Raw genomic sequence first — 144179 nt, 5'->3', positions numbered from 1 at the left:
AGCTGTGGCAGCACCACTCTAGCAGGCTGACTCAGAGGAAGAGAGTAGGAGCTTCCTGGGACCACCCTCCATGTTCTCCCACAGGCCCCGGCCCCCATCTGTCTGTGGCCCTGGTAGTGGTTCTCTGTCTATTCAAGAGGAATAAGAATTTCTGTCCAGCAACAGAACCGTTCAAGGTCTACTGACTATTTTCTGGAACTGGAAGCTTGCATTTTCATCTCTTAATGAGTCTGCAAGCTACATGGGCTCATCTGAGGTTGGCAGCAGAGGCGTACTGAAGAGAGAACAGTGGGTTGAAGCCCTGACTTGTCACTAACTGTGTGAGATTTGGCACGTTACACAATTTCTCTGAGTCTGTTTAACACGTGACTTTAAAAAATAGCCAGCATTTATCGGTTGCTTATAATGAGCCAGGCACTGCACTAAGTGCCTTTCATGAATCCATACTTAATTCTCTCAGCACTTTGTTAGATCCCTTTTCCTGATCAGTAGACAAAGATGTGGAGCTTAGAGAAATGGAATAGTTTGCACAAGGTGGTAAGGTCGTACAACTGGTGAATGGCCCAGATGGAGTTCAAACCCAGGTCTACTTGTCTCCAGAATCTGATTCTCCAGTGCTAGACAGTACTTCTCTACTACTCTAGGATGAGAATACTTAAGATTCTTGTAACAACCCAATGAAATAGTACAGTGTTGACAACTGGTTAATCCCTATGTAAATGTTATGTAAAGGTATCCCTGGGTGGTACAAACAGTTAACAAACTTGGCTGCTAGCCAAAAGATTGGCAGTTGGAATCCACCATGAGGTGCCTCAGAAGAAAGTCTTGATGATCTACTTCCGAAAAAAACAGTCATTGAAAACCCCGTGGAGTAGTAAGTAGCAGAGTAGTGTCCTTCTCTAATATGCATGAGGTTAACCATGAGTCTGAATTAACTCAATGGTCCCTCCCCCAAAAAAGGTAGTTAACATAATATGTAGCAGAAACAAATTGCCAGGTCCCTTAGCACATGACCATCTTGTACATATGGCCCCCAGACAGGAAGTGGCTCAGATGGCACTACCATACCTGCTAGTCTCCACAGAACTCAACCTCTCCTATGGCAGGTGTACGTGAAGAAGATGCAGGGATGTCAGCCCTCTCCCTGGGCTAAGGAGATGACCTAGGTGAGAGGCAAAGGGAGAATTCCTCTCCTCTCATGTGTTGAATACAAACTGGAGGCTTGGACCCTTATAGGATTACGGCTGCATCTGTTGTATATTTAAGCTATAGGAGAGGAACCAGCGTCAGCAATCACAAAGTGCTCAGGCCCCTTCAATCAACAATCTCAAAATGTTCCCTGTGTATCTTGTTCTAGGCACTTCCATCATCTCTGAAAGTGGCACAGAAGAGAAAAATTGTCCCCTTTTCGCACCTGGGGTAACAGATGTAGAAAGAGGTGAAACCATTTACCCAAGGTCACAGATTTCTTCATTGTTAAGAGCAAGGACCAGGAAGTTAAGCATTTCTCTACTCCAAATTCAGTTTTATCTAGTAGATGATTCTGCCTAAAAAGCTGGTGTTCTGATATTTTTATGCTAAGCTCTTTTTCAGCATTTCTTCTGATATATGGCCCAAATTCTGCTTCAGTGGGTCTTGCTCAAAGCTCATTTCTTTGGTGAACCATCCTCTAATCTCGTATGACCACAGGCTCTCTTTAGACCGAAGCTTCCAGACATGGTCTTTGAAAAATGACATCATAATCCTAAAAAGAAATGAAGGAAATTGAAACCAATCTTTGCGACATACTATTTTTATTTGGTTGCTTGTGCTATTTAGATGAAGAGGGGACTGGATAGGGACTATATCTTTTCCATGTTTTATACCATGCTTAATAAGTTCTCAGAATATAATAAATGCTTCATAGGCCAATGAAAAATTCCAAAGCACATAACCTACTGGAAAGGTTGTAAAATTATTCATGGCTGACACTGATGAGAGGACCACAGAGTTTTTACACTACAGGGAGAAGATAGTGTGACACCCAGAGAACCGGGAGTTATTTCCTGGGAAAATCAAATATATGGAGTATTTCAATATAACCTGTTTCCAGAATGAATATTAATAAGACATTTACAAATGTATACAACAATGTGCTAATTTTTGCCACTCTGGTAAAACTGAGAGTTGGCATTAGTTATTTATCATATGATGTACTAATTGTAATATGTATCTTAATAGAGTACCTTTCAAATGGTATATTGCTGATCAAATGGCATAATAAGTGTTCAGGAGAGCATATGTGTATTAAATGTTATATGTGCAATTTATTATTATTAATGATGAAGTCATATTAGGTATCTGAACAAGTGAATGTATTTTGTGGAATCCTTGGAAAATAATAGTGCAAAGATGTCGAGCAGAACACTTAATTGTGCTCATGAGGAACCTTTGCATAGACGAAGAGGCAGTTGTTCAGACAGAAGGGGATACTGATTGGTTTAAAGTCAGGAACGGTGTGCGTTAGGGTTGTATTCTTTCACCATACCTATTCAATCTATAGGCTGAGCAAATAATACAAGAAGCTGGACTATATGAAGAAGAGTGGGGCATCAGGATTGGAGGAAGACTCATTTACAACCTGTGTTATACAGATGGCACAGCCTTGCTTGCTGAAAGTGCAAAGGACTTGAAGCATTTATTAATGAAGATCAAAGACCACAGCCTTCAGTATGGATTGCACCTCAACATAAGGAGAACAAAAATCCTCACAACTGGATCAATGAGCAACATCATGATAAATGGAGAAAAGATTGAACTTGTCAAGGATTTCATTTTACTTGGATCCACAACCAACAGCCATGGAAGCAGCAGTCAAGAAATCAAAAGACGCATTGCACTGGGTAAATCTGCTGCAAAGGACCTCTTTAAAGTGTTGAAGAGCAAAGATGTCACCTTGAAGACTAAGGTGTGCCTGACCCAAGCCATGGCATTTTCAATCACATCACATGTATGTGAAAGCTAGACAATGAATAAGGAAGACCAAAGAAGAACTGATGCCTTTGAATTGTGGTGTTGGCAAAGAATATTGAATATACCATGGACTGCCAAAAGAATGAACAAATCTGTCTTGGAAGAAGTACAACCAGAATGCCCCTTAGAAGCAAGGATGGCGAGACTGCGTCTTACATACTTTGGCCATGTTGTCAGGAGGGATCAGTCCCTGGAGAAGGACATCATGCATGGCAGAGTACAGGGTCAGCAGAAAAGAGGAAGACCCTCAATGAGGTGGATTGACACAGTGGCTGCAACAGTGGTCTCAAGCATAACAACAATTGTAAGGATGGCACAGGACTGGGCAGTGTTTTGTTCTATTGTGCGTAGGGTCGCTATGAGTTGGAACTGGCTCAATGGCACCTAACAACATAATAACAACGTCCTGATATTGATTTTCATTTACTAATGTGTGTGTTTCTGAATGTCTTAGTACATATGTATACTGTAATCAGCCAAACACAACTATAGAAGAAGGTGAATAAAAAGGGATCATTGAGGAATGAGTACATGGAACCATGGGGGTCCAGAGGCTGTGGGGCGGCTCCAGTCCAGATCAGCAGTCAAGGCAAGTATGAGCTGGGTGGAAGCAGAGTAAGCTGGTGTAGGGTGTGACCTCAAGCCAGGACCAGGTGGCAGGGAAGGAAGAATGGTGGTTTACCTGAGATGGTTTACTCATGAAATGTCAGCTTCAAGATAGTCAGAAGGAACCTAGTTCATTATTTAAAAAGACTTGGAAAATGGAAGGATATTGTTATGGATTGAATTGTTTTGCCCCAAAATGTGTGTCAACTTGGCTAGACCGTGATTCCCAGTACTGTGTGATTCACCACCATTTTGTCATCTAACGTAATTTTCCTATGTGTTGTAAATCCTACCTCTATGATGTTAATGAGGCAAGATTAGAAGTAGTTGTGTTAATGAGGCAGGACTCAATCTACAAGATTAGGTTATGTTTTAAGTCAATCTCTTTTGAGATATAAAAGAGAGAAGGGAGCAGAGAGACATGGGGACCTCAGGTCACCAAGAAACAAGAACCAGGAGAATAGCACGTCTTTTGGACCCTGGGCCTCTGCACTGAGAAGCTTCTAGATCAGGGGAAGATTGATGACAAGGACCTTCCCCCAGAGCTGGCAGACTGAGAAAACATTCCCCTGGAGCTGGCACTGTGAATTCAGACTTCTAGCCTCCTAGACTGTGAGATAATACATTTCTCTTTGTTAAGGCTATCCACTTGTGGTATTTCTATTGTAGCAGCTCTAGATAACTAAGACAGATACTATGAATTATTCATTCATAATTCATTCTTTCATTCCATTCAAATACCTGCTCTATATTTATTATGTGGCAGCCTTTCTGCTAAACATTGACTATACAATGGCTAATCAGTCACAGTCTCTAAGGTCAAGGAACTTACAGTCCTTTAAGAGAGACTGTTATACTAATAGATGTAGAATGCTACGTGCTGTGATGACGATGACAATGATTTTTTTTAGCCTTTACTAGGTGTCAAGAATATATTTTACATGCATTCACAGGTATTAATGCATTTTATCTTCGTGCAGACACTCTAATAGATAGGAATAACTAGAGGATGCCATAGAATCAAGTAAGAGGGGCATCTAATCCAGCCTAGGCAGAATTATTTCAGGTTTCCAGAAGAAGGTGAATATCTTAAATGAAAGTGGAGGGGAGATGAAAATGTGGGAGCAGAATAGAGTGGACAGGGGAGAGTATTTTGGGTGGCACACCAGAATGGCAAAAAGACTGAACTGATTCGCTCTCCTCCACAATTTATTCCTAATCACAAGCGTTATGTATGAATGAAGTAATTCCTGGAAAGAGAATCATTCCATTTATAAATAGAAAAAATTGAGAGTCTCCCCCAGCCCCAATGTGCTTTTGTTATCTGTGGTAGATATTGCTCTTATTCACCAATATATCTGGTCCTCTCTCTAAAAAAAAAGGCACACAGAAATTTATACTTCCTTGATCACTATGATGGTTAGGATTGTGTGTCAACTTGGCTGGGTGGTGATTCTCAGTGGTTTGGCAGTCATATAATGTGATCACTTCCATGTTGAGATTTGATATAATGTGATCACCTCCATGATGGGGTCTGCCGGGGGTTGCCAATCAGTCCAAAGGGAGTTTCCTTGGGCATGTTGCCTGCATCAAATATAAGTGAACATTCTGGCAAGGCTTGGTGCTTTTGCTCACTCTGGATCCTGCAGCAGGCTCCTGTTCGTCTGACCTCTGTGTTTTGGAACTGAGCTAGCAGCTTCCTGTGGTCCTGTCTGCTGATGTTGGGATTTGTCAATCTTCAAAGCCTGCGAGGAAGAGCCCTGCTCTCTGACTTGCTGATCTTGAGTTTGCCAGCCTCTTCGACTACATGAATCAGGAGAATCCTCTATATTGACCCACAGACTTGGGACATTCCAGTCTCTATAACCATATGAGCCATTTTCTTGCTATAAATCTCTTTCTGTATGTCCTAGTCATCTAGTGCTGCTATAATGGAAATATCACAAGTAGATGGCCTTTAACTGAGAGAAATTTACTTCTTCACAGTAAAATGGCAAAAAGTCCAATTTCAAGGCATCAGCTCCAGGTTAACGCTTTCTCTCTCTGTCGGCCTTCTCATCAATCTTCCCCCAGACTAGTAGTATTTCTGTGCAGGGACCCCGGGTTGAAATGACATGCTTTGCTCCCGGCATTGCTTTCTTGTTGATATGAGGTCCCCTGTCTCTCTGCTCACTGCTGTCTTTTATATCTCAAGAGATTGCCTCAAGACACAATCCAATCTTGTAGATTGAGTCCTGCCTCACTAACAAAACTGCTGCCCATCCTTCCTAATTAACATCACAGAGGCAGGATTTATAATATATAGGAAAATCACACAATATCAGGAATCATGGGCCAGTCAAATTGATACACTATATATATATACACTTTACTGACTGCTTCTCTTGAGAACCCAGCCTAAGACAGGCAAACTGATGCCTTCATTGAATTAAGTGTACTCCACTCTTTCTTGCCTAGGCATCCTCATATAACCATGCCCCATTCTCAAGTGATGTAATTTTATCATGAATATAATTTTTTCTACCTTTATTTTAATTGAAAATGTTCTTATTTTTATATTTTCATCTTGCTTTTGTACTCTTCGACTCAATTTTACCATGAAGTATTGTCTGTTGGCTCTTAATGACATCTGCATACCTGATGGAATGAAGTGATTTGAAAATAACATACCACAATTTACAAATCTTGGTGTGAATTTTTGATGAGAACTTGAGTTAAAAATGTAGAAAATGATTCTGTTAAAATGCTATATGGTTAAGGTCTGGAAGACGAACTCAATATCACAGTTTTTCCTGAATGGTTTGACATTTGGTCATTTCTTTTTACTGGCATTGTACCCTACAGTTTTTCCATCATCACTGATTAAAGTGTCCTTAATTTTCAGTTAACATGACATTCCTATATTCATCAGGAATTAACTCTTAAAAATCATAATTGTGGCTGAGCTATATTTTTCTGGAACTATTTTTACTTTTAAAGAGAAATTGCCAGACCTCACGGTTTGCATTAATTAAAATGTGCATTAATACGCTTCACTGAAGCTGGAATTTCAATGTTAGATACTTTTGAATGCTGTGAGAAGGTTGGACCCAAACTTACAAATCTGGAACAGCTTGTTGCTTAGAATCCGTTGTCAGTTTAATTTCCAAAGTAATTCACAAGTAAGCTAAAAATAGATTAATATAAACTCAGATGAAAATATATCATCAAATACCTCATCAATCTTTGGATCCCTAAGTTGACAGACTGACATGAAACAAGAGCAAAATTTCAAATGAAAATCTGTTTATTATGGAATTTACAGAAAGTGAGGGGAACACAGTCTTTACTAGGATGTTTTTATTTGGAGACCTGGAGATCGAGGTGGGCGGTTATGAGATTTTTCTGTGCAACAGCCTCCCTCTCAGCACAGAAGAAGCTGGCCTTTCAAGTTTTTCTGAGCACCTGCCACACAATTAAGCCCTATGCTAAGCTTTTCAGGAAACCTGTGGAAGTAAATGCTGAGATTAACAAAAAGGCAAAGATTGGTTATATCTCATAGTCACAATGACTGAAAGAGTACTCTTTCTGCTCATCTCATTTCACGTTCTTCTTCCAGGTTTTGTGACTTTTCTACACTTAGTATTACTTCTTGTTTCTCTCCCGCCCCTTACCCTGTCTCTTCCTTTCCCCCTTATGTTTCCTCCAGATGCAGCTCTGCCTGACAGCCACTCTCATGCTTTTTCTACCTCTTAGGTTCCTGCAGGTTTAAACTTCCCTTGGCAGAAAGAAGCATGCTTCCTGATCATCCTTTCCCAAACCCTTTGAGCAGCTTGTCACCTGCTTATTTTAATCATTTCACAACCATTATCATGCAGGTTCCATTATTTCATTGCTTTACCAAGCAGCACTCTGAAAAAATTGATATGATAAGATGCACCTGGCAAAACAATTTAGCACTAGACTATTTTATGTAATGTATATCTTATATACAAATGCATATACGAAAGTCTAAATTATGTGGTAAGATAATTATAGATTAAAAATTGTTCCTCAGAGATAATACATGTAAAATAAAGTGGAGTAAGTAGTGATTCACTTGAGAGCAGAATTATGCCATTACCAGAAAAATTAAATTCTAAACCTTGAGATTTGAGTTTCCCTTGTGGGGTTCATCTTGAGTGCATTTGTTTCTCTTTCAGTCAGTTTCTCTTTTCTTTTCAGTCCTCTGAGAAATCAGTGTCTTCAGAAAGTTTACTAGCAGAGGCATCGGTGCTCTAAGCAAGAAGACAAAGCCAAGTGTAGATACTGGATTGTCAAAGGTAGAGCTTATGGGTGGTTTCTCAAATTCTTATCCAGTATTCTTTCCCGTACATCATGTTGCCTACAATGTCTACTTGGCCTTGCACGCACGCACGCACAGACAGCAGTTTTTATACATAAATGTGCATATTTCATTCCTTCAGGGGTGTACATATGCTCACTTTTCGGACATCCATTATCTGTCTACCTATCTACCTACCTACCTATCAATCATAGTGTGTGTATACGCATGCACACACACACACACACACACACACAATTCTCTGTTACCAGACCTTTCTGTACAGGAGCATGATTGAATTAGGCAGGGCAGGGCAGAAGGTCCCAGGTGATCACGAACATTACTTTCAAAACATGGGCAACTCACTTACTGTTAAACGGGGGTTGATGGTGATTACACAACTATTGGGTTAACTCCCCTAACAAGAATACCTTCTATGTTTTTATTTTATTTTAATCTTTGCATATCGTTGTTTCATTATTGAACTCTCTCTTAATATGCATCGTAACAATAGAGGCAAGAATTCTCTCCAACAAGCAGTGGGATACAGACCCCAAATTCTCATAAAAAGACCAGATTAATGGTCTGATTGAGACTAGAAGGACCCCGGTGGTCATGGCCCCCAGACCTTCTGTTGGCCCAGGCAGGAACCATTCCCAAAGCCAACTCTTCAGACATGGATTGGAGTGGACAATGGGTTGGAGAGGGATGCTGGTAAGGATTGAGCTTCTTGGATCAGGTGGACACTTGAGACTATGTTGGCATCTCCTGTCTGGAGGGGAGATGAGAGGGTAAAAGGGGTTAGAAGCTGGTGGAATGGACACAAAAAAGAGAGATTGGAGAGAGGAGCAGACTGTCTCATTAGGGGGAGAGCAATTGGGAATATGTGGCAAGATGTAGATAAGTTTTTGTGTGAGAGGCTGACTTGATTTGCAAGCTTTCACTTAAAGCACAATAAAAATTTTAAAAAATTAAAAAAATAATTCTCTTCAACAACTTATATGTGGGTTTGGAATGTTTTCATAGAGATGTAATTATTTTTTAAAACCTATAGAGTGTATTTCCCATTCTAGTTGTAGTTTATTTTAGTTAATGGTGAGAATTAGTTTATATTTCTTGAGCACAGGTGCTACCTGAAGTTGGAGGAAGGTGGCTGAGGATTGAATTGGGACCAAGGGGAAAAGGAGGTGGATAAAATATCTGCCACTGCTGGTGGGAACGTAAAGTGGTACAACCACTTTGGAAATCAATTTGGCATTTCCCTAAAAAGCTAGAAATAGAACTACCGTATGATCCAACAATCCCACTCCTTGGAATATATCCTAGAGATATAAGAGCCTTTACATGAACAGATATATGCACACCCATGTTTATTGCAGCACTGTTTACAATAGCAAAAAGATGGAAGCAACCAAGGTGCCCATCAACGAATGAATGAATAAATAAATTGTGGTATATTCACACAGTGGAATACTACGCATCGATAAAGAACAGTGAGGAATCTGTGAAACATTTCATAACATGGAGGAACCTGGAAGGCATTATGCTGAGTGAAATTACTCAGTTGCAAAGGGACAAATATTGTATAAGACCAGAGAAATAGTTTAAACTGAGAAGAAAACATTCTTTTGTGGTTATGAGATGGGGGAGGGAGGAAGGGTGGGAGAGGGGTACTCACTAATTAGATAGTAGATAAGAACTACTTTAGGTGAAGGAAAAGACAGCACACATTACAGGGGAGGTCAGCACAATTGGACTAAACCAAAAGCAAACAATTTCCTGAATAAACTGAATGATTCGAAGGCCAGCTTAGCAGGGGCAGGGGTCTGGGGACCATGGTTTCAGGGGACATCTAAGTCAATTGGCATAATAAAATCTATTAAGAAAACATTCTGCATCCCACTTTGAAGAGTGGCATCTGGGGTCTTAAACGCCAGCAAGCAGCCATCTAAGATGCATCAATTGGTTTCAACCCACCTGGAGCAAAGGAGAATGAAGAACACCAAAGACACAAGGTAATTATGAGCCCAAGAGACAGAAAGGGCCACATAAGCCTGAGACCGGAAGAACTGGAGGGTACCCAGCTACAACCGATGACTGCCCTGACAGGGAACACAACAGAGAACCCCTGAGGGAGCAGGAGAGCAGTGGGATGCAGACCCCAAATTCTCATAAGACCAGGCTTAATGGTCTGACTGAGACTAGAGGGACTCCGGTGGTCATGGCCCCCAGACCTTCTGTTGGCCCAGCACAGGAACCATTCCTGAAGCCAACTCTTCAGACCTGGATTGGAGTGGACAATGGGTTGGAGAGGGGTGCTGGTGAGGAGTGAGCTTCTTGGATCAGGTGGACACTTGAGACTATGTTGGCATCTCCTCCCTGGAGGGGAGATGAAAGGGCAGAGGGGGTTAGAAGCTGGCGAAACGGACACAATAAGAGAGAGTGGAGGGAGAGAGCGGGCTGTCTCATTAGGGAGAGAGTATTTGGGAGTGTGTAGCAAGGTGCCCTATAGGGTCGCTATGAGTCGGAATCGACCTGACGGCACTGGGATGGCACTGGGTAGCAAGGTGTATATAAGTTTTTGTGTGAGAGACTGACTTGATTTGTAAACTTTCACTTAAAGCACAATAAAAATTAAAAAAAAAAAAATCTGGCTTGGACAGAAATTTCCCTCTTTTTGAGGTGGTAGAAAGGGGACCAAGGAGGACCATGGCATGTTGATAGTTTATTTATTACAAAAGCATGAATATATTTTACTGATTTTAATTACAAAACCATATACAACTTATCTTTTAACAGCTTACTTTTTATAATAAATGCAACACAATTTGTGAGAAAAAATATAAAAATTCACATATGAAAATTAGCCTCAGTTTAAAAATACACTGGAATTAGATCTTCACTAGAGGATCTGCACCAAATACTGAGTAGTTTTCCTTGGGGAGAGATTACTAGAAATTTCAGTTTTATGGTTCCTTTGGAGAGAATTACAGAGTTGCTTAAAAAAAAAATGCTGTTGAATTAGATCTGTGTGAAAGATAACTGTAAATTACTTGAAAAACAAGGGGAAAAAAAAAACTATGAAAATCTAGAAATGAAACACTGTGATAATTTCCCATGAGTGGGAGCTGACTCTATGACAACTAGGTTTATAGTTCATAGTAGATACATGAGATGGGCCATCACATTCAGTAAATACTAAACATATTTTAATTTAATAACACACAGTCATGTCACTTATATCTTGATTATCATCGTCTCTCAAATAAATTATTAGAGCCATGCAATAGGGTAAAGAATTGAAATCATAATTCATGCATGTCACATAAAGTTGACAAGCGTTTCTCAACTTGGAGCCAGAAAATTCTTTGTTGTGAGGGACTGTCTTATACATTGTAGACTGTTTAGCAGCATCCTTGGATACCCACTAGATGCCGGTAGCAACTCCCAAGTGTGACAACCAAAAATGTCTCCATATATTGTCAAATGTCCTTAGAAGGGCAAATCGCCACTACATGAGAACTACTGAGCTAGATCTAAGTGTGTATATATTTATAATATATAATTTATAGTGTATAATTGTATATATTTATTATATATTATTTAAGAATAATAGAAATTGTTTTATTATTGCAAAACATTTCTCTGTCACCAAGAGAATCATGAATTGAAACAGGAAGAGAAGTTAAAAAAAAAAAGGCCACTTTGCAAGAGCAGAAAATGAAACTTTGTTCTGAAAAAAAAAAATCTATAGACAAGGTAATTCTTTTTTTTCTAAGTGCTTCCCTGCTCAAAGCCTTCTAACAGAAGATTCAAAGCTACCTTTCTGTTTGTTTTTTTCTTACAGATCTATTCAGGAAACCCTGGTGGCATGGCTGCAAACCGAAAGGTTGGCAGTTTGAATCCACCAGGGGCTCTTTGGAAACTCTATGGGGCAGTTCTACTCTGTCCTGTAGGGTTGCTATGAGTCAGAATTCACTCGACGCAACAGGTTTTTGTGTATTCAATACTTTTTTTTTTTCTTTTCTGATCTCAATTTAGCAATCAGGTAAATTGAAGATTTTATGGCTATCAAAGATAACAACTGCCACAACAACTACAAAAAATTGCTTCTTATTTAAATATGGTACTCAATTGATTTTCTGTGGGTCAGATATCCTCAATAGTAAAAGGATTCTGTAATTCTAGTTTTTAGATGGTTTTTTTATGACATGCCACAACCACAAGTGAGCAATGAAGATAGGTTAGTCCTTAGTGTTATTTTTTATTTTATCTTACCACGGAGTAAGAGAGACTTTAGTCTAGATATGTGTTCTGCCACTTTTCTGCTGTGCGATCTTGGGCAATTTACTTGATCTCTCTGAACTTCAATTTCTTCCTCTGTAGAATGTCAATAATAATATTCAACTCTTAAAGTTGTTGTGGAGAATCGAATACGATAAGGCATGTAAAGTACCCCATTGCCCTGTCCGGCTCTGGGCTAAATTTTTTGGTAATACTAGCCCCCTTTCCCTTTCCTGAATGCTTCCTGGCCTCCTGGCATCAATGTGTGCAGGGATCTTTCGTCCTCTTGCTGTGGTATCCAGTACATAAAAGGGGCATTTTGTGTGGTTTATCAGTAGTTCCTACACAAGCAAATTCTCTAAGGACACCAGAGTACCATTCCCTTACGCTCAGAAAGAATCTATTATCTGTAAAGACCAACTAGTCATTTTCTTCTAGCTCCCATTATTTCTAAAGTCTACCCTTGGGTCCTAATCTGATTTATTCACTGTGACTTGAAATACACTTTGTCCTCCTTTTTATCTCATAATATTGTCTTTTGTTTTATAATAATGTCTTTCCTCTCTAAAGATGATTATTCTGTGTTAACTGTTTTTTGAGTTCAAAGCTGGCCCCAATTCTGACTTTTTTGATATGAGTAAATAGACAAAGTCTAATTTCTAAGCCCAGGGAAATTTGCACGGTGTACTTTCGTGTTTAATTTCTGTCACTGGACCTGGCACGTGCTAAGTAGGCAGTACGAACTGCTTTTTTGAAAGGTATGGATGTGTAGAGCTGGGTTTCAGTGCTCCTTCTTCTTGGCCATACCTAAACTGGTCAGATAAAACATTACAGATCTTGACAGAGATTTTCTTTACAAATGCGTAGTATATAGTTTTAGATTTTATTGTGCTTTAGCTGAAAGTTTACAGGACAAATTAGTTTCTTATACAAAAATTTATGCATACGTTGTTTTGTGACATTGGTTGCAATCCCTGCAATGTGGCAGCACTCTCCCCCTTACTACCCCAGGTTCTATGTGTCTATTCATCCAGTTTTCGTGTCCCTTCCTGCCTTCTCGTTTTTCGCTTTTGGGCAGGTGTTGCCCATTTGGTCTTACATGCTTGATCGATCGAACTAAGAAGCACATTCCTCACATGTGTTATTGTTTGTTTTATAGGCCTGTCTAATCTTTGGCTGAAAGGTGGACTTCGGAAGTGGCTTCAGTTCTGACTTAGCAGAGTGTCTGGAACCAGGGTCTCCAGGGTTCCTCCAGTCTTTGACAGACCAGTAAATATGGTCTTTTTTTGTGAATTTAAATTTTGTTCTACATTTTTCTCCCACTTTGTCCAGACCCTCTGTCGTGACCCCTGTCAGAGCAGTCAGTGGTGACAGTGGGGCACCATCTAGTTCTTCTGGGCCCAGGCTGGTGGAAGCCGTGGTTCATGTGATCCAGTAGTCTTTTGGACTAATATTTTCCTTGTGTCTTTTGTTTTCTTCACTCTCTGGACATCATGGGACCAACTGATATACCTTAGATGGCAAGCTTTTAAGACCCCAGATGTTACTCACCAAAGTGGGATATAGAACATTTTCTCTATGAACTATGTTATGCCAATTGACCTAGATGTCGCCCGAGACCTTGATCCCCAGCCCTCAGTCCTGGTAATTCGATCCCTCGAGGTGTTTGGATGTGTCTATGAAGCTTCTATGGCTTTGCCTTGGTCCAGTTGTGCTGACTTCTCCTATATTGTGTGCTGTCTTTCCCTTCACCAAAGTTAACACTTGTCCACTATCTAGTTAGTGATTTTCTCTCCCCTCTACTCCTCCCTCATGACCATCAAAGGTTGTTTTTTTCTTTCTGTGTGTAAATCTTTTCTTGAGTTTTTATAATTATGGTCTCATACAGTATTCATCCTTTTGTGACTGAGTTGTTTCACTCAGCATAATGCCCTCCAGATTTATCCATGTTGTGAGGTGTTTCGTGGATTCATCATTGTTCTTTATTATTGCATAGTATTCCATTGTGTGTATGTACCATAATTTGTTTATCCATTCATCTGTTGTTGCGCACTTAGGTTGTTCTATCTGTGTTATTGTGAATAATGCTGCAATGAACATGGGTGTGCATCTTTACAAATATTGCAGAAGGTTTGCCATTGGTTTCAATTCAACAAATTCATTGAACTTATAAAGTTCAATGAAAATGCACTGAAGAGAAACTCTTTGATAGGTTAATTAGATATGCTCCCAGTTTGTAGGAAGCTAAAGAAATTCTAAAAATTTATCTAAAGCTATTTCAAGATCATTTTTCAGCAAGGAAACGGCTTAACAATTTTGGACAGTAGTTTTGTCTTTGTTTTTATTGGTTTTCATTCCATCCTTTGTACTTCTTAGCAAATGTATAAAAAATATATATATATATTTTATATTTATTCTGTAAGAGTAAACCCTCGTGGCATAGTGGTTAAGTGCTACGGCTGCTAACCAAAAGGTCAGCATTCAAATCCACCAGGCCATCCTTGGAAACTCTATGGGGCAGCTCTACTCTGTCCTATAGGGTCGCTATGAGTCAGAATTGACTTGACAGCAACGGGTTTTTTTTTGTTTGTTTGTTTTGTAAGAGTTCTAGAGAGATGAAGAGGCTGCATTGCAGAAAAAACAAAACAAAACAAAAAACCAAAAAACTTCGGAAGTAGATTCCATTAGCATTAGTTTTCTATTTCCTCAGCTGTTCTCTGAGATCCACAAAGGCAGACCCTGGACCTTATTCATCACTGTTTTCTGAAGTCTTGTTGATAGAGGAGGGATTCAAATTTTCATAAGTGAAAATAATAATCACAATAGTAGCTAACATTTATCGAATGCCTCAAATATACTAGGCAATATTCTTAGAGCTTCGCATGTAGGGTGGCCCAGTGTTCTGGATTGCCTGAGACTGAATGGTTCCCTGGGATGCAGGTCTTCCACTGGTAAACTTGAAAGGTGCTAGGCAAACTGGGATTGTTGTTCACTGTCTTAGGCTGGGTTCTCTAGAGAAGCAAAACCAGTAAAGTGTATAAAAGTATATATAGATATTTATATCAAGGAAATGGCTCATGTGGTTGTAGAGGCTGAAACGTCCCAAACTCGTAGATCATGCTGGAGTCCTCCTGATTCACGTAACCACGGGCTGGTGAACTCAAGATCAGAAGATCAGACAACAGGGCTCTTGCTTGCAGGCTGTGAAGACCAATGAATTCCAAGATCAGCAGGCAAGGCGGCAGGTAAGTGCTAGCTCAAGCCTCAAGAACTGAAGGTCAGGCGAACAGGAGCCAGCTGCAGGATCCAGAGCCAGCAAAAGCCTGCCAGCCTTGCCAGAAAGTCTACCTATATTGAATGTGCGCCACACCCCAAGGAAACTCCGTTTCAGTTGATTGACTGCTCACAGCAGATCCCATCATGGAGGTGATCGCATTGTATCAAATCTCATCATGGAATGGATCATATCATTATATGACTGCCCAACTACATTGTAACTGCCAAACCACTGAGAATCATGGCCCGGCCAAGTTGTCACACAACCTTAATGATCACAGTCACTATGTCACACCTATTAACTTCAAGCAATTTGTATAGTAATTTACAGACACTAAATCGTCCTACAGATAATAACAGTGTTGAAAATGTTCATTGTACTGCAGTGTTCCCAGCTTTTCAATAAACTTCTTACAGGCAGCAAATTCCTTAAAAGTGATGTCGTAGTAAGAAAATCTGTGTTCCCTTAAAAAGTACAATAGGTTAGGATGACACAGCACCAAATTTACTTCTTTACTTGAGAATAGAGTTACTACTTGTTGACCCTGAGGCTGTTACATACATTATCTCATTTAATTTTGGCAACACTTTTTTGGGGGATAGAAATTACTATTTTTATTTATAGATGAAGGAAGTAAGGCACAGAGAAGTAAAATAACCTACTTTAAGTCACAAATAAATGGCAAGGGAATGAACCGTGTGATCGCACCATGTTTACCCCTTCTGAGACAGTACAAAGCTTCTTCCCAAATAATGGATATGGTGCAATGGATCTCTTTTATATGGCCATTCTAACCATGGTCTTGTGACTCTTACTAAATGATTGTCTGGGATTGGTCGGTTTTTATGCAAATAGTTGTTTGAAAATCCAACTAATAGGGTTGAGGCCCTTGTGGTCAGTTAGGGAATTGGTTGGTTTTGCCATCTTGCAGGGCTTATAAAAGGCCAATTCCACTATCATCAAGAAGTGTTTGCAGTGGAGTGCAGCTGAGAACCTCCTAGACCCAGAAGAGGGAGTTATAACACTGAAGACATCGTGAGATGGTGAGAAACGTTGATAAGCACAGTGTCAGAGAAATGGCAGCAGCAGTATGAGTGGTGGAAACCATGGGTGGGCTTGCTAGCCCACAGAGAGAGTGCTGAACACCTTTGGGCTGGAGGCTTGCTGGCAGAGCTAAGGGAGTTGTAACACTTGCAGTGCAAGCTTGGGTATCATGGCAGGCCTGGGTGGCATTTCAGGAGTCAGCAGCAGAGGCCTAGTAGGGCCCAGCCACAGAGGCTTGAGGAATCCTGTGTAGGGGCTTCCCATCTTTGAGGCAAGACCCAGCTAGGTCCAGCAGCAGAGAAGAAGCCTTGGGATCCATGCACGGGCCCCCCCTCCCCGCAGCATATCAGGATTCCCAGGCAGGTGGTACTACCCAGTGACAGCAGTGACATGAAGACAGCATCTAACCTGAACCACAGTGTGCCTGCCCAGTGACATAGAAAGGACGTGGGTGATTTGGGAAAGTGTAAGCATTTCTCCTTTGAGAATCTGTTATTGTTTACTGTCTGCTCTTTATAAATAATAATAATGGTTTTCACTTTACCAAACACTGTAATTGTCTCATGTGTCTGGCTCAATCACAGATGAATGTAGCACCCATGTAATGGTTGATGCCAGTGGATGTACGTGCCTCATTGCTAGCAGCCTTATGGCTGCCTAAAAGTTTGAGGCACAGCCTGCCTGCATGTGCAATGCCGATAGACAGGGCATACAGTAGAGATATCTGATGAGATAAATGTGTCTAACATGAATATGCCAGTGGGTCTAAAGCTAGAATTCTACCTTCAGGCTTCTCCAGGTTAAGGGAAGGCGCTGCTTTCTGTGGTCCCCAACTCAATAGAAACACATATTAGGCTTTCCCAGTGATGTTCTTACTTTCTTCTTTGGAAATAGAACTGGATGTATTTAACGTTCTGTGGCTTAGAAGCCATGTAGCTTGGAGTAGGAGGTAGAGATGTCAGCTTCTACTCCATCAAATAGCTCCAATTTCTGTTGAGTTTGAGTGTTCGGGGGGAGATGAAATGCTGCAGCACTCTCTACACCTACAAACTCTCTTTGAAAGATCTTTAATTAATTTACAGTCTTTGCTTTCAGAAGCTATTGAAGGTTATACTCAGTATCTGTTTGCCTACTTCTTGGTGAGTTCTCTGGGTATATGGCTCTCATAGAAAATGTATTATGGCAGCCATGAAAGTTCATGGCTCAGATCTGTTGTGGGAAGCATGTTTGATGGACATCCCCAGCTGCTGTGCTCTGGATACACCACTGTGTTGACACTGAAGTCCACTTCGCATGAGCAGTGCCCAGCCAATGACTGAGTATGTTAGGGACACTAAGACAGGCCTGTTCCTATCAGATATAGAACTTTTCTGAAGGGCAATTTCGGCTCAAGAAATTCCCCTTGGTTTTCCCCAAACCTTAGACTTCTGCTGTTGACTGAGAACATTCCTACCCAACCCTCCTTTCTTCCCTCTCTTCTTCACAGAGGTCAAACCTGCAGTACATTCTCAAGGTTCCTCTGCCTCCTCTCTTCCCTAATCTCTGGCATTTCTACTCCCATCATGGTATTCTAAAAGGACCTAGACTAACACATATTGATACCAAGTATCCATTGCCTTCAGTTTTGAGGTGCCAAAATTCTCATTTGAGGCAATAGAAAAAATCCTATTTGCCATCCTTTACACATGCCTTGCTTCAAACTTTAGGATATTTGATTCAGTCCCAGATATCTGAAAAAAAATTTTTTTTGGTGGGGGGCGGGGAGTATACTTGAATCAACAACATTTGAAGAAAAGTCATTGTAGTACAGATTCTTGGGGTAATTCCCCAGGTTTCTAGCTCCATTTACTTGTATAAATGGAAACCCAGTCATAAAAGAAACAGCACAGTAATAGAAGACTGGAACTGGAAGTCCAGCTCTGTGGCTCCTGAATTCATTCCTCTCCCTGATAGTATTAGTTTCCTAAGGGTGCTATAACAAATTAGCACAAACTGAGTAGCTTAAAACAGCAGAAATTTATCTCTCACAGTTCTGTAGGCTAGAAGTCTGAAATCAAGGTGTTGCTCGGGCCATCCTCCCTCTGAAGTCCCTAGGAGAAGATCCTTCCTTGTCTTTCCCAGCTTCTGGTAGCTCCAGGTGTTCCTTGGCTTGTGGCAGAGTTACTCCAATCTCTGCCTCTGTCTTCATGTGGCTGCCTTCCCTCTTTGCTTGCCTGTGTTTCTTCTCACTTTTTAAGGACACTAGTCATAATTGAGGAAACTCTGGTGGCGTAGTGGTTAAGTGCTATGGCTGCTAACCAAGAGTCCTGCAGTTCAGATCCACCAGATGCTCCTTGGAAACTCTATGGGGCAGTTCTACCCTGTCCTACAGGGTTGCTATGAGTCGGAATTGACTTGATGGCAATGGTTAGTTTAATGGTTAGTCATAATTGAATTAGAACCCATCCTACTCCAGTATGACTTCATGTTAACTACTAATTACATATTCCAAGACACTATTTCCAAATAAGATCACATTCATAGGTAACGGAGGTTGGGACTTGAACATATCTATTTGGGGGACACAATTCAACTCATAGCTCTTGACTAACAATGGCCTTGGATACATCCCTTCATCTCTGTCTTCCACATTCTTCATCTGAGAAATATAAAGTTCCTTCATTATGCCCAAGAGAAAAGTATTATTAATCCCATTGTTCAGATGAGGAAACTAAGGTTGCCAGAGAAGAATTTAACTTGCCCAGGTTAACCCTCCTAGAAAGCAGTAGAGCTAAGATGTGAAGAGAAGCATCAATGGCTAAAAAGTCTTCGTTTTTTCTTCTATTAAAATTACCTCAAGGAATCTTTAAGGTGTTTTCAGCTCTTAATTTTATCATTTTATACACTTGGAATTAAAATGACACTTTGTCTAAACCCATATTTTAACTGTGCATGGATTTGTTGTTAGTGAAGGGAATCATCTTATTGGACAATTTCAGTTTATTTTTCATTGGCTGCTTTACTGAGCCTCATCAAATGTATTTGCTGTAGAGCTGCAGTGGATTAATCCTGAATAAGTAATTTGGAAATGTTTTTATTCATTTCTATGGAAACCATCTATTTGGATTTTCATATATCAAGATCATAGAGATTTGTCCCAGTCCAATTGCACTCTTAGTCACAGCACTGTCGGCTTACATATTAAGGGTATAGTTTTGCTCTGATGGTCCTTCAGAAATCTGTAATTGGTGTGGAACACTGACTCTAACAGAATGTGTTTTATGAGGTCCTGTGAGTTAGGCTTCTGCAGATTAGTGAAATATTTCCTGATGGAACAAGCTCTTTGGAGTTTATTAACCCTGCCTCTTCCATTAACTACTTATTTCTCACGCAATCCACTTGATCTGCCTTTGCTGGCATTTTGAAGAGTCAAACCTGAATCTGAGAGTCTAATTGATATCTGAGGTAATATACACCAGATATATTCTTTGACTTTTAACCTCACAACAAGGGCTGTTTTTTGTTTTGGAATGAACACATACTTCCTTTTTATGTTTTCTTCATACAGAAAGGAAACGCTGGTGGTGTAGTGGTTAAGAGTTTGGCTGCTAACCAAAAGGTCAGCTGTTCAAATCCACCAGGCGCTCCTTGGAAACCTTATGGAGCAGTTCTGCTCTGTCCTGTAGAGTTGCTATGAGTTGGAATTGACTTGATGGCAATGGGTTTGGTTTGGTTTGGGTTTTAATACAGAAAAAGCCTTTGTCCTTTTATTTTCAGAATATATCATACTGTCGCCAACATTACTTTATATGTTCCCCTCCCAAGTTTTAGGGCTCTTTGGTCTATGGTGTCACTTTTCCTCTAAAAATTGCTGAGAGGGTCGCATGTTTGTTTGGGGGTATATATAGGAGTGCATGGACCAGTCCTGAAGAACATGAGCCTTGTTAAGGAAACAATACTATAGGGAATGGCCTAGAGCTCAAAGGATCATATTAGAAATTTAAGTCACTTATTTAAATCCTGGGAGAGTTTATAAATATCTAAAATCATCTAACTATGTATCTATCATCTATGTCAAATAAGTTTTGTAAAATTTATTTCTTAAACATTGATTAGATATAGTTAACTCACAGTACGTAAAACAGTATTTAATATGTCAAAAATTACGTTTCCAAAGAGTAATAGCATACTCCTATTAGATCCCTAAGGAGCCCTGATGGCACAATGGTAAGTGCTTGGCTGCTATCCGAAAGATCAGCAGTTGGGACCCACCACCTGCTCCATAGGAGAAAAGACCTGGTGATTTGCTCCCATAAAGACTACAGCTTAGGAAATCCTATGGGACAGTTCTATCCTGTCCTTTAGGGTTGTTATGAGTTGGAATCAACTCGACAGCACACAACAACATATGTCCCTATATATTCAGTGTCATGAGGTAGTTAAAAAAGTCAAACCAGAGATACTAAGTCCTCAATGTAAAAAGAAGTCATGCCCATTTTGATCGACTTTCTTTGCTGTGACTTCATACTATGTCTAATGGTATTATAGCTATACCAGCTGTCTTTCGGTGTATCCTTATGTTTAAATTATGAGTCCTGTAAGTATCATGAGTTTTTTTTTTTTTTTTTTAACAGGTCTGACAATCCTAGTCTTTTACCTGGAGTGTTTAATCCATTTATTTTTAATGAAATTACTGATACATTTTATTTCACATCTGTCATCATACTATTTGCTTTCTATTTGGTCTGTTTTATATTTTCTTTTCTCTCATTTCTTACTTTGGCTTAGTCAAGTATTTTTGTTATCTCATTTTCCTCCTTATTAATCTTACATTTAAAAAAATTATTATTTTGGTGGTTAACCTAGAAACCACTTGACTTATTACAAATCGTTACTTTTAACTCATTCCCAAATTATGGTAGAAAACTAGAACCTTTTAACTACATTTACCCTCTACTGCCCTTTGAATTATTGTTATATGTTTTAGTTGTCTATATAATTTAAATTCCACAGAAGTTTATCATTATTTTTTGTAGGGTAAAAATTCATTTATAGGTACCCACGTATTTATCCTTTCCTGTGTTCTGCTTCCTCCTGTTCCCCCCCTCCCCCCGTTTCCATCTGTGGTAAATTTCCTTTTGCCTGAGAATCTCCCCCTGGTATTTTCCTTAGTACAGACCTACTGTTAATGGAGTCCCTCCATTTTCGTTTGACTGAAATTGCTTTTTGTTTATTTTCAGTTATGAAAAAGATATTTTCGCTGGATGTGGAATTCTGGGTTGGCTTTTATTTTCTTTTAGCACTTTAAAAATGTCATTCTATTGTTCTCTGGCTTTCATAATTCCTACTGAGAACTAAACTGAAAGGCTCATCATTGCTCCTTTAAAGGTAATATGACTTTTTTCTCTAGCTATTTTAAGTTTCTTTGTCTTTATTGTTTAGCAGTTTTACTATAATATACTTAGGTGTGGTTTTCTTTGTCTTTATTCTGTTTGGGATTTGTTGAGTTTCTTGAATCTGTATGGAATTCCTCTGGAATTCTAATGAAACATATGTTAGACATTTTGAGCATGTCCCAGAAGCCTCTTTAACTTTAATATTTTGTTCTATGTTTATCTCTCGTTGCTTCATTTTGGGTATTTTTCTACTAATCTGTCTTCCAGCGTACCAATCCTGTGTTTTTCTATATGTAGTATGCTGCTAAGTCCATCCATTGAGTTTTTAGTTTAAGATATTATATTTTTTATTTCTAGAATAACCATTTGATTCTTTAAAAAAAAAAAAAGATTTTATTTCTTTGGTGAAATTCCCCCATCCTTTTGTTTATTTTTCCCACTTTTCCTATATTTTATTTAACATTATTGATCATATTTATTTGTTTGCTAACTCAAAAATTTGGGTCATTACTGGGTCTATTTTTATTCTGTGTTTTATTCTGTTGATTATAAACCATAGTCTTGAATTTTTCTCATATTGACTGAATGCAATTCTTTTGGTATAAAAGAACTGTGCTGGTTCCATATAATTTTATCTTCCACCAGAGAGTTTCTCCTTTATATTGTTACCCAGAGAGAATGAGCAGCTGATCATCTCAATTCAATCAGAGATTGAGTTTGGTTGATGCTCGTTTCAGTAAGACTCAGTCTACCTTTGGTTTGCCTCTATTCCTAGGGCAAGCCCTTCCAGACTTTTGGCACAGAGTCTGTCCTTTGTCTCCTGAGCCCTGAAGACTGTAGGAAATTCAATTCTTCTCTACAGAGGATTTCAGCTTAACCCTTTATATTCCTAACTTATGCAACTTCAAAATTTGCAGGTGTCTTGAGGAGATGACCAGTAGTCATACATTTGAGGCAGTTTCCTTCACTCGGCAAGTCTTTATTTCCTAAGCGTTGCAAGATCATGGGAACTTTTCCCCTATTTTTTGGAAGTTTTTACCTAGCTTCCTATATTCCTGTGTAATAACAGAACTCTAAAACTGTTCCTCTGGGTAAGACTCGTTGCTTGTTTAGGGTTCTTTAGGGTTTCATTTTGTCACACTATTTCTGTGTGACAACTAAAACCTGTGATGGTTTCTCTTTCCCACCACATAGGATCTCTGCGTGGGTGAACCTTGATCATCAACTCATGCCCCAAACTGGAAAATGCCCCCAGGAAAAAAAAAAACTGGCCATAATCAAATCACCTGAGAACACTTTTCTCCTCTTTGAATTAGTTCATCTAGTCCTAATTGCTTTCATAGTTCTTGAATCATAGTTCTCGAATGCCTTTAAAAACATTTAGAAAATTATTATTTTTTTTAGTTGTAAGGGTGAAAGTCTTGGCCTGCTGTGGTCTACTACACTCCATCTGGAGATGAAAGTCCTTGTTCTCACACTTTTTTCATCACTTATACCACAATTTGATAATCTGGAGATGATTATAATAATATCTCCTATCTAGCACAATTCCACATGAAACTGGTTGTCATTACCAAACCAAAAACCAAACCTATTGCCATCGAGTCAATTCCGACTCATAGCGACCCTATAGGACAGAGTAGAACTGTCCCATAGAGCTTCCAAGGAGCGCCTGGTGGATTCGAACTGCCGACCTTTTGGTTAACAGCTGTAGCACTTAGCTACTACACCACCAGGGTTTCCTAAAATTAACCACTATCCATTAATTGAGCACCAATATAATGAAGGCATTGTGGGGAAACAGCATTTTCAGGCACTGGCCATTCTATACCAGCAGACTTAGTTGAATCAAAGCATAAACATATTAGAAAATACGTTGTAGATGCTATATGAACAGTACAGGTAATTAATATTCTAGAAATTTAGAGGAGATAATGACCACTCCCAGATATGTAGCCTCAAGAGACTTGGACTTTAATGATCCTTCTTTCCTCCCTTCCTTTCTGCCTTCCTTTCTTCCTTCTTTCTCTTCTCTTTCTGTCTTGCAAATTGCATTAACATGGCCAATCATGCTAGAAGAAAAATAAATAAATTTAATATGCCATCCCATCTCAGCTGGTTTTAATTGTCTGAATTCCTTTTAGGAAAAACTTGTAAGGCAAATAAAGAACTTCCTGCCACACTCTATGAATGCCATCTGGCTTGAAGTGGAATCTTGGTGGTCCAACTCCATTTACAAGGAAAGTACAGTTTACCACAACTATCCTGGAAGAGTCTGGGGGTGGAGGGTGTTGCAACATTTCTCATCAGAAATGTCAAATGTGGAAAAGGATTAAAGATGAACTGAATAAGCAGTATCTCTGGAGAGCCAGAGCTTTTATGCATTTCTAAGTATTCTGGTAAAACAATATTACTAGTTAGGCAGAACCTGAGCTGTGGAATAAAACTGATGGGAGGGAATCAGAAAGAACATATAAGAATTCTGTCTGAGGGCTGTCTCTGACACCAGTATATAAATCAAAATTTGCCAATGTTTGCTCAGTATACTATGCAATTATTAAAAACTAGAAGGGGATTTAGTAACATGGAAACATGCTTGTGAAATACTAGACATTTAAAATATCAAGATGTAAATTTAATTGTACACATGGAAAAAGTGCAAATGACAAAGACCAGGAAGAGTTCAGACTACCAAAAGACAAAAGTTGTGTTGCATGGTGGACTAAAGACTATTTTCTTTTTCTAGTTTTCACAACTATTACATTAAGTTAATAATTTTTTTTAAAACAGTACCTTTATTCAACAAATATTTCATGGTTTCCTAATGAGACTTTACGGTGGATTCAGAGACATGTTACATATTATTTCTACCCTCAAGGAATCCTGAATCTATAAGAATGTAAGACATATGAAATTTTACAAATAGTATTGAATAGGTAAAGTCAGAGAGAGCCACAGGGATTCAGATGAAAAACATTCACACAAGACTGTTGAAGGCTTAGTGGTGGAGAAGGTGGAGTTTGAACTGAACCTGGAAGGACAGGATTTTAATAGACTGTGTTGAGCATAAAAAGGCATTCTTTATGCATAAGCAAAAAAGAAAAGATGGAAGTGCATAGGCTATGTTTGTGAAACAGCAAGGTTCACTTTGTAAAGGAAAATATGAAGGAAAGTGTAAAGGAAAATGCGTCTTGAAAGTGAGGTTGAGGCCATATTTTAAGGTCTTCTGTAGCTAGGCCTAAAGTTGGACTTGGTTCTTCAGCCATTGCATCTTAGTAGCTAATATGTGTATTTTACTTCAGCATTTAAAAGGTGCAACACGTTTTCATATCCTTTACATCTGATCCTCACAATAATGTTTTAAAGAAGAGACTGCAGTTTGGTCCAGCCCAATTGTCGTTGAGTTGATTCCAACTCATGGTGACCTCGTGTGTCAGAGTAGAACTGTGTATAGGATTTTCCATGGCTGTGATCTTTTGGAAATGAATCTCTAGGGCTTTCTTCCAAGGTGCCTCTGGGTGGATTTGAACCACTAAACTTTTCATTAGTAGCTGAGTGCTTCATTGTTTGTGCCACCCAGGGACTCCTGAACTCTGTCAGCTTGGTAAGTGCCAGGATAACAGAGCAAGAATTCTCTCAAACAACTTATATTTGGGTTTGGTGCAGTTATTTTAAAAAACCGATATAGCGATATTTCCTACTTCAGTCATAGTTATTTTTAGCTGATGGTGAAAACTATATTTCCATGATACTTACAATGTTGATAATGAGGCCAATTTGTTAAATGGTGTAAGTAACAAATAGCTGGAAAATAAGTTTGGAAGAATTTATGGAGAAGAAGATGCATGTATTAAATTGAAGTTTATGCTTCCTCTCCCTGGTATCAGCCAGCTTTAAGGCATATTTTCAGAAAAATATCTTTTATTGCCATCTTAAATTCCTTCAAGTATTAACCAACTAAATACAAGACATGAAATATACAGTTTAGCCATAGCTTAAAGTAGATGCTTCCTTGGGATTCGGAAAAGATGAGCATATTTCTTTAAGCACTCGTGATATCTGGTCAGCACTAGAATTTTGGGAATTCAGGGTAGTTGGAAGAAGCTCTGCAGCAACGAGAGTTTGACTCAGGAGAAGGTGCTAATTGGAGGTTACCTCAAGAGGGCTTTTCCTGGTGTGCAGCCTTAGCCTGGAGAGGTGAAGGTCCAGTGGAGGAAGAAAGCAATCCTGTCGCTCTTGCTTTCATGGACTGCTGAAACCAAAAAACCAAACTCCTTGCCGTCGAGTCAATTCCGACTCATAGCGACCCTATGGATCCTATAAGACGGAGTAGAACTGTTCCATAGGGCTTCCAAGGGTTTGAACTGCTGACCCTTTGGTTAGCAGCCTGAGCTCTTAACCACTGTACTACCAGGGCCCCACTTCATGGATTCCCAGGGAGGATAAAAAAATCATTAAATTGTGAGTATAACCATCAATAATGATAGATTTGGCCAGGAAGCATTAAATTCTCCCTAGCTTGCAAGCTTCAGGAATTAGCTCCTGACTTTGCCTGGGGGCTGCCCACCTACTACCTCAGCTACATGCCTCAATTTCTCTTATTATCTCCCATAGCTTCTCTCCTTGCTGTTGCTGTTGTTAGGTGCCATTGAGTCGATTTCGGCTCACAGTGAACCCATGCAACAGAGTGGAACTGCCGCGTAGGGTTTTCTAGGCTGTAATCTTTATGGGAGCACGTTGCCGAGTCCTTCTTCTGCGGAGCCACTGGGTGCGTTTGCAGCACCAGCCTTTCAGTTAGCAGCCAAGTGCTTCATGGTTGTGCCGCCAGGGCTCCTTCCTCTCTCCTTGTCCTGCACAAATTTTCTGAGATTTTTTAAAAAAGAGAATAAAATTAAATAGTATGTGTTTAGATAATTGATTTAATTCACATATTCTTTGGAGAGTATGCAAGTATTATTTAGTACATATAGTGCTGATATAGTGCTGATAGTAATTTCTATAAGTATCTTGCTATTAGAGCCTGGATGAATTCCTCCTTATTGTAACAAATCAGATTCAATTCATTTGACTTTTCACTCACAACATTTTTCCACAAGTATTCCATAAATTTTAGCATTGGCCATACTATATACATTTACCTATTGCTAGGAAGCAAAATAAACTTGCGAAGCATATCTGAAGAATACAAATATTTAGGGATTTACATATTACAACCCTTCAAAAGAATTTAACTTTGAGATTTATACATATGCTTTATAAGCAGGAATAAGAGAGACAGCTGAATTAGTACATAAAGTTTTTATTTAAAGTTTTCCCCTTCCAAGCTTCATTTACACATTCTAATACTGTACAAAATTTGCATTCTCTGTGACTTATTTACTCACTTTTCGCTTTCTAATAGGTTGTGTCTTTCTGAAAAACTATAAGCTTTACTTATAGTTCTCATAAATGATTTTTTTTTTTTTTGGCTAAAAATAAAAAATAAAATGAAGAACCAGTATAAGGAAAGCAAATATTCTCATATAAACTGTGACTTTCAGAAGAAATGGTGACAGTTGACGATAAAATGTTCTAATCAGACCTTGTTCTCTTTATGATATCAGCTGGGGTTTTTCCACAGAGTACTGTAATGTTTTTTCTATATATTTCATATGGTTTCAAGGAAAAAGAAATGAAAGTTGATTGCACCGCATATATATATTTATACATATATATCTTACAATGGATCCTTTGGATCTGAACATACAAATAAATACAAAAACAATGAAGATTGCACTTTACTGTAGAAACGGCATTGGATTCCAGTATACCCACTTCATCTTGACGTGCTCCACAATGAAAGCTTATCCTCAAGGCATTTTAATCTGTGGCTTTCCCGTATTGTTGTTTTGAATGGCACATTTGTTGAGGGATTCAGCAATATCTCTGAGTATTAAAAAAAAGTATTTTATGCTTTTCTTTACTCCTAACTGTCGTTGTTTATATCTTAGCCAAAAAACAAAACAAAACTCGTTGCCACAGAGTTGATTTCGACTCATAGTGACCCTGTAGGACAGAGTAGAACTGCCCCATAGGGTTTCCAAGGAGCGCCTGGTGGATTTGAACTACCGACCTTTTGGTTAGCAGCCATAGTTCCTAGCCACTACACCACTAGGGTTTAATCTCTTGAGTTTGAAAATCAAATTCATGTTCCTGCCAGTTTTGCCCATTTGATTTGCCTAATGGAGACTATCTCACAGTCTTGGATCCTTCTGCTCCTAAAATCCTTGTAGTCCTAATGACAATATAGCAATTGCTTACTTAACTGGGTTCAGGCATCGCTGGTGGTAGTAAAGAAAATATGATGAATTGGAGGAATATTGACGGTAAGTCATGTGCTTTTCCTGAGCATTCTTTTAAGTAACGTTGTGTTGTGTTTTTTAGGGACAGACAGCCAACTTGGGTTGTACATAAAAAGTTATTCGTTCTTTTTGTTGCTAAATTTCTTAAAGGAATTTTCCAGTTTTTTAATGGTTAGTTAAGTTTGGGTCAGATGTGTTAACCAACAGAACCTCGTCAAAATTGTGTGACTAAATTTGTCAGGCAAATAACCAATATGTTCACTACTTAGGTACTTCAGAAAACCAGAAAGCACAAGCCTCCATGAACTGAAGAGTGATATAGTGTATTTTGTTTTAATCTTTTGGATAAGATTGAGGACAAAACAATTATGGCTCTGGCTAACCTAGAACCCACAGGGCAGAAAGCAGTTGCTACAGTAGACGATATCTTTTCTTCTCTGGTCCCATGAGGTGCTGTAAGGGCAGAAGGTATGTAAAAATGAAGCTGTATAGAAACGAAAATGCCCCTCTTTAATCTTACACTGTTTTCTAGAACTGTGTTGCTTACGGAGTCTGTGAAGTAGCCAAAGGTTAGGAATACAGAATCAAGTGACAATTTCTGTAATGCTGCGTATGTCTTTAGGTGGGTCAAATTTTGGATCATTCATGAGCACAATATCCCCAAAACTTCAACATAGGTCACATGCAGGAGGACTACAATGCACAATACTGATCTCAGGTTTCTCTGGGGGAAGTCTTCAGTATTTTATCTTTCTCCTCTTGAAAGTTAAAATCCACATGAGAAGTTTTTGCAAAGCTGGGACAAGTTAAAACCAGTCTGAAATGGAAGAGTTTGTCACCACGGGAAGTTCGGTGTGATCTGAGTTACGGACTCCGTATCTGCTCAAGAACAGGTCACTTTCGTTTGTGATTACTTGTAAATCGTTCATCAGAAACCAAGGGTGGGTTTCGGCATTTGGATCATTAGAATGCATTGTTCCAATTATAATGGTGATGTCACTTGTCATTGCTTCCCAGAATGTGATACTGTTCATTCCAGGGCTTCCTGGTGTTATTTGTTGTACGGTACACAGGCAGGCAGGATGACTGTGGCACAGGCAGGGCCTGCGAGTGGTTCTGCTACATCACCTTCGAGTTCTGTCCAGGTTCCTTTCTCTGGACAATAGCATATTGTAGATGACTTGTAGGCCCCCTGTAATGGTAGAGCACGGAGCACATAGAGAAGGATGTTCAGAGAAGTACAGTGGCAGCGTTATTTATCACATTTACCCTGGAATGAAGATACCTTCCCTGCTCTTGCTAAAAAATTTAAATGAAAGCCATGAACTTTGGTTGTTTTACTCTAAGGAACAATTTGAAACAAGATTTCCAAAATCTTTTTTGTGCGTTTGTGTAACTAATAGCAAAAGTCAAGTATCTAGAACATTCTAGATGGTCAACAAATTCTTTGAAATAATTGATCAAAAACTGAAATTATCTACCTGGTTTAAGTTAAAGAAAAAAGCCAAATTCACCTTCAAGATTCAAATAATTGAAGCAAACTGGATTGATTGTGGCTTCACTTCATTTTATTTTGTTACTGTAGAGAATCAGAGCTGGGATTCAAAACCAGTTTTAAGTAAACTGGATATGAAGGGTTGCCTACTGATCACACATTGATTCACTTATTTTTAAGAGGCCACACAAGAAACAGAGACTGTTTTTAATCTTCTTTGTCAGCCTCAGGGGCTAGTACTTGTATAACATGTCCCTCTCCCAAACCAAAGACTTTGTTTGCATTGCAGGCAACAAACAACCAACCTAATAATCATTTTCTGAAAGCATGTTTCTGATGTCTGGCTCCTAAACATATATACCTTTCTGCAGCTAGCAATTTACACCAATAAATAAGCACACATATGGCTATCTGGTTATGTGTCAATACATATTTTCTTCCATATAACTAATAACTTTTTAAAACTCCTCCCAAACTTTTTATCACCGCCTTGTTTGATGCAAAAGAAATAAAAATAATTGATATTAGAACCCTAAATTAACCTTATAAAACTAACACGTATAAATAGGAAAATATAAAGACAGCCATCATTTTAAAAGTTCATAGCTAGACAATTAGACGCCATGTGCCTCCTGATGCGATGTGGTTTGAATTGCACGTTCACCTCCTCAGGTATTCTTGCCAACAAAGGAAAAAAAAATGACAAAAGAAATAAAAAAGAAAAAGAGAAAAAAGCTGAACCATAAGACCTGAGCTCTAATTCCAGTCTATCAGAAATATGCAGACAGTTTTATTTTAAATGACACTACAGAGAAGCCATTAGGCCATTCCAGAATGTGGGATATTCCGTATGACAACGAACCCTGTTTTTCAGCAAGACAGTGGAATGGAAAAAAAAAAAAAAGTGGGGCAGGGGTACTGTTTTCACTAGACATAATAACTTATGACTTTAAGTTACTTTACTTAAAGAGACATAATAACCAAAATGAGTGGAACTTGCTGGAGTCTGATCTGAACATACCAACTTGAAAAGTACATTTTTTTCCCAAGTCAATAGGAAAAATGTGAATATGCACTGGAAGTAACGGAATTATTGTTCATTTCGTTAGGGGTGATATTGATAGTGTGCTTATGTAAGAGACTGATTCTTTTTTTTTTTTTAAGATGCATACTAAGCATTAAAGGTGAAATAATATGTCTAGGATTTGCTTCAAGCTGTTTTAGTAAAACATTTTAAAAGGAGGGATAGATGAAGTAAGTATGGCAAACTGTTGATGGATGTTAAAGATGGATGTGGGGTTAAAGAAGCACTCTTGCAGTCTCAATTTTGTCTATGTTTGAAAATTTTCATGATAAAAAGAAAAAAAAAGGAAAAAAACGATGGCAAATTACACATCCTAAACAGGATTCATAGACACTGACTAATTAATTTCCATTTCTCATCCCATACTGTTAAGAAACGGTTCAGATTCTCCTATTCAAACAAATGCAACAGAATGCTTATAGAATCACTTCAGTTTGACCTCCACTAGGAAAGCCAGAATAAAAAAAGCGTGAGGGTAGGCACGGGCCAGAGACCTATCCTGTCCTGTGTTACAGTTGAACAGGCAGTAAGTTAGCTCCGGGGCAAACTAACTGACTCCATTTTACTACTTCAAGTAACTTACCGCTTGCCCAGGAGCACAATACTCTTAAAAGATAAATATGTGAGCAGTGACACATTTGGAGGGAGACAAGCAGAAAAAGTAAGCACAAACACAAGTAGGTCAGTGAGGTCAATGCAGGCACCCACCATACTCCAGCTGTAGCCCCCGACAAGGTAAATGCTGTCATCAAGCACTGCACAGCCAGGACCACTTCGGCCCTCTAAAATGGGGGTCTGGAGAATGTTCCACTGGTCACCTTTTGGGTCATAGCATTCCACAAGCATGACATCAAGGTGGGAGAAACCTGAGTGACACAAGCAAAATGCAACCTCATGAGAATAAATTTTCTGGGTCCCGATTCAAGGCTAGGGCTTCTTAAAAAAAAAAAAAAAAAAAAAGTTTAGAGCCAGCAAGCATATCATTGTGTATTTGAGGACTCATAATTGTATAAATTAAAAAATGCTGTGCATTAAATAAGCTTTCTTTAAAAAAACCAAATAGAAGGAATTTGAGAATCATAGATGGTTTGATATTTGAGTCTTAAAAGAAAGAATTCTAAATTTAGATAAAGTTCTACTCAATGTTTTCTTTAAGAAAAATCCCAAAGTAGCTTCCTTGTGCAGCTATGATTAAAGTTCTTTATGATTACTCCTAAAAAACATTTTTCTGAGAAGAAATCCATTACCACCACTTTGGTGATAAGGGATAATTTATTTCACTGAATTCATTGTTACGACAAATTGTGCTTTTCAGTTATTAATGCTTCTGTTTTTTCTTTTCTGTAGACTTCATTATTCATTTCTTTAATGCATGTGGAAACTTAAGAATAATCTTATCTGCAGGAAAGCCAAAATAAATGCTTGCCCAAGAGTACTGCTAATTTACACAGAGTAGATTTTATTTAGTCAACACGTTTTTTACTTGGTTAACTATGATGATCTAACGAGAAACCCCCTTAGCAAGAGACATGAGATGCAAATGTTATTGTGATTAGAAAGAAAGGAAAAAGAAAAAAAAGACCTTTCAAATGATTTCCTCCGATTGCATACAAGCGATCATTCATTACAGCCAGAGTGTGGATTGCACGTTTTGTGTTCATATCTTGTTTTCGAGCCCAGACATCCATTACAGGGTCGTAACAGTATAGCCATGGGACATATTCCCCATTGTGAACACCCCCTGCGAATTAAACATATACATACAAGTCAAAAAAGTGCCTTGGAACTGAACTTTGAAACAGAAAGTGGAGAAATGACTTGCCTGAAATGTATATTTTCCCATTGTGCACTGCTCCTGCATGAGCTGCCAGGGGCTGTGGCAATGAGGACACATAACGCCATTCGTTTGTTTCTAGGTTATAGCACTCCACGCTGGACAAGTAGCCGGTTTCATTCCTTCCACCAATCACGTATAAGTGTTTGTCCAACCGACATGCATAGAAACTGGCTCTTCTACAATGAAACAACAATGCTCAGTGAATCACACACACACAAAAAGAAAGAAAAATGCTCAGTAAATCACACACACACACACAAAGAAACAATGCTCAGTAAATCACACACACACACAAACAAAAACAAAAAAACAACAAAACGAAACCTGTTGCGGTTGTCACTCACAGCAACCCTATGGGAACCCTGGTGGTGTAGTGGTTAAGTGCTATGGCTGCTAAACAAAAGGTCAGCAGTTCAAATCCACCGGGTGCTCCTTGGAACTTCTATGGGGCAGTTCTACTCTGTCCTGTAAGGTCACTGTGAGTAAATCACAAAAGGAACTATGAAATAGGATAAAGGCCACTCAGTTAATCAGGGAAAGGAGGTATATTGTGCTTTAGAAAGGGTTGCAAACATTTAGAATCTATACACATAGCTGCCAGGAAAATCTGAGACCATACACAGTAATCTTATGTATTGCCCATTATGGCTAACAATTTTGGTATTAAAGCAATAGTAAAGAAGAAATTCACCAACTCTTTGTTTCAGCTCTTTTTATCTTGCCTTTTATACACTGTTAAAATGTTCATTAATGTTTGGGATGTTTGGTACCTTGTAAGGATAGCACAGCTCAGTAAGACAAAGTGAAAAATGAGGTAGATAATGTAACAATAATAATAAATTATCTTGACATTCACTTTCTTTATGGTCCTTCAAGGGTCATTGTTCCCAATTTATAAGAGAACTACATAATCAAAAATTTTCTTCAATTATAATTTTTTTCTTTTTTTCCCCCCCAGTACTACTGCAAATAGAACAACTTTTGTGAATTGTATATAAGGTTCAAATTTTGCTCTTATATAACCAATTATGGAAACCCTGGTGGCATAGTGGTTAAGTGCTATGGCTGCTAACCAAAAGATCGGCAGTTCAAATCTCCAGGCGCTCTTTGGAAACTCTATGGGACAGTTCTACTCTGTCCTATGGGGTCGCTATGAGTCAGAATCGACTAGATGGCCGTGTTTTTTTTTAAATAACCAATTATAGGAATTTCATTTAAGCAGCTTTTGGTGCTGATTCTTCAAGGCTATAGGATACTTTTTGAGTCCATTTTCATGACAGGCTCTGGACTTGAATAGTATGCCTTCAAAGGCAAAAAATGTAAGCTGTGTGAAAGGCTTGGGGAGAGGGAGACCAATTCTGAACTAGACCAAAAATCTAGGTGTGAGATATTGAGGACCTGAATTAGGGTGTCAGTAGAAGAAATGGAAAGGAGAGGTGCCAAAGTTATTTTTCAAGGAACACGTACAACTTGGTAACTAATAAGATACGGGAGCTGAGGGAGAATAAAAGTTCAAAGAGCACTCAATAATTTGGAGGTAGGATGATTTGTAACTTTAAGCATGTCCTTGATCCTTTGCACTGTTTTCTCATTGTTACCACTGGAATAATATACTTCACAAGGTTAACATGTGGCCCCATACTGAAAAAGTATAATATAATTAAGCAGCAAGCCCCTCAGAGAACATAATTTATGTTTGCTGAGTTAATGGTTTCCAAAATGTTGACACCAAGACTCTTATGTAATGTCAATAGCAAGAAGAGGAGTGCTGGAAGTTTTTTACCACGTAAACCTATGTATATAGCATCTCGATTAACATTTTAGTCTCTAGAGTCCAATTGCCTGGCTATACCATTTAGTAGGTGTGTAGCCTTTAACACGTTCCTTAACCCCTCTTGGCCTGAGGTTGCTCATCTGTAACATGGGGATAATAAAGGCACCTTCCTCACAGAGTTATTTGTGAATCAGTGTGTAAAGTGTTTGTCCTACTATCCAGCATTTTGTGAACGCTCAAGAAGAACAAGAAATATTGAAAAAAATCAGGCATAAAGACATTTGCATGTAAACTTTTCCTAATAACATTTGAATGACTAAATTCTTTTGTGTTTGTTTAGATGATTTATTATCTTAGAGATATAGTATCTATTATAGATGGTGAGCCATTCTTTTTTTTGTAGCCCAGGAATTGTTAGCCATTATTGATATTTTTAAAATAATATATCAGCTATGTTTACTTTTTCTAGATTTCCTTGATGCCTTTGAAAGAAATGTGTGCTGTGAAAGATCCGGAAGGATGAAGAATAACAAGTATAATGGAAAAGGGGATGGAAGGAAAACAAAGAGAAGGCGAGTCAGATTCATAAAGTAGTAGTTGTTAACCTGGGTCTATGGCTTCTGAAGGGTCCATGAAGCTCTGAAATTATAATAAAATGTATTTTTTTTTTTTTTTTAGAAAACTAAGTTCTAGATTATAAATATCATATGCTTATGCATATATACATGGGGGGCATCATGGTTTTTAATCTAATAGTCAAAGGGATCTATGACATAAAAAATTTGGGGATTCTTGGCATACAGGACTAAAAAAAGGAACTAATTTAAATAATAATATTCGGTTTAAAACTAGCTGCAAAATTAAGTGAATATGAATAGACTACTGGTTCTTTGCATTTCTCTAACCAGATTCCATTTGCTCTCTCACTGAATATGGTAGGTCAAAGTTATTTTTACCAGTGTTTTGATCTTCTTGAGATAAAATGTTTCATTGAAAAGGCTGACAAGTGTCTAAAAAAGTCCGTCTTAAAGTAACACGGATATTTCTTTACACTGTTGACACAAGGGTAGGGCAGTCTCCCTCTCTTATATGATTCTATGACAGGTCTTGGAGCTTCCAGAATAACTAATTTCCTTATTTCACCAATGAGCGCTCTTTAAATAACTTGGACTCTGTGGGCAGGAAGGTGCTAATGGAGAGTTCTATGCAGTACTAGTCTAGGAGAGAAAATGGCTGTTAGTCATGCCAAGTATGAAAGGCCTCTACTTAATTAAGTTTAGACTCTGAAGAATAAGAGAGTGATCTCCCTTGGATAGTGTGGATGGCTTTTATCTTGTCCGAATTTCAATTTTCTCACTTTTCCTATCTGGCTCCATCCCCACTGTGACACTGAGTCAGCCTGTCAGAGCTTGCTCTGTGTAGCCAAGGCCTTCTTAATTTGATGCTCTGTGTGTACTCCTAGCTTTATCCACACAGTGTCACTGTTAGGATCTAAATGAAAAAAAAAAAAAAAAAAAAATCAGTAGGTTTCCCTTTCTGACTAAAAGTGCTTTTTATGTGGAAATTCCAGTAGCGAAGATTTCAAGGCTCTGACTTACTCCCTTGTGTTCCCCAAGTGAGAATTCATGAAATGCATTATGGAAACACTGGATAGTTAATGGTTTGTCAGCAGCTGTGACCACTTGCCTGAGGCTACAGTTTTACTAGACAGTGGTCCCTGGCCCTCCCCACCCCCACCTCGTAAAGAGCTCACCTCATTTAGGCTGTTTTAAGTTGGGAAAAGTTCAAGATTATTAAAGATACTAATGGCATTATGCTATTTATATTTGAAATTGTTCATCTTCCCTTGCTCCACCCCCAGCCAGGGGCAATATTCAACGCTTCTGAGGTAAATTTAAAAACCACTAACAATTATTCCTACAAACGTACTTTGAACCCTGCCTAGCGTACAAATCTTCCTGACCTTTAGGGTGGTAGGTTTATGCCCTGAAGCATGAGACTGAGTTACTATCACTTTATCTCAGCTTGCATTTTTAACTTTCATCATTTAATTAACAACAATACCACCACCAGCACTAACCACAGCAACTGATTTTTCAGACAGAATATTGTCTTCCATTGTTTCTCATAAGATTGCTAGAGACAAAAAATATTTAAATTTGGAAACATTTGAAAATGTATTTTCTTCTAGTCTTCCACTTTGTGAAGAGGAAAGAGGCTTTCTTGTTCTTACTGTCCAAAACTGCTTCCCCTCACCCTTTTTTTTTTTTTTTTAATTAGCTACGGTAAGATCTACATAGGAATAAAGCCTAAAATGCCTTTAAAAAAAAATTTATTGTGCTTTAAGTGAAAGTTTACAAATCAAGTCAGTCTCTCATACAAAAACTTATATACACCTTGCTTGTTTTATTTTTAGTTGCTCTCCCTCTAATGAGACAGCACACTCCTTCCTTCTACTTTCTATTTTCGTTGTCCGTTTGGCCAGCTTCTGACCCCCTCTGCCCTCTCTTCTCCCCTCCAGACAGGAGCTGCCCACATAGTCTCATGTGTCTACTTGATTCAAGAAGCTCACTCTTCACCAGTATCATAAAATGCCTGTTTTTATTGAGGAAAAATTTAAAGTCACCAAAACATTTCTATTGATCCGAGTTTTCATTTTTATCCTCTCCCTTGTAATGAAAAATCAAATCCTAAACCTGGGACCAAAACAATTCACTACCATTACATTTAAATTTGTTTAATCACTTGTTAGTAAAATTCATAGTAAGCAAGCATGCCATTCATGAACTGACTCCATGGTTTGGTAACTGTAGAGGCCATTTGCACATTCCCTGCTGAAATGGGCGGTGGTGGTGGGGGGGTGTCTTTTATTATGTACTTTTATTATGTCCCCTTGGAAACTTAAACTTGTTTGTTATTTTATATCGATTTGGTGACTTCTCAGCATAATTGTAACTTAGCATTTTGGTGTCTGCAAAATGGAAGGGAGTTGGTGGGGAGTTTGTAGTGAGTTTGATTAGTGAATTACACAATGCAAAATTAGCTCAAATAAATGTTTCGAGAAACTTTTCAGATCTAAAGAATGTCTCCTATATTTTAGGGCTTTTTTTTTTAACCACCAATTAGTCCACACTCATAACCGATGTAACTTGCTGTTTTGAATGGAAGCATTGCAATGACAGAAAAATTTCATTTCATGTTATGGATTGCTGCCTGGGTCAACCAACCCATAGGAGATCCGAGCTAGAAGATTGACTGGGCATTTGTGAGATCTGCTTTTTCCCACTCAGCTCTGTAAGGAGCTCTTTATTTGGTCTATCGAGTTGATTGTTCTAAATCTAAAAAAAACCTTCTTTTACTAGGGACCTGACATGATATACCATAATGACTTAGAAAGAAACGTTAAACAGTCCATCCTGTCAACGGTGGCTGCCGGGCGCCGACAGACCATGGCAGGTCTTTTTATCAGGTCAATGAGCTGCTAAAAATTGTCTAAGTAGGACCCTGCCATGATAGGCCATAGTGCCTCAGAGGAAGTCATTACAGACTATCAAGTAAACAATACACATTTAAAAAAAAATTACTAATTAGGTTTTGCAGCAATACTTCCCATCCTTAGGGGCTCTACAGTGAGATAATTGACCGCGACGTGAGTTATGCCTCCCAAGCTGAAGGCGTGAAGGTTAATTATCATGGTGTACAGCCCCCAGCAAAGGGGACCATTGTGATGAGATGCTGACATTTCAAACATATTATTGATACTTATTTTCTTTAAAAATTTTTTTAAATAAAACTTTCTTTGAGTGGTTTTAATTAAAGGGCAAAGTGATGCAGCTGCAAAAACAGCAACCAGGAAATAACCCCAAAAAGACAGACAGAGGGTACAATGGAAGAAGACATCAGGAGGCTTCTGGTTCACTGAAGCTGGTCAGAATATTAATTGATTTAGAATTATTTTGGGGGGTATGTTTGCACTACCCAGATATTCCTAAAAGTGTCTGTGGTCTTTACATCTCATATTGCACCTTCCTCATTTTCAGGGTATAGCTTTTAGTCTCCTAAAAGGAAATTTATATATATATGGAGTAAAATGTTAAGCATTGAGTTTCTTTATGGCATAAATTCACACTGTCATGCTGTAGTATATTTTGTACAAAAACGTACATTTTTGAATGAATAGTATCATCTGAAAATTTTCTTTTAACTTGCAATTATGATTAAGGATCTAATTTGATCTTCATGTAATCTACTTGAAGTTAAAATGGATATGTTAAGGTGGGGAGTCGTAAAGGAGCTAGGAAAGAAGATGAATGCTGTGGATTCTTTACATGACTCAGTTGGGGAGAGGAAGTAGGTTGTAGCTTATTGTCACTATCATATTGGAGAATTTGTTCAAGAGGATATTCATATCCCGACATTATTTGAAAAGGACCAAGGGTTCAAATTTTGGCATGTGAATTTGCACGTGCATATTAAGACATTGGCTGATACCTAGGTTAACAGCCAGGAAAGACAAAATGTGTATAATACACAGAGTAGCCATCTTGTCCTTTTGTAGCTAGGAAACTTAGGTGACATTAACACTGTGCGTAAAAGAGATGACATGTTCAAAAGTATTGAAAACAAAGCAAAACCAAACCAAAAACAAATGACCAGTTGTTAAATATCTGCTGGAAAGACATTTGGGGAGGCAAATGTAAACAATTTGAGTCAGTGAGACTTGAAATATTTGATATTGAAATTTCTGCATTTAAATGCATATCCTTGTGAGACTGTGTCCTATATTTCAACTCTAGGATTTAAATATATCATCACCGAGAATAGTAGGGTAGCCAGTGATATTTTCGTTCTGCTTACAAAATACCGATGCAATGTAGTAAAAGAAGACAAGTCATCCCTTCTTCCAATATGAGGACAAAAAATGGAGTTATTTGACTAGTTTTCGCCATTGAGTTAACAAGGCAGTTAATCTAAATTGGCTAGGCCAAGCTTCCTGTTCTGCCTCATATGTCTTTCGTTGACTCTGTCTAGCATCCCTTATCATGGAAAACCACTCAGCCTCGTGCTTCCTGTATGTAAAGCAGCCACAAACGTTTCAAGCACAAGAATCAAACACTTACCTTTCTTGCATGGGCGGAAGTTGAATCCAGCTATTAAATCGGGGATCATATCGACTGACAAAATTTGTACTGTGTTTTCCTGGAAAAATACATTTGACACACTTAAAACTTGGCTATCTTTATTGTTTTGCACATTTAATAGCATTTTATAAGACATCTCTGTTCTTGGGGTTAACAGACAAATTAAACAGAGGGAATACCTCCATAAATCAAAAGAAAAATAAATGTGTTAACTCAAATGTTTATCCTTTTCTTCCCTCCCCCACCTTGTTTGCTTTTAAATAAGTTGAGATAAAAAGAAATCAACCATAGTAATACAAGCAAGCATATTTACCAAACTGGTTTTTATCACAGTGGTAGGGTAAAAATTTCTGGGTTTTGAGGTTTTTATGTTTTAAAAACATGAAGTTATCGTCTATAAATTATCAGTTCCAGGGACAGTCTTGTGTCGTTTTTCTGGATAGAGCCTCTTATTAATGATCCGAGAACTCTAGCAGCAGTAAAGTCTGTTCTCTCCCCATGGAAATGACAGCAGTCACTACAATAAGACTCTGAGGTAGGAAATGAGTTTTGTTTTATGCATGTCACTTAAGCACTGGGCGTGTATTTGGGGAAGCACAGTTGCTGTGACGTATCGCAAGCTCATTTGCTGAAATGGGAAACATGAGTCCTTGGAGCTGGGTAACCACCTTATCCTCTCTGAGCCTAAGAAGCACAATAATGCCTCCAAGGTATTAGAAAGAATCTTATTTTACATACAGATTGACATCAAAGCGAGAAATGGAAGCAAAAGAGTGTATTACATTTTTGCTTGTAGCACCTGAGATGACAATCATCCAAAGCACCTGAGGCCTCAGCTCTAAAAATCTGCTTTTGTTCATATACATGTAATTAAACATTGAAATACAGGCACCAAACTTTACCACAGGGGTAAACCCATATGGTTGTGTCTATGCATGCTCACACAGGCATGTATACATAAGTATATATTGAGCACCAACTATATGTTTGATGTCTTCTAGGCTCTGGGAATGTATTGGTAAACAAGAAAGACAAAGCCCCTGTCTCTGTAAATGCATAAACAAACATGTAATATTAGGTAGAGATAAATGTTTAAAGAAAAATAAAGTAGGGATGGACAGAGGGACAGAGGGTAGGCCAGTTTAAATAGGATGGTCACCTTCTCAATGATGTCGACTGCAAGTCATGCAAATACCTGAGAATGAACCTCTCAGGCAGTAGAACAGGCACGTATAAAGTCCCTGGGTTGGTGATGAATTTGGCATATTCAAGAATTGCAAGAGTGCTGGGGTGACCAGGACAGAGGTGAGAGAGGTTTCAAAGTCAGAATACAGGGTGCCTTGTAGGCCGATGTAGAGTTTTGCATTTGTTATAAAAGCAACAGGAAGCCATTGGAGGGTTTTGAGCGAGTGAGGGAAAAGGTCTAATTTATCTCTTAAAATGATCACTCTGGCTGATGTGTGAAAAATAGACTATAGAGGGGCCACTGTGGAAGCAGGAGAACTGTCAGGAAGCTACTGCAACTGTTAAGGCAAGAGATGACGGTGGCTTGAACGAAGAAGGTAAAGATGGTGAGATACAGTCAGGTTTGGGATCTAGTGTACAGGCACAGACAATAAAATTTTCTGATGGATTGAGTATTGGTATGAGAAAAAGAGAGTAATTAAGGATGGCTGCCAGTATTTTAGACTAAGTAACTGAATTGAAGGTCATGCAGTCTTCTGAGGTGGGGAAGACCAGGGAGGCGTATGTTGGAGGTTGGAAGAGAAATCATGAGCTCTGTTTTGGACTTCACCTTGAGAGGCCTGTAGGATCTCAAAGTGGAAGTGCCTGGTAGGCAGTAGGCTAAATGAGCCTGAAGCTGGAAATTCGGGAGTCATTATCTCAGAGATATTGTTTAAAACCATAGGACTGATGAAACAATCTGGGAAGAGGGTATGGAAATGGAATATCATGGATCCTGGGAACGAGCCCTGGGGAAGAAGAGGAAAAAACATTAATGAAAAGGAACAGTTAAAGAGGAAAACTAGAAAAGTGTGGTATCCTAAAAGCCAAGTCAGAAAGTGTTTCAAAAAGTAGGGAGTGAGCAACTGAGATTTGATCGTAGAATTTAGCAACATCAATGTTGTTTGTGGCCTGCACAAGTGTTTCTTCAGTTGACTGGTAGGGATGAAAGCCTGAGAGGAGACTGACTATTCAGGAGAGACTAAGATGTAAGAGCGGAGGTGAGAGGATAGGCAATGCTATGTGGGAATTTTGCTATAAAAAGAAGCAGATTATAGTTGGAAGATGCAGCATCAAGGGAAGATTTTGTTTGCTTGTTTGTTTTTTTAAGTTGGGAAATACTGCAAAGTCCTTAAATAGGCAAGAGGGAAATGAGGAATAGGCCTTATGTTAGAGTAGAAACAGCAATAAGAGGGAAGATAGAATATACAGGTAGTGACGGAGGTAAGTGAATAGATTTGGTAGTAACCAGATGAAGACTTTACCTTCTGGTTACTTCTGTTCTTATTGGACTGAGAGAAGCAAGGCCATCAGTTGAAATTAAGGATGGTAGTTTTGGAGAAGGAAGCACTTGAGGAGACGGAGAGTGTGAAATAGGAAAGTGTGAAATAGCTATCCCCAAGGTGGGAGAGGGCATTGACTAGGGGAATTTAACAGGGTTGATGTGTGGTCTTACACATCTACATTTAGTTGCTCAAGGGCAAGGAAGAGGTGAAAGAGAGTTGGATCTATCTAGGACAGGGCTTTGCTAAGCAAGTACAGTGTGAGGAGGGGCAGGCTCGGCAGGTGTGTGCACTAGAGTGACTGTTGGCATGGGCCATAGAATCTAAACACAGTAAGGAGATGCAAGGATACAGGGAGAGATGGAAGTGAAAATATGCTAGGGTCCATGAACTGGGGATTCAGGTAAGGTAGAAAATTTGTTGGAGAGGGACTACAGGAAAAGGGTTAGAAATATTGGAGGTGTTGGTCAGTACAAATGATCAAATTTGAGATTTGGCAGGTGGTTCAATAATTGGGAATGACAACACTTCAGGTATGACTGGGAATGGGGGCTGAAGTGAAGTGGAAGAATGGAGAGTTTAGTGTGTTGGATGACTTGTGTGATCAGCAAGACGACAGGTATTATAGTAGAGAGAACGGCCATGATCAGGTGCTCAAACCTCAGTGAAGGAGGTGGTATTATCAGGAAAACAGTGGACACCTCCATATAAAGGGGCAGCTGGTGGTGGAATCCAAAGATGTCCTTTAAAGTGACTTGGGATTTAAGTGTTTGGAAGCAGCAATGAAGAAGAAGGAGAAAGGCCACCTGCTTCCGATGCTGTGGTATGTAAAGTGTGGGAAGGGAAAAAATAGCTCCCCCTAGGAAGGGTGCTGGGGAAGCAGTCCTCTCAGAGGATAACCAGGTTCCAATTAGAAAAGAAGCTGAAGGGACAACTCAGAGGAGAATTTAAAGATTTTAGGGATTTTGTTGATGTGAGATCATGAGTTCCAGGGATCATATTGGAGGGCTAGAGTTGGATGATAAATTAAGTCTTATTTGGGGATGTACAGAAAGGATAATAGTGCCAGTGATGGGGATGACCCAGTGAGCAGGATCCAACTAAAGGAAGGATTTATGTCTGGTATGGGTTTATAAGTGAGTTTTTGTAAAATCTGTAATCATTTACCCATAGAAACAATATTATTCTTGATAGTCAGGCTCCAAGGTTAATTCTCAAATACATCTGAAGATCAGTGTTCTTAATAGGAGAATATAACCTACCCACCATGTTTAAGAATATTTCTCTATGAAATTTGATTTAGAATTTCCATTTGGAAGAAGACGTCTGTCTCTTCTTGGCAGTCGGGCAGTAAGTGCCTTCACATGCTGAGCAGTGGTGGCAGAAGCTAGCAATGTTAATTTCTGGTCATAATGGGAATGGACTTGGCTCAGAGAAAAGGCTAAGCAGGGACTGCGGCGAGATGGGTATGAGGAAAAGGTTTGGAGAAACAGGGTCAATGGTGTGAAATAGGGGTAATGACTAAGAACTGGGGGGATAAAAAGAAGGAAGGAGTTCTGGAGGTGGTGAAGGAAGTGCAGAAGGGATAATGAACCTCAGAAGGAGTGAGTATGGTGAAGTCAGGAAGGTGAGATAAAATGAGAGTTATTCTTTCCTTCCTTGTAGCTTCTATTGAGACTGTTCCAGGAGCTTGAGCACGAAGGTCATTGGCAATGGAGTTTTATATTACTCTCCACTCCAGTTTCTTCTTGCCCTTTTCATTTTCTTTCAGACTCTCCCCCCACTTCTTCGCTTTTCTTGTGATGCTGTGACAGCAGACACCTTTGTTGACTAGCACTTGGGTGATGTGAGAAATGGGGCTAGGGGTGGCAATTTCCAGCCATTAGTAGAGGGGAAGAAAGTGAGAAGGAAAGGAAATCCCTCATGGGCAGTTGTTTTGAGTTCAGTTGTCAATAAGTGACAAATGTTAATTGGGTCTCTTAAGTAGGAGCACTAACAGAGCATATATGCATATACCTTAAAATACTATAATGCATTCCTATTATGAATGACATGAAGGGAGTTTATAGCTGAGAAGAAAAACTGATATAGGGATTCTGCTTATATTCCCAGTAACTAATGTGTTTTCTGATTTCAACTTTTAGTCTTGTAAATAAGATCATTAATAAATAAGATTGTGTTTTAAAAATATGTATATTAATATGTATTGAAATTTACAACTTTGTATTTCATTTAAGGAAGTTCATCTCAGACACCATTTTCATAAGAACTACAGTTTAACTTAAGATTTCGTATTTGGAAAGGATACATAACAGTAGAACCCTTAGATTTTTAATTTTTCTCCTTGCCAGCAATGAAGTTAAAGCAAGTTATATACTATTATAGGATTGTTATTCTTTATAAATTTTGGTACTGAGATGAGTGAGTACCTTCACTGTTTTCTAAATGGGAAATGAAGAGTTCTTTGTGAGTGGGAGCCACTTTCCCTTGTGATGCAATACTGATTTAATTTCACAAGCTAAAGGGCAAAATGTGATTTTTGATACATAACTATCCAAATACATACATTTATGTGAATGGTGCTATAGTTTAGAGTGGTTAAAGACTAAGGCTCTGGAATTGGACAGACCTGCAATGGAAGCAGCTCAGCTTCTTGCAATCTGTGTGTCCTGGCAGATAATTTAACCTCTATAGGCTCAGTCTCCTTATAGTAAAACCAAAGCCGTGACAGAACATGCCTCACAGGGTGGTTGTGAGGATGAAGTGAAATGGTGCAGGTCAGTGCTTAGCAAAGTTCCTGGAAAATAGTGATTATGCAATAAATATTATTACTAATACTAAGAAAAAGCCAATTATGGTTACTTAGATGGATGGAAATATGAAGCCGCAAGGAAAACATTTAAGGAATTATGGTGGATGCTCTTGGTATCCGGCTCAGGTTCCATTTGCCAGACTGGTGGCCATCGCCTCTCCCCAGTGTTGCTTGCTCATGGTCATAGCTGCCCTGTCTCTGGAGAATCTCCCTCAGCTGAACAGGCTGCCTTGCTGCCCACTCACCCCACTCCTACCTGGCGAAAGACCTCAGCCAAGGACTGGCTGATTGACATGGGGTCAAAAGGCTGGCCTGCTTGCCTCAAAATGTAACCAGTTCTCCTTCGTTTTGGAGAGCCATGCCAATCATTCACCAGTAATTACCTAGATCTATTCTAAATGACTTCACAGGGGCAGAATGATTCAGCCTTCCACATGGCAGGAATCTACAGGGCACCATTAGCTGCCAGGCCTATATGGACACTAAAAGGAATGTTAAAATACAGTAAAGTTTCAGTGAAATTCAATTCTGAGCTTCCTGGTGGCCAAAGCAAAGAGAAGAGACATAGCAGGTCACATGGTTAGTGTTGGTAATAATTTTAGAAAGCACACAATGCTTTATGACTTTGGTCTGACAAGAATCTGTCATGTGGGTCTTCATACGAAGTATATTGAGTGGTAATAGTGACATAGTGAGAGGTGTCCTCAGTGACATCTGACAGGAAGTGCAATACTGTGTTTTATACAGTCTTCTCAGAGCATATTTGCTGAGGGCTTTATATTAAATTGCTGCTCCTCCCAGGGAAGGGGGAAGGCAAATCAGTATGGTTCAAATGCACAGCTTTATGGGGGTCTGAATTAATTCAAAGCTAAAATCTAGACTAAAGAAATGAAAACACAGACAATTTTATTTATTGATAATCTTGATCACAAGACCAAAAGTTGACATTAGAAATTTCCTTTACATTCTCCTCTACCCTCCTCCCCACACAATTCTCTCACTGTATTTTTTGATATATAACAACAACAACAACATACAGGCAGTCCCTGGCTTATGAAGAGATCTGTCCCTGGGTTATGAAGAGATCTGTCCCTGAGTCTGCTTTTAGGTTAAATTTGTAGGTAAGTCGGAACAGGCGCACGTGGCTCTCATTTAGCCTTACTTTGGTGCAAGAAAAAGCTCTAAGCCTTTTCCATTATTCAGAAGCTGCAGGGGCAGCAAGTAAAGGTGATTGTGATGAAGAATTTGTTGTGAGAAGGGATTGGTTCAATCGTTCCAAAGTGAGGGCAGGTTTACATAACATTAAAGGGCAAGGTGAAGTTGTCCTAAGTCTGACATTCGTTTTTCATAACCCAGGGATTTACTGTATGGGCACAAGCCTAACGGGCAGGTTTTCTGGACTGCTGATGACAATCTAACTCACAGGAATGGGAGGTTCATAGTGTTTTGTGAACATTGAGTTGTCAACCAAGACAGGTAGTCCAACAGAGACCTACTCCACACTGCAGCAGAGGTGGGCTGAGGGAGCACTGTCATCAGAGCCAGGACTTTCTAATTTATTTTGGTCATGCTGTATTTGTAATCTGGCCTTCAAAAAGAATGTTCTGCAGATTTTTTGTTTAGATTTACACGATAGCTTCCCGTCGTGTCTTTACTTACATGTGCTCTATTCAGTTCAAATCACTTCTGAGGAAGGATAAGTTAAACAGTAAATGGAGAGTTTACAGTGGATTGTACATATGTCAGGGTTTTCCGGCAACACATCACACCCATCGTTGCAAAGATAAGTTCAAGGAGCGATATTAAATATCACTCTTGGCCCGTTCCAAATCTGTTTCTCAGGAAGCGCAAGAACCATCTCCTTGCCTACACTGAAAGATAGGGAACAACAAAGCTGCAGGTCCCCCTCTCTTAAAAGAAATGTTCTTAGAGGGTGGCCTGGGTTGTTTTCCTTTAAGATTTTCCAGAATGAACAGATGTAACAATTTTCTATAATTTGCCTTGGTGCAGATGCTGAAAGAGAACATTGACCATAAAATATATGCAGTATATGTAATTTCAGCTGGATGTTCTGGGGTTTTAAAGTAAAAATGTGTACCTGCAAGCTGTTTTATGGTTTCTCAATCATAATTATCTCTGTTACACAGAAGGCTACAACCGCAACTCCTCCTTCCTGTGCAAGCTTTCCAAAAATATCTTGATAATTTTACGTATTTTGCAAGGCCCAGTTTTCTCCTTGTGTTTGGCTTGGGAAGTGTGTTAAAATTTCTCTTTGTGAGAAATTTATGAAGTGATCCCATCAATGGGGCCAGTAATGGATAATCTGCAGAAGAAGCGTTTGCAAAGGATACAGCAAATAGAATGGGTCTCAAGTAATAAATGCTGCAAAATAGCTTCAGCTAAAACCATGTGCAGCCCGACTGGAGACAATGCTTATTTATTGCAATCACATTATTATATTGATAAAATGGGAGAAAAGTGGAGAGAGTGGTTAGAATTCTTAATGGCAGCAGCTTGATACCTTCCTCTAGGGAGCTCGTGCTTATGTGTGTGGCATTTCTCAGGGGATGGATAAGGAGAGGGGCTGGGGCGTCATTGCCAAGCCAAATCCCCAGACAGTCAATAAGCGAATGCTCTGCTGCATATGTCCTCTGCTAGCTCAATGATTGACCCTCCCTCCAATTGTCAGCCCAATTCACTGTCATTGTATCATGTGTCCCAGCTTCACAGGCATGTATTTCCCAGAGTAACTACAAAATGGCCTGCTACTAGGGACTTCTGTTACAGACTTACTGGTTGAGCACCTAGAATGCAGTCATTCAATAGTTACCATTGGGGTTCCACTGGTCCTCTCCACCCAACACGAACAAGAAGTTTTCTACCTCCACAACACAGTGGTGGGCACTGTTGTATGGCATAACTGGAAAAAGAAGAAGAAAAAAAAAAGATACATGAAATTTTCTACCTTAGAGCATGATATGTTGGCTCGCTAGTTAACTGCTTTCAGCGAAGTGTCTAAAACGTGATACAAAGTCAGGAGGAAGAAGGGAGCCTAGGCAGTCGAGCAGGGCGCCCACCAATCCAGAAAGCCCTACACCGTGGCTCAGTGGTGTGTTCACAGCAGCTTCAAACCCAACCCCTTTTGATTAATTTTACATAATGTTATTCCACAAACTAGTCAAGAACAACCTGTCATGCTGCTTTCGGTTCTTCTGTTCTCCTCACCTGCCTGATGATATAGACGGCATTCTGAAACAATGACTGACACTCCCATATGGTCAGGGCTGGGGTTACTTCTTGGAAGAAGTTACCTTGAATACACTCTGAGCCATTAAGATGCTCTGCCCCAACTTGTTTGGCTGGCAATCTTTCCAGAAACGGAGAGCTTGAGCGCTTTCTATTCCACAGCCATGAGCAAGCTGAATTTCCATACAGTTTTAAGTTTTTAAATTAAGGTCCTGCTGATTTAATGCCTTCTCCAAATGTATACGCTTAATTTCCTGTACAATGTCATTAGCAGCACAATCGCACATTTTCTATCTATCCGCTTAGGAGCTCTTCTGTAGCAAAGATAAAAACTGCCAGGCACATCACAAATTTCCATTCTCCTGGCCTTTCCCTTCTCCCTGCCCAAGTGTGGTGGCTGTGAGGTGGGGGCTTTATTCAGAAAACCACTAAAGCCAGAGTTCTTCATATTTCTTCCCATTGCTGTTTCCTTTTGGGAGACACACAGCCCCAGAGTAGGCTTCCCCTGTCACCCTGTGTGCTGTGCTGTGTTAGCCTCTGCTATTACAATGTCATATGGTAAATGTAAACTTACACAGCATTAGTTATCATATCACATGCAGTGGTTTGAGCCTAGTGACACCACTAGGAAAAATGATGTCCTTGTTCAGCTCATCATATGGGCACCTTAAATCTAGGTGAGGACAAATGGGGAGGTGATGTGCATGTTCAGGCAGGGAACTTATTGCTTGACACGGATCAACAGAGCACTTAAGAAACCAGTGCAGTGGGAAATCAATATGAGTCAGGGCCAGCTCTTACTTTGTGCTCTTTTGCCAGTGCCGAGAGAGAAAGAAGAGGGTGGAGAGAGAGAGCCTATCTCCATAATTCTGGGTGATATATATTTCTTTTAATTTTGTTTTTATTCTCTTTTATTTTTTTCAGAATGCACTTAGGCAGGCTATGATATGTAAATAAAAATATTAAGAAACACGCATAGTGTTGAAACCTAGGCCTGCTTCTGACAGAGCAAATCAGATCACTTAAGCTTCTTACTAAAGGGTTTTAGGAGTTTTATTGTAGTTATTTATTTTGACTGGGAATGCTCCTTGTTTTTGAACTTATAACCGCAAGGGAAAAGGCACTGGTATGCAAACTCTGGATTTTGGGGGATTATGTAGAAATTGGGTGCAGGGTGGATTTGTGCCCTCATCAGTTAGGTCAGCTGACTTAGAAAGTCATCGCTGGACTATCCTTTACATTCCTCAACTCTGAGTTTTTTGCTTTGGAGAATCCTTTTAACCTATCGGTCCTGCAGGCTTGGCTACTCAGAATCCATTGGGGGAGAGTATATGTTAGGTTCATTGAACACCTAAGGTTGAACATGCTTTAAACATCTTTTTTTCCAGCGGAACATTCTGAAGCAACCCCTTTGGTTCTGTCTCCTGCACCTTGGTCTCCCTTGTTGCTGTTAGTTGCCTCCAAGTCGATATCGACTCATGGCGACCCCGTGTGTGTAGAGTAGAACTACTCCATAGTGTTTTCAGGAAACCCTGGTGGTATAGTGGTTAAGTGCTATGGCTGCTAACCAAAAGGTCGGCAGTTCAAATCCTCCAGGTGCTCCTTGGAAACTCTATGTGGCAGTTCTACTCTGTCCTATAGGTTCGCTATGAGTTGAAATTGACTTGATGGCATCGGGTTTCGGGTTATTGGGTTTTCAAGGCTGTGACCTCTTGGAAGCAGATGGTCAGGCCTACCTTCCAAGGTGCCTTTGGGTGGGTTCAAACTGCCAACTTTTGGCTAGTAGTTGAATGCTTAACTGTTTACACCATCAGGGGCTCTGGAGGATATTAAAAAAAAAAATTAGCTCACCATTGTTTAGATTATGATGCTAGTCCCAAAATACCAAAACTCAAATTAGGCTGCCCATGTTATATTGTGAACAGCCTGGTGCTATTCTAGTTCATTGTAATGGCATATGGCCCATGTAAGGTTATTCAGCATCAGTTTTTACCCCAAATCTGTCTATTCACCATGAGACATCATGAGTGTAGGGACAGATACCATCAACTATAACTAACTTACTCTTTGAATATTTATTTTAAACTTTTGGTCAGTTCAAAGCCTAAATCTTACAAATCCGTATTGTATTTCCTACTTTTAACCACAGTCTTCTAAAAATATAACAACACTTGTATTTTGTTCTTAACTATTCATTTGCTCCCGTTCAGGCAAGCAGAAATTAAGTGAAGGAAATAATATGTGATTTTTAAGCCTCTTTCTCATTTGATTACCCCTATTGTTATGCTTAATGCAAATGAAACCATGGCACATAAGCTAACTATTGAACCCTTCCAAATAAGAGAAAAGGAGGTGTTTTAAAGCCCTAAAATAAAGACTACCTAAAAATATTCTCATTTATCTGTACATTTTTTACTTTTGTTTCAAAACCTTGCATGCTATATTTCTTGGCAATTTCAGTATTCTCATTTCTGAATTATTACTGTAATTGAGAGGCTATGAACATACACAAATAACTCAGAAATTATTCTGAATGTAGAATGCTCTCAAATTTATTAGGAAAAAAACTGTAGTAAATCAATGTCTGAATTTTACAGAAGACCTCATTTCTTTGACTTCTGATAAAATCTGAAGGGAAGTCAAATAAATAGGGCCGTGAACAGAAGTAACCAACTTGTTTAAAATGGCACTGGGAATTGTGCTTATTGATGGTCTTTTAAATAACAACGAACACATGCCTGGTCCTTTCCAGATTTCTCCAGAGGTGAACAAACAATTGCCTCGCCCTCTCAAGAAGGTATTTGAGGAGAAGTTTGTACTCTATGTTCATATACAGCCCAGTGTGAGTTTTTAGCGTGTCAGTCAGTGAGTTAGAGGGAAAGGGTAAAGAGAAGCTAATCAGGATGAAATGAGATTAAAGGCTGTCTAATTTTACAGCAACTGTGATCCATCAGCCACTGTGAAAGTGACAGTGGAAATGAATGATGGAGACAGACAGGTGGGGCTGTACATTTCACTGATTTATCCTCAAATGCACTGGGCCTTATTTTATTGAGTGAACATGACCGCATTTATCATGACTGTCATCTAAACCCACTTCCCTCCATTTAAAAAGGTCACTTTACTCAGAGGAAGTAGGAGAGAGGCACTTTCAAATCAGATTTAAAACCCAATAACACGTGTTTTTTATAAGGCCCTTTGCAAGAATTCTCAACTTTATTAAACAAACTGACAGTGCTAGAAAATGGAAAAAAAAAAAAAAGAAAAAAGCCAGAAAAGTAGAAAAAGAAGAAACCTTTGGTCATCCAAGTAAACACATTTCATTCAGTCTCTAAATTTGAAGCAATTTGTGCTGATTTGGGCCTTTCCCACTCTCATTGCCCCCCAAATTCTATTCTAGTCAGGGAAATCAGATGAACATTTACACTTAATATTTTTAATTAAGAAAGTAGGCAGTGGGCAATACTGTAAAACAAACTGGGAGAGGATATTAAGTCACAGTATTTCCTCTGCAGAACGGAATTCATCATCACACACTAAAGAGCCATCAGTATTGTAAGCTGAGTCACTGCCACAGTGAACTTCAAAAAACATGCCTGTTAATTGTTTCCCCATAATTTGAAGACCATCAAAATCTCAGTTACACAAAATCTTATACCCTTCCCTGTAGCAGTGCAATAAATGCCATGGAATGTTATGCACAAAATTTGTCTTTGTGGATAGGAAAACGGAGAGTCACACCCTCAGAGTATTTCGAGTTACTTTTCACAATAATAACCGCCATTTACCAAACACTGAGTGTGTTACAGATACTTTGTAAGGGCTCTACCTCTATATTTCATTAATATCATAACTAACTACAAGTGAGGCGTTTACTCATCCATTTTATTTCTATAACAAACACTGAGGCCTGGAGAGGCTAACGAACTTGTTGAAGGTCATATTCAGCTGGTAAATGGCAGAGATAGACTCCAAACACGGGGATATCTGGATCCCAAACCACGCTCTTATCCATTTCACTCTACTGATTTTCAATAGGTATGTTCATCCAACCAGCAAGTAATTACTGAGTACCTGTGTGTTCAATGATGGTGTTCTTGAAAATTGTGTATAATTTTTATATTGAATCATATTTTAAAGGTGTTTATTAGTTTGATATTTAAAGGAATTCTTAAATAAAGCAAGTAGACCCTCCTTTAAATATTTTTTCTATAAACCTGGAAATTCAGATGTTTTCTTAAAGCAAAGTACATTTGCTTGTTGAAGCCAGACAAACACTGAGAAAATCAGCCAGTTAAGGATGGGTAGTCTATTAATATACATATATATATATGTAGTTTTTAAGGACTTATTTCAACCTTTCAGGCAAATTCAAAATATCTTGGGCACAGAGGCCCTTTTCTTGGCATATAAAAACTTCCAGTGAGAATGTATTTATGAAGGCTTTATTCTGCTACAGATTCATGTTACTCTTATTCTCCCCCATATTTTATATCTAAGGAATGTATACCTCTTCCCCACCACCCATCTTTTGATTTGTTGTACTGTGGTGGTTTGCATGTTGCTGGAAGCTATGCCACTGGTATTTCAAATACCAGCAGGATCACCCATAAGGGAAGGTATCAGTGGTGCTTCCAGACTAAGACAGACTAGGAAGAAACGCCTGGTGATCTACTTCTAAAAAGTAGCCAACGAAAATCTTATGGATCTCAGCAAAACACTGTCCAACTTGCTTGTTTGGGACCTGTCATCAGGAGGGATCAATCACTGTGCAGTAGAGGGCCAGCGAGGGTATGGGAGATCCTCAGTTGAGATGGACTGGCACAACAGCTGCAATGATGGACTTGAACATGCTGGCGATTGTGAGGATGTTGTGGGACTGGGCAGCATTTTTTTCTACTGTATAAAATTTCCATGAGTTGGAGTGGATTCGATGGCAGCTAACAACGCTACCTCTTCCAGCAGAAAAATGTAGGCATTCTTTGCAACCCACAAATTTTCATGAACATCTAGGAAGAGATTGCATGGGGCTGTGCCAAGAATACAGGATTGCTAAATAAATGGTTATTTATCATTTAATTAGCACATTTATGAGGACCCTGATTTCCTTTCAGCCTCAAATACATAAATTCGGAAAACTCTCAAATATGACATACCCCTTATTCTTTTGAAAAGGTAATTGACGCCTACAGTAAAAGTATAACTTAAAAAAAAGAAAAGATAAACAGAACCAGTAAGTTTCTCTTCCATCCCTGACCCCTAGCCTTTCCATTCCCTACCATGGAGGCTACCACTGTTACCATGCTCTTGTATTTCCCTTCCAGAGAGACTTTGTATGTATATGAATTCTTTTCTTTAACGCAAATGGCAGCAGCACACTATAGACACACTGTGTTGTACATTGCTTTTTCCTGCTTAATACTACATTCATTCCTTCATTCCACATTGACCGAATATTTGTTGAGCTGCTACTCTTTGCCAGGCAATGTTCTACTTGTGGGGGAGGTCATGGTGAACAGCATCAAGGAATGTTCTAGTCAGGGGAAGCACACAGTCAACATGTACACAAATAAATACACACTTTTCATTTTGAACGGCAAGTAAAATTAAGAAAAGTGAAGCAGCGTCGGGGAGAGGGAGTGACAAGGATGGGGAGTGCTGGTGGTGGCCAGGGAAGGCTTTTCTGCCTAGATAACTTGGGAGAAGAGAAATGAGTGCAGAGTGTAGGTGCAAAGGCACTGAGGCACAAGCTTGAAATGTGTTAAGAACAGCGAGAAGCCCTGGAATAGAGGGATCTGGGATGAGGCTTAAGATGGAGGCAGAGGGTAGACTGGGTGCAATGTTGCGAGTGTGGTCAGAAGATAGCACTTGGATTGTCTTCCTCTGTGCTCTTTTTAACAACTGTATGGTGTTTCACTTAATGGATGTCCTTTATTTTATTTCATTCCCTTCTGATGGCCATTTATTAATTTATTCAATAAGCATTTATCGAGCCCTCATTATGTGCCAGCTTTCTGGGTGCTGATAATATGGCAGTGAACTCATCAGACAAGGTCCCTGCTCTCAGAGAGCTTACATTATAGGGAGTAAAAAGAACACAAAGAAATAAATAATGAATAGGAATAGTACCATTTGATGATCCCCCCCCCCCCCCCCAGTGCCGTTGAGTCGATTCGGACTCATAGCGACCCTATAGGTAGATGATATAAAAATAAATAAAATAGGATCACGTACTTTAGTCTAAGTGCCTGGTTAATATTGTAGATAGGGTAGTCTGGTAAGGCCTCTCTGTAGTGTGACATTTAAGGTAGGATTTGAAGGACCAGAAGGAGCCAGCTGTTAGAAAAGTGCCTGAGAATCAGAGAGATGGCCTCTGGGTCTGGAGCAAGGAGAGTAAGGGCCAAATCGGATGAGGTCAGGAGGCAGGCAGAAGCTGAGTCATACGAGTCTTTCCAAACTAGTATGAGTGGTGTGGATTTTATTCTAAGGATGATGGAAAGGCATTGCAAAGGTTTTAAGCAACAGAATGATATAATCTGATTTATGGTTTAGAAAGGTCACTCTGGCTACTATTGATGTTGTAGGAGTACAGAAGAAAAGCTGGGTGATCAGGTAGGTGGCTCCTTCCTTGATCTAGATGTGAAGTGATGGAATCCTAACCAAAAGGGTGGCACTAGGGAACTGGTTTTTTTTTTTTTTTTGTAGGGATGGAGAGAAGGGGATGGGACTCAGATATGTGTTAAAGGTTGCTGCTATTACAAACAGTGCTGTGTTATGCTTTCTTCTGTGCACACAACACTTACACAGGAGCTTATCTGTAGGATTAATTCCTCCAAGTGAAATCTCTGGGCCAAAGAATAGCTTCCCTTTACATTTTGATGGATATTGACAAGTTGTACCCCTTTTTACATTTGTATCTTTGCCAGTGTGTTATATGAAAATTTATCTATTTAAAATTTAAACCTGCATTTATTTAATTCTGATAGAGGTTGGGCGTCTTTTCATATGCTTAGAATCCATTTGTACTTTACACATTTTTTCAGCTGAGTTTTGATTTCTTGATATCATAATTTATGTTACATATTTTTTTTTATATATATATATTTTTTATGTGATTTCTGTTTATATTCTTTGGAGCTTTCTAAACTGGATAAATAAATGCTGCTGTTTTGGAAACATGATATTGCTAGACTATATATTCGTGAAATATTTACTCATTGAAGCGAATTTGAATAGTAATTACTGCTGTTGAAAACAAATATAACCTGAAAAAAAAAGGTTTACTTTAATAGTATCGAATGAGTATTCCTTGCTATGGAATCATAGAGGGTTTTTACAATTTCTTGTTTTACAGTAGTGCAATTGAGAAACATAAATGTTTTAAAATGCACTAGTTCGTTTAATCCTATCATCCAGTCTTTCTGCAAAGATGTAGCAACTTGGCCATTGCGTCTTTGGAGATGGAGCAGATATGTAGTAAAATGCCTTACCCACAGTAGGTGCTTAATGGACATTTATTGAATAAATAACCCAAGTGTTACGGATTGAACTGTGTCCTTCAAAAAGATATGTTGAAGTCCTAACCCCTGGTTCCTGTGAACAATGACCTTGTTTTGAAATAGAACCTTTGAAGATGTTATCAGTTAACATGAGGTCATATCAGAGTAGGGTGGGTTCTAGCTCATCTGAGTGATATTTTGTAAAAGAGGACAACAGACACAGAGGCTTATACAGAAGGACAACCATGTGACTATAGTGACAGATGAAAGCCAAGGCATGTCAAGGATTGCTGGTATCCACTAGAAGCTAGGAGAGAGGCGTGGAACAATTTTTCTGTCACAGTTTTCAGAAGCAATCAACATGGCCCATACCTTGATTTGGACTTCTAGCCTTTATAACTGTAAGATAGTAAGTTTCTGTTCTTTAAAGCCACCCACTTTGTGGTATTTTGTTACAGCAGCCCTGGGAACCTAAAAACAGACTAAACCAAACCTGTTGTTGTAAAGTCGACATGAAAAAGACTCTTACTTATTTTCTGTTATATTTGAAATGTATTATACCTGCAAAGGAGCCCTGGTAGCGTAGTGGTTAAGAGCTCAGCTCCTAACCCAAAGGTTGGCAATTCAAATCCACCAGCTGCTCCTTGAGAACATGATGGGGCAGTTCTACTCTGTCCTGTAGGGTTGCTATGAGTTGGAATTAACTCGATGGCAAAGAGTTTTTTTTTTTTTTTTTTCTTTAAATACGTGCAAATGGAGTGCTGGTAGTGCAGTGGTTAAAAGCTATGGTTGCTAACCAAAAGGTTGGCAGTTCAAATCCACCAGCTGCTCCTTGGAAACCTTATGAGGCAGTTCTACTCTGTCCTATAGGGTTGCTATGTGATGGAATCGACTCGATGGCAATGGGGTTTTTTTTTTTTTTTTTTTTGGTGTACCTGCAAATTGCAAACAAATGCAAACATTTTACAGATTTGGGGATACTTTGATTACTATAGAAACCCTCGTGGCATAGCAGTTAAGTGCTGCAGCTGCTAACCAAAAGGTCAGCACTTCAAATCTACCAGGTGCTCTTTGGAAACTCTATGGGGCAGTTCTACTCTGTCCTATAGGGTCACTATGAGTTGGAATCGATTCAACAGCAACAGATTTGGTTTGGTTTTTTGGCTTTGATCACTATAGACAGTCTGGAAAATTAAGCCCCCTAAGAAATATGTATGGCCTGAATCTATCGATGAGTCGGTCGAGGTCCTGAATTAATCCAAAGGTTGTCAAAACTTTCTCACACTTGACTTGTTCTACTCACACTCAGCCAAATTTCCATAGTCATTGGGGAGGAAGTTATTTAAGTGCATTCAAGATGTATGCATCTTAAAAAAATAAAGCACATATGTCAGGTTTTGGAGGCTGTGAAAGACCCAGGAGAGCTTGTTTCTCTTTCATAGTTCAAAACTGTAAGTAATGGAGAGTTTTCCTGACCATGAGGATTGCTTTATCATTCCCTCCTCTGTACAACTATTGCACTAAGTACATGCCTTTACCCTTTTACCACCCTTGCCAAGTGATACCGTGTATTAAAATTGCCTTTTTTGTTTGTTTGTCACCCCCCAAAGGACCTATGAGTTCCTTGAGGGCAGACTATGTCATGTCTATAGCATTATGCCTACCCTGGTGCCCAGCACATAGTTGTGGGTCAGACTGTGTCATTACTATAATTTTATACCTAGCACATTGTGCCCAGTACACAATAGTGAGCTATACTTTGTCATTTCTATAGCTTTATGGCTAGCACAGTGCATAAAACATAGTAATGGGTCTCAGACTGTGCCATCATTATAGCTTTTATGCCTAATATAGTAATTAGCAAAAATTAATGAAGCAATAAGTGTCAGTAGCAAGACTTAGTGAATACTTGCTAAGAAAGGCTGTGGATTTTACTTCTTCGGAAGGTGTAAAAAATACAATAGGTATAAGAAAATATGAGGAGGAAGGCAGTGAAAGAAGAAGGAGGCAGAAAGAAAGAAAAAATGCATCCTCAATTATGATTCTGTGGTGCCCAGGACAGATGCTGCTCTATGTGCAACACATATAGGAAGGAGGTTTGTAAGCTTTTCAAGAACTGAGACATTTCTTCAGGAACTATCACAACACTTAATGGTTTTCAACATATCCTTGTTGATTTACAGCTTAAGCTCTGAACACTTAACTTCGGGGAAAGTGCTAATAATCAGCAAGACTAAAGTGACCTAAAATAGGGCATCTATTAGTTATTTGGAAACCCTGGTGGCATGGTGGTTAAGAGCTACGGCTGCTAACCAAAAAGGTCGCAAATTCAGATCCACCACATGGTCCTTGGAAATGCTATGCAGCAGTTCGACTCTGTCCTTTAGGGTTGCTGTGTGTCGTAGTCGACTCAGTGGCAATGGGTTTGGTTTTTGGTTTTATTAGTTATTTAAGCAAAACTAATGTTCAAAGTCCTGTTTTAACTTTAATTAGAGTATTTTCACTAAAATGTTACCTTATTATAATTGTGTTATTACAATATCAACTAGTTTGTTATGTTGTTTTCTCCCTAGCTTGTTGGTCAGAATATAAATGTAGTTTTGTTTTCATTTTTGTAAAGTAAAAATCTTTGGGAATGAAAACAGAAATGCCTTTCAAAGACTAATCCTTTCCTGTTTCATAAAATGTTGTGTATTTCTTACAGCTGCTTTCAGAGACAAATTGATGAAACATGTTAGTGCTTTGATGTTTGCCCTTTCACAAGTGAGACACAATGTCTTCTCATCATATTCTTCTGGAGGAGTGAGGCATAGCACTTTTCATTGTTCCACACCTACCATTTGAATGCAAGTTACTAATAATAGGGGAAACTGAGTGTTGGGTACATTGGAATCTCTGTAATATCTTCAGAATTTTTATGTAAATCAAAAATTTCTAAAAAATAAAGTTTAGTAAAATAAATAAATTAATTAAATTAAACACATACTATTTTAAATTTTTGAAAATAAGATCCTTGAAGAAAAGTCAAGCGAACCAGGACTATTTATACTGTGGATGATATGGCAGCTGGATAATAAAATTGATCACTAAAGAGTTTAAATTCTCTTAACCCCCCCCAAAAATTCTCTTAGTGGCCCCATAATTGTCACCCCTTTTTTGGGGGGGAAGAGAAGAAATAAGTGTGATATAAATCTTTATAATGAGGTATAAATATGTAATGTGTATAAATACGTAATGTGATATAATTCCTTATAATGAGAATTATAAGTTTTTTTTAAATTTTGCTTTAGATGAAGGTTTACAGAGCAAAGCAGTTTCTCATTAAACAATTAATACACATACTGTTTTGTAACATTGTTTGCCAGTCCTACAACATGTCAACACTCTCCCTTTCTCGACCTTGGGTTCCCAGTTATCAGTTTTCCTGTCCCCTCCTGACTTCTTGTCCTTGCCCCTGGGCTGGTGTGCCCGTTTAGTTTCGTTTTGTTTTATGGACCTGTCCAATCTTTGGATGAAGGATGAACCTCAAGGAGTGACTTTTTTAGTGAGCTGAAAGAGTGTTCAGGGGTCATACTCTCGGAGCTTCTCCAGTCTCTGTCAGGCCAGTAAGTCTGGCCTTTTTTTGTGACCTAGAATTTTGTTCTACATTTTTTTCCACCTCTGTCCAGGACCCTCTATTGTGATCCCTATCAGAGTGGTTGGTGGTGGTAGCCGGATACCATCTGGTTGTGTTGGACTCAGTCTGGTGGAGGCTGTGGTAGTCGTGGTCCATAAGTCCTCTGGACTAATTTTTCCCTTGTGTTTTTGATTTTCTTCATTCTCCCTTACTCCAGACAAGGTGGGACCAGTGGAATATCTTAGATGGCCACTCACAAACTTTTAAGAGTAAGAAAGTGCTTTCTAATGAGGATCACATATATAGGCAGTCCCCTGGGTAACAAATGTCCGATTTTCCAATTTACAGACAACTTGTACTTGCCCTTTAACATTATGTAAATTTGCCCCCACTTTGAAACTACTGAACCAACCCCCACTCCCAACAAACTCTTCATCACAACCACCTTCACTTGCTGTACGTACAGCTTTAAAATCACTGAAAAGTTTCCAAGCCTCCTCTTGCACTAAAGAGCCATATGCACCTTTTTGGACTTACCTGAAATCTGTCTTAAAGACACAATTAGGGAGGGATCTTGTTCGTAACCCCTGAGGACTGCCTGTACTAAATATTAGGAAGGGTTATCTCTGGAGGTAATTTAAAATTCTAGTGGTTTACTTTAAAATCTATGAGGTATAAAAAAGTCCTGTTAAGAATCATTTTCTTTAACATACTTTTTAAAAAATTGTAGTTTAGATGAAGGTTTACAGAACAAGCTAGATTCTCATTTAACAGTTAGTACACATATTGTGTTATGACATTGGTTAACAACCCCACGACATGTCAACACTCTTCCTTCTTGACCTTGGGTTTCCTATTACCAGCTTTCCTGTCCCCTCCTGCCTTCTAGTACTTGCCTCTTGGCTGGTGTGGCCCTTTAGTCTTGTTTTGTTTTATGGGCCTGTCTAATCTTTGGCTGAAGGGTGACGCTCAGGAGTGACTTCATTACTGGGCTATAAGGGTGTCCGGGGGCCATATTCTCAGGGTCTCTCCAGTCTCTGTCAGGTCAGTAATTCTGGTCTTTTTTTGTGAGTTAGAATTTTGTTTTACATTTTTCTCCAGCTCTGTCCAGGACCCTCTATTGTGATCCCTGTCAGAGCAGTCATTGGTGGTAGCTGGGCACCATCTAGTTGTACTGGACTCAGTCTGGTGGAGGCTATGTTATCTGTGGTCCATAAGTCCTTTGGACTAATGTTTTCTTTGTATCTTTAGTTTTCTTCATTATTCCTTGCTCCCAAAGGGGTGAGACCAGTGGAGTATCCTAGATGGCCGCTCCCAGGCTTTTAAGACCCCAGATACTACTCACCAAAGTAGAATGTAGAACATTTTCTTTATAAACTGTGTTATGCCAATTGAGCTAGATGTTCCCTGAGACATGGTCCTCACAGCCCTCAGCCCAGTAATTTGGTCCCTCAGGGAGTTTGGATTCGTCAATGGAGCTTCCGTGACCTTGCCTTGTACAAGTTGTGCTGGCTTCCCCAGTATTGTGTACTGTCTTACCCTTCACCAAAGTTATCACTTATCTGTTGTCTATTTAATGTTTTTCCATCCCCATCCCTCCCCTCTGTCATAACCATCAAAGATTGTTTCTTTTTCATGTGTAAAGCTTTTCATGGGTTTTCATAGTAGTGCCAGTTAAGAATCATTTTTTTTTATCAGCTCAATCATTCATTTCACTCAAAAATATGCATTGAATAACTATTAGTTATTGTGCTAAACTCTCAGCATATAAAGATTAACTGGACACCATTCCTGTATTCCAGCATTCACAGGGAGAGAGAGAACATGTAGACAGATAAATAGGATACCGAGAACTCCTAGAGAAGAGCAATAGAAACACCAGGGAGGAAATGACTAAAACTGCAGTGAGAAAGTGAGGCTTAAGCTAAATCATAAGGATGAAAAGGGATTTTCCAGTCAGTCCAGCAGCAAAAATCACTATTGGTAAAAGAAACATTCATTCAGCAAATGTTTACTGAGCCCCTATTATGTGAAATACATAGGCCTTGGACTAAATCCTGGAGATATAATTTTTATTTTAATTACATTATTTTCTAAAAATGTATAAAATTAGTTTCTAAAATGTCCTCATACTATTGATGGTATTATTACAATATCAACTGTTTTATTGAAGCATGGAGGCCATAAAGAATGAGTTTGGTGAATGTGGGTACAAATAAAAGTGATGGACTCTTATCTACACTGTCCTTTTAGGCAACTATCCCAGTCAAATTCCCTCTTGACCATCTTCTCCTTGGACAATACAGCGGTAGTGACCTCTGCTCTAATTAAATCTCTCCTGACATTGGGTACTGGGTTTGGGTAGTCCTGGAGGGAGTTGGTGGCATCATTAGAACTGTGAGCAATACTTGGTCCTTTTCTATCACCCCCTCACTCCATTTGCTCTTGATGCTTCAGTCTGTTAGTGGAACCATTGCTCTTCTTGAACTTAAAGGATATTTCACTGCAAGGATTCAGAAGGATTTGTTCTACATTCCTCCCATGGCCATTTCATGATGTGTGCATGCTCACACAAATGCTTGTGTGTGTGTGTGTGTGTGTGTGTGTGTGTGTTATATCCAGTAGGAACTAGACAGTTAGGCCAGGCAATCAAGATTATACCGAGTCAGCAGCTTATAGCACACAATGAGAATTCACGTGCGGTCCATGATCATAGGAGATGAGTCCAAGGTAGGTGGTCAGGACCATAAAGAGGTGCTTATCACTGCCTTTCAAGAAAGTTCTGAAATTTATATTGCTGGGAGAAATTGAAGAACTGGAGCTGAGCAGGTCACTAGAGGCAAATATGTAGGGCTATAAGATGAATACTGAAGATCCCTTTTCTCCTTTTTGGTGTAATTTTTTTTTTAACTGGAAAAACTAGACATTTATTAAATGTTAAAGAATATTTACTTATGAATGTATTTTTGAATGTGTGTGAATATTTGGCACTTTTCCTGTCTTGAGGTTTAGGCTGAGGTTCTAATGCTGAAGCTAATCTAAAGACATATGCCAGGCCATTTTTGCAGGACTTGCAAAGTGGCCCCCAAACTGGTTCTGGTTTTGACTGGTTCACACACACCCACATGCATACACATACACACTTATACATACATTCAGCCTATAGAGTGATGAGGAACACAATTAGTGAGCAGGATTTTTTTTTTTAAGAGAGTGGCTGTAGGCGTTTGTGGGAATACTATGCATTTTCCATCCACTGGAAGAGAAAAGAATGCTCCCTTCCCCCCGCCCCCCTACAAGGCAAATGATGTCATCTCCAGGGACCCAAAGTAAAGAGCAGTGGAAGAATTCTTGGGTTAGCTCTTCCTGTGCCTCCTGGGATTTGGTAGGCACAAGGAGAAGTCCCAGGGCAAGAATTTGATGGGAGCTGTCTCTGACTGGAGTTTCAGGGAGAGAGCTGGTGGGGAGTGTTCTGCATTTCTGGATTTGGTGGGGCCCAAGGTAGCCAGTGCCTCCCTGAGGTCTAAGCTGATACTGTGGAAGCTTGCTTGGTTGGAGATGTCCTGAAAGGAACCTCCCCTCCTCCACACACACAAGAGGATTAATTGGTAGGTCAAAGTGACCCTAATAGGAGGTATGTGGTGATAGCCCATGATAAATGAGACATCTTCAGAGAGAGGCTCATCACAGAACCCATAAAAGCAGCTCATCAGAAAACAAAGTCAGCTTGACAGCATTTGCCTACTGAAGAACAGAAACACCAGGTTGTAAAAACACCGGGCAGTTAAGGGCTTTTCTCCCTTTATCCCCATTCTACCCCAACCCTGTTCCTGGTAGACTATACAGGGCGGGTCAGCCTTGCACACCCTCATGTCAACACAGGTGTGGATAAAAAAGTTAAAATATCAGGCCTGAGGCCTTGGATTCTGGGAGGGTTCCCACCATTGCCAGACTGATAAGAGTGACTCACTGTGCCTGTTGTTGTGGTTAGGTGCCGTCGAGTTGGTTCCGACTCATAGCGATCCTATGCACAACAGAAGGAAACACTGCCCGGTCCTGCACCATCTTAACAATCGTTATGCTTGAGCTCATTGTTGCAGCCACTGTGTCAATCGACCTCATTGAGGGTCTTCCTCTTTTCTGCAGACCCTGTACTCTGCCAAGCATGATGTCCTTCTCCGCGGACTGATCCCTCCTGACAACATGTCCAAAGTATGTAAGACGCAGTCTCGCCAACCTTGCTTCTAAGGAGCATTCTGGTTTTACTTCTTCTAAGACAGATGTGTTCGTTCTCTTGGCAGTCCATGGTATATTCAATATTCTTCGCCAACACCACAATTCAAAGGCGTCAACTCTTCTTCTGTTTTCCTTATTCATTGTCCAGCTTTCACACGCATATGACGCGGTTGAAAATACCATGGCTTGGGTCAGGCGCGCCTTGGGTCACTGTGCCTAAACTGTACCAATAATCTGTCTTATGCTAAATAATTGCTTTCTGTCTGGGTATTGGGAATTTTGGTATGTGTAAGGCAGAGGGAGCCTAAGTGACCAGCCCCAGTAAAAACCCTGGGCACTGATCTGTACTGAGCTGCCCCAGACAACATTTTACACGTGTTGTCACAACTCATTGTTGAGGAAATAAGTGCATCCTGTGTGACTCCACTGGGAGGACACTCTTGGAAGCTTGCGCCTGGTCTTCTCCAGACTTAGCCCCATGCTCCTTTTCCCTTTGCTGGTTTGCTATCTATCATTTTGCTGTAATAAATCATAGCTGTGAGTACAACTGTTTGCTGAGTGCTGAGTCCTATGAATCCTCCTAACGAGTCATCGGGGGCCTTGGAGACCCCTGACACAATAGGACACAGAGAAACAACAAATATATTTAAAGAATAACGTTTTGATTTAATATCCAAAAATGTCTGGGGCAGCTGTGAGAAACTCCTGAGGTATAGCCCAGAGAGATATCCAACAGAGAGGGTTTGAAAAGTCAGTGGTTGGAAAAAGATCAAGTTGTTTTCAGTTGGCCCCATATATGAAGCTTGTTCAATAAACTGAGTATGGATGTATGTCTTTATGAGAGGACTAATACGTCTCAATCTGTAAGGGTTGTTTAAACTCCTGAGACTTCCTTACATTTTAGCCGATGAAGACTGGCCGCCAGATTTCCTCTGGCTGGAATCAATGTGCACATTTTTCCCGAGAATTCACTAATACCCAACATTGTCCAATCAGAGGTGCTAGAGGGTTTACCAGAGAAATTGATGCTATGACCCCTTTTTATTTCCTCAGGAAATTTGCAATCTAGTTAAGACATTGATGCAAATATCTGAGACCATTTGGAAGAAATAATACCGTGGTGTGGGAGTTTCATGTCAATGAAATCTAAATAAGGACAAAGTCACTGGGGCTTGGCCTAGTCAGGCACTGATGTGCCATCTTCAATCTTTCCCTTGCCATTATGTCCCTCTGCTCTCGTCACAGGGTGCTTTGCCTTAGCTTTAAAATACAAAAGAAAATGATCCTTTTTTGATCCTGCTGTCTTTTCTAGCTACCATTGGAGCATCCCAATATCTGGCCCTCAAAGCTGGGTCCACAGTCACAGCACTGGGCACAATGAGTGATTGGTCTAATGGTCATATAACCCCAACTATGCCCTTCAAAGGGGCTTTTCCTACAAAGCTGATGGGAAGAACCCTTTCTTTTCTGACCACAGATCCTGGAGCTGCCTGTATCCCAAAACAAGCAGGTCGGAGCAAAGAAGCTCATGTAGTAAGGTGACATGACACCTACAGAGAATATCCTGACAGGGTCTTCAAATTTTGTTTCTTTGTTGTTAGCTGCTGTTGAGTTGGCCTCTGATTCATGGTGACTCCATGTACAACAGGATTAGACTGTTATGATCTAAAGGTTTCCATTGGCTGGTTTTTCAGAAGTGGATCACCAGGCCTTTCTTCCTAGTCCAGCTTAGTCTGGAAGTTCCACTGAGATCTGTTCAGCATCATAGCAACAGACAAGCATCCAGTGACAGAAGGGTGGTGACTGCATGTGAGGTGCACTGGCTAGGAATCAAACCCCGGTCTCCCACATGGAAGGGAGGACTTCATCCCTAAAGTCAGCCTACACTCCTGGTTATGTGTCTCCATAAATCCCCTTTGCAATAGCCTCCTAATAGGTCTTTCTGCTTCCATTCTTGCTCCCTTTGGCTTGTTTTTCACAAGCAGTCAGAATGAGCTTTCTAAAGCAAAGTCAGATCATGGCATTCACTCCCATTTGGTCCTTCCCTCACTCATCGTTATCCTTAGAATTAATTTCACAATAGCTTACAAGGACCATACTTTTTTTTTTTTTTATGACTACCTTTCCAACTACTCTTCCCCTTACTAATGGTGCTTCAGCCATACTGGCTTCCTTGCCATTTCTCCAGCACCCCAAACATGTTCCTGTTTCAAGGACTTTGCACTTGCTATTCTCTCAGACCCATGCATTCTTTTTTTTTTCTTAAATTTTATTGTAGCACGTGTATATAGATAGCAAAAAATTGTGCCATTTCAACCTTTTTTACATGTACAATCCAGTGACATTAATTATTTTTTGTGTGTCATGCAACCAACACCACTATCTGTTTCCAAATTTTTCCATCACCCTTAAGAGAAGCTGAGTGCCCCAGAAGAAATGAGTTCCTCTTTCTTCCTTCCTTTCACTCCAGGTAACCACTAATATACTTTGGTCTCTATACATATTTTGGGGGGCCTCTATACAAAATATCTATAGATATTTTATATAAATGGGATCATATAATATTTGGCCTTTTATGACTGACTTAGTTCACTCAACATAATGTTTTCAAGGTTCATCCATGTCGTAGCATGTATCAGGACTTCATTTCTCCTTATGGCTAAGTAATATTCTATTGTATGTATATACCACATTTTGTTTATCCATTCACCTGCTGATGGTAATTGAAGTCTTCACCTTCTGGCTATTGTGAAGAGTGCTGCAATGAACACTAGTGTACAGATACCTGTTTGTGTTCCTGCTTTCATGTATTCTCATGGCTTGCTCATCACTTCATTCAAGTGTCTGCTGGAGAGGCCTTCCCTGGCAATCCCATGTATAAAGACCTTTCCTGTCACTGCACTCTTGTGCCTGGCTATTAGTCTTCTTAGTAGTACTTGAAAATGCCTAACATTATATAGTGTTTGTTTATTTATTTATAGTCTATTTCTGTACTACAATATTAGGAGGTCTGAGTGGTGCAAACGATTAAGCACTCGACTACTAGACAAACGATTGGCAAATGGAACCCACCCAGAAGCACCTCTGAAGACAGGCCTGGCAATCTGCCTCTGAAAGGTAACAGCCTTGAAAACCCTGTGGAGCGATTTTACTCTGCACGCATGGGGTCGCCATGACTTGGAATTGACTTGACAGCAACTAACAACAACAACTAGAATATTAACTGCATAGGGAAGACAAGGACTGTTGACCACCACTGACTGTCTAGAAAAATGGCTTGCTTGTAGTAGGTGCCCAATAAATGTTTGGTAAATTAATGACAAAGTAATTAATTTATATTGAATTGAATTTGTCTTACTTGCAACCAAAGCATCCTATACTTCTACATTTCAAATAGAGAAAGTAAAACAGCGTAGTTAAGGTGGAATAGTAACTTAATAAGCATGTAGCTTTAGCTACTTGGTTCAATATTGAAGGTTTATGTACAATTTGCCTTTTAAAATGGGAGACAGTGTAGTATCACACAGATCTGGGTTTGATATCACTTAACTGTGTGAGTTTAGGAGTTCTGATTTTCTTCATCAGGAAAATGTGGGTTATAATGTCTACCTTACAGGGCTATTGTGAGAATTCAATTAAACTGGATAATTTATGTAAAGAACCAAAACCATTATAGACAAACTATAAAAGTTAATTCCTTTATTGTTCCCTTTCCCTAATTCCTCCACCAAATATTCTTATATCGTTTAACTTTGCAAAAGACAAAACGTTTCCAAACAAGAATGTTCCTTTACTTGTTGTTGTTGTTGTTAGGTGCCATCCAGTTGGTTTTGACACAGTGACCCTAACAGAACAAAACACTGCCCCGTCCTGCGCCTTCCTCACAATCATTGCTATGTTTGAGCCCCTTGTTGCAACTGTATCAATCCATCTCATTGAGGGTCTTCCTCCTTTTCACTGACCCTCTACTTTACCTCTGTGTCCTTCTCCCGAACTCATCACTCCTGATAACACTTCTAAGTGCGTGAGACGAAGTCTTGCCATCCTGGCTTCTAAGGAACAACCTGGCTGTACTTCCGAGACAGATTTGTGCATTCTTCTGGCAGTCCATGGTATAGTCAATATTCTTTGGCAACACCATAATTCAAAGGCATCAATTCTTCTTCGGTCTTCTTATTTGTTGTTCACTTGTAACATTAACTTATTAATAAAAGCATGAAATTGTTAAAACATAGATTTAATGTAGAACTGAATCATCATATAGTGTCGACTTTTTTGGGGCAGATGATCACATCTGAATATGAGAATAGGATGAAGTGACACAGGTCCCCAAGTTTTCAAGAGTCAGATGGTGATGTTTAAATGGCTTGAACACACTTTCTGACAACTCTTGTTGCATGAGAAGGCTAAGAGATTTCATTTAATTATAATTAACATATATCAGACAGCAGCTATGTACTGTGTTTGAAATAAAAAGGGAATACAAGCATAGTCTCTGACTACTAAGAGGAAAAATTTACATGCACATATAAATTTAACACAGGTTGTATTTAGTAATATGATAGAGGTCCAAGATACAGAGAAAGCTAAGGCAAGAGAAGAGTAATTTTATTTTTTTGCTGATCTTGGAAAATGGTAGCTACAGGTACATCTGCATTGGACCCTTGCAGGAAGGATGGGGAATGGACAGATGGAGAGGGGCTCTGGGAATTCCAGGCAATGCCATCTGTGTGCACAAAGGTGTGGTGGCTGGGTACCTGTCAGGCAGCTAAGTGGGACTGGAGTGTAAAGTGAGTTTTGAGGAGCAATAGGATGTAAAGTTGGAAAGTAGGGAGAGATAAGGCCATGGAGACACCAGAATACCAAAACATCTACTATTCTCAATAGAAGGGCCTTGAAGGGTTTACGGTGGGGAGTAAAGCTTGAACAGCGTGAACCATAAGTAGGTCGTGTCCTTAGATTTTGCTAATGTTCTTTCATCACCTGAGTATGCTTCTGCTAAAATACAAAAAACTCCACCATTTTAAAGTGCAGAAACTCAATGAAAGAGAGAAAGTTTTATAGGGGAAAAAAGAGAGAGAGAGAAGAGTATAAAAATCTTCAAGCGTTGACCAGAAAAAGCAAAACAAAGCCACGTGGAAAGGCTAAGAGGCAAGGAAGATGGGACAGTAGGACCCCAGATTGAAAAAAAAAAAAATACCCCATAAACTAAAACATAACAATGGTACATGTAATTTCTGGGGAAACAAAACACATGGAAGTAAATCTTCACTTAACAAAGGAGAAGAAGAAAGAGAGTAATCCTAATAAATAGGAAAATGTTACTATTGTAATCAGTGAACCATGTGGCACAATGGTTAAGCTCTCAGCTGCTAACCCAAAAGTTGGCGGTTCAAACCTGCCAGTTGATTTATGGGAGAAAGATCTGGAGGTCTTCTTCTGTAAAGATTAAAAATTACAGCCTAGAAAATCCTATGGGACAGTTCTACTCTGTCACATTAGGTCGTTATGAGTCAAAAATTGACTCAAAGGCACCTATGAACAACAATTATTGTAATCAAGACAGCCATTCAAATAAGACTGCTCCACCTGGACTCTCCTTCCCTTCCCATTGATAAAATGGGGTAACATTGCCTCTACCGCACAGAATGATGGTACCTCTATGCATTGCCACCCAACAACGTTTAATCACAATTTAGCTCTTGCTCTTCAATAAACTAGCCAATGAACTGTCCTCCCTTAGGAAAAGGATCTGAGCATCGAAGGCTAATATGAAGGCCTATAATCTGCTAAGCCTGCCTACACTTCACTTCACTGTCCGTCATACTCTTCCTGTCCTTTCTTCTCTCCTGCCTCAGACTGGAGTCCATAGCTTATCTCTGTAATCATTTCCTGGCATACATGCTCAATTGTCTTTCCCCTTTCTCCACTCCTCATGCTTGCCTAGCAAAACCAAATCTTGCTTATCTCCAGCTCCTTCCCATTTCCATGCCAGCACCCACATACCTGAATGTGTCTGGAGAGATCCATACCACTATGTAAATGGACCTCATTTTTTAATTTCATGCTGTCTTTGCCTCAAATTCCTACTACGTTTTTCTAGACCATTACTATCCCATTCTCCTATATCAAGGATCAACAAACTATGGCTCATGGACCAGATCTTGCCCGTTGTGTGTTTTTGTAAATAAAATTTTACTGTAACATAGCCACATCCATCTGTTTATAGTCTATGGCTACTTTGGGGCTACAATGGTAGGCTTGAGTAGTTGTGACAGAGATCTAATGGCCTGCAAATTCTAAATATTTGCTATATTGCTGTTTGCAGAAAAAGTTGGCTGACTCTTGTCTTAAGTGACTATTTCACATCTTGTTCTCTGTCCTCAACTCTCTAACAGCTATTCTCTGGTTTACTTTTAGCTGATGACTTTGTTTTCTATTTCTTTAAGAAAATAGAAAAAATTAGAAAAGAACTCCCATAATCTTCCAGCATTATAGTTACCAAATTATCTGCACCGGTATACGTAGACTCTCTGCCTTTCCTTTTGTTATTATGGACGGACCATTCATACTTATTTCTAAAATCAAACCTCCATTTGTGTACTAGGTCCCATTCCCTCTCAACTACTCAAGGATGTTTTTTCCAACAATTTGGTCATCATTAATTGTTCCTTCTTTATCAGGTCTTTTCTATCAGCAGAAAAACATGCTGTTATATTGCCCACCTTTAGAAAAAAAAAACCTTTTTTGAACCAGTATCCTACTCTTACCTCTTCTATTTCTTTTTCCCTTTCCATCGCTAATTCTCGAAAGAGTTGTCTTTATTCAAAGTTTCCAAGCTTTCTCCTCCCATTTCTACTTACACCTTTTCCAAATTAAATTTTAGCTTCATCATTCCACTGAAATAGCTGCTGTTAAATTAACCTCTGTGTTGCCGAATCCAATGTCACTTCTTAGAGCTCACCCTGTGTGATCTATCTGCAGCATTTGACATAACAGATCACTCTGCGTCAAACACAGTCTTCTGAGACAGCATTCTCTCTGGGATTCTCCTTCTACCTGATTGGTTGTTCCCTGGTTCAGATTCCTTTGCTGGTTGCTACCTCCTCAATCTGTAAACTTTACATGCTCCAGGGCTTGTCCTTTTAAATCTTTCCTCACCTTTTTCCACGCCCACTACCTTGGGGATCTTCTCAAGTCACACATCCTTAGAAGCATTGATACCACTCCACTTGGGTATTAAATTAAGCTTCCCAACTCGGCATGCTCCTAAACAGACCCCAGGCTTTCCACTCCAGACACGCTCCTTGCCACTTGAGTCAGTGCTAACACTACTCTTAGTTGTTCAGGCCAAAAACCTTGGACTCATCTTTGACTCTTCTCTTTCTCTTATATTCTGATTGGTAAAAAACCATATTCATTACTCTTGGGATAAAATATATTCTTTGAGATTTTTTCTCTGCATACTTGCAAGCACATAAAAATGAATTACAATACATATTCTTTTTTTAATCTGCTCTTTTCACCAGTAAGTATATGGTAAACGATTTTCATTTTGATAAATTTAGATCTGCATTAGCAATTTTTAATAGCAGTATGCTATTTTTTGGTATGGATAAACTCAAATTTATTCAACAATCCCTAATTGCCAAACACTTAAGCTTAATTCCAATTTATTGTTATTATAAACAACACTGAAATGAGTAACTTTTATCTCGAACATGTGAATGATTATTTCTTCAGAACAAATTCCCAGAGGCGAGACTGCTGAAATCAGGACCATTTAATTTTTCTTTAATCTATATTTTACCTAGCTTACATATAATTTATAAATAAATACATTTTTCCAGGCTTCCAGATGAGAGTGATATACTAATATTTATTGATGAAAATGCATAACAGAAATTACTGATAGGTTAGTAATGTTGTTTTACTGCTTACATTTGAATTGCAGTGGGGAATCCAGTGTATGTAGAAGACATTATGTATTTGATTTACAGACAATGTGCCTTGTGACTGTGGATTCGAGGACCTCTGTATTAGCTACATGGTTCTCCAGAAATTCACAGACTGGCAACCATGGCTTTGGTTGATGATGATTTAAAGAAGCAATTCACTTAGCATATGATCACAAATGGAACCTATTTCCTTTTTTACCCAAGTTACTCACTTCATGATATAACAAAGTGTTACAGTAGTAATATTAATTCTGGTACTAAACAAGCAAGTAAAAACTTCTCATTAAAGCAGAGTAATTATAGATACACAGCCAGAATAAAGTGGGATTTTAACTGTGGGCTATTTAAATTAACTTCCTAGATTGAACCCTTTTGTGCTGTGAGGGTTTCCCTCTGGAATTCATGACAACCACTTCAGCATTCCTCAGGCACTTAGAGAAATGCTGAAGGAAGAACTATGGGTATTAATTGCTATGGCTGCAGACACCCATTGCTGCATCCTGTTCAAACTCGCCTCTCTTCAGCTGCTGCAATTCTCAACTGAGCCACTAGATGGTGTACAGTGTTCTTTGCTTCCCCCCCCAGAAAAATCATCAAGAACTCAGACGTGGGGGCTCCAGGGCTAACAAACAGGGAGGAAAACTACAACAGTTATATAAATATTAAGGGTATCTCTCTGAAACCTTGATTTTCATTTTTTTATGGAGATTGATCTGAGTAGAATAATATCAATATTATTTTCTTTATTTCACTCTTTCGAAGTAATTTAAACATTTGAGCTGGACAAACATCTCTGATTCTCTAGCTATTCATAGCAACCTACTTTTGAACTTCATACTTCAATCCTGGAGCCAATATAAGATGGCTTATTTGCTCCTTTAAACAAATACTTAGCCAGGATATTCTATACTAACATTGTTTAAGATAGATATTTTAAATAGGCCAGATTTCCCAGTATCTCGAAGAACCTGCAGGTCAATCTTGTGGTGTTTATGTGGCAGAGATGTAACAAACTAGAATTCACTGCTGCCTTTCAATCTATAAGCAACTTTGATTATGCATCAACATGAACTTGAACTTGCATTTCTATTTCTGATGTATACACGATTGAGAAAACGGTATTTTTGTTTGTTTCACTTTTTAGGGACTAATGCCATGCAAGAGTCAAGCATCGTTAAATTTTTTTTTTTTTTTTAATGATAAATTGCTTTAAATTCAGAAGCAAATATATTAGGGAAGAAGTTGAAGGAAAAGAAAGAAGTCCTCTACTTTAAAATGCTCTTTGAGATTTTTACAAACACAGAGGCGTTTAACTATGGATGATCTTTTTTTTTTTTTTTTTTCATTAAGCAGCTTCAGCGTATCTTCTACTCTTTCTTGTCATCTTAACCTAGATCCTTTGTGAATTTCAGCTGCTCATCCCACGCTGGAAACCCTGGTGGCGTAGTGGTTCAGTGCTACGGCTGCTAACCAAGAGGTTGGCAGTTCGAATCTGCCAGGCGCTCCTTGGAAACTGTACGGGGCAGTTCTACACTGTCCTACAGGGTTGCTATGAGTCGGAATCCACTCCACGGCAGTGGGTTTCGTCCCAAGGAGCAGTTAACATTCTGAATCCTTAATAGTCAAAGATGACTGTAGCAATTCAGTGTGATCATCCTTTGTTGTTGTTGTTGTCAGGTGCTGTCGAGTCGGTTCCAACTCATAGCGACCCTATGCACAACAGAACAAAACACCGCCCGGTCCTGTGCCATCCTTACAATCGTTGTTATGCTTGAGCGCATTGTTACAGCCACTGTGTCAATCCACCTCTTTGAGGGTCTGCCTCTTTTCTGCAGACCCTGTACTTTACCGAGCATGACGTCCTTCTCCAGAGACTGATCCCTCCTGACAACATGTCCAAAGTGTGTAAGACGCAGTCTCGCCATTCTTGCTTCTAAAGGGCATTCTGGTTGTACTTCTTCAAAGACAGGTTTGTTTCTTCTTCTGGCAGTCCATGGTATATTCAATATTCTTCCTTTGTGGAGAAATAGTATTCAAACCAATCAGGGCCTCTGAGCTGACTGCTGCTCAAAGTCCATTTCCGTTACGGAATGAGATGAAATAATGTCTATAGGTGGATCTTCAATTGGAAAATCTAAAAAGTCAGTGAATTTACTAAACGGCGATAATGGTGCTTCTGAAAACAGACACTAATTTTATGTTCACACTCTCCGAATTACGTTCACCTGACATTTAAAAGTAATTTTAAGGGAATTTTTTTTTTATTAACTGAGAAACAAGATTTCCTGGGCTATAATGATAAATTATGACTATATTTTAGAAATATAGTGAACTCATGATTATTCAATGACCAATGGTCTGCTTTGTATATTATTCTAGTATTATTATTTCTTCTTTTACCTCCTTTCAGCCTGTCCTTTGGTTATTTAATTCTTCGGAGAGTGGGCAAAGCCTAAGGAGAGTGGTAAAATGCAAGTAAATTATGTATCACCTCTGAAAAACTGACTATTTTTGTAGTGAGAAATGGGACGAGGAGTTAAAATTATTATAAATTGTGAGACTTTTAGATTTTAAAGATTAATTTTGCCCCTTTGCTTCATATAGTTGATAATTAGAAATTGACTTTTTCACATTATTTTTGTACCTAGGTTATATTTAAAAATTTTTTTTCAAATACAACTTTTGTAGACATAAACTTTTTCCATTAGGACCCCTAAAAGTTTAGGTTCGATTTCTCATTATTTACACGTTCTTATCCGTTCTGTTATCCTCATCTGCTGGTCTAAGCTGGGCCTATAAAGCAAGGTCAACTCTGATAGAAATTGAAACGTCCTCTCTCTCCAAAACTGGAGTCCCTTGGTGGTACAAATGGTTAAGCATTTGATTACTAAGAGAAACGTTGGTGATTTGAACCCACCCAGAGACACCTTGGAAGAAAGGCCTGGAGATCTGCTTCAAAAGATCACAGCTTTGAAAACCCTATGGAGTACAGTTCTACTCTGTGACACAAGTGATTGCCATGAGTTGAAATCAACTAGATGACAGCTGGTTATTTTTGTTGTTGTTGTTTGTTTGTTTTGTTTTGTTTTCCCAATGATGGGTAAGGTGTTGGATCAATAGGTCCAAAACCTCTCATGCAGTATGATTGGGTATATGGGCCACAGTAAATAAAATGGATAGACCAAATATTTTGGTTCTATTTAGCCCGCTTTTAGTACATGAAAAAGTGTTATCATTCCCCGTCATTGTTGTAGTGTGGGTAGTCTTAAAAATTTTTTTTTTTTTTTTTTTTTAAGGAAGGAGTAATTTGGTATACTGTTCGATAATGGATTTAAGTAAATAAATTGAATCTGAAAGAAAGCATGTAGAAGTGAGAAGGACAAAGGGAAAAAATTACTCATGGGTTGCCTGAAATTTAGGCTATATCATTCATGTTACCTCATGGCTGCTAGATGTTGAATTAGTCTATGATCCAGACAAAACGGAAAAAAACAAAGGGCTACTGCAAGATTCCAGCTGCTTTTTCTTTATCTACCCCTGAAACATTGATATTCATTTCTCATTCATTTATTCAGCAAATATTTATTCAACCCTACTCTATTTAAACCCTTACCCCATTGCCACTGAGTCTATTCTGACTTATAGCGACCCTATAGGACAGAGTAAAGCTGCCACATAGAATTTCCAAGGAGTGCCTGGTGGATTTGAACTGCCAACCTTTCGGTTAGAAGTTGTACCTCTTAACCACTACACGACAAGGGTTTCCAACTTTATATAAGGAACTGGAAATACATAATAGTGTTTTCCCACTGTTGTGTCATCTCTTCTACTTCGGAAGTTTCAATGATGCTATTTGCTTATATGCTGGCTTGGAAACCTGTATTTCTACCCTTATCTCTCCTGTTATCTATACAAATATTGTCCATTCCTTTTTGGGTAGCTTCACTTGGCTATCACTCATTTTTTCTTTCCTTCTTTTCTTCACTGGTTGATTTACCAGATATTTATTAACATTTGCTATGTGCCAGGCACAAGGCTGGATGCAGTGGAAACCTCAACTTAACATGTTCAAGACTAAACTCATTACAGCCTCTTCTACACTTTCATCTTGGATTGCTCTTTTGATTAAAGGCATTGACTCAATTTGGTCAAACAAGCCAGGCTCTCTCTTACCCACTATTGCCCAGCAGTTACCAAGTGATGTTTAACTTTATGAAAATGAGTTATAAATTTACCATCCTTTCATCATCTTCATAGCCATTGCTGTAAATCAGGCCTCATTATCTCCTGCCTGGGTTACACAATAAATGTTTACCCTGCCTCCAATCCCTTCTTTGCCAATTCACCCTAAATTAGCTTTTAAAACACAGACTTAATTATGTTATTTCCCTTCTCAAAGTTTTCCGTTTACTCCGTACTGACTATAGAATAAAATCCAAATGGTTTTCATAGGACCCTTTACTCCTAGTTGCAACTCACCTTTCTGCAGTTCCCTACTCTCTGCAATTCCCTACATTTAAAACACAACGCCACACTCGGCTTCGTTCAGTTGTTTTTTTTCTCTGTCTAGGGTAATAAGAACTCACCGCATTTGTGTGTCACTTTCCGGTTTACAAGGGACTTTCCCATGCACTTTCTGTGAGGTAAGCAGGGATCATTTCCCCCAATTTAAAGCTGAGAGAACCAAGGCTCTGAACATATAAGTGATTTACCGAGGGCCTTAGGGTTTGCAAGAAAGCCCAGACACTAAACCTCGGTGGGCACTAGCACCAAAACCAGATTAGAGTAAGGTGCAGCATCTTAATGGATAAAATGAACTTGAAATATAGGTTTACATCAATATTCACCGTCATACATTTTATCTAAGGCCTCCTTTTTACACAGAAAGTTAATTTTTAAATCTCATGTATCTTTGGACTTACAACACTGTTCGGTTGTTGTAACTATCCCATGTACAACAGAAGGAAACACTGCCCAGTCCTGCGCCATGCTCACAATCATTGCTATGTTGAGCCCATTGTTGAACTAACACTATAACACTAATCTGAGTTTAAAAAAAAAAATGTAATATATTGTAGTCATTATGATAAGCTCTACCCTCTTTATAACCTTGTATATCTCTAGAGTGATAGAAATGTATTTATAATATGGTCACAGCCTAGCTTTCATGAACATTTTGTAAAAATAATACCTGCTAGTTTCATCAAGGTTTACAATATACTGGACTATAATTTGATGGAAGCACAGCACTTCAGCAGATTTTTAGCTAGTGCCTGTTTTGTGCAACTATGGTGGGCACTTACTAAATAATCTGTAGGAAAAAATACACTGTAAAAGTTTACACACAGTTTTTGAACTTGAACTATAAATAAGATACGTCTGTATCTCAAAAGGTGGCCCTAGGTGGTGCAAATGGTTAACGTACTCAGCTGCTAACCTAAAGGCTGGAGGTTCCAATCCACCTAGAGGTGCCTGGAAAGAAAGGCCTGGTGATCTACTTCTGGAAAATCAGTCACTGAAAACCCTGTGTAGCACAGTTCTACTGACACACGTGGCGTTGCCATGAGTCAGAGCTGACTCGGTGCCAACTGATTTTCATAAGCCCACTAGTCAAAGATCAGGATGGACTTAGGAATAAATATCTTTTTCATTATGAACAAGTATTTTTTATTCTATTGGTATTTATTCCCTATTTATTTCTGACCTATTTTTTTTTAACAGCTTTATTAAGATATAATCCATATAAGCTACAATTCACCCATCTACACTATTATTTGTTATTTCCTTCTGTCTACTGATTTGGGTTTACCAACTAAGTATTTTGGAGCATCATTATAATAATAAACCAAAAACCCAAACCCACTGCCGTCGAGTTGATTCCGACTTATAGCAACCCTATAGGACAGAGTAGAACTGCCCCATAGAGTTTCCAAGGAGCGCCTGGAGGACTCGAACTGCCGACCCTTTGGTTAGCAGCGGTAGCACTTAACCACTATGCCACCGGGGTTTCCCACTATAACAATATATATATATAATAGCGTGTATATATATGTTATATGTATACACACACACTACGTAACAAACAATTTGATGTAACGCTCATCCAAATTTCTCCCTCTATAAATAGAATGGTAAGGTCAGCTGACTTTGGTGTCTGTCTGTTTACGGACTGCCAGAACTGCTAAGGCTGTTGTTGTTTAGGCACTGCTCATCCATTTCTCCAATAATTTTTACATGTACTCGACACAGTGGCTATAAGGGGAAATAAGGTACAGCATTCTTGCTTTCAGTTTAGAAAGCCAGATGTATAAACAAAACACAAAGCAATACATTTTCTAGGGCAGAGTATTATGACAACACAGAGGAGGTGGCAATAGTTTGTTAGAGGTGGATTGGGAGTTTCTTTTGTACTTGGCGGGAAGGACGCTCATCACCAGGTGTGTGTAACAGTATGTGTTCCCTTGGCACCTTTTGCATACTTTCATCATTGTCTATCTCCTTACATAGAATTGATTGATTTGTTTCCTGTAAAAAATTATGGCGATCTTAATAATATGGACCTTGTCTCATATACATACCAAATTCCTAGCACAAAGTTTGCAATAGAGCAAGTGTTGCAAGATGGTGTGGGGAACTTAGCAGAGTGGAAGAACATTCCATGCCAAGGACGAGGCATGAGTAATGACCGAGGTGTCAGTAGAACTGCATTTGGGGGATCTGCCTGTAGTTTGGAAAAGCTGGAGGAAAAGGTGTGGAATGGGAGAAGCAGCATAAAGTGAATCTGTAAAGGTGGCCTTTAGATGCCATGCTAAGAAGTTGGATTTCATCTTGTGGGCTCTAGGGATTTACTGAAAGATTTTATGCTAGGGACCAACAATTGGAATCGTCTATGAGACAATTTTCTGTGAAGAAATGGATTAAAATAGATACAGAAGATGACAGTGACACTGCTTGGTGTGGGGATTGGAGGGCTTGGGGGACAAGGAGAGGTTAGGGATGACACTTAAATTTTCAGGTTAAGCAGTTGGGAGATGAGGATGTCACTTACTGAAATAGAGAAAAACGAAGACAGAATGGGTCTGAAGGCAAGAGAAAACTCAGATAGGCAGGTTATCAACTGTTATGGATGTCATGGCACATGGAGAATGTTCAAGATGAAAAGAGGGTTTAGGATGACATTTTGCCAAACACAGTACTTATAAATTGTAACTAGAAAAACAGGCATCAAGGGAGGCATCTGAGAAGGTACATTTCTTGCAAAGCTGCATTTTTGAAGAAAGAAGATGACTTAACCAGATAGATACAGCTTTCATTCAGATGGAGGATATGCTAGAGTCCTAGAAGTACAAAATGGATTCTTTCTAGACCAGAAATCATTGCTAAATAAAATACTCTGTGTTCTTTATGATATCAGCACCAGTCCCACCATGCTTCCCCAGGTATAGTAATAATGGTCATTACTCTTTCTCAATTTCTTCTCCTTCTCTTTCCCTGGAAGGACATGTATTTTTAAGGTCATCTTCTTCACATAGGTTTTATCAAATGGATATGTAGGAGAATGGTGAGATAGTTAAGTGGCGAGATGGAAAGTACAGTTGTAGGACAAAGTGTGTTCTCTATCTATAAAGAAGGCTTTTTACTCCAAAGAGGGCCAGGAATGTGCTAGTGCTCTCAGGTTGTCAATTTTTGAGCCACTGTAACAACTAGGAAACCCTGGTGGTGTAGTGGTTAAGTGCTACGGCTGCTAACCAAAGGGTCAGCAGTTCGAATCTGCCAGGCGCTCCTTGGAAACTCTGTGGGGCAGTTCTACTGTGTCCTTTAGGGTCGCTATGAGTTGGAATTGACTCGATGGTACTGGGTTTGGTTTTGGTTTATAACAAGTAGGGAGCCCTACTTATTAAGAACTTGGCTGCTAACCAAAAGGTCAGCAGTTTGAAGGCACGAGTCGCTTCTTGGAAACCCTATGGGGCAGCTCTACTCTATCCTACAGGGTTGCTAGGAGTTGGAGTCAACTTGAGGGCAACAGGTATGACAACTAGATCCTCAATTCGGGTACAACAAAGTGGTAAAATCCACATTTGCAATCCTGCTGAGAGGAAACATGGGCATTTGTTAGTAGTCTCCCAAGGAATATGCACTTTGTACAGAGAGGGTGAGGTGGGTGCACCAGATTTTGCGCAGTTGATGTCTTGCACCACACACTGTGCGGAGGTAAGAGGCAATAGTTAAAGCTCCTCCTACTGTGAGCCATTTTATTAAAATTAATAATACTCATTAAAAATGATTCATTATTGACATCTACACTCACTAAGCATTTGTTCAGGTTTAATTCATATGGAATTTACATTTATATCTGTTTTCCGTTCACACGAGGGAAGCGTCCTCTCCCCCAACCTGAACACATTCTTTTGAAATGGCTAATTAGTCAAACTCTCCTTTTGAACAAGGCTTGCCTTCCTCAGTAACCATGTAGTGAAAAATGTCACAACATTGGCTTCTTCAGTGTAAACGAGTTTGCAGCAGCCCTTGCCTACAGTCTCTGTCTTCCGTTCATAAGCACAGGTGGACCCACTTGCCTCATTTACCGTCTAAATGCACAAATACCCATCTGACCTTAAAAACAGGAAATGGAACTGTCTCATCAAACCCTCCAAAGGGTTTTCCTTTTGCATTTAGTGACAACAAGGAGGTCCTACCTCACACCTACGCCATCCCTCAGACACAGTGCCTTTTCTTTATCAGCCTTAAGTCCAACTTGATAGCAACAACAAAAAGAGAAACTTAACCAAAAAGAACCTGGGAAAGTGGAGAGGAGCAATCCACTGAGCAGAGCTCTGCTCTGCAAATAAAGAACCCCAGAGCCCAACAGCGATCTTCACTGCTGAAAACACAGTGTGGTCTCAGCTCTCACCACAAACGCCACTTGAGCCAAACCACTGATTGCACTTTATAACCATTAATGTGTGCAATACACAATTCTGTACCATGGAAAATGTCTCTTGCTGGCAAAGAAAATCATGGGGAAGAAGAAAAGTAATCCATCTTTCAAAAGTCAAACAAAACATTCCTGGTCATTCTTACTGTGGGGGATGGGTCTAGGATTATACTGGTTACCCCTCCCTTGGTAGGCGGCTTTAGGCAGCAGTATCATGTCACTCCCCCCTTGCTAACTGCCCCCATCCCAATTTTTTTACTTGGTATCCAACAAACAAAACTCTGCCTCGAGTTGATTCAGACTCATAGTGACCCTATAGGGCAGAGTAGAACTCCCCCATAAGGTTTCCAAAGAGCAGCTGGTGGATTCGAACTGCCAACCTTTTGGTTAGCAGCCTAGCTCTTAACCACGGCCCAGTATTGGGCCAGCTGAACCCCAAAAGAAATATAAAGCAGGTAAGGTTTTAAGGGGCTTGGGTAAGCTAAAGTAGCTATTACAGGTCCAAAGGACTGAAAATGTATCCGCATCTCAATATTTTCACTTTAGTCTCTTATAAAGGACAACATTTAAGGGTAGTGAATCAAGGGTCCCGGGCATCTTCCAGTTTTTCTTCCAGTCCCACTCCCCACCCTGATGACCCTGCCCTGTTCTTCCTGGGCTGATGGTACTGACCACATCCAGGGGCTGGTGCTTGCCTCTGGTTTCTGGATGGATTTAGCTTCAGGAGATTGACGGGAGAGAAGAAGGGAGATCAAGGGCTTTTTCTCCCTGGATTCCTTCTTCTGGGTGAGTGTGAGATGTCTTTCTTGTTTGAGTGGTCGTATTAGTCCCTCTCAACATCACTGTCTCTGTCTTCAGTTCTTGTAACTTCTCTCCCCACCCCTCCCCCCCACCCCTTTCAGGCCTAGGGGTGGTAGCAGAGGCCCAGTGTTACAGTTATTTGCACCTGGGTGGGGGAGGCTATACTACTCTCCTTGAGGTCTTCCTAACCTCTTGCACACATCTCTCTAAATAGCTCCCTTATTATTAAACAGTGTCATCTGTTTCCTGTTGTAGCCCTGATTTATACACCAAATATGCCTCAACTTTAATATGGCATTGTATGAGTTCTCACCTCTGCCTTATTTGCAAACAAAGAGTTTATTACTTTCTACTCAAAAGTGGCTAGAGTAAACGAAAACCTGCTGATGTATAAATACTGTGCTAAATAATCCAACTGGGGGAAAAAAAATACCATGTTAGAAAGAGATCAAGCGATGTCAGTTACAGGTCAAAGAACTCCTAAAAAGGTTTCATAGAACATGGTTTAATAGAAAGAACAGTGAACTAAATTAGGTCAGAAGCCAAGGGTTTGAGTCACAAATTCATTAAATATTTGGTGACCTTGACAAGTCACTTAAGCGCTCTGAACTTCAGTTTTCTCATATGTCAGACAGTGATAATAATGCCTGACCTGTTTATCTCAGAGTTATTATGGAGGATTTAGTGAATGGTAGACTTGAAAGTGCTTTAAACTATGGGGACTACATAAATATAGAATTATATTATCATTAAAATGGAGATAATATTACTGAGAGGATAAAATTTATCTGATAAACAAACATGTAGAACTCTTTTATCCTACAGTGCTCTCAATATATGTCCACCTTTATTCTGGAAATCATAGAGACAAGATAAAAGCAAAGTAGACTCTGAAGGCAGCTGCCTGGGTTAATAATCTGGTTCCACCATGAATTGGGTTGAACACATTTCCTGACCTTTTGTTTTCTTCATCAGTAAAAATGGGGAGAGTAATGGTATTGACCTCACGTTGTCACTTTGAGTATTTGTTTTTATTTCTTGTGCTTTAAGTGAAACTTTACAAACCAAGTCAGTCTCTCATACAAAAACTTATACACACCTTGCTATGGAACCCTAGCTGCTCTCCCCCTAGTTGTGACAGCACACTCCTCCTCTCTACCCTGTTGCTGGGGGCAGTGGGTGCAGAGGGGCCGCCCTTGCAGATGCTGGGAGCCAGGCTGCAAGGGCGGCCCCTCTGCACCCACTGCCCCCAGCACCCTGTATTCTCTGTGTCCATTCAACCAGCTTCTGTCCCCCTCTGCCTTCTCATCTCACCTCCAGACAGGAGCTGCCCGCAGAGTCTCACGTGTCTACTTGAGCCAAGAAGCTCACTCCTCATCAGCATTATTTTCTGTCTTATAGTCCAGTCCAATCCCTATCTGAAGACTTGGCTTCAGGAATGGTTCCAGTCCTTGGGCTAACAAAGGGTCCAGGGGCCATGACCTCTGAGGTCCCTCCAGTCTCAGTCAGACCATTACGTCTGATCTTTTTATAAGAATTTGAGGTCTGCATCCCACTGTTCTTCTGCTCTATCAGGGATTCTCTGTTGTGTTCCCTGTCGTGGTAGTCATCGGTGGTAGCCGGGCACCATATAGTTCTTCTGGTCTTGGGCTGATGTAGTCTTTTGTTTATGTGGCCCTTTCTGTCTCTTGGGCTCATATTTGTGACTCTGAGCATTTAATGACTATTCCATGTAACGTACGGATACAATGTCTTGCACAAAGAAGTTCTTGATCTATGCTAGCCTCCTCAAGCCATATGAGGTGGAGAGAGAGCATCTCAGTGGAAACAATGTCATGAAGTGGCTAAGCATCCAACATTTTGAGTAAAAAAACCTCATACCTTGGAATATTAATTTATACATTTACTAACTATGTAAGTTTGGACAAATTAACTTTTCTAACCTCAGTTTTTTCATCTTCATCAAGGTAGTAACAACTGCCTTAAAATGGGATGTTCTGAGCACAATATAAGATGTTTGGAAGGTATTTAACACAAGACTGGGCATATAATAAGTGCTCAATTAAAATATTCATTATCATTTTGGTGTTGCTAAAACCAAAGCTCCCCTTCCTCGTCTTTGCACCCCTTACTTCTTTTGTATGTGGAACCCTCAAAGAGTCTTAGTTTACATAAAAGATATTTGTAGGTTCAAAGACAGAACTAAGATATGCAGAAAAATCTAAGTACATACATTTAAAATCTTGACAGATCTTTGAAAAAGGCTGATGCTGTCTCAGCACAACCAGTATATACCCTATTGGAGCACCCCATGTCAATGTTTGGCTACTTTGGGTATTTGCCTAGGGCCCTGGAAAACTGTGAGAGTGGATCCCCTTATTCAATAATTACCCACTGTCTGTGGAGTATGTCCCGTGAGCTAGGCAGGGGAGTTAAGTTAGTCAAACAGGTAGACATACTATCGGCCCTCATGTTGCTGACAGAAAAAAAAATGCTTTCTTTATATTCAGAACCATGTTTGCCTCTGAAGTTAAAGATAAAGTTCACAAATATTCCCTGAGAGTTGGCATAGCTGTGACTTAGGGAGTGATCTCCAGAGAAAGACTACTTGAGTTTGAATATTGGCTTGGCTACTTCCTTGTGGCATTGGACAAGTTATTTAACCTTTTTATGCCTTTATTTCTTCCTCTGTTAAATGGGAGTAATAATAGAACCTGCTTTATAGGGTAACTGTGAGGAGTAAATGAATTAATACATGTAAAAGGCTCAGTCTAATAAATGTTAGACATTATTATTACCTTGATAACTATTTATCATCTTTAAACATTGCTTCACTACCAAGTGGTGGGATTTGTGAGTAAAATAGGTATGCCCTTAGATTACACTCTCAGAGTTGGCAAACGACAGCCCACAAGTCAAATTTGGCCCTTGTCAATTTTTATAAGTAAAGCTTTATTGGAACATAGCCATGCTTTTTTTTTTTTACACATTGTCTATCACTGCTTTCGTGTTACATCGGCAGTGTTGAACATTTATGGCAGAGACCTTATGGCCTGCAAAGCGAAAAATATTTACAGCCTGGCCCTTTACAAAGTTTGCTAGCCCCTGGATTAGATGACTACTACTAACATATTTTTCTCAAATAGTTGGCCTAGAATTATTTATTCTAGGAAATATGTTTATATGCATGCATTTGCATTCTGTCAAGTGCTATATTATGCACTGCAAACAAATAAAACTAAGAAGACCTGAGATGGCACTGCTGTGTGCTCTCTCTGCCCCCATCAGTTCTGCTTAAGGAAGCAACGTGCCTGAATATGATGCTACAGCCTACTTCCAGCAGAATAAATGTCCTGGTATTTTCTAGTAGTGCTGATGGATTTGCACTCTTGCATCCTCTCTTTCAATGGATCTGTGTTATCAACAGTCACATACGCTTATTAAGGAGCTAGTTGGGGTGCAGCCCGTGGCTTGGAAAAATAATTTCCCTCTTTATGAAGCCAGCTGAGCTGTAAAGGGACTTGAACCCTCATCCTCGGCTTTAATTTTACTTAGACCATGATAGAATCGGGCATCGGTGATCGTATTTGTAAGCAACTACCATTCATTTGCTAAAAGGAACAAAAGGTGCTTCTTAAAAAGATATTTTCTTTTTCTTTTTTTAAGCAGGATATGGGAAAGTTAAAATTTTTCCAAAGGTCAAGAAAGGTTATTCAGCCCATCGAAGGTGCTTGGTAGTGCCACAGCTTCTGGTTTAATATTGTACCCATGTTTACTCAAGCTTTTCAGTTCAGGACTGAAACCAGCTGGAAAAAGACATGGAAGATGAAAGCTTGATGCTGAGATTAGCAACTGAAATGGACATTAATGATACATATAAGTTATGAGAACCATCGCTGATTGTGGTCTAAATTAGATCTGGAAACATATTTGTGACAAACACAATATAGAATATCAAACCGATGCAAATTTAATGATAAAATGGCAAGAAAATAACCATTACACTTCACCTTAATTCATCAGCACATCTGTCTTTTGATCATCAGTCAGGTGGGGAAAATGACTTAGGTTTTTGACAAGAATAAAGACAAAAAAGGATGCTTTATTACTTTTTAAGAAATGAAAGCTGCAAAGTGGAAGAAATGATTGAATCCCAGGAAATGTTTATGCACACCCAAGAGCAGCTACTGATATTTGGTAAAGTTAATGATTACGGCAATGAAGAACTTCAAACAAATTTATGAATGAACAGGAAACAAAGGTCCAAGATTTACCAATATACCACAGACTGTACAAGAAGAGCCAGGCAATCTTTTCCTCTGCAGAAAATCGTATCTTGGCACACAGACCTTACAATTAGGATTTTTGTGAGTGAGGAGGTACCCACAGAAACCAGTGGTGGGAGTTGTGAAGATCACCTTGTTCTAAAATAATTTTCACCTAAAAAGAATCTATTGCCGTATTCTTTCTTCAACCTTCAATTAATAACAAAGGGAATAGTGGAAAGGTTTAACAAATGAACCTGCATGTTTAAGCTACTGATATATTCTATCCGTGCAAAGAATATTTAGGTTTATTCTAAGCAAAATGCTGGAAGAGCCTCTCTAGTCCTGCTTTGCCTTTAACTCTTCTAGCAACATGCACTCTATTAGAACTATAGTAGTGGGGAACAGATAGAAGGGAAGCTCTGGAGCCTTATTTGGGTAGACATTTTTGCTCTGTCATTTACCATCTGTGTGACCTTGAACAAATTACTTAATGTCTCTGTGCCTCCATTTCCTCATCTGAAAGAGAAATAATAATGGTGCCTATTATCATAGAGAAGCCCTGGTGGCTTAGTGGTTAAGCATTCGACTGCTAGCCAAAAGGTCGGCAGTTCAAATCCACCAGCTGCTCTGTGCTTCATGGGAGAAAGATGTTACAGTCTGCTTCTGGAAGGATTACAGTCTTGGACACTCTATGGGGCAGTTTACTCTGCCCTACAGGGTCTCTATGAGTCAGAACTGACGTGACAAGGATGGGTTTGGGGTTTTTTTTTTTAGGATTACCATAGAGTGTGGTGAGAATTACATGCATATACAATGCAAGCGAAGCTCCTAGAATGGGTGCATAACACACAGCAAAGTGTCTAGTAACTGCCTGCTTATATTCTTTCCTTACATATATCATTTGCTAGGTAACAGAGATGAAAGAGTGGGGGTTTGTACTGGGGGAGTCCTTAGGTGATATAAATGGTTAATGTGCATGGCTGATAAAAGATTGGAAGTTTGAGTCCACCCAAAGGCTCCTTGGAAGAAAGGCCTGGCTATCTACTTCCAAAAAATCTGCCATTGAAAACCCTATGGAGCATAGTTCTACTCTAACACACATGTGTCGCCATGAGTCAGAGTTGCCTTAAGGGCAGCTGGTACTGGTACTTGTGGGAGGACAAAATGAGAAGCCTAGAGGTGAAATCCCTGACCTATAATAGGACACACATATGGCTCCTTAGGTGTTCTTTGAGTTATATTATGGAAGTCACCTTTTTTTTCCCCTTGCCTGCAGGAGAACAGGTTTGGCCCAGCAGGGTAGGGATGGCAGACACCACTCCTGTGTACCTGCACACATCACGTAGCTTCCTGGTCTCTAGAACTGTGCTGTCAGACTCACCACAGGATCTTATTTAAATTTAAATTCCTTCAAATTAAATAAGACTAGAAATTCAGCGGTATCAGCCACATTTGACGTGCTCAATAGCCACCTGCGGCGAGTGGCTACCATACTGGACAACACAGATACAGAACATTTTCATCATCCTGGAAAGCTCTACTAGACAGTGCTCGTCTAGAAGACATTTTTATTGTAGTAGGATTTATTTAGGAGGCAAGCAAAGCAAGCAGACAGGCTTTGCAGAAAAAAGGAAGGATCGTACTCTTGTAATATGGATAAGCAACACCAGAATCTGTTAAGGACAAAAGGAAAAGTGAATATTATGGCCTCTGATACTTCTGCAGCTGCTCATACGGCGTCTCTCACTTGTTGAATGGCCTATTGTTCTCCTTTAAGTCATCTACACCACTGCTTTTCTGTAATTTGGACAAGGGATCTTGTATTAATTCTTTAAGACTGAAAATTAGTGCAGCCGAAACCTAGCTAATCTTTAACACCAGGCATCCCCATGGAAAAGTCTAGCCTGCTTTACTTTGGTCTGGCTGAGATATACCTTGTAGAGAATTGGTTAATATTTGGGTCCCTTAACACTGTGAAGGAGGTAAAAGCTGCAAAGCAACGAAGGAGATCAAAAAATCTGTGAGCTACGATCTCCCTCCTCCCTCTTCACATCTAATCATACAGATGAATAAATTGCTATAAAAATACCAAAAATAAAACTAAAAACAATGACTGAATCATTTTTTTAAAAAATCTCATGTACTCTGTGTTCAGGTAGCAAGAAATTTAATTCCAGTCGGACCAGTCTCCTGTGATTTTTTTTTTTCCTTTTCATCGAAGATATTTTTAATGCTCAGAGGCATTATAATGGAAAAGCATGTATTTTTGCCTGGTTTATACCCATCATCCTTACCATTACAATAAGACAAAAGCATTAAAGTAAAATTAATCATGTCAAGAGATTTTAGCAAAAACAAGTGAGACCATGCATAAAGCATCGCTTTGTCTAGTGTGAAGTCACGCTCTGATTAAAAACATATAATGAAAGTGAAAGTGATACATCATTGCCTTAGCAGTAGGGTTTTCTGAAAGTGCTTTGTAGGTCTCAACATAAAAATGTGGAAAGATTTTGGTCTTTGAAACTCACAATGATTATTGTTCTAGCTAAATAACTGGAATTCAATTTTAATCTCTAATAAAAAAATTAATTAAGACTTCATGATTGTCATGGATTGAATTGTGTCCCCCCAAAATATGTGTAGACTTGGTTAGGCCATGAATCCCAGTATTCTGTGGTTGTCCTCCATTTTGTGATTGCAATTTTACGTTAAAGAGGATTAGGGTGGGATTGTAACACTCTTACTAAGGTCACATCCCTGATTCGATGTAAAGGGAGTTTTCCCTGGGGTGTGACCTGCACCACCATTTATCTTACAAGAAATGAAAGGAAAGGGAAATGAGCAGAAATGAGGGGAACCTCATAACACTAAGAAAGAGGCACCAGGAGTAGAGCTCATCCTTTGGACCTGGGGTTCCTGCATGGAGAAGCTCCTAGTCCAGGGGAACATCAATGAGAAGGACCTTCCTCCAAGGCTGACAGAGACAGAAGGCCTTCCCCTGGAGTTAAGTCCCTGAATTTGGACTTCTAGCCTACTAGACTGTGAGAAAATAAATTTCCCTTTGTTAAAGCCATTCACCTGTGGTATGTCTGTTATAGCAGCACTAGATGACTAAGACAACGGCCAAACAAGGCAGGTCAGTAGGATTACAATCAGATACACTGTAAGGAGCAGTAGTTTGTCCTGACATCCCAGACACACAGATAGGAAAGTGTCTGCTCAGCATTCCCCTTAGACTAAACCATCTTTAATGCTAAATATGGCTTGGTTCTCCAGTATCTGCTATGAAGCACAACTATTTGTGTCATCAATAGCACTTAATGAAAATAAAGATGTGGCTGTAGAGTGATCATTCCCCAATAACGGAGTCATTTTGTGTATGATACACAAAACCAAAATTCCTGATTGGATGGATATTCATGAAATATAGGTTTAGTTCCTGACTCCATCATAGAGTCACCACGTGGATCTGAAAAGAAAAAGTTTACTTGTTCAGAATTTGCCTTAATTACTCCTTTATTTTTACAGAGACATTTGCATGTAATAGTCATTCATCTCAATTATCCTTTAATTTTTACAGTTGTAGTTTCAAAAGTCATTTCAATTTTTTTTTTAAATGTGGTATCTCTAAATGAAAAAAATCATTTTGTTCTATGGGGTTATGTTTATTTATATAATATACACCCACATACATAATTGCATAACTATATTATATAGAGATTACATATATTTGTATAACTATATTGTATAGATGTTACATATAACAGTAGAAGCAATGAAAATAATATAAACTCAGACACTATTGGGGGTGTTAACATTTGAAAAATTCCACCACAAATGCATTATAACATTTGGAATACATTTTTAAACTTTTTCCTTTAACAAGTTGTTGTCGTTGCTAGGTGCCATTGAGTTGATTTCAACTCATAGTCACCCCATGTGACAGAGTAGAACAGCCCTGTAGGGTTTTCTAGGCCGTAACCTGTATGGGAACAGATCACCAGGTCTTTCTCCCATGAAGCCACTGGGTGGGTTTGAACTGACAACCTTGGGTTTAGCAGTTGAGTACTTAACCATTGTGCCACCGGGCTCATTTCCTTTAATATAGAGGTGTCTAATCTGGGAATGAATATCAGTCCTCATAATAGCCCCACCGATGCAGGATGTGATAGAAAGATGCATATAGTCTCTGTTCTGTTAATACATATTTCTCAGAAGAGGAGTCATCATATTTTGCATACGACAAGAACAGTGAAATATTTGTTGAACATAGAGGTATACTATCGTAATCATTAGGCTATCATTTGATTATCCTCCTTTTAAGACTTTGGGAAGATTATACTTTTCCACCCACTTTGACATTAAGTGTGGCCAAGTGATTTGATTTGGCTGGTGAAATGTGTTAATTCTGGGCAGAAGCTATAAGAGACATTTTCCTCTCTCCTCTCATGGCAATGCTGACATGCCAAAAATGGTGGAGTTTCCATCAATCTGAGTGCCAGAATGGGAAGCTGTGGAGCAGAGCCACCAGCTAACCTGCCATAGACATGTGACATGAAAAATAAATCTTTACTCATATAAGCCACTGAGATTTTGGGACTGTTGTTATGACCGCCAAATCTAGCCTTGCCTAACCTGACTGATTCAGGTATTGGTGCCAAGAAGGTCTAGCAGCTAATGACAAGGAAACAGATATTGGAAGGTAGAAAGATGGGAACCCATGTTATAAAGTAGAAAATAATTGTTAAAACTGTTGCCTGTTATTACTTGGAAGGTTAATGAGTTATTTAATAAACTTCTCTCTCTAGGGGAAGAAGTTGGAAAGCAGAATGTTGATAGTGTGTATTGGTTGCTGTTGGCTGCACCTGGCAAGAGCTACAGAAAGAAATAATCTTGGAAAAGAATTGACCCATTTATAATTAGAATCGAAAGGAAATAAAAGTCCGGAAATTTAGAGGTATGCAACATTGGAAGAAGCAATGCTTTTCAGTCTTATCTGGTACAAGATAAAATTCAGAAAAATTTTGAGCAAAAAAAGGCAAATTGAAGCTCAGCTTAGTGACAAAGATACAATTAAGGGTATGGCTTTCACTCTTAATTTCATTGAGTTATAGTGTCTTAGAAGAAAGTTTCAATAAAGGGTGAGATACCCAGTAAATCCTTCTAACTCAGGCAAAGAAGTAAAAAGATGGCTTTCCCATTGAAGCTTGATAGGTAAATGAATATATAGAGAGAATATTGGAGTTAGGATGAGTGTGTGTCTGTGTGTGTGAGAGAGAGAAAAAGAGACAGAAATGGGGGCAAGGAAACAAAGAGAAAAAAACCTAGGAAGTATGGGAGAAAAGAAATGTGGTCATGGTCACTGCCCCGTGGAGCTGACTGAAACATAAGAAGACAACTAAGCTTTCTAGAGAATTTATTGCCAAAAGAACTACCAGCCTGGACTGAAAGAGGCTGTGACAATTACAGTCTTAAAATGACCATTGTTCCCTGGATGTCCACAGGGAGATAATTTACTTGGAAAACTCCCTCCCAGGAAGAGCATATTCCTCAGGCTCACTTTGGATATTGCCAGAGAGGATAATGGAAACGAAGAATCTCCTATTGGATGGAGCCAGGGGCATGGAGAACAAAGAACAGGAGCAGAATTCCAACTGCTGACCTTTTGGATAGCAGCCAAGCATGTAACCACTGCGCCACCAGGGCTCCAGAGCAGAATTAGGGAGGGTGCTAATGGAGGAACACAGCTCGCCACATGGATAAAAACATATTGCCATTGAGTTGATTCCGACTCATAGTGACCCTGTAGGACAGAGTATAACTGCCCCATGCTGGTGGATTCAAACTGCTGACCTTTTGGTCAGCAGCCGAGCTCTTAACCACTGTGCCTCCAGGGCTCCTCCACATGGATATAATATAGGCAGGTAAATTTCTATGTTCTTTCTTAAAGGGAGTGTTCATAGTGGTAATCCTGTCCCTATTCCACCACAATGCCTTATGTGTGAGGGAACTAAATAACTTGTCTTTTTAGTTTGTTTCTGGATCAAGAGGGATCACAAATAAGCCTGATGTTGTGACAACCCCATCACCCAGAGATCCTTGACATTAAGCTTGATGCTTTGACTCAAAGGGACTTTTGGGTGATCTCCCTTTGGAGGGACTGTACTTTGAGCACAGTAAGGAGAAAATAAAACACACTGCTGTCGAATCAATTCTGACTCATGGCGACCCCTTGTGTTACAGAGTAGAACTAAGCTCCATAGGGTCTTCTTGGATGTAATCCTTATGGAAGCAGATTGCCAGATCTTTCTTCTGCAGTGCCATTGGGTGGGTTCAAACTGCCAACCTTTTGGTTAGTAGCCAAGAGCAAACAGTTTGCACCACCCAGTGACCTGCAGTTAGGAGTGTACACTGAATAATAGGTGTCCCATTCATAGCTGTAGCTATGCCTGAATGCAGAAAAAGGATTTAAGCTCTTTCAATATGTTCGCCTTATAAGAGCTTTCTTATATAATGTCTTTATTTCCTTGAATTTCAAATCTGGTGAATTGAGTCAATAGATACTGAGCGTGGAGCTTTATTTGTATTATATTATTTCTTATAATAACACTGTGAGGTGATTAGGGAGCCCCTGGTAGTGCAGCGGTTAAAGTGCTTGGCTGCTAACCAAAAGGTTGGCAGTTCAAACCCACCAGCTGCTCTGTGGGAGAAAGATGTGGGAGTCAGCTTCTGTAAAGATTTACAGCCTTGGAAACCCCATGGTGCAGTTCTACTCTGTCCTGTCAGATTGCTATGAGTTGGAATCTACTCCATGGCAGTGGGTTGGTTGGTTGGTTGGATAAGGTGAATACAATTATCCTCAATTTTCAAATGAGAAAACTTAGAGAGTAGCAGCTTGCCCAGAGTCACACAGTAAATATCTGGGTGTGTATTTCAATTTAGATCAGTCTGCCCCTAAAGATGTTTCTCTGTGTGTGCGTACACACATATACATATGTCTACCTATATACACAGATGTGTGTATGTGTGTAGTTTTTAAATTTCATTTTTGACACTATGCTGCTTCCCAGAGTTAAAGGTCAAGAAAGCTGCATCGAATTATGGCTTTCAGTAATCTTAATGCAAATTTTGTCACTTAAACATCATAATTTGCAGTTTAGTTCATAAATCAAGATTATATTCTTGACCTCTAAAACCAAGCCGGTTGCCGTCATGTCAGTTCTGACTCACAGTGGCCCCACGCGTGTCAGAGGAGAGGTGGGCTCCACGGGGTTTCAGAAGTAGCTCATCGGGACTTTCTTCTGAGTAGACGCCAGATGGACTCGATCCTCCAACCTTTCAGTTAGCAGCTGAGCGCTTAACTGTTTGCACCACCCAGGGATTCCTCATGATCTCTAGTGGAAGAATATTCATCCGAGTAACCTATACTAGTTCCATTCTAGGAGTTCTGGTGGCGAAACGGTTAAACGCTCCACTGCTCGGCTACTAACCAAAAGGTTGGTGGTTGGTGGATGAATTGAAATGGGGAACTCAGGGTGGTAATGAACAGAGTGCTGGCACATTACACGGATTGCAACCAGTGTCATGGAACAATTTGTGTATAAACTATTGAATGGGAAAATAATTTGCTCTGTAAACCTTCACCTAAAGTGCAATTAAAAAACAAAGCAAAACAAAAACACAAAAGGTTGGCAGTTGGATCCTGCCCTTCTGTAAGGTTTAAAGCCTAGAAAGCTCTATGGGGGCAGTTCTACTCTGTCAAATGAGGTCACTACGAGTTAGAAATTGACTCAACAGCACCTCACAACAACGACAACAGCTATTCTATGAATGTGGTACTATGCTAAGCACATTGAATTCATTTGGATTTTCGTGGATGAAATGGATTAGCACAGACTGAATCTCCTTCATCTGCTTGAACTCTTTTGACCAAAGGCACTTGTTGGTGAGACAGATTGGTGTGGCACATGAGGCAGCACTGTTTGATGGGAATAGAGGGACCAGTGCTCTGTTCCTCACTCCAACACTAATGGGTTGTGTGACTCTAGGTAAGACACCTCCTATCTTTGCATCAATTAAAATGAAGACCGAAACCTACTAAACTGACATAGAAGTTTCTGGTTTCTACCTCCGTCTTTAGCCACATCTCATCTCTCCTCCTTGCTCTTTGAATTCAGTCACATACCTTCTTTCTTCAGGGTCTTTGCACTTGCTGTTAATTTATCTGGGATGACCTTCTCTCACATCTTCACCTATTCACCTGGCTAACTCTCCTTCTCATCCTTCATTTCTGAATTCAAGTGTCACTTCTTTGGTGAGATTCTCCATAAATCCTGAACTAGATCATATCTCTCCATTATAAGATCTTATATATTTTATACCCTCCCTTTGGAGCACTATCACAGATTATTAATATATATTGCTATCTAGGATTATTTACTCATGCTAGTCTCCCTACTAAACTCTAAGCTCGATGAGGGCATGATGATATTAGCTTTGGCTCAGTGTTGCATTCTCTGTGCGTAGCACATTTCCTGCTACATAGAAGACATCAGTTAAATTTGGTGAATGAATGAAATGAACGTGCAAAATGGGAGGGTTGGGCAAGGAGATCACTTAATCTTTCAGCACTTATATCCCATGGTTTGCCAGACTTAATCTTCAATTTGCCTAGTAATGACACAGAGCAAATTTAAGCAGCCCACGTGACTCACGCCTCCTTCATGCCAGACTCAGTAGCAAATACCACAGCTTATGTGTAAAGAAGGCATCAGAGTTATTTGTAAACATGCTGTTCTCTGGAGAAAAAGCGATTATTATATTCAAGGGAGGTATAAACCACAAATAGATAAGAGATGGTCAAATAAAGTCAACTGGTGTTTCTAGGCACCCAAAGTACATGAAATACAGTATTTGGAGTGATCATCACACTTATTTTTAAAAATCTATGAAAAATCCACTAATCCACTGGTGCATGAATACACAGGAGCAAATAATTCAAGATATATAGCAATGTGCAGCCATGTATCTCAAATTAGAATTGAGCTCATTGAAGGTAAAATTAGATGCTGGCATATTTAAAAAGCCCAAACAAAATTCTCTCTCCTTCTTCTTTGTCCAAAGTCAGAAACAATTACTGCATGAAATGAAATAAGTTCCAAGTTGAGAGAAATCAAATATCATGATATTGTATAAAATCATAGATCACTATTTCATTAATACTGAGAACAGAAATTACTCTCAATACCTAATTCTTGAATCTATTTTAACAATTCCTTGAAATAGTCCCATAAGTTCTTGGATAACTCGCCAGCTCCATCAGAGATAGACACCCTTATAGATACACACGTTTATCTCAGTTCCTAGAAAACATTTTACTCTCTCTTATCTTCGTTTTGTCATTAGATGCCATAAAGATGGTTCTGACTCATGGTGACCTTAGGTACAACAGAAGGAAACACTGTCTGCTTCTGTGTCATCCTCACAACCGTTGGTATGCTTGAGCACCTCATTGTAGCCACTGTGTCAGTCCATCTAATTGAGGGTCTTCTCTCTTTTGCTGACGCTGTACTTTACAAAGCATGATGTCCTTCTCCAGGGACTGGTCCCTCTGGATGACATGTCCAAAGTATGCAAGAAAAAGTCTCACCATCCTTGCTTTGAAGGAGCATTCTGGATGTACTTCTTTCAAGACAGATTTGTTCATTGTTCTGACAGTCTATGGTATATTCAATATTCTTCGCCAACACCATAATGCAAAGGCATCAATTTTTCTTTGGTCTTCCTCATTCATTGTCCAGCTTTCGCATGCATATGAGGTGACTGAAAATACCATGTCTTGGGTCAGGCACACCTTCGTCCTCAGAATGACATCTTTGCTTTTCAGCACCTGAAAGAGGTCTTTTACAACAGGTTTGCCCAATGCAATATGTCATTTGATTTCTTGACTGCTATTTCCATGGGCATGGATTGTGGAGCCAAGTAAAATGAAATTCTTGACAACTTCAATATTTTCTCCACTTATCATGGTGTTGCTTATTGGTCTAGTTGTGTGAATTTTTGTTTTTTTTTTTATGTTGAGGTGTAATCCACACCGTAGCCTTTGAACTTCATCAGTAAGCACTTCAAGTCCTCTTCATTTTCTGCATGCAAGGTTGTGTCATCTTCATATTACAGGTTGTTAATGAGTCTTCCACCAATCCTGATGCCATGTTCTTCTTCATATAGTCCAGCTTTTTGGATTATTTGCTCAGCATACAAATTGAATAAATATGCTGAAAGAATACAACTCTGACACACACCTTTCCTGATTTTAAACCATGCAGTATCCCCTTGTTCTGTTGGAATGACTGCCTCTTGGTCCATGTACAGGTTCCACATGAGCACAATTAAGTGTTCTGGAATTCCGTTCTCCACAATGTTATCCAAATTTCTTATGATCCCCACAGTCAAATGACTTTGCATAGTCAATAAAACACAAATAAACATCTTTCTGGTATTCTCTGCTTTCAGACAAGATCCATCTGACATCAGCAGTGATATCCATTGTTCTACATCCTCTTCTGCATCCAGCTTGAATTTCTGGCAGTTCCTGTCAGTGTACTGCTGCAACTGTTTTTGAATGATCTTCAGGAAAAGTTTACTTGCGTGCGATACTAATGATGTTGTTGGATAATTTCCACATTCTGTTGGATCACTTTTCTTTGGAATGGGCACAAGTATGGATCTCTTCCAGTCAGTTGGCCAGAAAGCTGTCTTCCAAATTTCTTGGCATAGATCAGTGAGCGATTCCAGTGTTGCATCTGTTTGTTGAAACATCTCAGTTGGTATTCGGTCAATTCCTGGTGCCTTGTTTTTTGCTAATGCCTTCAGTGAAGCTTGGACTTCTTCCTTCAGTGCCATCGACTATTGATCATATGCTGCTTTCTTGCTACAGTGATTCTGTGTATTCCTTCAGTCTTCTTTTGATGCTTCCTATGTTGTTAAATATTTTTGCCCATAGAATCCTTCAGTACTGCAACTCGAGGCTTGCGTTTTATCTTCAGTTCTTTCATCTTGAAAAGTGTTGAGCATGTTCTTCCCTTTTGGTTTTCTAACTCCAGATCTTTTGCACATTTCGGAATATTTTGTCTTCCAGAGCTGCCCTTTGAAATTTTCTGTTAAGTTCTTTTGCTTTATCAGTTCTTCCATTTTCTTTAGCCGTTCTATGTTCAAGAGCAAGTTTCAGAGTCTCTGCTGACTTTCATTTTGGTCTTTTCTTTCTTGTCTGTCTTTTTAATGACCCTTTGCTTTCTTCACGTGTGACGTCCTTGATGTTATTTCACAACTCATCTGGTCTTTGGTCATTATTGCTCCATGTGTCAAATCTGTTCTTGAGATGATAGTCTCTAAATTAAGGTGGGACATACTCAGTATTGTACTTTGGCTCTCATGGACTCATTTTAATTTTCTTCAGCTTCAACTTGAACTTCTTACATATGAGCAATTGACGGTCTGTTCTGTAATTGGCCCCTGGCCTTGTTCTGACTGATGATACTGAGCTTATCCATCATCTCTTTCCACAGGAGTAGTCTATTTGATTCTTGTGTGTTCCATCCAGTGAGATCTACGTGTATAAAAAAAAAAAAAAAAAAAAACGTGTATAGTCACCATTTATGTTGTTGAAAAAAGGTATTTGCAATGAATCAGTCACTGATCTTGCAAAATTCTATCATGTGATCTCTGGGGTCATTTCTATCACCAAGGTCATATTTTCCAACTATCAATTCTTCTGTTTCTAGCTTTCATATTCCAATCACCAGTAATTATCAATTCACCTTGATTGCATGTTTGATCAGTTTCAGACTGCAGAAGTTGGTAAAAATCTTCAATTCCTTCCTCTTTGGCATTAGTGTTTAGTGGGTAACTTTGAATAATAGTTGTATTAACTGATCTTCCTTGTAGGTGTATAGATATTATCCTATCACTGAAAGTGTTATACTTTAGGGTAGATCTTGGAATGTTCTTTTTGGCAGTGATTGTTACGCCATTCCTCTTTAATTTGTCATTCCCAGCATAGTAGACCATATGATTGTCTGATTCAAAACGGCCGGTACCAGTCTATTTCAGCTCACTAATGCCTAGGATATCGATTTTTATGTTCCATTTCATTTTTCCCTTGACAGCTTCCAACTTTCCTAGATTCACACTTTGTACTTTCCATGTTTAGATTATTAATGGATGTTTGTAGCTGCTGCTTCTCATTTTGAGTCATGCCACATCAGCAAATGAAGGTCCTGAAGCTTGATTCCAACCATGTCATTAAGGCCAACTGTATTTTGAGGGGGCAGCTCTTCCAAAGTCATATTTTGAGTGCCTTCCAATCTGAGAGGCTCATCTTCCAGCATTATACCAGACAATGTTCCGTTGCTATTCATGAGGTTTTTTCAGAAGTAAATCGCCAGGTCCTTCTCCTTAGCCTGCCTTAGTCTGGAAGCTCTGCTGAAACCTGTCTACCGTGGTTAACCCTGCTAGTATTTGAAATACTGGGTGAATAGCTTCCAACAATACAGCAACATGCAAGTCATAGCAGTACAACAAAATAATGTTGTAGTGTGGTGGCTCTTATTTTTACACATTCTCAATATTGGGCTATCTTGCTGAAATACTTTTCCATTCACTTCTTTGCCTAGATAATTCCTACCTGTTTTTCAGATTTATAGAAGGTCACTTCCAGGAAAGCTTCCCTATTCTCCCATGTTTAGATTATCAAAAAAACAAAAAATATCAACCTTGTTGCCACTGAGTCAATTTGAACTCATGGGAACCCCATATGTTTCAGAGTACAACTACTCTATGAGGTTTTCATGGTTGTGGCCTTTCAAAAACAGATCATCGGATCTTTCTTCCTGGGTTCCTCTGGGTGGGTCTGAACCGATAACCTGTCAGTTAATAGCTGAACACTTAACTGTTTGTACCACCTAAGGACTTTTTGTGCTCCTGTGCTATCGACGGCACTGGTGGGTTTGGGTGTGGTATACTGTGCTTTCCCTATATCTTGGCACCTGTATTGTAATTGCCTCCTCAGATTCTTGAGGGGAGAGATTATTTTATTCATGTTACACCTCACCACCCAGAGCAGAGTGGGTATTCAATAATTACTTGCTAAGTGAGAGAATGAGATCTGTAAACAAGTCTAAATTTTTTCCAAGCATTTTCAGAGTTATTCTGAAAGTACCTAACCATTTTCTGAAGTTCTCCTACAATGAGGAATGCATCATCTACAGGCTCTACCTACCTTTATAGGAATGAAATTAGATTAAATAAATATGGGGTTTTGTTTTTGGTTATAATGATGATATGAACAACAGGAAAAAAAAAAAAAAACCTTCAACTTAACCTCACTTATTTCCTTCAAAACAATAATTTTTAGAAATGGCTATTTGACTAAATTGACTTTTCCCCCATATGTCCGCAAAGAAAATAAATGAACCCAAATTAAGAAACACAAGGGCCAAGAAGAGAAGTCCAATCACATAAATCCACATACAAGTTTATTATTCCCTGAACAATCAGCAATTAAACTATCCTCCATTGTTTGAATATTGAGTATGATCACACCTATATTTGACTTTTGGTACTGAAGTTCCCTGTCTTAGGTAATGTTTGTTTTCTCAGTACTATTCCTTCAACTTTTATGAAAAGAATATTTTAAAAAGTATGAAGAGTTGACCAGCTTTCTGATCTTCATGATTCTCCTAAAAGAAACTGATGACAACCAACCTTAGGAACCATTACTCTGTAGGAGGAATCAAGTCAAATGTTCTCCACGGAACACAGGGGACAATCTAGGAAACCTCTGCACAATGGTTTCCTTTATTTTCTATGACTGAAAAATGGGGTCCCCCAAATCCTTGGACTACGAAGTACAGAAAAGAGCTGAAAACCAACCAAAAGAAAGAGAAAAAAAGGCATTTCTCTTACCTCTAACAAAGGGAAGTCAGAATGGTCAAAAGAAGGAACCAGCCTTTCTAACTTAGGTCTTCTAATTTTCCTTTTTTAATGTTATTAAAAGAAAACTATCATTGACAAGTGGAAGGATAAATCTATATTTTGAAGTCCTTTTTTCTGTCATTGTCCACAGAAAGCAACAAAGGAACACCTAATTAACGGAATCTCTTTTCTGAAACATTGGAAAAAGGAAGTCATTTCCTGGGAACACGTTTACCGCCAGTAAAGAAATTGGTCAATGGAGATTACAGGAGATTACAAATGCCATAGGCGAGCGTCCACATGTGGACTTCATAAAAACTTTGGTATGTAAGAAATCTGTTACAAAAAGTGCACGGTGGCCCTGGGGAATTATTTTCTCGGATCTTTGCACCAAGGATTTAGGGCCTGCAAAATGCAGGAGGCATGTTTTTTTGCATTGGCCATTTTAGTATTCATGTCTCCTGTACTGCTTTCTAATAAGTTAAGAATGAAACGGGAGACTGCGTGCAGGAGTGAGAAATGCAAGAAAAGCAGGACTGTAAAATAAAAATGGATGAAAGTGCATTTCAACTTCCCTTTTATTATTAACAGCCAAGAGAACAACAATGCCAATTTTATTGTTATTACTTAACACTTCACATTTACAAAAGGACTTTACCGTCATTTTTACTTGGTATTTCTCAATACTTTTCTAATAGAGGCTGGGAGCGCTGTTACTATTCTCAATGCCATTTTTATAATGTAATATTAAATGATTTTTCCAAAGATGAGGATAAAAATGCAGGTTGTGCCAGCATGATACCCAAACAGACTTATCAGTGAGAATAATCATGCCCTTTGTTTTTGGGTAGACCACACCGCTGGCTGACTTGGTTTGGATTTTGTTTTCTTCACTCCCACTCACCTCCACTCCATTCAATTTATTGGTATTTAAGTGTGCCTTTTATATAGTGTCTCTAGAATATAAATAACACAACAGGAGAAGACCTAAAGGAAATTATTATTGGCCGTTCCTTTGATTCCTCTTTTATTACATAATTTGTATAAATTAGTATGGTTCCCATAGTGAATATTTGTGCTTCTGTTTGTAAGCCTGTCTTTCTAGGAGGGAACGTGTTTGAAACATGCTGAGAAATGTTTGCTCAAGCCAAGTGAGAAAAATATTCTAAGACTCAGAGGCTCTAGCTAACCTCAGGTTTGGGTTTTTTGTTAACTATTTTGTTAATTTCTGAAGACAGTCATCCAATATATAAGCAGATCCCAAACAAAAAGGAGACTGTCCAATTATTTTAGCAGTTTTCTAGGTCAAAAGAATGACAGTGGGGAATTCTGCAATCCTTAATGTTTTGTTGGATTTGGGGAGAATTTGGATAATTTCTTAACCCATGACAAACATTTGTTCATTTATTATTACATGGCCCAAATAATGTGGAAATCTGTCAGTTACCTGACCTATTTATTCAATGTAGCCAAATAAGATGCCTGAATTCAAAAATACAAACAGCAGAAATTATCCAAATTAACTGTCAATAATTTTTCAAGAAATCTGAAAAATATTTCACTTGGGGCCAGATAGTCCCAGCCTAGATGGTGATAAACTCTATTTTTAAAAGCAGAAGTTCCCAGTGAAATGAAGAATGTAAATAGAGTAGACATTTTTTTCAAAGCTATAACTATGCCTGAGTATAGAAAAAGTGTTTAAGCTCTTTGAATATATTCCCATTATAAGAATTTTTCTGTTTGTATATTAGTGTTTTTACTTCTTTGAATTTGAGTCAACAGATGTTCATTTATCTTTGCTTCTTTGTCTGTAGATGATTACATCCAGCGTATGAAAACTATGGAAATAGGCTCCCTCCTCCAGAGAAAGTGGCTTGAAGTGTTGTATCTGTCTGAGTGTCATTTGCCTCTCCAGCGCACGGGGAGCCTGTGCTGACTGATGCCTCTAATGTATAAAGGAATCGTCCTTGTTCTAATATTGGTAGTGGTATTACAATGATAGCAAGAGTAGCTGCAGTTTACTAAGTGCTTGTTATATGCTAGATAATTTGTAAACATAATTTTATCTGAAAAATATTAGAAAGACCGCACCAAAATGAAGAAACCATGACTCAGAATGTCTAAGTGACTTTTTCAAGGTACTACTAGATCTGGGTCTGAACCCGGGTCTGTCTGATTCAAAGGTCATGCTTTTTTGCTATATCCCTCCACGTAGAGAGTTAAGTCAGGCAGTGTAAACAAATTTGAGTAGGGCAACCTTAAGTTCCCCACCGTACCTGTTATCCTAGCATAGTTAATAGCTCCTCTTTTATACTCAAAAAAGTGTTTCAGTTTGGACAATTAGTTGGATGGTAGCCCCATTTCTGCTGAAGTTTAAAATGAACACAAGACTTTTCTTAGGTATTGTTTACAAGGCTTTAATTAATCACTTTGCCTTTAACAAAGGGCTACAAATTGAACCTAGCCTGGTGTATTTGGGAAAAACAGATGGGTTTATGAATGAAATTAACTGGTTGGGTCTAGTATTTCCCTGTTCCTTAGTCTCTTTTTCTCTCTTGTCTTCCTCTTCCGTCTCTCCTCCCAACTTCCATACCTCATTCTGTGTAGGCTTTCTTTATTGATCAAATGACAGAAATGGATTCGTTGGTTTTCCTTTAGCTTTTGTTCTGAGGACTCTCTAAAATACAGCTTGGTCATTCATTCAGATGTTTAAACCACTATTCACGGTATTTTTGTCAAGAAAGAATAAAAATTATTTGAAGACATCTCTAACTTATTTTTCTTTCTTTCTTTCTTCTCCTTAATCTCGCTGCTACTATTGCACCACACTTCTTTACTACAACCAGAGTGAAGAGGTATCCAGGGAGCTTTCTCGTTGCAGTTCTTGGACAATGCTACTGCAGGTTTCACTGGGGCAAGCCAGCTCAGAAATGTATTATTTCAAGCACCACCTCACATGTCTTTGCGCCTCTTCTGCTCTTATGGGCAAACTGTTGTCCTGTTTCTATTATTCTAAAGGGCTTTCAGGAAGAGGAAAGGGAGTGATTTAAAAAAAAAGCTGATAAGCTATATAACTGCTTAAAAGACACGTGCAATAAGAAAATCCAACTTCCACTTCTGCTGGTTTTAAATGTAGAGCTTTGATTTATGGATCAAAATTGTTCATTTATTATTTTATCTATACAGCTCTGGGCAATTCTGACAGTTAAAATTTAGTTTTATTGACCAGTGCAGCCACCATGCCCACAAGGGGACTGGTGCACACAGCCTACTGCACTCAAGAAGCGATGATTTTTGATTCCGTGACTGAGTCAGATTGGGAATCATAACCGATATAACGATAAGTTCCAAATCTCAGTGCCCAAGGCAAGAGGTTTGCTGTAAAACACAATCACCCTTTAAGGAGGGGAGGAGGAGAAATCTTGGGTGGAAGTTTGCAAGCACAGTTTAATGTGGCTGGGATAGGTCATGAGTATATCTGTCCATCCAAGCTGTGGAGTAGTATGAGTGGGTGTTTCTCTAAAGACCAGGTTCTCCAGACCAAAAATTAATAAGCGAAAATGCCTAAACGGCACAATGCATGCTAGTTACAGAGACAATGTCCTAAACAGCCATTTTGATATGTGAAAATTCAAAGTGGGAAAACTGACTAGTGCTATTAAACAATCTTTCCCTTTTCATTTACCAAAGAAAAAAACTGAAGAATTTCATTTGGAAGCTCTCTGCCCCTCTCTGTCCCAGCTCACACAGAAACATAAACCAGTACAGTGATTTTAGGCCACTTTTAATTTAGGCCTATTCGACTACCAATGTGGCCACCTCTGCAATGTTAATTTACTCTTTTATTCTAAATCCCCTGTGATACAAAAACAAACCTCCAAAGGGTAACAAATCAATAAAATGTCTAATTTGATTAACCATGTTTTCAAATTCATCAAGACAGCTCTAACCTGAAATAAATAGGTGGATAGATAAAAAAAGAAGTCCACTCACTTGTGAGTATTTTCCATGTCTTCTTTTCATCATCATAATACTGAGCCAAATTGCTGGGGAGCCGGTCTGGTCCAGGAGGCAGCCCTCCAACCAACAACAGCATTTTCTTGTTAGAGCGAATTCTTCACCCAAAACAAAGAGGAGATGAATAACCACATTATTGTAGAGTCTTTTTAGTGGCAACAAAATCATAACCATCAAAAGAATGTTCCTTGCTTGCAGATTTCTATTTCATTTTTTTCTGTTTCTTCTCCCATTCATGTCTCAACAATTTTTTGAACCAAGCAGAAAAATGATCAGAAGAGCTGCGTATCCCCATACTCATGGAATAATAAGCTCCCTTTATGCAATTTGTTAGAGGTTCATTCTAGAACGACCTTTTTCTTATATTATCCCTTTAAATCATCACTCTTTACAGCTGAGTACACATGAAATGCTCTGGAGTTGTACTAAGGTTAAGCATTAAAGTTGCATGTCAAAAATCGTATTAGTCAAAATCATTATTATAAGCCATTCTCCACTCAAAGAACCTTGAAAAAATTAAGGTTATGCAGAGAGTTTGTGAGCCAACTTTTTAATCACCCAGGGAACTTCAAACACCAGTTTAGTACAATTAGTAGCACAGGGCTAACTGGGGTGGGTTAACCAGTTTGCCCATGACCTTTCGTTGGTTTAATTTTGCTTAGACTTCCACCTACATCCCTTTTCCCCACTCCCAGCTCACCCTCCCTCTGCCCTCCCCTTGCGCACCACTGGCGATACAGCAGCACCAATTGGTAAAAATGAGACTGTGATGTTGTTGTGAGCCTCCCCAGAGTGGAGCCCTGCCAATGCTTGCCACTGATCCAGCGGCATGAACCTGCTCAACTGTGCAAAGTCACTCTAATTCCCTCCCTCTGTTTTTCTACCTTCTCCCCCAGGGGGCAACCACTGAAAGGAGTGACTACCCACCCATCAAGAGCTGGCAATTCACTGCTATTAACCGTGACTGTGATTCCCAGTCTGCCTGGCAGTTGCTGAGCACAGGCCTGCAATGTCTCATATGCAGTAAAAGCTATAAGATGCACCCTGGCCAGCACACTTGACCTGATGGATGTACAATCCTCAGGAACAGTAATGGATTGAACACACTTGTGAGGGAAGCAGGGAGAGGAGGCGCAGACCCCCACAAGGGGCCTGCTGATTTAACAGTCGCTTTACATACAATTGAACTTTTCATTTACCTGAAAGGCTGAAGGTAGTGGAAGAAATGGAGCAACCATGATGGAAGGAAAAAGTTAATAAATAAAAAAAGGTTCTTCCTAAACAGAATCACCACCCCTGTGTGTGGTCCTGAACCTGTTACTATATACTCAGCCCGTTCTGATTCGAGGATGCTTGGCAAAATATACCCTTGTGGAAAAGCACTGTTTGTTGGTTAAGAACCTAACATTCGGAGAGTTAACTTAATACAGTTAATGACTTTTCCATGTGAAGGAAGGGGACAAGAGAATTCCTGTAATGAAACTCTGGTGCCATTGAATGCGTTGTATATGCCTCAGTAGGAAAAATACCTATTGGAGAAACATCGATAGAGGAAGCCGTAATTATAGAAAAATGCCTAATGTAATATCTGCTTGCAGTATTAATTTTGCCACACTTTGAATATAGTGGAGGGACAGATAAAACCAACCAACCACAACAACAAAAATCCCAGCTTCTTCGAATTTGAAGTACTTTTTTGAACCGTGCCTACATGCCTTATAGACTAGTAGGTGGAAAACAAAATCAGAATACAGTAGCCAAGAGCTCCACCCTGGCATTGAGGGTTTCAGTGACTGGGGTGGATTTGTCATCACAGGTGTTAAGAAAAACCAGTATGCTAAGTATCTCTCTTTTATTTGGACACAGTGCCTCTATAAATCATGTGCTGTGTAATTTATTAAATGCTTAGTGACGGAACTGATATATACGATAATTTTTTGCTGTAATTTTTAGTCCAAATAATCAACCACTTTGTTGTATAATAGAGGTAAAGGTGAGAGCAAATAATCTTTTTAGGCTGCTGTAAGTGACCACAGGTAGATAGACCTGTTCAACTGAAAGTCACCATTCTGTATCTAACATCACATGAGTACATGCTGCCAGACTGCAGGTGGCAACAGCTAGACCATATCAGCTGGCTAGATATAGATGAAAGGACTCATTAAAGGGGTGATTATGACAAAAACAACATAATTAAAATCCCTGTTTTAATATATAAATACGTGTACTGCTTTAAAAATGTGTTTAATGAATGAAAAAGGGAGATAAATGCATGGCTCATATATGTTCATTAGTTGGCAAGGCCAGCTTCCCTGAACCATTCCCACTGGTGATTTTCAACACTGACCTAGACGGACCATCTATGCCAATGAAGAGAGGATCTAGAGTCATTGTCCTCTTTGCCCAAAGAGCCATTCTTTGCCATCTGTCCTCTAAGAACTGGACTGAGACCACCAACATATACGTAAGCCACTGAACAGCTGGCAAATGGTAACAATGTCCAGCCCCTGCCAACAATGACATGATTCAAAGAGCTAACACAGCAGCGTAGAAAGACTCCACATAACCAAGATGAATCCCTAACCCAACCAGGCCTCCTCTGGGCACCTGATGAAGAGGGTAGGGGCTACAGAATTATATATAACGTGGGCATAAAGGCCTACACGTACACCTAGTGGCTATGTGTTTTCTACAAAGGAGCAGTGCTTTGACTCCATTATCTGTGGCCTTAGTGAGTGAAGACACATTCCACATCTTTTCCATGGTCATATTTATACATCATACACTCAATTTATTATAGCATTTTACTTGGAATATTTTGTCTCTAAAGTTATGTTATTCGATTTTCCAACTGTGATGGTTAAAGTTGTGTGTCAGCTTGGCAGGGCCGTGGTTCTCAGTGATTTGGCAGTTGTGTAATGATGTAGTTTGCAGTTATGTAATGATGTAATTTGACAGTTATGTAGTGATGTAGTCATCCTCCATGATGTGATCTGATGTGATCAGCCAATCAGTTGTAGGGGAGTTTTCTCGGGAGTGTGGCCTGCATCTAATAAATACACGGATGTTCTCACAAAGCTTGCTTGCTTGCTTGCTCTGGATCCTGCATCCACCTCATCATCATCTGACCTGACTTGAGCCAGCTGCCTGCCATAGTGCCTGCTGATCTTGGGATTCATCAGCCTCCTCAGCCTGTAAGCCAGCAGCCTGCTGTATTACCTGCTGATCTGGGGATTTGTTGGCTTCTGCAGCTTGTGAACCAGTGGTTTGCCATCTGATCTGCTAGGTTCGGATTTGTCAACCCCTGTAGCTATGTGCGTCAGAAAAAGCCTCTAGCCTGATGCTTGACCCACAGACTTGGAACTTGCCAGCCTCTTCAACTGTGTGAGCCATTTCCTTGAGATAAATCTCTCTCTCTCTATATATATATACATCACTGCTTTCCTTTTCTAGAGAACCCAGCCTAAGATATTTTGTACCAAGAGCAGCATCAAGTGGAAGTAGCACTAGCTGGGTCCTGAGTCATGGGTAGCTCATCGGATGTGGGCCACTAGATACTTCCAACAAAAGCCTTGAAAGAGCCTCAAGAAAGTAACACAGTCCAGTTCACTCTTGCTGAGTAGGGAGGTGACTGTAGAACACTGAAATAAGGTCTTACGCCAGACCCAGTCTGTGAGTCTCACCAGATATACTTGACTTCACCTGGTTCCTGGTCCTTGGCTGCTTGCTAACTGGTAGATTGTGTACATTGTAAAAGTGACTCAAATTCTTCACTACTCCCTGTATCTAACGTCTGGGCCATGTAATCTTGCAGTGTCCTCTGCCTGTGGGTGGATTGTTTGTCCTATTCCATGACTCTGAACCCAGCCTTCTGACTGGCTTTGGCCAATGGGATGGTGTCTTAGGTTTGATAGGATAACATGTTCTGTGGAAACCAGTCATCCTCTTTCCCCAGCCACTCCCATCATTGCCCAACAGGCTCATGAACAAAGTAGCCATAGTGGCAAGGTTATGCATGGGCTTAGTAAATGGACTTTCACTCACCAAGGCCAACTTGGTTATAGCCACTTCTAAATGCCCGATCTGCCAACAGCAGAGACCAACACTTAGTCTCCAGTATGCACCATTCCACGAGGTGATCAGCCAGCAACCTGGTGGCAGGTTGATTACATTGGACTGCTTCCACCATGGAAGGGGCAGTGTTTTATTCTTCCTGGGATAGACACTTCCTCTGGATATGGATTTGCCTTCTCTGCACGCAATGCCTCTGCCAAAATTGCCATCCGTGGACTCATAGAATGCCTTATCCACTGTCATGGTATCCCACACAGCATTGCCTCAGATCAAGGGACTCATTTCTCAGCAAACAAAGTATGGCAATAGGTCCATTCTCATGGAATTCACTGGTCTTACCATGTTCCCCATCATGTGGAAGCAGCTGGCTTGATATGATGATGGATTGGTCTTCTAAAGACACAATTATAGCACCATCTAGGTGGCAGCACTTTGCAGGGTTGGGGCCATGTTCTCCAGGAGGCTGGATATGCTCTAAACCAGCATCCGATATATATATGGTGCTGTTTCTCCCATAGCCAGGATTCACAATTCCAGGAATCAAGGGGTGGGGGTGAGAGTGGCACCACTCACTATTACCCCTAGTGACCCACTCACAAAATGTCTGCTTGTCCCCATGACCCTATGCTCTGAGGGTCTAGAAGTCTTAGTTCCAAAGGCAGGAATGCTCCCACCTGGAGACACAACACAGATTCCACTGAATGCCATTCCGTAAGAATGCCACCAGGCTACTTTGTGTTCCTCATGCCTCTGGATCAATAAGCAATGAAGAGATTTACTGTATTGGCTGGTGTGACTGACCCTGACTACCAAGGGGAAATCAGATTGATGTTGCATAATGGAGGTAAAGAAGTGTATGTCTGGAATACAGGAGATCCCTTAGGGCATCTCTTAGTACTACCATGCGCTGTGATTAAAGTCAATGGAAAACTACAGAAACCCAATTCTGACATAACTATTAATGGCCCAGACCCTTCAGGAATGAAAGTTTGGGACACCCCATCAGGCAAAGAACCACAACCAGCTGAGTTTCTTACTGAGGATAAAGCGACTACGGAATGGGTGGTGGAAGAAGATAGTTCTAAATGCTAGTTATGACCACGTGACCATTTGCAGAATGAGGACTCTAATTGTTATAATTATTGCTTCCTTGTATGTGTGCATCAAATATATTTATTTTCTTCACTTGTAAAATACAAGATGGAAATGGGGCTAGTGTGTTTTCGGTTGTACTCATGCTAGTTGTATCATGTTAGGGGCAAGTATGACTGTGTAATTGTCTTTAGTTAGAGGCTATGTATGGTTTAAGGAGATGTGTACAAGTGACAAGTTGACAAGGGGTGGACTGTGGTCGTTATGGTTGTGTGTCAGCTTGGCTGGGCCATAGTTCTCAGTGGTTTGGCAGGTATATAATGATGTGGCTTGGCAGTTATGTAATGATGTAGTCATCCTCCATGATGTGATATGATGTGATCAGCCAATCAGTTGTAAGGGGAGTTTCCTCAGAAGTGTGGCCTGCATCTAATATATACATATGGACATTTTGGCAAAGCTTACTTGCTTGCTTTGGATCCTACATCCAGCTTGTCATCATCTGGCCTCTGGTTCTTGGGACTTGAGCCAGCTACCTGTCATATTGTCTGCTGATGTCAGGACTCATTAGCTGCCCCAGCCTGTGAACCAGCAGCCTGTCATCTTATCTGACAATCTTGGGATTCGTCAGCCTCTATAGCCTGTGAACCGGCAGCCTGCTGTCTCACCTGCCAGTCTTGGGTTCATCAGCCTCTGCAGCTATGTGAATTAGGAGAAGTCTCCAGCCTGATACCTGACCCATGGACTTGGGACTTGCCAGCCTCTACAACTGTGTGAGCCGTTCCTTGTTTTTGCTTTTCTAGAGAACCCAGCCTAAGACATCAACCTAATATCAATATTATTTAATTTTATTTAATTATTTAATTTTAAATAAGGCTTAAAACTCTATCTTATGAAGGTGAATCACACAGAAACCATAAATAGGATAAAGCATGTGAGAAGTAGTATACACGTACAGAAAAAAAACACATGAATTAAAACACACTTGAGGGCTTTTTCTCATCGTTGTCTCCCTTGAGTGTCAAAACAGCCACATATGGTAGGTGTAAATCTCTGTTTTACAGAGGTGAGAAAGTTCCTATAGTCACATTAAGTGACAGAAACAGTGTTCAGACCTAGGCCTTCTAACTCTACAAGAGCCCATTCTCTATCCTCTAAAATTATTATTATTATTTTACTGTACAACAACCTCTGATTAAGACCCAGGGAACCTGGATGTTAGTGCTGACTCTGCTATTAAGCCAAGTAACTTTGCATAAATTACTTGGCCTCCTGGAGACTACATTTTCTCATAGTTAAATATACTTATAATATCTGACCTGCCTCTTCAAAGGATTGTCATAACGATCACATAAAACAGGGAAGTGAAATGTTCTGTATAAACTCTATAGTAAATTATTATCAATCTTTAGATATTGACAATACAATGCGGGCTTTATTTCAACATGCCAAACCCGATGAAACAACTGAAAAATAAAAGTAATATTTTTTATTGAGATTCTTATTGAGCTCATATATATATATATGTATATGTACATATATAAAAAATAATTAAGAGCAATTTCCTACCCAGTTGTTATTTTAATTATTTGTTCTTAGGAAATTATCACTTCAATTATATTGGCTATTTTTTGAGCCTTGTTAGAAGAAAATAGACATTTGGCCATTATATAAAACTAAGATTGTTTCTGGATCCAAGTAAAATGACCTAATAGAGATTACATTTCTTATTCCTTAAGATTAATACAAATGAGAAAATGCCATCACATATTTTACTTTGATATAAATGCATTATCAACTCTTCAATTATTCCTAGAAAGTAAGACACGTGCATAATTCCTGTGGAAAAGCTTCCATTCTTTTTATAATGTGTAATTACAATAGTGACAATGACAATAATTGACAGGTAGTAATGAATGTATATTGGGATATTGAACCCCTAATTTTCATGCTATTTATTTGGTGGGTGTGAACGCCAATTTGAAAACACCATGAAAAAAAATACTCTGTGAATTAGAAAAATAAAACTAGGAGAATCTGAACTGGCTGTGCTGCAGTGAGTTTCATTTATTCCTTTCTAAATAATTCCAACAGACCTTTATAGGTTTAATTTTCAGATAGGTAAAATCTACAAATGTTGTAATAATTAGAGCTCCTTTATATGGCAACATGGAATACATTTTAGAAGCTCTTTCCATAAGGAACCACAATAGCCAAAATTAATAAATTCTCTTCATATATGTTATTTTAAATATATTCCTTTTCAAGACTTGTCATATGAATAGACAGGCACACACCCATGTTCACTGCAGCATTGTTCACAATAGCAAAAAGATGGAAACAGCCTAGATGCCCATCAACAGATGAATGGATAGACAAACTACGGTACCTACACGCAATGGAGTATTAACGCAGCTTTAAAGAACAACGATGAATCTGTGAAGCATCTCATAATATGGATGAATCTCGAGGGCTTTATGCTGAGTGAAACAAGTCAATCACAAAAGGACAAATATTATATGAGACCACTACTGTAAAACTTATGAAAAGGTTTACACACAAAAAGGAACAATCTTTGATGGTTACGAGGGAGGTGAGGGGTAGGGATGGAAAAACACTAAATAGACAATAGATAAGTGGTAACTTTGGTGAAGGGCAAGATAGTACACAATACTGGGGAAGCCAGCATAACTTGTACAAAGTCATGGAAACTCCATAAAAACCTAAACCAAACCCACTGTCGTCAAGTGAATTCCGACTCATAGCTACCCTATAGGACAAAGTAGAACTGCCCCATAGAGTTTCCAAGGAGTGCCTCGCGGATCTGAACTGCCTACCTCTTGGTTAGCAGCTGTAGCGCTAAGCCACCAGGGTTTCCAGAAGCTCCATAGACACATCCAAACTCCCTGAGGGACCGAATTGCTGGGCTGAGGGCTGCGGCCTTGGGGAACATCTAGCTTAATTGGCACAACATAGTTCATAAAGAAGATGTTTTACATTCTACTTTGGTGAGCAGGTCTGGGGTCTTAAAATCCTGTGAGCGGCCATCTAAGATGCTCCACTAGTCTCACCCTTTCAGGAGCAAGGGAGAATGAAGAAAACTAAAGATACAAGGGAAAGATTAGTCCAAAGGAGTAGTGGACCACAGCCTCCATCAGACAGTCCAGTATAGTGAGATGGTGCCCGGCTACCACCACTGACTGCTCTGACAGGCATCACAATAGAGGGTCCTAGACAGAGCTGGAGAAAAATGTAGAACAAAATTCTAACTCACAAAAAAAGACCAGAATTACTGGCCTGACAGAGAGTGGAAGAACCCTGAGAGTATTACCCCTGGACACCCTGTTAACTCAGTAATGAAATCGCTCCCTTCAGCCAAAGATTAGACAGGCCCATAAAACAAAACGAGACTAAAGGGGTGCACCAGCCCAGGGGTAAGGACTAGAAGGCAAGAGGGGAAAGGAAAGCTGGTAATAGGGAACCCAAGGTCTAGAAGGGGGAGTGTTGACGTGTCGTGGGTTGTTAACCAATGTTATAAAACAATATGTGTACTAACTGTTCAGTGAGAAACTAGTTTGTTCTGTAAACCTTCATTTAAAGTACAATAAAAAAAGAAAAAAAAATCCTTTTCACTCCTCATTTTAGCACCACTTAGACCAAAGTAATGTATTCAGAAGATAAGAAATTAGAGAACTTAAACAAAGAGCCGAGAATAACACGATTAATAATATTATCTGAATACATATGATTTGATTTCTTAGATTCTTGCACAGAAAAAGATAAGGTAGAAAGGCAACAGAATTTGAAGGTCTCCTTTGTTCCATCTCAGTAATTGCCCGACATTTACCATGTGTCACATTTGTGTGTGTGAGTGCGCGGGCGTGTGTGCTCGTGCGCACATGTACCTTGGTTCCGGGGATGAATGACTGAAGGATGACCTAAAACCTCCCGGTGTAAACAAATTTTTCATCATACTGGTGTTCTAAGTAGGGTAAAGTCTCATTTATTTATATTTCAGTGATTTGGAACTTTAATAATTGGGAACCAGGCCAGATAAAGTCATCGTTTACATGATACATGAAAAAAGTTTTTGTTAACTCGATTGCAAGATGAGTTTTAGGGTAGCAACTGGCTTGCTGGCACTTTAGAGTTTCCTATGTACATCTAGACAAAATTCATTTTACAGATTATAAATAATTCTCATTTATTTATTAAAGAAAGCATTCTGTTATGATCTAAGAACCATTCAGTCACAGAATTAGAAGGGAACTTGGAGGAAATCTAGTTCAATGATTTCCAAACCTGGAAACGTACCAGGATCATCTGGGAAGATTAAAAAATTCAGATTCTCTATATAGATTCTCAGGTACCAGATCCCAGAGATTATGACTCAATGAGAGAAGGCTTTAAAAACGAGTCATGTTTTACAGTCTCCCCCTTGATTCTAATATACAGCCAGACTTGGAGCCACTGATACAGTTTTCTGTATAATGCCAAAATCTTTTTTTTAATATTATTTTCTTTAAGTAATTATTCTTATCTTTTAAATTCGTAATGAAATGGACTTCATGTTTCCAGATATATTCTATTGTTGAAAGTTGTTGGACAACTTTCTAAGTGTTAGATTTTTTTCTCCTTCTGCTGAGCTAAAAACCTTAACTCTGCTAGGTCTTCCTGAGAAAAAGAGCTAGTACTACCATCTGTGGCATGGCAGCTCCTCAAATACTGGGAGATAGTTGCCAGATATCTTCTCTTCTCCACGCTGAAATTTCCCATTCCTTTCTGAAAAAGTCTCCATATTCCTCACCCTCCTGGTCACTTCCTTCGAGGATGCTCTAGGCAGTCACTGTCCTTTTTATAATGTGAAGGTCAGAGTTGTCTACAATATGACAAATGTAATATGGCCTAGGCTAATTTTCCTGTTGGGGCTCTCTTAACTTTAACAATTGTCTTTCAGCAGTCACAGTGCAGTGTTGGGTTCCTGTTCTGCTTTTGATTGATGACAAATAATAGATTTAGAACCAAACCAAACCAAACAAAGCCAAGTGAGGTGATTAAGAGCTTGGCTGCTAACCAAAAGGTCAGCAGTTTGAATCTGCCAGGTGCTCCTTGGAAATCCTATGGAGCAGTTCTACTCTGTCCTGTAGGGTTGCTATGAGTCAGAATTGACTCAACAGCAACAAGTTTTTTTTTTTTTTAATATTTCTTCTAGTTAAATGTTTTAAACACCAATCGGTGACTTTTTTATTTTCTCTACTGATTTACACTTCGTTTCAATTCATTTATTTAGCAATTATTGAGTTTCTACTATATGCCAGGCACTGTTCTAAGCACTGGAGATAATGGTGGAAATAAGAGGAACACAGTCTCTGTTCCTCAGGGTACTTACTTCCATCCTAATAGGGACATCTGTTGAAAATATCATAATTAAGAGCATGTAGGCCTCAAAGACAGGTAGGGGGAGACACCTGGATTCAGTTTTTCTGAGATGTATGACCTTGGGCTAACCTTTTTGCCCCTCTTTAGCTTTATTTGTACAATAGGGATAACAATAGACCCAGGACATAGATTTTTTTTTTTTCAAGATTAAAACAAATAATACATGTAAAGCACTTACAACAGCTAAATAAATGCTAACTGTCATATCATCATCATCAGTAGTATTAGCTATTCCTTTCTGTAATCTGGAGGTTTGATAAGTGGGTCACCTATGTCTCCATCCGAGTTTAATTACTTAAACATAATATTGTTGCATTTGAGTTGTTTAGATATTTTAATTTTTCTAACTAGTTTTCTATGAAATGATCCTAAGTCACTGGGATTTTTACTCTGCAATTCCCTACACATAGGGTGTATGGCTTCAGGAGTATATGGCTTTTTTTTTTTTTTGCATAACGTGAAGATTTGATGGAAAAACTAAGCAGTTTTGAAATGGCAAAGTCAACTGGGATATAAAATCACTTCCCTATCCTTCAAAGGCGAAGTTAATTTCCAGTTGGTGTCAGCCAGATCTGTATTGAAATTCTCTATCATTTCATACATTTGTATTCTTCCACTGGTATTCGACTTGTTTAAGCCTCAATTGCCTTATCCGTAAAGTGAGAATGATAGTGTCTTCTTACAAGGATGTTGTGAGGGTTAAATGAAGTCATCTAGGTGCAATAGGAAAACAAATGTTTGCTACTTAAAACCAAGGGGACCTGTAAATGGTTAACCTGCTGGTCTGCTAACCTAAGTTTGGCGAACTGAGTCCACCCAGAGGTGCCTTGGAAGAAAGGGTTGGCAATCTACTGCCAAAAAGTCAGCCACAGAAAGCCTAATGGAGCACAGTTCTACACTGACGCACCCTGGGGTCTCCATGATTGGAATTGACTCAATGGCAACTGGTTTTATGTTTTTACTTATACCCCAAACCACTTTCTAGTGCCAGACCATCCAGCGAATGAAAGGCCCTTGTTCAGCAGGGCACCTTGAAAGATGAATGCCGCTGCATAGTGAAGGGCGAAATAATTGAGGCTCCCAATGTAATCCAGCAGGGAGAGGCTGGGCAAGGTTGAAAGAAGCTACTACTCTTCCTTATGACCTTCCAGTTTCAGCAGACTTAACTAAAGACATTATGGCTTAGTATTTGATAAAAAGGAGTAGACGAACAATTTCACACCTGGTGGTACAGTAGCGATGTATGGTAGTAGTCTGGGAGGTTGAACAGACCAGGAGGACACATGCTACCCAGGGAGTCACAGAAACAAGAACTGGCTTTGGATTCCCACAGGCCATGGGACTGAAAGGGTTTGTCACAGTTTTACCAGATCTTTATTAAATCTGGGAATCCTCCAGCTGACACCTGGGTTACATGTGAAAAATATTTATGTAGTTCCCATAGTAATCAACTGATAAATGGTAGCATAATTATTTCGCATAATTATTAACCTTACAAAACACTCATTTGAAAATCAATCTTTGGAATTTTGGTGTTTTCTTTTATTGCTTAGAACACTTCCCGATACCATAGTTTATGCTATTTATAAGTAGCCAGAATATTTACTACATAAGCACATTCAATAAAAATATGGAACTATTAGACTTCTTATAGAGGTACTGATCGAGATATTATTTATCAATTCATCCTACTCACTCTCTTGGCTACCATCTCTCTCTGTTAAGGAAGTCACCAAACCTTATCGTACACAAGTCAAATTTATGGTAATCCTTGACTCTTTCCATTTTCTTGCTATATTCAATGTTCTGCCAAGTCCTATAGACTCATTCTATAATTGTTTCTCAAATCTACCTGTTCATTCTAGCCAAACTGATTCTGCTGGGTCGGCTTTCTCTTGAGCTGTCACAATAGTGGCGTCCCTGTTTTCTGTGCTTCCGCTCCCATTCAATCTACCCTATATACTTTGCCAGGCGAATTTTAGCCAAACCTGGCACTAAGGATCAGTTAACCTCAATTCTCCTCTCAGTCAGTTTGTATTGCCCTTATAATATGAAAAAACAAATCTTAGAGTTATTTTAACCATCTCAGAATCCCTCATTACTTACGACCTATAAAATACACATTTTCCCCACATTATAACCTCGCTTTTCTCTCTGTGTCTGTCTCTCTGTTTTTTTCTTGCAGGTGAATTCCTTGCTTGAAATTCATTTCAGGGATAGAAGAGTTTGTGAGTTAAGATCTGGAAAAACTTGAGAGAGGAATTTCAGATGGAAACTGCTTAGACCATGGGGAATAAGTAAGCAGAGGTAAATCGCAGGTCATTGGCCAGGAGAAGGCTTTGAAAGTCAGCTAGCCTTCCTTAAACTTCCACGCAGAATGGTACCCAAAAATCCCCAAAGGAGAGCTGGTACCTTTCTCTTAAAAATTTCCAAAGAGGTAAACTCTCTTGAGAATTGGTTCCAGCTGATTTGCTGTTGTACTTAGGTTTCTTTATCATAGCTGTTCTTGGTAATTACACAGCAACTTTCATAGGAAGAGACTTTAAATAGACCTAATAATGCCTCTCTGAGGTAGGTAAACACAGAGTATCATTATCCCCATTTAACAGATGAAATAATAGAGGAAAGGGGTTTGGGTACCTTCTCCAGTGCCTCAGGATGGGTTTTATTTCCTCCATTTTGCAGAGGAAATATCTCCAGGGCTTTCTCACACAAGTCCTCCGTGACTCTCAGGTGTGGCAGGTAATGTCTTAGCATCCCATCTTCTGACATTGGAGCTACTCTTCCTTCCACCATGTTTCTGGCTGTGTGCTGACCACGAATGGCTAACCATACGCATCACTTCATTTTCTTCAAATGGAAGTGACTTTAAGATGTGCTTTATCATATTATAAAGACAGTTAATGTTCACTGAGAAAAAAATCTGACTATACTCAAAAGCAAAAAGGGCCTAGTACATAGTCAGTGCTCAATAAATGCTTGGCGTATGAATGAAGAGATGAATAAAAGAACGAATGGATGAAAAATAAAAGTCACTAGTAGTCCCTCCATGCAGGAACATGTCATTATATGTCTTTTATCATCCTTTCTTTTCCCATACTTGATCTGTTTCAAGGTCCAGTCAGTGGGTGGAGTGGGAGGGGGGATGGTCAAAAGGCAAGAGGGAAAGAGAAAAAGACCCATTTCTAGACTATTAGATGGAAGAGTCCAGACTATTAGGTGGAAGAGTCAGAGGATGATACATTGAGGAAAGAAGAGTCTTCTTGATCAACCTCCAGATCTTACCTGAGACCTTTCCTATGCACGCTCCCAAATTTCCTCTATCTTTGATCCCCACTTGAGCATGCCCAAATAATTAAGTTTTGCTCTTGTCACTCCACCACATTCATCATTTTTATTAGATTTCTGCTCCTCTCTTTGTTCTTTAGGATCAATGTCTCACAGAATGGGAGCCGATGACAGAGCGCAGTGTTTACCAAGCTTTAGTTATTACCACAACACAGGACCTTCCTGATTTTTGCCATATCTAGAAACTCTCTCTGATATTATTTACTCAATATTTTATTTAAAGGTATTCGCTTAAAAAATACACAATCGTGGCCCATGTTAGTTGTTCTCCATGCTGGCTGCACTTTAGAATCACCGGGAAGAGCTTCTGTAAACTATCTAAGGTGGGTCACCTCTCAGAGATTCTGATTTTTAATTGACCTAAGGTGGGACCCAGCATCGGTGCTTTTGTTTGTTGTTTTTAAGCTTTCTGAGTAACTCTAACGTGCATCCAGTATTGAGAATCATCGTTCTGGGCAATTTTCCTTAGGAAATCATGGATGTCACTGGCTAATTGTATTTTATTTCAAATACACATTAAACAAACAAAAAAACCCTAACTATTAAATTCCTTATGGGGCAGTTCTACTGTGTCCTATTGGTTCTCTATGAGTCAGAATTGACTTGATGGCAGCAGGTTTGGTTTTGCCTTTTTTGAAACTATTAAAATAAATTTTTAAAATGTTCCTTTGTGCCATCAAAAATTATCTCGCATGCCACCAAAAAAAAAAAAAACAACAAAAAAAAAACAAAAAACCAAATCAAACCCATTGCCACAGAGTCGATTCTGACTCATAGTGACTCTACAGGAAAGAATAGAACTGCCCCATACAGTTTTCAAGGAGTGGCTGGTGAATTCGAACTGCTGACCCTTTGATTAGCAGAAGAGCTCTTAACCACTGTGCCACCAGGGCTCCTCAGGTGGTCAGGTGGGGAAATTTATATTATTCTCTGTGTGGGGAACCATATAGGCTTTGGGATATAAAAATGGTAGGAGGAGGGGTTCTGGAGGTCCCTCATCTATGGTGCCAGGTGGGAACTTATGTAGCAAAGTTTCCAGCCCACCTTACTAGCCTACCTATCGAGGGGAGGTTGGTTGAAGGAAAGCCCTTTGAGTCCCTCACCTACAGTACGAAATGGGGAATGCATAAAAGAGTCATCATCTCCGCCTGGACGACTTTTTTGAATCATAGGGGGAACCAGCTCAAAAATGGATCCACTTGTGTTCTGGTGTGCCAGAAGTTACTTTTTTGTAAGTAATAAAAATACTTTCCATGTGCTAATGATAGCCAATGCATCCAGGAGCTGCTAGGCCATGTCAAGCAAGACCTGCTCCTCCTGTCCATTAGCAAACAAAGTGATGGTGATGGGTGTGGCCCAATTGGTAGCGGCTCAGACCAAGTGGAACCTGTCCCCTCATGTCCATTGTCCTTAAAGTGCTGTGTGTGGCTCAAGCCAGTCAAACCCAGTTTACTAGCCTACATGCCAAGGAAAAAAATGCAATTTGTAGTACTGTGCCTGAGAGCCATGATAACCTATGTAGTCCATAATGTTTGTATATACTTCCTTGTGATAGACAGTATGAAAGGTTCTTCTTCCCTTTGTTTGGGGAGGTTAATTTGAGATATACACCTCCTTGCTCCTTGCCTGTGTGCTTGCAGTAAACATTCTTCCTCCCTCCTCACCTCAGCACGCGTTTACTGATGAGAAGCTGCACCGAGCAGGACCTGCTCTGAGTGGCCCTAACACTCTGGGAGTGTCTTGTGTGTTCAGGTGAGATCAGAATAATGTAGCACCAAGGGAATGGTTGATGCCACTGGGTGAAATCTTCGTCCCAGAAGTCTTATTGCTGCTTAAAAGTTTGAGGCAACCTATGAGTGCATTATAATCTGAAAGCCTGAATTACATTCCAACTCTGTACTTTCTGTATATGTGAGCATGAGAAGATCAACATCTTTATTGGCTGTAGCTTTATATATTTCTATTGTAACTAACCACCTTCCCACCCTTTCACTCCTCCCAAGACCCTATAGCTCACAGGAGTCCTCCAACGATTCCCCCCGATGCATACTAATTCCAGAATGTTACTATCTTCCAGAGCATGTGCATGGGGTCATTTTCTTGTGCTTTTGCCACATTCTTCTAGGTACCAAACCTGTAGACTGGCTAATCATGGCACAAGCAGATTAAAAAAAAAAAAAAAAAAGCCATAGGTCTGAAACCCTGAAATGTAGGACCCACCAAACCTTAGATCATAAGCATTAAGGGCTAGATGAATCTATATTGCACAAAACACTTCACACTCTATTCTTGGTCCTATGCTTGGTGAGAGACAATAGCTTCCAGCCAACTTCATAGTCATTGCATTTTCTTCCTCCTTCCCCAATCCCCAGATTAAAGCTTCCTTTAGTAACTAGAAGCAGTTGAATATATTCTTTGCTTGATTACCTACATAATCCCTAATTCTAATACATAGTACTTAGTGCCTTTCTTCTGAAGAGCATAAATTGCAATGGAAATAGCATCTCATTAACACTCCCTACATCCCTGTGAGGAAGTTGTGTGGCAAATATTACCTCAGACTAATCCTCCTGCCCGCAAGCAGGCACAGGGTCTCCCTGCTCACTAGCACTGCTGCTTTCTACGGAACAAGCTGGTGGGGACAGCCAATATCCATGTGACAGAAGAAAGCACTTCTCCTTATTCAAGAGAGAAATGGTTCTATGCAGCCTGTCACAAAGGAGCAATTCAAGCTCCGTATAGCCTAGTGACAAAAAGAGATAAAGGATCACTCTCATGCTCGTGATGGACTCCTAAGTAACGCCTCCATGGAAGCTCCTGATAAAGCCCAATTATCAGACTATGCTGCCTCCTGAGAACCAATCTCATTACTGAGATGTCTCTCTCTCTCTCCCACTCTCTGCCTCCTTTTCTCCCATCTGGCCGGCTTTTTGAAGAGATAAGAGTTACTTTCTGACCTGGGGAAACTTGGGTACTGGCTACACAAGGAAAAGTGCAGAAAAGCTGAGGATCACAGAATACTGCTGAAAATTCTAATTCAGGAGGATATAACATACCTCTCTACAGATGTAACATACCTCTCTACAATTATTGGAGCCCTGGTGGTGCAGTGGTTAAAAGTCACAGCTGCTAACCAAAAGGTCGGCAGTTTGAATCCATCAGCTGCTCCTTGGAAACCCTATGGGGCAGTTCTACTCTGTCCTAAAGGGTCGCTCGGAGTCGGAATTGACTCATCGGCAGCGGGTTTCATTTTGGGTTTGCTACAATTATTTGCCTCTGAGAGTCAAAGACATGATGACCAAAAAGGAATACTTTAACCAAATAATATTGCAAAGACAAGAGTTCATCCATTCAAAATGATGCTTAAAGGGACAATAGCCAGACCCCATCCCACGATTTGAAGCCTGATTTTATGCTTTGCTCCAACTCCAGGGAGAGATTTCTCAAGAGGGAAACTGTGCAGCTCGTTGTGAAGAACTGGAGCCAGGCTCCTGCCAAGCAGGCTCTTTCCAGTTGGAGAGTCACTGCAGGAGTGGCCAAGCAGGCAGACAGTGAGAAAAGTTAGTCAGTAACCGAATATATTGTTCTGCTCTTCCCCGGGCATATGCCTGGCAACAAATAGGTATCCGTCTTCAAGAAAAACGGTCAGTTGAGACCTTCTAAAACGGTTCTGAATGTATTTGTAGGGGAAGAAAAAGTCTATGAAATCTTCTTGGGGTTAAGATAAATGGAGAAGGTTATTCTTATCTTGGGGTAGATATGCAGCGAGGGAGTGATATGCACTGGGTATGCTGTGGAGACAATGAGGTGTGGCTTGTGGGATCCAGCTTAGGGACACCCTGCTGCTGTGGGTGAAATAGGAATCTCTTACCCTCCTCCTCTTTTCCTCTCCTTCTCTGCAGGGAGCCAGTTCTTTCTGTTCTTTGCTGCTTCACCAACCCTGGAGGGGTGATGGTGCTAAAGTGAACCCTAGCTGGAGGGTTCTGGGATATCTGGGATGCCCTCCGATGTCCTCTTCCAGAAAGGGCACTCCCAGAAGCCTTGGAGACCCACTCAGTCAGCCAATCTCTGACAGTATCCTTTTTAACCATATGATCTTTGACATGCAGAAACAAATTATTCTGGGGAAGTTTTATCACATTCTCTGAAGCTGAATTGTGGACAGTCTACTGGGTGGCTTGCATTATTCTACAAATTCTCTAATGCAGTAAAAAAAAAACCATTTTTTTTTTTACTTTCCCTATACTCATTTCCCAAATATATTTTTTTCATGTACTCAGATCTCTTTTAATTTTGCAATAACTTCTGCCCAAAATTCTTATTTTTTAATATATTATGGTATTTTCTTCCATGTTCTACAGATATGTAGCAAAGTAGAAAACAGAAGGAATTATTAGTTTATTTCAGCGATTTTCAAATTGTGATCCAAAAACCACCAGCAGGAAAACCACCTGGGATGCTTGCTAGATATGCAGGTTCCTGGGTCCACATTCCAGGCCAACCTAATTAGAATCTCTGGGGTAGGGCTGGGGAAGACTTTTTTTTTTTTTTTTAAGCTCTATGGATGTGGTGCAGTGGTTAAGAGCTCAGCTGCTAACCAAGAGGTTGGCAATTTGAATCCACCAGCCACTCCTTGGAAACCCTATGGGGCAGTTCTGTCCTGCTCTATAGGGTCGCTATGACTTGGAATCGACTTCATGGCAACAGGTTTGTTTTTCTTGGTTTATGGTTGATTCAGGTCCCTGTGTGGTGCAAACAGTTTGTTCTCAGCTGCCAGCTAAAAGGTTGGCATTTTTAATCCGCCCAGTGGTGCTGTGGAAGAAAGGCCTGGCAATCTGCTTCCATAAGATTACAGCCAAGAAAACTCTATGAAACAGAGGTCTAGTCTGGAGCATTTAGGGTCACCATGAGTTGGAATCTACTCAACAGCAGTGGATTTTGTTTTTGGTTTTTTATGGTTGATTCTTAAGAGAACTATTGCTTTAGGTAAGATTTTCTGGGACTGAGGAGAGATGGCCTACATTTTTTTTCTCTCTTCTAGTTTTGCATTATGTACTAGAAGAGCTATTAACACATTGCTGACTTGGATAATTGCTCAACTGCCGATATAACTGCCTTTATAGAACTAGTTGAAAAGTAACATTACAGTTAGTTTCCTTAACATGGCTTCTTATTCCCTCCGTCTATTTTTGGCTCTCCTTAGCAGAACTGTCCAGCCAACAGGAAGAAAGGGCTGAAACAAGCCAAGGAATCTAACACTGAGTTTTGGGAATTGACGCTAGAGAAGGAGCCTTCTAAGATCAAGCCTGCATGACCTTCTTGAGACAGGATCTTCCTAATTTTACCACACACAATAACTATACTTTATAGCGACCTACCAGCTATTCTTTGTATGGAGAATTTGAAGACTATGGGGAAGCATGCTTCTTATCTTTTTCTGTTTGGTGCTTAGCATACTGTACAAAACCTGTAAATGTTAATCGATAACAATGTTGGCATGGAGGAAAAGGCAATGAGGAGGGTTAAGAATAGATACAGCTTATGTAAAGAATAGATTCACCTAAAAGCCTTTGTGGCAGATTCTAATTGTCTATAAATCTACAGACGTGAATTTCTTCATGCTTTCAGAAATTTAAAATGTTTTCTTGTGCTCTGAGACTTTAAAGTTTCCTTGCCATAAAAAAATGTGAAGTGTTCTCCAGAAAAATCTTCCTGAAGGGACGTCTTTCTTTCTAGGTCAGAAAGATTGACTAGGCTGAGGGACAGCTTGAGGGGCTCCTTCCTGTATAAGGGAAGCCCCCTCCTTGGAATGGAATTTTATCTAGCCTAGTTGCTGCCTCTTTAGTTTGTTATTCCTACACCTGGAGAAACCCTAAACCTTGGATTTATTTGCATGCATTATTGGTGGTGTTTAAATATTTCAGTTTTGCTTTCTCTCTTTCCAGAATTTGAACCAGGAATATACCTGAGTGACAGCTGAAGTTTGCCTAGATTCTAGGTGTTCTGAAGTGATTGCCTAGCATTAAATGCTTTCTCTGTGAGACTAAGACTTTTGCTGAGCGAAGAAGATGCCTTCTAAAGACAACAACAACAAAAAAGGCTAATTTAAAGAGGTTATCTGCTTTCTTGGGATCTGTTGGTAGTACATTTTAAAATTGTAAAATTATGTTTTACTATATGCATATACTATACATCGTGTATAAGATACATATACTACACATACTCCTTGTCCCTTGAATATCTAGATAAGGAAGTCCATGTTAAAATTCCTTCCACTTCACACTCAGATCTATGATGGTGGCCCAGAGTTGTCTTTGTTATGTAATAGAGATGTGACTATTTTAACAGAAAGCAAGAATCTGATTGTTCAAAGAGATTCATAATCATTGGAGAAAATGCTCTATCTAGAAGCACACATATTAAGCCTAGGATATAATTTGGTGAATTCTTTCATATCTACATACTCAAAGCGGTAGTGGGTGAAGTAACAGTACCTAACCTACTATGAATGGAAACCTGGGTGGTGTAGTGGTTAAGATCTACAGTTGCTAATCAAAAGATCAGCAGTTCAAATCCACTAGGTGCTCCTTGGAAACCTGATGGGGCAGTTCTGCTCTATCCTATACGGCAATTTATCCTCTATCAGCAATTTCTTGTTTTATATATATATATACACACATACACACACACACATATATATACATGGCCCCTAAGGAAAATTTCAGGGAGACTGTGGCGAAAGATGAAGCAGGATGAGTCATCTTAATGATGAATTTAGCTTTTCCATGTCAGTGTCGGCTTTGGTGATATGTGTAGTGAAGCCCTCAGCTGAATCTCAGCCATGACCGAAAATCCTGCACTATGCTCTTTCCTGCTGATTCCCGTAAGGAATGCTTTTGCATCACCATTACCCTGAGAGCTTCTGTTTTCGGTTTTATTTTCTTTCAACATATCTCTTCTTCTGAAGTGGTTCCTTTGAGTTATCACTGTCTTGGCTGTCAAAAAATTCCATCTCATTCCCCTAAAATAATTATCATATAAACATAGTTTGGATAAATATTCCTTAAGTGCCTCTAAGAAAATTTAAGTAAATAACTTGAGTAATGGATTTTTTCTTTGAATAAAAGATTTGCTAGGCCAAATCCAGACTACCAACGCAGAAATACTAGGCCTAGGTCAACAGGACACCAAAATAGCCCCATGAAGAAGAAAACAAACAAAAACTAAAAATGATCACGGGTATTTTTCTCTGCTACACCGAACACCAAGATTTTTAATAATAGACATAGTTGTCATATAAAAGTATCTAAGTTATTTTCCACTTTATATCCTCATACATTTTGTTTTCATTTTTGTCAAACACAACACTTGATTCCTGCTGAAAGTGGCTCCAGCTCTGATGTAGGAATCACAAGAAGCTCCACTAAAAATGCTTGAATGCGTCTTACAACTCAATACAAAAAGATAAAAAATCCAACCAAAAAATAGACGAAAGATTTGAATAGAAATTTCTCCAAAGAAGACATACAATTCTACAGTAAGTACATAAAAAGATACTCATCATCAGTTGTTAGGGAAATGCGAACCACAATGAGATACCGCTTCATGGCCTCTAGGATGGATATAATAAAAAAAGGCAAAAGATAACAGGGGTTGGCAAAGATGTGGAGAAACTGAAAGCTTCATACACTGTTGGTATGAATGTAAAATGGTGCAGCTACTTTGAAAAACAGTCTGGTAGTTCCTCAAAAGGTTACACATAGAAAAAAAAAAAAGAGTTACCATAAACAAACAAACAAACAAACAAAAACCAAACCCTTTGCTGTCCAGTCGATTCCAATGACCTAGTAATTCCACCCCAGCTACATACCCAAGAAAAAATGAAAACATGCATCTATATGAAAATTTGTACGTGAATGTTCATGACAACATTATTTGTAATAGCGAAAAGTAGAAACAACTCAAATGTCCATCAACTGATGAATGGATAAATAAAATGAGAAGTATCCAACAATGGAGTATTATTCAGCTATAAAAAGGAATGAAGGACTCTTACATGCTGCAACATGCTTAATCTTGAAAACACTATGCTACATGAAAGAAACCAGTCACAAAAGACCACATATTTTATGCTCCCATTTATATGAAATGTCTGGAGCGGACAAATCTATGGAAACACAAAGTATCTGTATAATGCCTGAGTCTACTTTGTAGTCCCTACCTACAAATGTCATTTTGGATAAATGCTGTGATTCCCTTAAGAGAGGGTATTGCTAGAATGGCCACTGATACTGGTGGTACAGTTGCCGTATGTAACCGATCCATCAAGTGGACTGTGCTACTAAGCACACACTTCTTCCTCTCTAACACATTGATACCAACTGGGATCGCCTCCCAGGATCAATGGACCCCTGTTAATGCCTATGAAATAGGAAGTGCCAAGGTCCTGGTACGTATCTGAAACCACTAGAGTTTCTCCGTCAAAGTTTCCCTCTCTCAGCCACAAGTGTTACACTACCTCTTTTAATCCTTTTGCACAGGACGCTCTAGTGGGATTGGTTTGGAGGGGTGCGAAAAGTCAGAGCCAAACAGTGGTCTGCTGCTTTGTTCTAGGTAAAACTTACCAATATGACCCCCTTTTTTGGTGAAAAATTGACCTTCCCAACCCAATAATTCCTCACTTAGTAAAAAAAAAAAAAAAAAAATTTTTTTTTTTTTTTTAGTGCCAGAAAGTGAATCCCACCTTCCCACTCCCACATACAAAACAGAACTTTCTCTGATAAAAGACAGCTAAGAGGTCGCTGTACAGAGAATTTAGAGCTAACACCCAGTAATATGCACTTTGTGTACACACACACAGACACACACTCATCTATATACATTTTCAACAATGCCTCCACATTTTCAAGGGTTCTTTCTTTGCTGGTATTTACTTTCTCTTCTTTCTCCTCCCCTCCATTTCATTGGCCTCGCCTGTCTTCAGAGACACCTGAAGGCACATAAGGCAGGGAAGTGAAACTGACTGTAATTCTCCAGTTCACTTCTCTGCAGCCTCCAGTGAGCCAGTCTCCATACGGTGGCCCAGCTGAGCTCAGGGGAAGTTGAGTCCCTGCGCAGGTGCAAGTTACCCACCCACACGCAGGCGCAGTGGGAGCAGAGAAGCCAGACTTGTGAGAGAGGCTTGGGAGCCTAGCAGGGCTGAGCTTGAGGCTATGAGATGAAAAAGAAGAGGGACTCTCCAGTATGAAAGTCACATATGAAAGACTTTTATACCTAAAAAGGCCATCATTTTCCCTCTGAAGAATTAAATATAAACTGCTAAAAGCAGTCAGAAATTCTTATTTCCCACTTTCTTCTGATGCCCTTGGCTTCACCTTCGGGTACCTTCAACTTCACTCTCTGTTTCTGTGATATTAGATATCAGAGATCACAGAAATCATAAATATGTTCCAGGTTTGTCTCATTAGGCAAGAATATATCTAGGTAAAATTTGCTTAATTTATCTTTTAACATTAAGAATAAGTGAATTTTAAATAGCATTTTATGTTTGTGTAGTTTTTTTTTTTAATATCTCAACTGATCTGTACAAAAACGCTGGGAAGTTGTTAGAATTATAATTATTAACGTATTTTACTGATGTGGGGCTCAGCTAAAGTGGACCTAGGACAGACATTTAGGTCTATGTTTCGAAGGCAGCATTTTTTCCACTATAGTATTGCTATCTCCTCTCAGTTCGGTTAGAAACATGCTGATTTTTCCATTACTGAATTCATCCATATAGTGGGTGTATTAACAGGGCTATGACTTTCTCTGTAATTTGGAGGACCCCTCATCTCAAGACACACACCCCTTCTTTTAGTTCCTGGGAGGTGCCAAGCTCTTTTCTGTCACTCAGCCTGTGCCAATTACATATCCTCCCTCCCCACCACCAAACCTATTACCCTCGATCTCATCTTTCAAGGCTCATCTTAAACCTTTTCTGTAGGAAAAGCCTTTGACCACTCAGACGAGGTTACATCATTCTGTTAAATGGTCTCCCACCTAATCCAGGGCATGTGCTACCAGTATGACTGATTTGTGTAATTATTTACGAAGTCAGGAATGTGTCTGTCTTGTTCTAGACCTCAGAACTTAGCACAGGGCTTGACTGTATATGTTCAGTACAAATTCTGGGGATATTCTTCAGCAGAACCTTTTGTTATTGGTGAGCTGCAACACATCGCCTCTAGTTCCCACTGTGCATGTGGGACCATCATGGGCACCAGTTCAGAAAAGCTGCCTGAAGTTGTGAAGGCCCCCTTGCTTCTCAGGTCTGCTGCCAGCTCAAATTACACTGGTGGTGAAGATGATTTTGCAAATAAGAAGTTATATTTTTGTCTCCTTTTGGCATAACAGGCTGGCCCCTTTGGACTCTTGACACTTCTGTAATTACCGCATTACCTAGCACAAGGACAGTTTTTTTTTTTTTAAATATCTTGATTAACTCAGATCATAAATATATAAATATTGAACTGAATAGGAGGATAGGGGGGTAAATTGACCTCTTTTTCTTGTGGAACTTTTTTTTTTTCTTTCTTTTGAGGACTGTTTTTCTTTTTAAAGAAATTCTGTGTGTAACTTTGTGATTATATAAGGGTGGGTATGTAGTAATTTAAGTATTTCATGATTTGTGTGTTTGTTTGTCCCATAAACGTTGAACACCTGCTCTCCAAACTCTAGAATGTCTCACCTATCGTTTTCTATTGCTAGTTCCTTTTCTTTTTCCTTTTTCAGGTCTTATAGTTTATCTCTGTATACTTTTTTTGATTCCCCATATCTCCTTGTAATTTTTATTACTGTTTGTTTTTCTTCCTTTTCATTTCCCTCTGATTTTCTTTCTCTTTTTTCCTCTTATGTTGAATATTCACTATTTTCATTTCTCCACAATTGCAAGCTTTCCCTCTACCTTTCTGCTTTACTTCTAATGGCACAAATAACCCTATTTCCACTGACATTATTTCTAAGTAGATAAGCCTCGCTAGTATTTACTGCAAAAATGGACATACTCACTGTAGTATCCATGTTACAACTGATAGTTCTTACCCTGGTTGATGCATCTTCTTGACCATAGCAAAATAATGTTTTTTGTTTGTTTTTGTTTTTGAAGGTAATCATTAATAGCTAACACATCACAGTTATCTTAGAAGTTAATGGAAAGGACATGGAAATGAATATACTGTGTTTTCCGAAATCCTAAATGAATGACATAAGGCATAAACCTTGGTAGCACAATGATTGTTAAAATGATTCCCTTGACGTGAAATTGATTAGAATACATTTCCAATTAAAATAATCTTATTTGTGTTATTAAAATAATAATTTTTTTATAATTATGGATTCTAACTGCTGTTTTTATCAGCAGAAAGTATCACAAACATTATCAGCTTTCTGTTGTCCTCATGGAAACAAAACTGATACCACACTAGTTCCCCATTGCACAGAAATCCAGAAAAAACAATTCTTGGCTTGAATTCAAGCTTCAAGGTATGTTTTGTTTGTTTTATTTTTGTAATTATTTTTCATAGTTAAAGTGAAAACTCTTATTTTTATTGATTTATTTCTATTTTTAATAAGCCTGTATCACAGTGACAAATCTTAGGAACATCATTATTTAGCCTCATAATCTCAGAACTAATAATTAACTATCATTGACCAATAGGAAAGAATTCTGACTTTCTAAATGCATTCTCCTCACTTGTCTTCATTGGTTGCGTGGCTTGAAGAGTTAGAAAGTAGGAACTTTTAACCACTTCTGTGGAGTCATTAAATCACTACTGATAAAGCAAAGGCAAGCAAGGTGTCCATTTGAGTTTGCTTTTTGTAGAAGCCTTGTCTACAACATACACTCATAATGAGAGGGTATTCTCCAGGTGATTGGAGTCCCCCAGTTCAAGACTATCCACATAATTGGACAAATTATCTTCTCTGAGCCTCTGTTGCCTAATATTTAAAAAGGTTGACAGGGAAAGGATTAGCAACAATGTAAATGGTATGTCTATCCTGCAGTAGGCACTCAATTATAGTTCCTATTATTATTGGCAGAGAATAGTTTTGTGTGTGTATGTGTATAAAATCATCTTTAAAATTATCTGCATTTTTATTTCACATTGACCTTGTCAATTTACACTAAACTGAGCCAAATCCTGTGTCCATCTCGATTCCATTTAAGACCAATACCAGTTCCTATTGAACTAACATTTTTGGATCAAGTTCAGGCACTGAGTTAAGTGCATTGGTTACAAATCTTCACAGAAGTCACTGTTTAGTGGGGGAGATAGGCACATAAGACAAACCTACAATGGGATGAATGCTCCTCCAGAGGTTATTTGCTTTGGAGAAGGCAGGAAGTTTCTGCAGACAAACTCAATTCAGTTGCTTTACTCTGAAGTCAGGAGTCCTGACAACGCGCCCTTTGATTAAAGCACCTGAAGATACAGGATGGCACTTAGAAAAAAAATGATTGTTCACATGTTCACTTATATGTCTAGATTGGTTTGATGGATATGTGCACATTAGTCTCAGAAACAATGTGTTAAATGTCTTTGCCTACTCTGATTTCCTACTGGAAATCACTAAAATACCAGATGAATGAGATTTCCATGTTTTCTGAATAATGACCAACCTCTTTAGAGGGTTCTGCATCCAGTGTGCTTGGAAAAATGAGCACCTCACTCACTGTTATTAATCACCATTTAGCATCCTGGAATTTCTAGTTAAATTCTTAAATTTTATTCTGGAAAGTTGAAATTCTAACATGGCATGGTAGAATTATTTAGACTTGAATTTTCCTAATGGAAGGAAGAAGACTAATGGGCATTCTTTTCACTAGAATAAGGACAACCATTTTTGTCTGTTTTGTTCACTGATACGTCCCAAGTACCTGCAACAGGAGTTGACAAGCTATGGCCTGCAGAACAAATCCAACCTGCCACCTGTTTTTGCACAGCCCGTGAACTAAGAATGGTTTTTACATTTTTAAAAGGGTGAAAAAAAAAATCAGAAGAATAACATTTCATGACATGTGAAAATTATATGAAATCTCAGTGTCCATAAAGGGAGTTTCATTGGTACCCAACATGCCTATTCATTTATATGTTGTTCATGGTGGTGTTTTTGCCCTATAAGGGTAGACTTGAGTAGTTGCAACAGAGACCATGTGGTTCCAAAGCAGAAAATATTTACTATTTGACCTTCTACAGAGGAAAAAAAAAATTGCCTACCCTTGGCCTAGCACGATAACTCCCCTTAGCTTCTTTTAAAGTCAGATACGTTAATATTTAATGCTCACATGTTTATTTTCCATAGGAGAATATTAAGCCTAACATATAATTCCAAGGTCAACCACTAAAATATGGCCTAGCATACAGAGGGCTGTAGAGTAAGAAGCAGCACATTGCAGTGGAGGAGAGAACTTAGATTCAAGAGCCCACTGTCTGAGCTCAGACTTTGGGCCAACCACTTACCAGCTGTGCAACCTTGGGCAAAATGCTTAACTTCCCTGTGCATCAGTTTTTCCATTGAAAACCATCACGTTAATGATGGTACCCTCCACCTAGTGCTGTTTTGAGAATTAAATAAGTTAACGTTGGCTAAGTGCTTAGATCACCTGGTATGTACCACGTATGTATGTATACGGTAGTACTACAACAGTAAACAAGGGAACATATTTTGACCGTATTTTTATGTTAAGAAAATTGAAGTACTTAGAAATTAGTTAAGGTAATGAATTAACCTCAACATATTTATAAATATGAGAAAAATACAAGCATGGATTAAAATTTGAAAATGTCTACTTTCATCAGTAAATCCTCAATGCCAATACAATACATTAATGTCTACTCTAATTGCATTTCGATTGTAGGATATAACAGTTTGGCTCTCATACCTATGACATAATTTTGCAATCAATGGTCTTGTTTCAGATAATAAACAAATTGTATTGTGAATGGTTGAGTAACTTCTGATACTACCTAACTACCTAACAACTTCTAATCTGAGGGTATCAAATTGATATAAAGGGAAGCATCAATTTAGCAAATGCATGGATACAAGATTAGCTTGCTTTGTTAAGGTTGTTATGGAATTCTCAGGAAGAGAAGAAATAAAAATATTGTCCTACATTTAAATAAACGCTAAGAACCAAAGCCAGGGATCAAAACTGTGTCATGTAGGGACGTTAGGACATCTAATGTTTTTTAAATCATTGCCAGGTGATTTTAGCAAATAGGTAATTAGAACCCCTGATGTTCAAGTACATTTTTACATTAATTTACGTGTTCTTCAAATAACCTATGTTTTGTAGAAAGTGAAATCTTGGTAAAGTAGCCTCTTCTATAGAATATAATTTTTGAAAACTACACTGTACACTCCAGTGAGGTACTACGTATGGGGCTATGAGAGCTGGTGGTTAAATGTTTAAAAAGTAATCATTCTTTTCATGAATGCTTCTATATTACATATGCTTTTCTGGGAGAATGTTCAGTGGACTTTCATTATGTGAAATAGTAACACAGATTGGGGACTAGAACAGCGAGTGAAGTGCAACACAAAGACTTTCTTATGTCATAAACTTCATCCATTCAACTTTCAACAGGCATTTATTTAACATTTACATTGTGTGGGGTGCAATGGAAATGTAGAAAAAGAAGTTAATTAAACTAGTCCAATTTGATTCATTTGGGAATAATTACTAAATTATGCATTAAATTAAAAAATGCAAATAAAAGAAAACTTTTTGGGTTACTTAATTCAAACTTAGACTGTAAGTCTTCTGATCTTTACTTTTTAATGTACTAACTACTGCATGTCATGTCACTTTATTAAATTAAATTTTCATGCTTTAGGACCTTTGAACAGTGACCTTTTCAGAAACCTTTTAAAGAACTAAGTTTTGTATTTCTTGCAATAGAACAATAGCAAAACAAACAAAAATCCCCCCAAAATTAAGCCTTCAAGATATTTCAATTTCTGTCTGCTCAGATCCTACAATCCTAAATTATTTATCTACACATTGGAATATAAGGTAACAAATTTCTTATTTTATTTATTATCCTTAATGCTTAGTTTATTAAAATAGAATACGAATCCAAGCACAGATGGCATATTCAGAAAATCTAAGCAACTAGAGTAAAGATTTAAAATTAGAGTATTTATTGTTTTAGACTTTGATAGTTTAGTTTTTCTATACTTAATAAAAAATCAAAAATATTTAATAATCTTTAAAAACACATTGAAAATACTATTCTATCATGTTATACAGATAACCCATATTCTTAAACAAGTAAATTCTCATTCCAACTTATTCTGTTTGTTTGTATTTTATACTTATTCCAACACTCTGGTCAATTTTAATTATTCATTTTGCTCTTTGAATTGGAGAAACTCCTATCTGGAGTATAAGAACTACAGGTGAACAAGAAATAGTAAATATAATGCACTTCCATTTAATAAAAGTGATGTAATCAAAAAATAATTAACACATTTACCCCCTGTTAAAGTACATATAAGGCCAAGAGAACATTTTTATATTATGCTGATGCTATAATAAATGGGCTGATACAATACTATTGATTGCAACTTACAGCATTTTTGTCTACCTTAAAGTTAAGATCTTGTTTATTCTTTCTGTGAATTAAAATTAGTAATGGAATTAGTCGCTAAAAATTAAAATGATATAGTTGCTACTAATGGATTAAGATTTAAATTATATTATTTTCAGATCAACAGTAGGTTTACAGGAACTATTTTCTTTTCTGTTCCTTGCTCTTTTAAAGGAAAATACAATTTCCTTCCTACCGCAGAAGTATCAGATGCTTGCAGCATTCATGACACTTGTAAGCATTCAGTGGTCAGACACCACTACATATCCTTCAAATGATATGGCCCAGTGGAGCTGGAAGGTGTCGTCACACAGCCAGGCAGCCTGGTATCTCAGCCATCCACCAGGACAGAGCCAGCAGGCCCCAGCTGGCGTGCTGAATCCAGACTAAGGTAGGAAATGGATTTTGCATTTTGAAAGTCAACTCTTCTAACATGAATCCTAGGACATATTTATTAGACAGGCGTGCACTGAGTGCTTCAGAAATTATTTACTGGATGAAATTCTTAATGCTTATTATTCAAAATTACTTTTAGAATAAGTTAAATCTTCATTTTCTTATCTCTGTGTTTCTGAATTTACACAAGATCATACTTTTTTTCAAAATATGATTAAGTGTATGTATGGTCAGGCTTATAACTGTGTTGTCTAGATTCTTGAATATGTATGATATATGCCAAATTAAGTACATTTAAAGGTCATTTTGTAATGATAAAAGTTAAAATAAGGCCAGAATATTAATTACTAATGTCCATTGCTGTGGTAACATTTGGCCTTCACACTCAGTTTACCCTTTTGATCTTTAGACAGAGGAAAAACTTACAAAATAAAAATACAGCTCATGTTCTTGGACCCCCTTGGACTCCTGTGTTCACTACTCAAGCATACATGGGTGTGGATTCTGGCTCGTGCTATTGTCTTACTGTCATCTTTTGACACCAGAACTCATTAACGCATCTCCCACAGGTATCAGAAATATCAGCTTACAAGATTTCCAAGTTCAAGGCTTTTTCTGCCTCCAGTGGGCCTCACCTTAACAATAGCCCTGCCTAAACAACTGTTGAGAATCGCTTCCATTTCCTAAAACTTTAGTTACCTAGGTCTGGTTGAAACATCACGACCAAAAAACCCAAAAAACCAAAAACCACACATTTAATTCTGTTTGGCTGCACAGAGTGGATCCCATCCTTTAGACATCATTCTGGATGGGAAAATGCCAAACCATGCCCATGTACTTTTGTCTTATGTAACACTTCGGTAGATTACGCTAGGGGAGCCTGGTATCTGGAATCCTGATGCTTCATCATGAGAAACTGAGAAGATACTGTTTCTTTTTTTTCAGAAAAGAGAAATAAACCCTCTGCTACGATTAATTAAAAAAAAAAAGGTTTTTAAATTGCAACCAATAAAACACGATTGACATTTCCTACAGCCTTTTTATCTCAGTAGCATTTTTAAAAGGCATGATTTTTCTCTCTCCTTGGACATGAAATCCTATTTGCAACACACACAGAGACACATTCTAAATAACAACAACAAACAACTCCCTAACTTCTTTGCTACTCCCGAGCAGGCGCACAAACTTAAGGTGAGCTGAATGACTCTCTTCCCCCACCTCCCAACTGTCAACTGCGCTCCCCTCTGAGGGGGTCACTACTCAAGATTAATTCTGACGCCCTGAAGCCCGTGCTTTTCTCTCCTTTAAAAGTGAAAAGGGAAGGCTTTCTACAAGATTGAAAAGTTTGCCCAGGGATGTGATGTCAGCATTGCCAACAGTGGCCCTGATAGACAAAGCACTTCTGGAGCTCTAACCTCGAAAAGGAGCAGACCCCCCTTTGAAAAAAAAAAAAAAAAACCCAGAAAACCAAAAAACAAAAGCAACAACAACAAAACGAGAAGGAGAAAGACCATGAAAGCTCTCCTCTCTGAGCATCTCTGGCTTCTGCTCGCTCAAGGCAGGAGAGCGGAAGGGATGGGGTGGGAACTTCTCATGACAGAATGCTTTTCCTTAAGCAACCTGTCTTGAGATTTGGAGGAAGGGCTGGTTTAGAGACGCTTCCAAAGGCTCGACTTCTAACTGTCCCGGCCTCTGGCCCCACTTGCCTGTCAATTTCAGCCTGGGTCCCCAGTTCCATCGTTTCCCTCTCTGGGGGTATTGAGAACCTGGAATTTCCAGCTCTCCGGGGGTACCGTTAGGCCAGCTCTCTACTGACCTTTCAGAAACCCTGAAATCAACTTTCCCCACACAGTCTGAATTGTTTGTTTGCGTTTCCAGCCTGCCGAAGTCTTCCTGCCAAGCCCACCCCTCTTCCCGCTCCTCTCTGCCCCCTCCCTCCCTCCGGCCTCTCGGACTCCCCCACCCCCGCCCTCTTCTTTGTTGTCTCCTACCTGCTGGCCAGGCTCTGCCTGCAGTGCTGCCTGAAGGGCATCAGGTGGTAGTTCATGGCGTCCAGCAGCAGCTTCTGGCAGACCGGGTCGGTGCGCATGAAATCCACTGACTGGACCCGCTCCACCAGCTCTGGGGCCGGGATGAGTGCGAAACGGAGGCGCTTCATGAGGTCAGGCGCGTACTGCATGCGGGTCTCGCGGTCGTGCTCCAGCCACAGCACGGACATTTGGAAGAGCGCCAGCTCCGACTCCACCGGGGGCGGCAGCGAGTCCAACAGGGCGCGCATCTCTTCGAAGTTGAGCAGCAGCACATCCTCCACCAGGTACTTGTTGGCCAGCTTCTTGGTCTCCTCCAGGCCGTGCAGCGCGGCGATCTTGCACACCTGCTTGTAGTTCTGCACCGAGATCTGGTCGTTGAGGAACTGCACGCAAAGCTTGGTGACCTGGGGGATGTGCAGAATCTTGCTGACCGACAGCACCTCCTCCACCGTGTCTAGGGAGAGGGTCACGTTGGCAGTGTAGAGGTACTCGAGCACCAGGCGCAGCCCGATGGACGAGCAACCCTGCAGCACCAGGTTGTTGATGGCCCGGGGACTGGTCAGCAGCTTGTCGTCGGGGGAGGAGGAAGGAGTCCCGGGATCTTCCTGAGGCGGCGGCTGCTGCTGTGGCGGCTGCTGCTGCGGCTGCTGCTGGTCCTTGGGGGCCCCCAGGCCGTCCTGGCCGCCGACCCCTCCCCCGAGAGGAGGGTGGCTGGAGAAGAGCGATCGGAAGTACTGCGAACAGGAGGCCAGCACGGCCTTGTGGCAGTGGAACTGCTGGCCCTGGGCCGTCAGGGTCACGTCGCAAAACAGCTGCTTCCTCCACAGCAGGTTGAGGCCGTGCAGCAGGTTGTCGCTGTGGCTGGGGTCGAAGGTGGAGGTCCTGTCCCCGGATCTGGACATGGCGAGCTGACTCGTTGTACCTGGCTTTAAACCCTCCTCCAACCTGGCAGACAGGGGTGGGGGATGGGAGGGAGGGGAGAGGGTGGTGGAGGGGGTGGGGTGTGGTCGGGGTGGGGAAGGGTGTGGAGGGGAGGGCGAAGAACAACAATCAGTGCTCAGCTGGGCTCCAGCCTAGCGCACCTCCGGACCCCGACCCTAGGAGGAAGGTCTGCAGGCGCTGGATCTTTGAGCGCCACCAGAAGGGCCCTGTCTGGGGTCCGGGCGCCCGCTCTCCTCCCTGCTGCTCCTTTCACCACCCCTCACACACTTCGTCCCCCACTTTCCTAAAGCCACCGGGGCTCGGCTCTTGGCAGCGACAGCGGTGGCAGCAGCGACGGCAAAGTGGCGGCTGAGGCCAAGACACCTCGTGGGCTTGTGTCCATGCCGGGCCGGATGGAGGGAAAGGCCGGGGAGTGGGGAGCCTGGGGTGCCCCGAGAGTGCAGAGGCGACCGACGGCGGAGGTTCCAGGTCAACTTGTGCCCGAAGCTTTGCTTCTCGCAGTTGGCCCAGTTTGGGGGAGGGGTGTAGGAAAGGGGGCCCGACAAATGTGCGGGCGGGCGCTTCTCAGCCTTCCAAAAGCTGGGAAACCCTTCGATTATCCGTGCTGCCCCGAGAAACTCCTAGGCTAATAGTCTGAGGGAGGAGATAAAGCCCTTTCTTCTCCCGGGAAAGTGCAGCGGAGCGCGGTGAGGACCAGCTCAGTGGACTCGGCAGAGGCGGGAGCTGTCCTTATCAATTCTAGCTCATTTCCCTCACCCTGGCCCTGCCCGCTTCCCTGCTTCACAAACTGTTGGCTTCCCCGTCACCACTCAGTTTTGTTAATTTTCCAGAGACGCCTTTCAACCTGGCAGGAGAATCCCTCTAGCCACCCCCCCCACGCCCCTGCCTCCCGCCCCCCGCATTTCTGAGAACCGAAGTTCAGACATCTATCTCCCCTTCCACGGCGGGGCGGCACCGAGGGAGACGCGAGAGAGGCGGGGGGCGGGAGTGGGGCTACTGGGGTGGATTTAGAGCAAGAGCCAGGAGGCCGGGAGGGATTGGTGTGGCCGAATCTTCCTCCCAGGCACCAGGCGCAGTCACTTTAACTCCAGTAACTATGAGAAGTTCAAGTTAGAAGGCAGGTGTTGGGGGAGGGTATGGGACTGTCCAATTGGGGGTGGGGGGGTGGCGGGAATCCAGCCAGGGGCTTCTGCGTTCCACCCAGCCTCATCGCCATCCGCCGCAGCTTCCTTCTAAGCCCCTGGGTACAGCCCCCTGAGGACCCCACTCGGGCACCTCCACTTCGCGGGCCTTGGAACTACTTCTGTAAAAAGTCTGAGCCGCCCGTATCTAAGCTGAGAAGGACGGGGTGGGGGAGGCGAAGCAAGATCGATACATCAGGTCCTTAACCTGTAATTGCACCTTCCAGGGCTAAGTAGCAAGGGACCCTCTGCCCACATTCCGCCCGCCCGCCCGCCCGCCCGCGCGCCGGCCGGGGAGAACTGCTGCCGCCGCCGCCTGGCTCTCAGGATCCCGCCGGACCTGCCCCTTCCACTGCGGCTCCTTCTGTCCTGCCTGGCGCCAGTCCTGGATCGCCGGCGTCCTATTTATACCGGACTCGGCTCCTCTGGACTCACTTTACCATCCCGTTCCAGGTGGACCCTAGCCTCTCTCGTGCTCCCTCCCCGGCAGTCTGCCCCCCCACGCCCCCAAAGCTCTGGCTTTGCTGAAACATCTGAGTCTCTCCCTTTCAGTGGACCCGGTCATACCTCTCTCTCGCTCTCCCCGCTTCGTTGTCTCCCCGCCCCCCCGCCCCCATCTTATCCTGTTCCCCTCCCTTCTTGTTCTCTTCCTTCGCCTTTCCCCCTCATCTGCTTATTTCTTGCCATAGGAGTTTTATTCTTGATAAGCGTTTGCCACACAACTACCCCCCCCACCCCTCTGAAAGACTCCCTCCCGGTCCCTTCCCCCGACAACAACCCAAAAAGGCAGAACAAATACACACAAGGCAGACACAAGGCCAGAAACTTACCTGCTCTCAACCAGCTGCAAAGTCAAGGCTCACTTAAGCTCCCCCCCAAAAATCAATTGTCCTTCCTTTTTAAAGGTTTGGTCTCTCCTTGGGAGGGGGGGAACACCTTCTGGTTCCCAACTCCAGGCAGTCACTCTTTACAATTTATTTTGTCGTACATCATTTGATCACCATGAATTAGCAACAGCAAGAAAATGTAGGAGAGGAAGAAAAGAGAGAAAGAGAGAGGGAGAGAGAGAGGGAGAAAGAGAGAGGGAGCAGAGCTTTCTGCAAGAGAAGAAGAAGAAAAAATGTACGTGTGACAAATTATGCTACCAAGAAACAACACATCATTATCCTTGGGCCTGGGGCTCAGTGAGTCGTAACGAGAGTAATAGGAAATCCACGGTTGGGGAGAGAAACGGTCGTGCTTGGCCAGTAGAGAGAGACCATACAGGGGGATGGATGCTGGAGAGACTCGCAAAATTATGGCTCAAGGCTATTGTAAAAATTGTCGAGCGTAAATGACTGCGATTTCAAACATCTTTGGAAGAAAGAAGGGGAAAAAGCGAGCCCCCCCTTCCTCCCTCTCCCTCTCTCTCCCTCTCTCTTCTCTCTCTCTATAAAGAACCGTCAAGTTTTAGTGCGCATTGCTAATTAGTCAATTTCTCTCTGCCTTCACAGGCTGGCGACTTCGCTGCTGAGCTGAAACTGCTAATTTCTGTGACCAGCTTTTTTCTTAGCTGTGATCTGGATGAATGAGTAGCTGTCTCACAGAGATGACAAAAATAAACTCTAATCCCCCCCAAAATTTCCACTACATCTTTCTCATGCATAGATTTATGATCTTCAAGCGCTCTGTGCAATATGCAAACTTTTTTTTGTGTCTGTATATATGCTGTTGTTTCCAGATTTCACTACATCCGTAGGCTGCTTCTCCACACCCCCCCCCACCATGAAATGCAAACTCATCTGATTCCAAAGTGTGCCAAGATGCCACTTTTTATCCTGTCTTGATATTTGGGGTTTGGGTCTGACTTGGAGAACGCTAGCCCTTGCCTAAGAGATGAGAGGCTGAGTATACAAACTGGGGGTAGGGGAAGTAAAGCTGGTAGACAGAATCTGGGGGCAGCCCTTCACTTTACATTTCTTTCTCTGCACTTTTCAAGCTTTATGATCTTATTTGAAAATATATTTTCTCTATCATTTTGTCTGGTGAAACAACAATCTCCGAACTTCTCTGTCAGCTCTTCAACAGATAAAGGTTCAGAAGTCATATATTTTTTTTTATTGGGAGATTAGCATATTGTCAGATATGTCTTTCAATCAGGAGTCAGAATCCAAGCACTAGGAAACTCAGCTGCAATTTAACAAATGTAGCCTTTCACCTTTGAGGCTCATTTGATATATAAGGGCAATCACACAGAGCTCACATTTTTGACCCTTGCTTTGCATGCAAAAGGAACCCCAGCACGCTTCTGGAATTTTAGCTGTACCAGAGATCCACGTGCATTTGGAGGAGGTAGTGTTCTCCAGACTTGTCTCATGATGCATGGTGCCCTTACACTTATAGCCCTGCCTTTCCATTGTCAGTGGGGTTGGAGGTGTCCAAGAAAAAACAGAAAAAAAAAAAAAAAAACCAGAAAAAGGGAAGGCATGTCCTTGAATACAGTGAACATGAATGAAAGCCAGACATCAGTTACATTGTTTGCTATCAAGTCTGGGAGTATGATTCATTCGAATTTTTTTTTTTTTTCTGATTAGTATACTTATTAAGACTCACATCAGGGCTCCCCTCAGAGTCTGTCCTCTTTTACCTTCCTCTTTGATTTCTGAGAGATGGAAAGACACCTGCTTAAGGGAGGGGGAGAAACTGAAAATTCTGAGGTTCAGAGATTGGGAATTCCCCATTTAGAATGATAAACAGTAGCATTAGATATTTACTCTTAAAAAAATGAAGAAGGATCAAATGGAAGCATTTATCCCTCACATAGGTCCCTCTCCACCCAGCTCCTTAGCTGAGAGTTTAAGACTTCTTTATTCAGGTCTTGCTGAGATGTTTCATTTTCATAGTTTTATTCATAATAGAAAAGCCCAAATACAGGGGGACAAATAATAGAACATGATTTTTCTGTAAGGTAGGGGAAAGAAAGAGAATAGATTGTTCGAATCTTCTGACCCTCGTCTTTGCTTGGATTTTATTTTTGTTTTTTTGAAATTTCTCTTGTTCAGGTCCTGAATAGGAAGACAGTGTGACTCTACGAAGGCACCCTTTTTCAGTTGCCTCATTAGCAGTTAAGCTATGGAGTACTTGGGGTGACACCAACTTACATACCTCCCAAGTACAATTTTTATAGTACACTTTTAATGTTGATCTTGACATTGATCAGCATTGATTGTTGATCTTTTTATTGTTCCAATTAAGTGGTTGGAACTAAATAAACCCAAAGGTGAATAGTATAGTATTGGTTACTTAAAATTATTGCCATTTTCCCATTTTATCATCAAGAAATTTTAGTTATGTTTCGTAGGCTTCAAAATGTCTTAGTTTCAATTTTTTTTTATCAATAGGATATATTGGCCAGAATTATTATAATCTTTATTGCTTCCAAACAATATAAAAGCCACATTTCAAATTTTTAAACTACCTGTCATTTTAATACTTATTTAACAACTACAGTGGAAAGGGAGAGGGGAGGAGATAGGATTCTAAAACAGCTCTTGAAGCAAATAAGGCTGATTTCTTCTGGGTTTTAAACATACATGATTTGGTAATATTTAAAATTTCAGAGAAAAAATGGCAATTATGGTCATTTGGTAGGTCATTTTTTGAAAACAAATATTTATCATAAAAATCCCTTCATAATCAGTGTGTGGACTAGCATATATATCACATAAACCTCACACTTCCAATGTCTTGCTCTGACTTTGACTGAAATTATTGTAGAACTCACAAATGCTAAGATGCTATTCCCAATAAATCCGGTTATGAAAGATTCAATTTGCAGCAATCAGATGCCAGCTAGTAAGCGATTGTAAGTATTTGAATTTTATCCTACTTCACTGTTCAACGTACAGAAATTGCTTCTGTGTGTTTGATCTGTCCTGCTGAGCACTATCAGCAGCTTGCATCTCTGCCACTATTGTTTTTAAAATGGCAGAAAGAACGTGACTAGTCAAGAGCACTCAGCAGGATGAATTTCACGTGGTATAAGACAAGCCAGAATTCTCTTAAAAAAAAAAAATATATATATGTAATCATGTTGTCATCTAATTCAGTCTTCATACATTGACAGAATTACCAAAATTATTCCTCAGTGAAACTGCGCTTAAGCTGTGTACAGTGGAAACGTTCTGAAACTATTGCCACTGCAGGTCCTCTGATGAATAGAGTCAGGCTTCAAGGTGGCAGAGACGCAGGCATCCCCGTGGCTCAGGGTGTACTGCTGTTCAGGACCACCTCAAAGGATTGGATGAAATGAAGATTATCTTCAGAGCAGTTCTAGAAGTGCTTTGTTGCCTAACACGAAGGGGCAGCTGCACAGAAACTTTATTTTCCTAATGCTTTTGACATTTCTGTTTAAGATATATGCGTTATCTCCAAATTATATAAACATCAGAACCTGGCCTCTCCTGTGTTACTTTTTGTTACTTTTATGAGGCCTGACCTTTAAGAGTGCCACCATTGTGGGATGGATGGATAAAGAGAGACATTACTCCATTTTACAGATGGAATAAAATTGAGCTAAGAAGGACTATTAAAGCCAGGTAGTGGCAGAAACCAGACAAAACTCATAAGCTTCCAGTCTTTTTATTTTAAATATTGGGTAAACGTGGCCAGAGATATCAGAGAGCCTTCAGCATCTAGAAGCTTACTGACAAGCAAAAAAGTCTGAAATTAACAGTGAAAGACAAAAAATGGTGCTATTGGCTAAAATTTCAGTAAAAAGCCAATGGTTTACTGTTGCCCCAGGGTCAAGTCCACCTCCTTGGCCAGCACTTCAGGTCCCCAGGATCTAGTTCTCTGAGCAGTCTCCTCTAGTAATCTTTCTCTGGCCAGTTCTAACTTTCCTGCTATAGCACCTATGCTTAGGTTTTGTCCTCATGAGAGGCCTTGCTTCTCTACGTATAGAAATCCCACCTCTCTAAAGATTAAACTCAGATTTCCTTCCATTATTAAACTTTTCCTGTCAACCACAAGCAGAATAATAATAATAATAATAATAATAGCTAACATTTATTGAGCTCATTTCTTGTGTGGGGAGCATCGCTCTGAATTCTTTAGACGAATTTTTTTTTTAATCCTCTCAATAATCCTATGAGAGAGCATTACCGGTTGCCGTCGAGTCGATTCTGACTCATAGCGACCCTGTAGGACAGAGTAGAACTGCCCCGTAGAGTTTCCAAGGAGCTCCTCGTGGATTAGAGCTGCTGACCTTTTGGTTAGCAGCCATAGCTCTTAACCCCTACACCACCAGGGTTTCCATGACAGAGTATAGTAGATAACAAAAATTGCCCCAATTCTCCACTGCTTTTGCTATGCACACTCCATTACAATGTGGCTTTGTTGCTCCTCCCATCCAGAGTGTAGTTTACTTCCCTTCCCTTGAGCGTGAGATGGCCTTGTGGTTTGCTTTGACCAGTAAAATGTGGCAGAAGTGACTTCTTGCCAATTCAGAACCTAAGCCTCAAGAGGTCTCGTATGCTTCCATTCTCCCTCTTGGAACCCTGCCAGTTGCCATGTGAAAGAGCCTAGGCTAGCCTGTTGGAAGATGAGACCATTGCATGGATCAGCCATTTCCCAGCTGACCTAGTAACTGAACTCAGATATATGAATGAGCCCGGCTGAGACAGAGCAACACTTACTGCTCAGTTTACTGACCCACAGAATCCTGAGCTACATAGATGGCAGTTGTGTTGAGCCATTAGGTTTTTGGGTGACTTACTCATAGTAATATTAGATGACCAAGGAAGGCACTATTATTATCGTTTTACAGATGAGCAAAATGAAGTGCAAAGTAATCAGGCAACTTGTTCAGAGTCACACAGCTCGTCAACGGTAGAGTTGAGATTCAAACCAACACAGCCCGACTCCAGAGATTAGCTGTTCTACACTGCACACAAGAGATAGCTGCTTCCTGTGAACTTCCGTTCATTCATTCATTTATTCCTTTATTGAACATATATTAGGTATTTATTATATGCCAGACAATGTGTGAAACATGGAGGATACAATGGAGGATACAACGATGAGATGAACAAAATTGGATCCTTGCTCTCAAGGGGCTAACATTCTTGTGGAGAAAACAGGCAGGTAAATTAGACACAGCATTTAATAATTCCAATGTGTTAATTGTCCTAATACGGTAACGTATAGGGGTGACTGGAACAGAAAGAAGCAGGTCCCTAACTTCCTTATAATCTGTAATACTCTTGACACTTATTATTAACTCCTTAGTATTGTTAATCGCTTATTTAGGGAATTCCATTTGTCATTCCTAGATTACAAGTTTCTAGGGGAGAGCCTTGTGCCTGGTGCTGTCTTTCATGGTGCATAGCTCAGGACCTTGTCCATAGTAGTTGTTCAATAAATATGTTAATAAACTATTAAAGGTAAATTTTCAGATTTGTCAAGTGCAGCAGCAGAAAGAACAAAGGCATATTTCACAATCAGAAATTATGTTGGGCATTTGAATTAAAGTGGTATTGGTCAATCTGCTGATCGTACTGCTTTACTGTCTAAAACTTAATAAAATCTTTACAACATTGTGGAATAAACAATTTACTGCCC

The 144179-nt window shown here is 39.8% G+C and overlaps 1 protein-coding gene across 1 annotated transcript; it reads right to left on the bottom strand.

Annotated features, from left to right (window-relative positions):
* Positions 1 to 26702: 26702 nt before the first annotated feature.
* Positions 26703 to 136395, bottom strand: KLHL14 (kelch like family member 14). Its single transcript, XM_023543900.2, has 8 exons — positions 135418 to 136395; positions 103416 to 103537; positions 47723 to 47812; positions 39553 to 39631; positions 32644 to 32834; positions 32404 to 32562; positions 31530 to 31687; positions 26703 to 29434 (listed from the first exon to the last, which is right to left on the bottom strand). Exons 1-8 carry the CDS (start codon positions 136356 to 136358, stop codon positions 29294 to 29296), a joined length of 1881 nt encoding a protein of 626 aa, XP_023399668.1. The 5' UTR covers positions 136359 to 136395; the 3' UTR covers positions 26703 to 29293.
* Between the last annotated feature and the right edge of the window lie 7784 nt (positions 136396 to 144179).

Source organism: Loxodonta africana, chromosome 11 (assembly GCF_030014295.1).
Source record: "Loxodonta africana isolate mLoxAfr1 chromosome 11, mLoxAfr1.hap2, whole genome shotgun sequence".
NCBI lineage: Eukaryota > Metazoa > Chordata > Mammalia > Proboscidea > Elephantidae > Loxodonta > Loxodonta africana.
This window is presented reverse-complemented; position numbering and strand designations above follow the sequence as displayed.

Coding starts and splice junctions, on each gene's coding strand:
- KLHL14 (XM_023543900.2), bottom strand. CDS start 136,358: ATGTCCAGATCCGGGGACAGGACCTCCACCTTCGACCCCAGCCACAGC. Junction 103,538..135,417: donor AGGCAGAGCCTGGCCAGCAG/GTAGGAGACAAC, acceptor TTTTGGGTGAAG/AATTCGCTCTAACAAGAAAA. Junction 29,435..31,529: donor GGGGCTACAGCTGGAGTATG/GTGGGTGCCTGC, acceptor CTACCATTACAG/GGGGCCTACAAGTCATCTAC.